Source organism: Nomascus leucogenys, chromosome 19, assembly GCF_006542625.1.
Source record: "Nomascus leucogenys isolate Asia chromosome 19, Asia_NLE_v1, whole genome shotgun sequence".
NCBI lineage: Eukaryota > Metazoa > Chordata > Mammalia > Primates > Hylobatidae > Nomascus > Nomascus leucogenys.
Window position 1 is genome coordinate 32,575,493 of NC_044399.1, and position 142,914 is coordinate 32,718,406.

A 142,914-nucleotide genomic window follows, 5' to 3' on the forward strand; every position below is an offset into this window, starting at 1 on the left:
CTGGAAAGGAACTCGTAGGAAGCTGCAGTGGGGAGGGGGTGAAGTGGCAGGAGGGAAGGAGTTTGTGCAAAGAAGGTTCTATTCATAGGGGGGCTTTCTGTGGCAGGACAAAGAAGCTGGTCTGAGGACACAGATGATAAAGGTGGGCCATCTCATTCCTCCTCACCCTATCAGGCCAGCTCCTGAAGAGAAGGGGCTCAGCATCGGGAAGTCCTGGATGAGCTACTTCACCCTTCTGAGCCTCAACGTCCTCAGCTGGGAGTTGGGTGTAATCTTCTCTCAGTTACTCAACGAGGGTCAGGGGATTAGCACTCACCTAGTTCCTAACGTGTAGCAGAAGCCAAATGCACCTCACGCTGCACCTCCTTAACAAACACGGCCAGACAGGGTCCTCCTAATCCTGGGACTGAGCGGACAAACCAGCCCAGCCCACCCCACCCATTCACCCTGGACTTAAGGGAATAACAAGCTATTGCTGGGGAGGGGGTGATGGAGGGGAGATCATGTGTTTCTCATTGCCTCTGTCACTAGGATACTGATAAACACTTAAGTGAGGTGTGGATATAGAGTCAAGATCTTGGGGACTCTGGGATCCCACAATTTATCTCAGGTAATCATGTAAACCTTTTTGGGTCCCATTGGCTCCGCTGAAAACAGAGATGCAAAGACTGAACTAAGGGCGCTGGAGCCCCAAGTAATTCCCACCCCCACCAACCCCAAGCCAAGGATGTGAATGAAGCTAAGGGAAGAGCAGTATGGCAAATGTGTGTTTCATGAATAAACTGTCAGGAGTCCCGGATAAAGGGCACAGCTCTGCCACTAACTCATTCTGTGATATTGGGCAAAGCTCTTCCCCTCTCTGGGCCTCCATTCCCAAGGTGTAGAATCATGGAATTAAGTATTCCCATTCTAAAAAGAATTTAAACTAGAGGTAAAATTCTTCCGATCTGGGCCTCGTAGCAGTGGAGGATGTTGTTTGTTTGCCAACACTGCCACCTTGTGGTAGCAGCATACAATTCCCGACAGACCTCTGGACTTGGCACCCTGTGGTCAAAGCCCAAGGGGCACACGCCCCCTGCCCACCCCACCCCCGTTCTACAACGGACACGCATTCCTATCAGCAGAGTAACTCTGTTTCAAAAAATCCCCCACTCACAGCTTGTAACATAGGACGCTCGTTTTTGCAAATAAGACCCTATCTTGGAAGAGTAAAAGAACTACCATTTCCAGCCCAGCGTTGTGGCTCACTCCTGTAATCCCAGCACTTTGGGAGGCCGAGGCGGGTAGATCACAAGGTCAGGAGTTCGTAGACCAGCCTGGCTAATATGGTGAAACCCTGCAAAAATTAGCAGGGCATGGTGGCACATGCCTGTAGTCCCAGCTACTCGGGAAGCTGAGGCAAATGAATCGTTTGAACCCAGGAGGCGGAGGTTGCAGTGAGCCGAGATCACGCCACTGCACTCTAGCCTGGGCGACAGAGTGAGACTGTGTCTCAAAAAACAAAAAAAAAAAAAAAAAAACCAGGCCGGGCTTGGTGGCTCACTCCTGTTATCCCAGCACTTTGGGAGGCCGAGGCGGGCGGATCACGAGGTCAGGAGATCGAGATCATCCTGGCTACCACGGTGAAACCCCCGTCTCTACTAAAAATACAAAAAAATTAGCCGGGCGTGGTGGCGGGCGCCTGTAGTCCCAGCTACTCGGGAGGCTGAGGCGGGAGAATGGCGTGAACCCAGGAGGTGGAGGTTGCAGTGAGCCGAGATCGCGCCACTGCACTCCAGCCTGCGTGACGGAGCGAGACTCCGTCTCAAAAAACAACAACAGAAAAAAAACAACAAAAAAAACCCCTACCATTTCCAAGCTTCTTTTTTTTGTGCCAGTGACCACGATAAATATGTTATACATACCTTGTCTCGTTTGATACTAAAAGCAACACTGTGAGGGAGATATTATCCACCCTCTTTTTTTTTTTTTTTTTTTTTTTGAGACGGAGTCTCGCTCTGTCGCCCAGGCTGGGGTGGAGTGGCGCAATCTCGGCTCACTGCAAGCTCCGCCTCCCGGGTTCACGCCATTCTCCTGCCTCAGCCTCTCCGAGTAGCTGGGACTACAGGCGCCCGCCACCACGCCCGGCTAATTTTTTTGTATTTTTAGTAGAGACGGGGTTTCACCGTGGTCTCGATCTCCTGACCTCGTGATCCGCCCGCCTTGGCCTCCCAAAGTGCTGGGATTACAAGCGTGAGCCACCGCGCCCTGCCTATCCACCCTCATTTTACAAATGAGGAGACTAAAGCTCGGAGAGGTAAAGTGATACCCAGTTTCACACAGCTAGAATGAGATCACAGTGAAACTCCGAGAAAGCTCCCCTAAGTCTAGAGCTCAGGCAGCCTGCCCAGGAATGAGTAGTTCATTATCCTCAGCTACATCAGACTCCATCTTAACAGACCTCTGCAGTTGAGGGGGTCACTGAGTTGAAGGGGATGAGGGAGCGAGGTCTCTAAGGAACACCCCTGCCCTACTCCTGGGATGGGAGTGGAGGAAGCCTCACCCTAGCCTCTGGGCTCACCATGCTGACTTGGGGCACATCAGTGCTTTCTGCATGCTCTCTGAAATGCCAAACAAAAACCACCAGACTCTAAAAAAGGCATAAACCCATGACTCAGAGGAACCGGAGTCTCGACTCCTATGTCTGGGGCATATTTGTCAATTTATTCTTTTACCACTAAACCCACCCCCCAACCTCCCAGAGTCCATGGCCAATCTGAGGGGGTGAATGAAGACAGAGACACATCTGGTTCTCATACTCTTAGGAAAAGTGATTCTCCTGATGCGTTCCTGTGTTATAGGAACAGGACCAGCCCAGTTCCAAAAATTATATATTCATAAAGTTGCTTATAAGCAACCCCCACAAACAGAACATCTTTCACAACCCCCACTGCATTTAACCACTCCTATCCCCATAACAGCTGACTTTCCACAAGCAACATGGGCAGCAGCAGGAGAGAAGGAAGGAGAGAGCTGTGAGGATGCCCTTTACCTCTATCTGGGGATATGTATCTGTGATCAACTAATCTTAGCTTAGCTAATCTTAGCTGATTCGTGTGAGCTTTGTGGCTTCTTGAAGCATAGACACCCACCTGTGGGCCCTGGAACTGTCCCAAATAGACCAGGAAATTGTCAATATCTCCCCTACAGTCGGCTGATCTAGACGGCATAAATACCATGGCTCTATGACTCCCCTGTTTCTAAAGACAGACTGTAAAAATCAAAGATTAAACAATAGCAATAATAATAATAAAGGGTGCATACAGTCACTGGATAGAGAGTTCACCAGCAAAAGGTTGTGTCCAAAAGCAAATGAAAGGAGGAAAGGCACAAGTCTTGCTCCCTGCAACCCTCTGCCCAAGCCAGGCCCTGTCAAGCTCACCCCAATTCCATGTAAACATGCCGCCTTTTAAACTTACTCTAACATTTTCACATTTATTTGCAATGCATCAGCATGTCCAAGTGTCCTTTACTGAAGACATTGCCACTGTCTGTTGGTGACGTTCTTTAGCAGCAGCCTTGGCTCTGTGAGACAAACTCAGCAGCTACACACACACACACAGACACAGACAGACACAGTATGTGCAGCCTGGTGCTGCTGGTGACAATAGGCATGGCACAGGCTGTGCAGCGTTCCCAGAACCAGCACACACTATCCTGAGAGCTGCTCTCCTACCGATGTGCTCCCAAGTTTTTCTGTTTAACGTAGCTTTACCTGAAACCCACCAGCCCACCACAGTGTCCCTCGTTCCCAGCCCTGCTAGATGACAGCGAGCTGGAAGAGTCACTGAAGCAGTGCGCAGGCCAAGCGAACGCCGCTGTGCCACGCGAACGCTATTGTGCCATGCACTTTACCTTATCTTCAGCCGGTTTCTTGGGGACAGGTTTCGCTTCCTTTTAAACTCTAGAGGACTGGCTCCTGCTAACTGGCAGGGCGGTGTCAAGAAGCCTGGTCAAGGACAAGGCATTGACCTCTAGCTCCCAACACCCAGGTCAGAGCAGCTGTTATAACTCGGAGTTAACTGAGGCAGAGACCTCCAGCTCATTTCTCTGTGGGCCAGAGAGGTGTCATCTCTAGGCAGCACCCCAAACACAGCCTCAGGCCAACCCCACCTGCTGACCACCTAGGAGGGAACACATGAACCCCAAAGCACCAGTTTGAACAGGCAAGTAGCACAAAGAAATTAGACAGCACGTACTCCTCAATATGGTGTGGGGAGACCCAGGGGCCCAGCGAAGCTGCAGAAGCTGCAGGCTCTGCTGCCGTCTGAGTTGGAGCAGAGGCTACTCCGGGCCTCGAGAGGGTTAAAAACTTGCTCTTGGATCCATGGCTCCATTCCAAAGGGTCTCCGTTAACACCAGAGGTCTCCTGATATCTCACTCTCTTTAATAGATTTTTCCCATTGACGTCTCAGTTTATTGACTATCATTTCCTTTTCTGCAGGGGAGCTATTTTCTGGGTCACTGATCCAACCAACTTAAAAGGGGTTGCATTGATTAGGTTTTATTGGTGGTGACTTGCACAGAGATGGGCTGATTTGCTCCTACCTGCTAACAGCTCCTTTGTTTCCCCTCCCAGCCCCCACCCACCCTGTTGACTTATGAGAGGGACAAAGTTGGAGCACTTAGGTGGTGAGCTTTATGAAGTGATGGGGAACTCCTAGCTCCATTGCCTCAAGGTCTCTGCAGAGTTAGGTTAAAGTCCATTTAAAAAAAGAAAAACAAACTCTAAAGAATTTATGTTCACAGAGCTGGAGTAAAAATAGAAGCAAGTCCAGAAAGTCACCCATTCATTCAGTGAGCCTTTCCTGATCACCTACTATGTGGGATAATCATAAATAACACCTTAGTGACGTTTGCAGGTTTCAAAACTCTTTTGAATGTATTATCTCACTTGATGCTTGTAACTGAGTGATAAACAGAATGATTATTATTCCCACTTAGTGGATGACAGCCCAGAAGCAAAGAGAAGAAACCTGTCCTAAATCACATAGTTAGCTAATGGCAAGCTCAAAAATTTAAACCAAGGGTTGTTTGACTCCAGAGTCTCCATCCTCCTCTACTAAGAGTTCAAGGGGCTACCAAGAGGAATTAGGCAAAATTCTTTCCTTTTTTTGAGATGGAAGCTCACTCTGCTGCCCAGGCTGGAGTGCAGTGGTGCGATCTTGTCTCGCTGCAACCTCCGCCTCCCAGGTTCAAGTGATTCTCCTGCCTCAGCCTCCAGAGTAACTGAGATTATAGGCGTGTGGCACCACACCTGGCTAATTTTTGTATTTTTTTACTATAGATGGGTTTCACCATGTTGGCCAGGCTGGACTCAAACTCCTGACCTCAAGTGATCCACCCACCTGGGCTTCCCAAAGTGCTAGGATTACAGGCATGAACCACCATGCCCAGACGGCAAAATTCATATTTGATGTAAGTATATGATTATATCATATACTTTGATATTGATGCATGTGCAGTACATGTACCACTAATTGACAAAGGTGAGATGGGAGAAGTGACAGTGGAAACCCTGGAGGTGTCTAGTTCAACCCCCCACAACTTACAGGTGAGAAAAAGTGAGTCCCAGAGATGTAAAATAGCTTGCTCAAGGTCAAACAGCATTCATTCATTCATTCATTCATTCATTCATTCATTCAATGTGCCAGATACTTGTATTTGGTCTCACTAGAGCCTAAGAGGGTTCAGCAGAGGAGTGGCTGGTTGCCTGAAGGAACACTCATCTATATAGAGATAGCATCTGTAGGCAGCCTTTGATCCTTCTCTACTCTGAGTTACTGGATCTCTTTTCACCACAGGCCCTCCCACCCAAGTCCATTACCACATTCAGCGTAGCCCATTTCCGACCAGGACCCCAAAGCTCAAAGCCCCCCAAATTGGTCTTGGTTCAACATTGGGATGCCCCTCCAGTCCCACTTTTCTCCCTCATCCTGTGCTGCTCAGGTAAACCTTGTCTAAAAGGACAGCTGGGCCGGGCATGGTGGCTTACTCAGGGAGGCTGAGGCAGGTGGATCACTTGAGGTCAGGAGTTCGAGACTAGCCTGGCCAACAAGGTATAATCCCATCTCTACTAAAAATATAAAAATTAGGCTGGGTGCAGTGGCTCACACCTGCAATCCAAGCACTTTGGGAGGCCGAGGTGAGTGGATCACCTGAGGTCAGGAGTTCGAAACCAGTGTGGCCAATGTGGCGAAACCCTGTCTCTAATAAAAATACAAAAATTAGCTGGGTGTGGTGGCTCACACCTGTAATCCCAGCTATGTGGGAGGCTGAGGCAGGAGAATCGCTTGAACCTGGGAGGCGGAGGTTGCAGTGAGCTGAGATTGCGCCACTGCACTCTAGCCTGGGCGACAGAGCAAGACTCTGTCTCAAAAAAAAAAAAAAAAAAAATAGGGCCGGGTTTGATGGCTCACGCCTGTAATCCCAGCACTTTGGGAGGCCGAGGCGGGCAGATCACGAGGTCAGGAGATCGAGACCATCCTGGCTAACATGGTGAAATCCCATCTCTACTAAATAAAAAAAAAAAAAAAAAAAAAAAATAGCCATGCGTGGTGGCAGGTGCCTGTAGTCCCGGCTACTTCAGAGGCTGAGGCAGGAGAATGGCATGAGCCCGGGAGGCAGAACTTGCAGTGAGCCGAGATTGCACCACTGCACTCCAGCCTGGGCGAGAGAGTGAAACTCTATCTCAAATAATAATAATAATAATAATAAATAAAAATAAGGCTGGGTGCAGTGGCTCATGCCTGTATTCCCAGTACTTTGGGAGGCCAAGGCGGGCAGATCACCTGAGGTCAGGAATTCGAGACCAGCCTGGCTAACATGGCGAAACCCTGTCTCTGCTAAAAATATAAAAATTAGGCCAGGCACGGTGGCTCACGCCTGTAATCCCAGCACTTTGGGAGGCTGAGGTGGGCAGATCACGAGGTCAGGAGATCGAGACCATCCTGGCTATCATGGTGAAACCCTGTCTCTGCTAAAAATACAAAAAAAACAAAAAAAAAATAGCTGGGCATGGTGGCAGGTACCTGTAGTCCCAGCTACTCAGGAGGCTGAGGCAGGATAATGGCGTGAACCCGGGAGGCAGAGGTTGCAGTGAGCCGAGATCGCACCACTGCACTCCAGCCTGGGTGACAGAGCGAGACTCCGTCTCAAAAAAAAAAAAAAAAAAAAAAAATACAAAAGTTAGTCAGGCATGGTGGTGGGCACCTGTAATCCCAGCTACTCAGGAGGCTGAGGTGGGAGAATCACTTGAACCTGGAAGGCAGAGGTTGCTGTGAGCCGAGATTGCACCATTGCATTCCAGCCTGGGTGACAAGAGCAAAACTGTCTCAAAAAATATATATAAAATAACAAAAATAAATAAATAAATACATGAATTAAAGGACCGCTACAGCTACCAGAGCTCTTCTGAAAGCAAAATGCCAATGTGTGCAGAATAAGAATCAATTGTTAGAATTCAATTCAGCCGCCATGAGTTAGGGGTGAGAAGTATGTGTTTGCAGGAGTGAGTATTTGTGTAATGACTCTGGCATAGGAGGTGGGATGGTGAGGAACTATGTGGGTGTCTGTGCAGTTCATCCTGTCCATTCTCCTGATTGTGTGCTCATTCATTCATTCATTCAGCAAGCTTCTAGTCCAGTATCTCCTGAGAGGCAAGGACTGCACTAGGATCTGATGATTCAGAGATGAATAAGGCACAATCTGTATCCAAGAGAAACTGAATGTGGGAGAAAAACACATGTGCAAAGAATTATAGCTCAGTGTGGTGAGCATCACAGTCAAGATATTTGCAAGGGATGGCTGGGCGTGGTGACTCATGCCTGTAATGCCAGCACTTTGGGAGGCTGAGGCAGGTGGATCACTTGAGGCCAGGAGTTTGAAACCAGCCTGGCCAACATGGCAAAACCCCGTCTCTACTAAAAATACAAAAATTAGCCAGGCGTGGTGGCACACATCTATAATTCCAGCTATTCAGGTGGCTGAGGCACAAGAACACTTGAATCGGGGAGGCAGAGGCTGCAGTGAGCTGAGATTGTGCCACTGTACTCCAACCTGGGTGGCAGAGCAAGACTCTGTCTCCAAAAAAAAAAAAAAGAGATATTTGCAAGGGAGAGGAAACGGGAAAGCACATCATAAAATAGTCTGAGCTGAGGACATAACAAGAACAAATAAGGGTTCAACAAGTAGGCCAAGAGTGAAGGAGGGCCGGGTGTGGTAACTCACGCCTATAATCTCAGCAGTTTGGGAGGCCGAGGTGGGCGGATCACTTGAGGTCAGGGGTTCGAGACCAGCCTGGCCAGCATGGCGAAACCCTGTTTCTACTAAAAATATAAAAATTAGCCTGGTGTGGTGGTGAGTGCCTGTAAGCCCAGCTACTCAGGAGGCTGAGGCAAGATAATCGCTTGAACCTGGGACGTAGAGGTTACAGTAAGTTGAGACTGCGCGATTTCATTCCAGCCTGGGTGACAGTGTGAGACTCTGTCTCAGAAAAGAAAAAAAAGAAAGAAGAAAGAAGAAAGAAAGAAAAGAAAGAAAGAAAGAAAGAAGGAAAAAAGAGTGAAGGAGGATGTTCCAAGCAATAGAGAGAAACATGCAGGGGTGTGGTGTGTTCTTGGAAGGAGAATAGTCAAGTTCAAGGGAGGAAGAGAGAAGAGCCCGCAGAGGTGGGCCAGGAGATTGCACTGGGCAGGCTCTGCTGGAGGCTGAGACTGGGGGAAGCCCGATCTCCAGGAGGGCCAAGCTGGGTGACAGAGGGTGGAAGGAGGGAATGTTCTTTCTCAAATCTCACCAGCGAAACCAGTTGTTTTTCACAGAAAAGTCCCAAAGACAGGCCTTTATTCTTTGGGCCACCATAACTAGGCCCAGTTGTGAAATGTGTTCCCTTGGACAGAAGTCCTCTCCCAGCTCCAGCTGAAATCACCAGATTTCAAACTTCTGCATCCCCCTGTCTTCCTCACTCTCTCCTTCAGGCCCCTGTAATGCAACATGTGTGTTTTGTGCCCTCTGAATGAGAGAATTAAATCTTCTGAATAAAATAAATGTCTTCTCGTAGGCAGGAAGCTTGGCACATTTCAGAGAGAATTCCAGCAAACCCTCCAGAAACAAATAGAGGGCCTGAGATCCACCCAAATGAGCAACAGCTAAAAGGGTCAGCCGGTTACCAGAACCCATTTTCTCTGCATAAATCTGCAGCAATCAAGGGACGTGCATTACAAAAACACATAAAGGCTGCTCACCGGAGGAGCAGCAGCAAGTGTTTGCCAGGCACTCACGCCAGAGAAATGAGTACCTGCACCTCTGCCTTACCACACACTACATATGTGTGCCCACACAGGCCCCCAGAAAGTCCCAAATCCCAACTCCAAAGGGAGAGGAAAGTTTCTGGGCTCTGTTTTAGGGTGGTTCTCACAGACTCACACACACATTCCTACCCACTGACACACATCTCACACATCACACATATACACACATATACACAATCATACCCATGCACAGGTACACACACGCCCATATCTACATACACATCTCGTACACAACCCATACATATACTGACACATACTCATACACCTCATGCACACAAACACAATCATAACCACTTGTACATACACACAGCTCACACCACACATATCCTCACAAATACATCCACTCATGCATACACAAAATTAACACATTCACTCACACACACTTCCCACCCACAAACACACCATTAATACACCCTACACTCACACAATCACAGTTGCTCACACATGCACATACATCTCACACATGCATATACATCTCACACATGCATACTCACACATAAACACCACACAAACATCTCACACACACACCACACATATACACTCTCACACACATACACTCACACATTTTCTGTGCTCCAGACACAAAGTCTTACACAGAGACAGAGTCTTGCTCTGTCGCCCAGGCTGGAGTGCAATGGTGCAATCTCGGCTCACTGCAACTTCCACCTCCGGGGTGCAAGCGATTTTCCTGCCTCAGCCTCCCAAGTAGTTGGGACTACAGGCGTGCACCACTACGCTCAGCTAATTTTTAAATATTTTTAGTAGAGACAGGGTTTCACCATGTTGGACAGGTTGGTCTTTAACTCCTGACCTCAAGTGATCCGCCCATCTCAGCCTCCCAAAATGCTGGGATTACAAGCATGAGCCACTGCACCCAGCCAACCAAAACTGGCACTTTCTTTTTTCTTTTCTTTTCTTTTTTTTTTTTTTTTTGAGACGGAGTCTCACTCTGTCGCCCAGGCTGGAGTGCAGTAGTGCAATCTTGGCTCACTGCAACCTCTGCCTCCCTGGTTCAAGCGATTCTCTTGCCTCAGCCTCCTGAGTAGCTGGGATTACAGGCACGTGTCACCACGCCCAGCTAATTTTTGTATTTTAGTAGAGACGGGGTTTCACCATGTTGGTCAGGCTGATCTCGAACTCCTGACCTCGTGATCCACCCGCCTTGGCCTCCCAAAGTGCTGGGATTACAAGCATGAGCCACTGTGCCCGGCAAAACTGGCACTTTCTATGTCAAGGTGCCAGATGTGTATGGATGAGAGGACCTTCTGTCCCACCTGCAAGGCTTGTGGGTGATGTCCTTTGCTGCTCAGCACAGCAATAGTGCTTGGATGACATCAGTTCTGCTTCCTGTCCCTAAAACTAAAAGTGAACACTAAAAGTTTACTGCTTCACCAAGATGCCTTTAGGGCTATTTCTTTCTTTCCTTTCTTTCCTTCCTTTCCTTCCTTTCCTTCCTTTCCTTCCTTTCCTTTTTCCTTTCCTTCCTTTCCTTCCTTTCTTCCTTTCCTTTTTTCTTTCTTTCTTTCTTTCCTTTCTTTCCTTTCTTTCCTTTCTTCCTTCCTTTTCCTTCTTCTTCCTTCCTTCCTTCTTTTTTTTTTTCTTTCTTTTTTTCTTTCTTTCTTTCTTTCTTTCTTTCTTTCTTTCTTTCTTTCTTTCTTTCTTTCTTTCTTTCTTTTCTTTCTTCTTTCTTTCTTTCTTTTTTTTGAGACAGAGTCTTGCATTGTCGCCCAGGCTGGAGTGCAGTGGCTCAATCTTGGCTGACTGCAAGCTCTGCCTCCCGAGTTCACATCATTCTCCTGCCTCAGCCTCCCGAGTAGCTGGAACTACAGGCGCGCCACCATGCCCGGCTAATTTGTGTGTGTGTGTGTGTGTGTGTGTGTGTGTGTATTTTTAGTAGAGACGGGGTTTCACCATGTTAGCCAGGATGGTCCTGATCTCCTGACCTTGTGATCCACCTGCCTCGACCTCCCAAAGTGCTAGGATTGCAGGCATGAGCCACTGCGCTTGGCTGGGGCTATTTCTATGTACATTTTATTGGATTAGAACATCTGCCCAGAAATGTACCCAGTGTAGGTCTGATGCCTTTTCACAAAGACCATTCCCAGATCAAGAGACAGAACGTTTCCTCAACCCCAGAAGCCTCCATGTGCCTCCTTCCAGAGGTAACCACTCTCCTGGCTTCTTTATTTATGTATTTATTTTTGAGATGGAGTCTCGCTCTGTTGCCCAGGGTGGAGTGCAACGGCGCGATCTCGGCTTGCTGCAACCTCTGCCTTCTAGGTTCAAGAGATTCTCCTGCCTCAGCCTCCTGAGTAGCTGGGATTACAGGCACCCGCCATCACGCTCAGCTAATTTTTGTACTTTTGTAGAGACAGCGGTCTCACCATGTAGGCCAGGCTGGTCTTGAACTCCTGACCTCAGGTGATCTGCCTGCCTCGGCCTCCCAAAGTGTTGGGATTACAGGCATGAGCCACCGTGCCCGGCCCACTCTCCTGGCTTCTAATAATAATAGCACAGATTAGCTTTGCCTGGTTTTGAACTTTATATAAACGTAACTAGAGGTGCACTTGGATGACCCACAATGACATCCACATCAGGAAATTCAGCACACTGCTGCTGCAGGAAACAAGAGCGTAGAGGAGCTCTAGTCTCTCTAGAAGCCAGACTTCGTACTGCAAGATGTGGGCCCTGGAAAAAGGGATGTCATGTACAACTTAGACTCTTTCCTTCTTGAGCATTTGTTCAAAGTGGATTGAGACTCAGGAGATCCAGATAAGAGGCCCAGTTCTGCCGTGAACTCCCTGGTAACCCTGGATAAGTCACTTTGCCCCTCTTCTGTACAATAGGGGTGAGAATGATAATAACTGAGGTTTCCTGAGCACTTGCTATGTGCCAGGGACTGCTCCAACTCATTTATCCTCTAGACCAGGGGTCAGCAGTTATGGTCTCCTTCCTGTTTGTGTACAGCCTGCAAGCTGAGAATCATTCTTACATTTTTAAAAGGTTTGAAAAAAAATCAAAAGAATAATACTTCACAGCTGGGTGTGGTGGCTCAACCTGTAATCCCAGCACTTTGGGAAGCCTAGGTGGGAGAATCCCTTGAGGCTAGGAGTCGAGACCAGCCTGGGCAATGTAGCAAGACCCCAGTCTCAACAAAAAATTAAAAAATTATCCAGGTGTGGTGCCATGTGCCTGTAGCCCTAGCTACTTGGGAGGCTGAGGCAGGAGGATCACTTGAGCCCAAGTTTCAGCCAGCAGTGAGCATGATGGTGCCACTGTGCTCTAGTCTGGGCAACAGAGTGAGGCCCTGTCTCTCTCTTTTCTTTTTCTTGGAGATGGAGTCTTGCTCTGTCACCCAGGCTGGAGTGCAGTGGTGCAATCTCAGCTCACTGCAACCTCTGCCTCCCAGGTTCAAGCTATTCTCCTCCCTCAGCCTCCCACGTAGCTGACACTATAGGCCTGTGCCACCACACCCGGCTAATTTTTGTATTTTTAGTAGAGATGGATTTTCACCATGTTGGCCAGGCTGGTCTCAAACTCCTTACCTCAAGTGAAGTGCCCACCTTGGCCTCCCAAAGTGTTTGGATTACAAGCATGAGCCACCATACCCAGCCGACCCTATTTCTAAATAAATAAATAAATAAATAAATAAATAAATATTGGGTACTAGGCTTAGTACCTGAGTGATGAAATAATCTGTACAACAAAACCCCGTGACACAAGTTTACCTGTATAACAAACCTGCACATGTATCCCTGAACCTAAAAGTTAAAAAAAGGAATAATACTTTGTGACATATGAAAATTACATGAAATTCAATGTCAGTGTCCATAAATAAAGTTCTGTTGGAACACAGTCATGCTCATTCATTTACATCTATGGCTGCTTCCAGAGTAGGTATGACAGAGACCTTATGGCCCTCAAAGGCTAAAATATTTACCACCTGACCTTCTATAGAAAAAGGTGGCTGGGCCGGGCACAGTGGGTCGTGCCTGTAATCCCAGCATTTTAGGAGGCCAAGGCGGGTGGATCACCTGAGGTTAGGAGTTCAAGACCAGCCTGGCCAACATGGTGAAACCCCGTCTCTACTAAAAGTACAAAAATTAGCTGGGCGCAGTGGCGGGCACCTGTAATCCCAGCTACTCCGGAGGCTGAGGCAGGAGAATCACTTGAACCCAGAAGGCGGAGGTTGCAGCGAGCCAAGATCACGCCATTGGACTCCAGCCTGGGTGGCAGGAGCGAAACTCCATCTCAAAAAAGAAAAGAAAAGAAAAGAAAAAGGTGGCTGACCCCTTCTCTAAACTGTGTTCTAACTCCCCTCTCACTCTAGACATTCTAGACATTCTTTTTATCATCCCCATGGCCCAGATGCAGAGAGGTTAGATCACCTGCCAGGGGAACCCATCTTGGGGTGGTAGCAGGTGGGCGGGCTCCAGTTCGCTCCCTCCAGGAAACACCCTATGTGAGGTTCTCTGCGGTGGTAGACATGGCATTGCTTTGCAAACTGCAGAGAAGTTTACAAATGCGAGATCCGTACCTCCCTTACCTCCTGGTAGTCATTAGTGACTGAATCTACACTCACTCCCCAGATCAAAATGCCCCAACACCCTACACATACCACGCTCAGCCCAAAGACCTCCTGATATGATTAATTAGCACTTTTTCTACAACCTTCTACTTCGGAAGGAGAGGGTTGAGTCTACCATACTCTCCATTCATGGCCTGTTGTCATAACTGGTCTGTGTAGTGCCCTGCTCTTGGTTTCATTCATTCATACATTCCCCGTTGTTGTTTGTTTGTTTGTTTGTTTTTTTGAGACAGGGTCTTCCTCTGTCACCCAGGCTAGAGTGAAGTGGTGAGATCAGAGCTCACTGCAGCCTTGACCTCATGGGCTCAAGCAATCCTCTCACCTCAGCCTCCTAACTTGCTGGGACTACAAGGACATGCCACAGTAATTTTTTTCATTTTTTGTAGAGATGGGGTCTTGCTGTGTTGCCCAGGCTGGTCTTGAACTCCTGGACTCAAGCGATCACCCCACCTCAGCATCCCAAAGTGCTGGGATTATAGGCATGAGCCGCTGCACCCAATCTGTTTGCTGAGTTCTTTTAGGATGGGTAGTTATTTCGTAGGCATGAGGTTTATTTACATAAATAGCATTGTGTTATATATCTCCTTGTTTCCTACAATTTTTTTCCTCTACAACATTTGTTTGTTCTTTCCTTTCCTGTTGAGGTATAATACATATACAGTAAAGTGAGTAATGTGCAATGATCTGAAATATGAAACTCGATTTTTAGCCTATATATACATCTGTGTAATCATCACCGAGATCAAAATACAGAACATTTCCAGTACCCCAGCAAGTTTCCCTTGTGTCCCTTCACAGTCAATAAACTGCCCCCTTCCCAGCCTGAGGTACCCACTCTTCCAGCTCCCGTCTCCACCCATTCATTGAATTTTTTCTTGAACTTCCTCTGCATGGAATCATACCTGTCTTTCATGTCTTGCTTCTTTTGCTCAACTTGTCTGGGAGACTCCCCTATGTCGTTGTGGGTAGAGAGAATTTGTATTTTTTGCTGTTGTGGAGCACTACGTTTTTGAGATCTATTGCAGGGCTCTGTGTACAGGCGTCAGTGCTTCTTGCTGCTACCTGGCGCCCCTTGGTGCTTCCATCCACTTGACCTTTCCACTCTCCCAGTAAGGGACACCCAGGGTGCCTCCTATGAGGCTGCTCTGATCATCCTCATCCACATCTACCAAGGTAGGAGCATGGAGAAGGGAAGAAGAGCTGCTTTGGTGATCCTCCTCTGACCCCACTCTCCCCTCCCCCTTGCCCTCCAGGAAAACCTTTCAGCTCCTCCACCTCGTCTTCTTGCAAGACCCAACTAAGCGCTTTGCTTCCTGAATGTCTCTGCCTCCGCAGCAGCCCGCACCATCCTGCTGCATTATAACAGGACGATAATCAATGAACTGCTAACTCTATTGCAATAAAGGAGCGAGCCCAACCTTATATAATTCTTTTTAATTGTTTTCTCACATTACAAGGCTTTTTTTTTTTTTTTTTTGCTAAACTTATTCCGCTGTAAGTTATGTCGTTTAATTTTTCAAAGTGCTAATAATTTAATTGCTTCCTTCCTGCAGACAAAGTGCCTGAACTGTCCTCCCTCCCCGGCACAGAGATTATAAAACGGAGTTGGCAGGAATACCTAAGAGGAGAGTCTTTTTGGCGGCAGGATTTGATGGGAAGCAGCTTTCTCAGAAGTCAGTATGTGGGGCTGGGAACCTGGCTTGGGACTTCAAAGAGGCATGGGGCCCAGCCAAGTCTGCCTAACTCGAGAGGGTTTATGATAATCACAGGGGAGGGGAAAGGGAAGAGCTGAGATTAGAGAGGCTGGACGAGGGTGGGGAGCATTGAACATGGAGCTTCCCGTCCTGAAAGGCTGTCAGGGAAGCTGGGATCCAACTGCAGCAGGAGGGATTTAGATCAGACTGTTAGGCGGAGTGGGGGCATTCCTGACAGTCAGGACTTCGAGGTGCTGACTGGACACGGGACAGGGTGGGGAGGTGACATCTGATAACAGGAACTAGCCTTTATTGATCCCTTACTGAAAGCCTGAGCTTCCCTAGAGCATCTCAATTTAGCTGCACACCCAGGTCTCTGAGGCAGGTACTACTAGTATTGCTGTTTTACAGATGAGGAAACTGAGGCATAGAAAGGTTTCAGGCCCCATAGCTTGTTGGTGAATGATGAGTTGAGTGACGGCATCACATCTTATGTGGCAAAAGGGGGACAGGATCAGGGATGAGCGATTCTTGAAGATTCCAAGGCAGTGACCTCCTTCCTCTTGCCTAGGGTCTGATTCAGTCAGAATTGCTTTAACTTACCCATGCTCCGCCACACTGCCCCCGACCCCAGTGACTCCCATGATCTACAGAATATAATCCAAGCACCTAAACATGGTCTTCAAAATGCTCACACTCCCTAGCCTGAGGGTAGGAATTTTGAGGACTACCCCCAAATTTGTCTCTCCCCTAGGATTTCCTTTCTGGCTCTTGCACCTTGGCAAATGCTGCTTCTTTAAACCTGGAACCTTCTCCCCATTCCTAGGATGAAATTTCATTCATCCCATGAGGACTGGCTCAAATGCTGCCGCCCCACTTCCCCAAGCAGAGCCCCTCTCTCAAATCTCCGGGACACCCAGAGCACACCTCTGCTGGAGAGAGATCTGATCTGCAGGGTTGCTGGCCTGAGCTTACTCATTGACTCCCCTTGCTATTCGCTAGCTCTGTGACTTTGGGAAACTTTCTTTTCTTTTTTTTTTTTTTTTTTTTTGAGAAGGAGTTTCACTCTTGTTGCCCAGGCTGACGTGCAATGGCGCCATCTCAGCTCACCACAACCTCCACCTCCTGGGTTCAAGCGATTCTTCTGCCTCAGCCTCCTGAGTAGCTGGGACTATAGGCATGCGCCATCACGCCCAGGGAATTTTGTATTTTTAGTAGAGACAGGGTTTCTCCATGTTGGCCAGGCTGGTCTCGAACTCCTGACCTCAGGTGATCCACCCGCCTTGGCCTCCCAAAGTGCTGGGATTACAGGCATGAGCCACCGTGCCCGGCCACTTAGAAACTTTCTAACAGAGAAGTTAGAAAGAAACTCCTCTATGCTGTACACATATATGATGTGGAATAGATGAGTAGCACATGCAAAACATTTAGCCTGGCACATGATGAATGCTGAAAGATTTGCTGTTGTTCTTGACTGTCGTTGACCCTGTATTCTCATCTCCTAACACAGTGCCTGGCATGTAGCAATTGCTCAATAAATGAATAAAATGGAAATAATTACTAACTACCTCCTCCCTCTACCCTAGCCCCAGGAATATTCCTGTTTGGAACCCTAGTTGAAACCCCAGGTATAACACCTATTTGCAGTTTCCATTATCCTGGTATTTCCTCTGGAAGGCAGGGGCCCAAGGGTTCTGTCTAAATTAAGGCCCTATCCTCCTCCTCACCTGACCCCAAAGGTTCGGCAACAGAGGGCATCTTGAATCAACAGCCACTAGGCATAGAGAAGCCAGAGCTTCACCACCAGCAATCCCTTTCTTTCTTACCTTCCTTTCTCTGGCTTTAGCTGTCATCTCTGTTATCAGGAACTAGGATTCCTCAACTGGGCCTCTGCCTCCTTGCCCTGCGCCTCTGGACATGGGTATCTGGGTCAGACCTCAGGTCTCCTGTTTTCAGTCCATTGAATCTACTGATACACTAGACAAGTTTACAGGCATTCAGCCTCCAACTGCCATTCTTGGCTGTGTTGAGTCAGGCAAGTCACTTAACACTTCTGAGCCTCCAGGTTTTGGCACAATAATATAGACGGCTGGGTGAGACTTCATGGTGCAAAGCTGCACAGAGACGATTCTGTTGGGTTCCCTTCCCTATAGCAGCGGCCTGCCCTGGGAGAGGCAATAGAGCAGGGTCAAAGCTGAATGACTTGAGGTCTCCAGAGTTTGAGATCCTGAGGGGACCAGCGAAGAGGGGTGGGCTGCAGAGCCCTGGAAAAGTGAGTGACTTGCAGGCATGAGCAGACACCCACCTACCATGAGACAAGCAGGACACTAGGAGTGTGACTCGAAGTTGCCGTGGTTCCCCCTCACATGCAGTTGCTGAAATTGGGTTGGGCAAAAAGAACAACTCACTCCCCCAGCCCTGTCTGAGCAGAGAAAGTAAGCTTTGTAACTCCCAGAGCGGGGCCAGCAGGACCCAAAGTCACAAATGCCCTCTTCCTCTATCCCCGGGAGACCCACATATACCAGTGACCCATCTGCACGAGGTCATGGTTCTGAAGTCTCCATCCTCAGTAGACAGCAGCAGAGACCAAGTGAGGGTCTAGCACCTAGAATGATGGAACTTCTAGGACCAGCCAGCGCTAAGCAGGGCAGGAACTCAGAGCCTCTGTGGGCTAGAACGGGAACACCTCCAGGAGTGGCTTCCTCCGCCCTCCTGTTGATATGTACCTATCCTGGGTTGCCTTTAGTGCTTAAACCTCAGTTATGAAAAATGTTCTTATTATAACAGCACAGTACCACCTCCCACCCACCTCCCCGACTAAACAGGAAGTGTCTGGCAGGTAGAGGCCTGTTTTGCACCCCTGTGGACAAACCCCTTCCCCCAGCACCCACTCACTCATTCCTTCACTCACAAACATTTATTAAACACTGATGTAGTTGCCAGGAGGCCTAAGGCTTATCCTTTAGGGGTGTCAGCTGCTAAATCTCCAGAACTTTGGCCTCCCAGGTTCCCAAAGGTAAAATTTCCTCCACTCCATCCCAGAAGGGAGAATGGGGTCCAGCTAGGGCCTGTAAGCAGAAGCCACCAGCTTCATGCTTGCAAAGGAAAACCACTTCTCCCTTTTCCTTTCCTCAGTTCCAGGGGTGTGATGGCCCCATGGAAAATTCACAGGCAGGTCTTGGAATCTCTACCAGGGAGTTAGCCCAGGCTCCACTCAGGGAAAGCCCTGCCACCGAGACCAGGCCTGCATCCAGGGAAACGTGTCCAAGGCCACCGATGTACAAAGGCTTAGGCAACCAGAGACTCTGACCTACCAGGGCCTCTCACACTGGCCTGGAATTACTCTCAGCTTTGTGGCCAGCCGGCAAAGACATCAGGCCTGGGGCCACAGAGCCAAGATTCCAAAGAGAAAATTCCAAGGCAAATATCTCGAGGGTTTCCAAGGACTGTCTCCCCACTTCCCAAAACTCCCTTCCACAGCACCCTAGAGTCTTCTCCCTCCCCTAATTTAACCTTGTGCTTTACAGACTCCCGCCCTTGGTCCTGATATTCCCTAAGCCCAGAATATCCTGCCTCTAGCCCCACACCCAAATCCTACCCACCTCAATGATAGCTCCAATGCCACCTCCTCCAAGAAGTCTTCTCTGATCCTCTCAGTGAGGAGGGTCTCTCTCTCTCCTTTAAATACCAAAGTCCAGGCCTCTTCTGTGGCTGTGGACAGGTTATTTGGCTTCTGAAAGCAAACAAGCCTGGGTTCACAGGCTAGCTCTACCCCTTCCCAGCAGGGCAACCTTAGGCAAGTTCCCTTCCTGCTTTCTGCTGGGCTGCCCTTGCCCCTGCCTTGCCCAGAGACACTTGACCACCTCCTTTGGGCTGCCCAACCTTCAATGTGGATTCCCAGTATTTGTGAATTAGGTTCTCTGCCTGCAAACTTTTTAAGTTCAGGGCCAGAGAGTAAATATTTTAGGCTTTGCAAGCCATACTGTCGCTCTTGCAACTACTAAACCATTCTGTGGTAACACAAAGCAACCTAAAATAGTAAATAAGCATGGCTGTGTCCTAATAAAACTATTTCTGCACACTAAAATTTGAATTTCTCGGCCAGGAGCAGTGGCTCATTCCTGTGATCCTAGTACTTTGGGAAGCCAAGGCAGGCGGATTACCTGAACACATGAGTTGGAGACCAGCCTGGGTAACGTAGCAAAACCCCATCTCTACTAAAAATACAAAAAATTAGCCAGGCGTGGTGGTGTGCACCTGTAGTCCCAGCTTCTCGGGAGGCTGAGGCACAAGAATCGCTTGAACCTGGGAGGAGGAGGTTGTAGTGAGCTGAGATCACGCCAGTGCACTCCAGCCTGGGTGACAGAGTGAAACTACAAAAAGAAAAAAAAAAATGAATTTCTCATATTTTCACATGTCAAAAAATCTTGTGTTTAAAAAATTTTTTTCAATCATTGAAAAAAAGCACTTTGTAGCTTACAGGCCATACACGTCCTTCCATGTCTCTCCTGAGAGCACTCCTTGGCTGTGAACTCAGTTCCAGAGGCTGCACAAAGCTACTCCCTCTGATTCAGCTTCAGCAGGGAGTTTGCAAAGCTCTGACTGTTCCAGGGGCAGGCTTGGGTGCCACAGGGAGCACAGAAGTGAGGCACCCAGGCTGCTCTCTAGGAACTTCTAATCCAGTGGGGAGACTCAAGCCAGATCCACAGAGGATTTCATAGTAACACAAGGTTGGAGAAGACGAAAGAGACCTTATCTTTTCCAATGAACGAATACTTTCTTTTTTTTTTTTTTTTTTGAGACGGAGTCTCGCTCTGTCGCCCAGGCTGGAGTGCAGTGGCGCGATCTCGGCTCACTGCAAGCTCCGCCTCCTGGGTTCACTTCATTCTCCTGCCTCAGCCTCCCAAGTAGCTAGGACTACAGGCATCTGCCACCACGCCCGGATAATTTTTTGTATTTTTTTTTTTTTAGTAGAGATGGGGTTTCACTGTGTTAGCCAGGATGGTCTCTATCTCCTGACCTCGTGATCTGCCCGCCTCGGCCTCCCAAAGTGCTGGGATTACAGGCGTGAGCCACTGCACCCAGCCAACAAATATTTTCTTCACAACTTACATTGACAAAGCTGAAGGAGAGTGCTGGCTCCCTGGGAGAAGAAATGCACCAGGAGAGACTTCATGGAGGAAATGGCATTAGACATGGACTTAAAAGAATAGGAATTCCGGCTGGGCGCGGTGGCTCATGCCTGTAATCCCAACACTTTGGGAGGCCGAGGCAGGTATATCATGAGGTCAAGAGATAGAGACCATCCTGGCCAACATGGTGAAACCCCGTCTCTACTAAAAATACAAAAATTAGCCAGGTGTGGTGGCGGGTGCCTGTAGTCCCAGCTACTCGGGAGGCTGAGGCAGGAGAATCACTTGAACCCAGGAGGCAGAGGTTGCAGTGAGCCAAGATTGCGCCACTGCACTCCTGCCTGGCAACAGAGTGAGACTTCGTCTCCAAAAAAAAAAAAAAAAAAAAAAGAATAGGATTTCAGGACTGAAGCCATCACCCTTCACTGTTTCCTCCTGAAAGGCAGCCCCTGGCTTTTGCACAAAAACATTAAAGACTTATAGCCCCACACACCTATAATGCCATCACCAGATGGCGGGCTCCTTGGGCGGGGGCAAGGGCCTTCCTCATTTCTGAGCCTCTGGACATGTTTCTGAGCCTAGCACATGTTTTTTTGCAGAGTGTATTTCTGTAAATGCGTGTTGAGACTGAATTGAAGTTGGAGTTAGGGGAGATGATGACAAATGAGATTCCTGATAGAAATTGGACCAAATGAGGTCGGGCGTGGTGGCTCACGCCTGTAATCCCAGCACTTTGGAAGGCCGAGGTGGGCGGATCACTTGAGGTCAGAAGTTCGAGACCAGCCTGGCCAATATGGTGAAATCCCTTCTCTACTAAAAATACCAAAATTAACTGGGCATGGTGGTATGTGCCTGTAATCCCAGCTACTCGGGAGGTTGAGGCAGGAGAATCACTTGAACCCAGGAGGCAGAGGTTGTAGTGAGCTGAGATCCTGCCACTGAACTCCAGCCTGGGCAACAGAGTGAGATTCTGTCTTTAAAAAAAAAAAAAAAAAAAAAAAAAAAGCAACTGGACCAAATGGATTAGGTCATTCCCTCCATTTTATCCAGCTCCTCAGGCCCAGAAAGACATTTCCCAAGGAATGAGCCAACTGTCTTGGGCACAACCTTAGACCGCCTTAAAGGGGACTCCTCATTCTGACTTCTTACCACAACCTTCTGACTTCTTACAAATGAGATGTGAAACAGTGATTACTATAATCTGCACGCGCGCGCGCGCACACACACACACACACACACACCCTTACCCCTCCCTCTTCTGACAGCCCCCTTCTGCCTCTTAAAATGGAAGCTCCACTTCTCTGCCCAGGAAGATGGGGCCTTTTGTCCCAATAGCCACTGCAGACTGGGCCCCGAGGAACTCAAAGCCACCTCCCCACAGAACCCAAATGGGTGCAGCCAGCACCACCTTGGGTCAGCACCACCTCGTAAATCAGAGAGGTCATTGACTCTAACCTGGCACGCCCCAAACCATGACTAAGCAGTTGTTGATGCTTCCCCAAGACAACATCATGCAGGAGAAGTTGTAACCAAAGGGGAAGGAATTAATTAATGTATGTATGTGAGGTATGAATTGGCTTGGATATATATGTATGGATCGTCTCACCAAGGATACACCAGAAACTGAACATCATGGCTGCCGCCAGGAAGGCAAACTGAGCTGCTAGAGGACAGAGAGGGGAGATATTTAAAAATTTTGGGGCCGGGCGCAGTGGCTCATGCAGTGGCTCATGCCTGTAATCCCAGCACTTTGGGAGGCCGAGGCGGGCGGATCATGAGGTCAGCAGTTCAAGACCAGCCTGACCAACATGGTGAAACCCCGTCTCTACTAAAAATACAAAAAGATTAGCTAGGTGTGGTGGCAGGCACCTGTAATCCCAACAACTCGGGAGTCTGAGGCAGGAGAATCGCTTGAAACCGGAAGGCAGAGGTTGCAGTGAGCCAAGATTGCGCCACTGCACTCTAGCCTGGGCAATAAGAGCAAAACTCCACCTCAAAAAAAAAAAAAAATTTCACTGGCGAGCACTATATTAGTTTTGAATTTTGTGCCATGTGGATCTCTTTTTTTTTTTTTTTTTTTTTTGAGATGGAGTCTCGCTCTGTCGCCCAGGCTGGAGTGCAGTGGTGCGATCTCAGCTCACTGCAAGCTCCTCCTCCTGGTTGGAGCCATTCTCCTGCCTCAGCCTCCCGAGTAGCTGGGACTACAGCCACACGCCACCACGCCCAGCTAATTTTTTTGTATTTTTGGTAGAGACAGGGTTTCACCGTGTTAGCCAGGATGGTCTCGATCTCCTGACCTTGTGATCCGCCCACCTCGACCTCCCAAAGTGCTGGGATTACAGGCGTGAGCCACCGAGCCTGGCCGCCATGTGGATATCTTATCTATTCAAATAAATAAATGTTTTACAACATGCACAATGTTGTTTTAAGCAAATGCAACATAAAATGTGGATTCAATAGCTTGTTTTCAACTCTGCAGGCACAGCTGGGACGATAAAAGCAGAGATCCGGTTACTACCTTGTAGAAGGACAGAGGGGAAAACACAGAGAACCAAATGCCATTTAAAATCTCACCAGGCCGGGCGTGGTGGCTCACACCTGTAATCCCAGCACTTTGGGAGGCCAAGGCGGGTGAATCACCTGAGGTCAGTTCAAGACCAGTCTGACCAACATGGTGAAACCCTGTCTCCACTAAAAATACAAAAATTAGCCAGGTGTGGTGGCTTATGCCTATAATCCCAGCTACTCGGGAGGCTGAGGAAGGAGAATCACTTGAACCTGGGAGGTGGAGGTTGCAGTGAGCCGAGATTGCACCACTGCACTCCAGCCTGGGCCACAAGAGTGAAACTGCATCTCAAAAATAAATACATGAAATAAAATAAAATCTCACCAAATGATCATGCCAAATAAGGATCCTGCGTGGGAAAAGACGGGGGTCAGAGAAGCCAGAGGGAGAGAATTGACAGAGAATGAACAGTACCCACTGGGGAGGTGAGGAAGGGGAGCTCCAGGGGCCCATCCCCCTCTCAGCATGAGTTTGCATGGGGAGAGGGAAGACATTTAAAGAGAGAGGAGTCAGAGCCTGGTGACTCCCACCCTGTGATGCACAGAAGTTGAAGCAGGAGAGAGAAGGTGGCACGAAGGAAAACAAGCCGCAGTGTCTGGCTCCACCTCAGCCACTCACACATCCCCGGCACTTCCCCAATCTGAGACTCAGTTTCTTTGTCTCTACAATGAAGGATTTGGCCCAGACAGATCTCCAAGGTGCCTCACGGCTCTAATATTCTCTGATTTGATGGCTGCAGCCTTCTGCAAATGTGCATAAAATAGATTAGTTTTAGTAGTAGTAAAAACAAAACTGAATACCAGATTTATCATTTTAATTAAATATACTTTACATTCTCAATTTCTAGGGAGCAAAATGCTCCCCCCTCCATCAGTTTTCCCTTTGTGGAAGACATTCATGTCTGACATGCAATTTAAGAAAATGCCAAACCACACTGTAAGATATACAATTAACAAGATCCTAACAGGCATTTCTTAACAGGAAAGTGGGGTTTGGTGGGGCGGGGGAAGAACACAAAAAGGAAATGTCAAGAAGGGGAGGGTCAGGTGGGATCAGGATCCCAGAGAACTGGGGATCAGACTAGTAAGAACAACGTGCTATTGTCTTTACTCAGCCCTCAGAAGTCACTCTCTCTGGAACTCCGTGGAGCTGGGGAGTCTGAAGCGGGTGGTTTGTTTGGTTCCCTCTCCCTGGGTGACATAAAGCAAATTGCTCTCTGGACTTTAGAGTGCTCAACTATAAAATGGAACTAAATATACCTACTTTGAGGAATGCTGGGAAAATGTAATAAGATAAGATATCTTAAAAGGCTTAGGAAAACAATAAAGTGTAAGGCACATATACAAACACTGTTTTTTTGTTTTTTTTTTTTTTTTTTTGAGACAGAGTTTTGCTCTTGTTGCCCAGGCTGGAGTGCAATGATGCGATCTCGGCTCACTGCAACCTCCGCCTCCTGCGTTCAAGCAATTCTCTTGCCTCAGCCTCCCAAGTAGCTGGGATTATAGGTATGCACCACTACTACCGGCTAATTTTGTATTTTTAGTAGAGGCAGGGTTTTGCCATACTGGTCAGGCTGGTCTCAAACTCCTGACCTCAAATGATCCACCTGCCTCTGCCTCCCGAAGTGCTGAGATTACAGGCGTGAGCCACTGCGCCCGGCCCAAACACTGTATTTTGGAAACTCAAGGTGGGGTCCAGAATGTCTGGTCCCCCTCTGGTTAGGTATTATGTCCTCTCAGCATGCATCCCCCTAACATCCTTTCTTTCTGCCATCCTCTTCTCCACCCAGGCACATGGTCCCCACAAAGCAAGAGGAAAGCAGTGCCCCTACCCAGAAGGAGCATCATTTCCTGGGCTCTGTGCTCTGTGGCTCCAGATCATTAATTAACAACCATGGTTGTAAATTACCAGATAAATCTGGGCTGGGGTCGCCAGTAGGATAGATGAGAATCAACAAGAAAATAAATCTACAGCAGCAGCTCCCTGAGTTTCAGGAAAACCCTACAGCCTGGGGGCAGTCAGGGACTAGTGAGAGAGAAGAGTTTCTGTTTTGGATAAAAACAAAAACAAGGCTAGGCACGGTGGCTCAGCGCTTGATTGCCTGAGCTCGGGAGTTCGAGACCAGCCTGGGCAACATGGCAAAACCTTGACTCTACAAAAAATACAAAAATTACTGCCGGGCACGGTGGCTCATGTCTGTAATCCCAGCACTTTGGGAGGCCGCGGTGGGCAGATTGCCTGAGGTCAGGAGTTCAAGACCAGTCTGGCCAACATGGTGAAACCCTGCCTCTACTAAAAATACAAAAAAATTAGCCGGGCGTGGTGGTGTGCCCCTGTAATCCCAGCTACTCGGGAGGCTGAGGCAGGGGAATTGCTTGAACCAGGGAGGTGGAGGTTGCAGTTGGCCGAGATCGTGCCACTGTACTCCAGCTTAGGCAACAGAGCGAGACTCCGTCTCAGAAAAACAAAAACAAAAACAAAAACAAAAAATACAAAAATTAGCTGGGAGTGGTGGCACCTGCCTACTGAGATTGCACCACTGCACTGCAGCCTGAGTGACAGAGGGAGACCCTGTCTCTTAGAAAAAAAAAAAAAAAAATCAAGGCCAGTGTGGTAGCTCACACCTGTAATCCCAACACTTTGGAAAGCCAAGGCAGGAGGATCCTTTGAGGCCAGGAGTTCAAGACCAACCTGGGCAACAGAGCAAGACCCTGACTCTATAACAATAATAATAATAATAAAAAATAATTTTTTTAAAAATCTCAGAAATAAAACCAGGAATTCTCCCCACCACCCATTACCACCATTCTCCCAAAAAGATTCAGGTAAGAGTCAAGTCCCCAGGCTTCTGCCAGTGCTGACAGAGCTGTCCCTGTCCCTGCCTTATCAAGCTGGGGCATCCACTCAGTTGCCCATTATTCCTGACAACAAGAGCAAATATAGACACTCTCAGAGGGCTGAGGAGAGGCTAAGTGGAATAAATGGTGTTTAATCTTTAACGAGAGAAATTGCCTTCCCTTAGCAGAGCCCCACCCAGCAGGCGCTGTGGCCCCTCATAATTCAAGTCCGTACTTAATTAAAAAGGGGAGCATCCTGGACTCTCCCCAACTGGCACCAATTCCATTCTCATCGTTCAGCCTGCTGACATTTGTCCGTTTGTCTCTCTTCGACAGAAAGAGAAAAAAATCAAAAAGAAAAGAAAACGTTATATCCTGCAGCGTTCTGAGAGGGCCCGTCCTTGAGCTGGGCCGCTTCATCTAGAAGCAGAGAGGGTTGAAATCTAACAGGAGGAGACAGAACAGGACAAGGAATGCTTTGCATTTGGGAGAGAGCCCTGAGCTACTACAAATAGCAAGTATGAAAAGCTAAAGTTACCAGCACCTTCTAAAAATAAAACTTGCTCTCCTTGGGGCATCCTTGATTGCTGGCCTTCCAGCACTGGGCTCCAACATTTCCTCCTGGGACAATATTCCAGAAGAAAGTACGATGCATTTATTTAGGCTTGTTTAAAAATATTAAGATGTGGCCGGGCGCGGTGGCTCACGCCTGTAATCCCAACACTTTGGGAGGCTGAGACAGGTGGATCACGAGGTCAGGAGATCGAGACCCTCCTGGCTAACACGGTAAAACCCCATCTCTATTAAAAATACAAAAAATTAGCCGGGGGTGGTGGCAGGCGCCTTTAGTCCCAGCTACTCGGGAGGCTGAGGCAGGAGAATGGCGTGAACCCAGGAGGCGGAGCTTGCAGTGAGCCGAGATCACGCCACTGCACTCTAGCCTGGGCGACAGAGCGAGACTGTCTCAAAAAAAAAAAAAAAAAAAATTAAGATGTTTCTTACTGGGATCCTGACAAGTTCAATTTACAGCTCCCCAGAAGGTTAACACTCCTTCCCCAAGAAATAATTCTAAAACAATCCCTTGTGGACTTGGCTTCACAGAGGTCATTGTGCTCATTCTTTTACTCCTGGGAATGTCACACTGTCACACGCAAGTGGGTCGTGAGGAGGGAACCAGAATCTCCCACCTGAAACTTTTTTTTTTTTTTTGGAGACATTGTCTCGCTCTGTCGCCCAGGTTGGAGTGCAGTGGCGCGATCTCCGCTCACTGCAAGCTCCGCCTGCCAGGTTCCCGCCATTTTCCTGCCTCAGCCTCCCGAGTAGCTGGGACTACAGGTGCCCGCCACCACGTCCTGCTAATATTTTGTATTTTTAGTAGAGACGGGGTTTCACTGTATTAGCCAGGATGGTCTCGATCTCCTGACCTCGTGATCCACCCGTCTCGGCCTCCCGAAGTGCTGGAATTACAGGTGTGAGCCACTGCGCCCAGCCATTTTTTTTTTTTTTTTTTTTTTTTTGTATTTTTAGTAGAGACGGGGTTTCACTGTGGTCTCGATCTCCTGACATAGTGATCCGCCTGCCTCGGCCTCCCAAAGTGCTATGATTACAGGCGTGAGCCACCGTGCCCGGCCTCCCACCTCAAACTCTTAACTGCAGCTCAGACTGCTCTGTCTGCCAGAAGAAATCCTTTATGAGTCAGGCTGGGACAATCTGATCTTCTTCTGTTTCTCCCAAGATTCTTGAGGACGTCCAATGCCTGCACCACCCAAGGGAAAAAGAGTCCTCATCTTTAGAACTTTTATATGGAGACTGCTCTCCTCCTCCGCAGGGTGCCCCTAGGAATTGAGCAAGACATCAGCTTTATCTGTGCGCTTCCTCTTTAGCCCAATATACTCCCAGCTAGCAGGCTAAAGGAGAGCCCCATTTCTTTGGAGTCTCAAGAGAGATCTCAGGCTAAGTAAAAGATGGAGAGGAACAAGGGATGTAGTTGTTTTACCTCCCTCCCCAGCACATTCTCCAAAAGTGGTGCCTTTCCAACCATGTTGAAGGTAATATATATCGACAAAATATTTGTAAAGACATCTAAAAACCAGGCTGGGTATGACAGGTCATGCCTATAATCCCAGTACTTTGGGAGGCCAAGGCCGGAAAATCATTTGAGCCTAGGAGTTTGAGACAATCCTGGGCAACATAGTGGGACTCCATCTCTACAAAAAATTTAAAAATTAGCCAGTCGTGGTGGCGAGCACCTGTAGGCCTACCTACTCAGGAGGCTGAGGAGGGAGAATCGCTTGAGCCCAAGAGGTCGAGGCTGCAGCAAATAAGACATGATCGTTCCACTGCACTCCAGCCTGGGTGACATAGTGACAACTTGTCCCTGCGCCTCCTCCACAAAAAAAATCTGCTTAGTTATATAACATTAAAATAATAAATAAATAAGAAAAAGACAAATGTGCACCAGGCATCTTGGTGCAGGCAGTTAATTTCAGGGGTACATATCCATGTACCCATCATTCAGAAGACCTGTAGTTTAGAGGAAGCAATGTGAAAGGGGGACAGTGACACAAGACAAAAGGAAGTCAAAGAGTGGCATGTTTTGGTCATCCTGAACTACCAGCCCATGGGGAGGACCCCAGGCTCCCCCTCTTTCATCCCCACCACCTGACCCCTCTGTCTGGTTCATTCCTCTAGTGTCTCCAGTCTGGGAGACACTAAAGGGACATAGGACATTACTTGACCCTATTTATCTCGTCCATCTGACCTTGCAGAGCTGTCTCCCAAGGTTACCCCACTGGATTCCACCCTTTAAGGTTCTGGAACTCAGTTCTTCCAGACCATGAGGAAGCTAGGCCTTGAGGATACTTCCATCCTTCTCTCACAGTCACATGGCATAGGTCACCCACAGGATGTCCCCAGCTAACCCAACCCAGAGAACCAAATCCAGCCCTATGCCGCTCATTCTTTGAAACCTGCCCTGGGGAAAGCCTGATTCTCTGATGGCTCCTGAGCCACCTTGATGTCTGATCCAGGTGAATCCATAGCTTCCTCTCCCTACTCATCACAGTGCTCTGATCTTCCAGCCTCCTGAGCAAGCCACAGCCTGCCTTATATGAATATTTGCATATCAAAGCCTCACATTTACATTTTATAACTTAGGCTCCTGGGAAACAGGTCAGAGCTCAGCCCCCAATTTACTAGCGTAGCCGGGAAAGAAGCATTTACCTGTGCAACCCCCACCAAAGATGTGTTGGAGGGTGTCAGGGAGTACACTGCATGTGTCCATGAAGCTGTGTGTCCAGGAGGGGACTGTGAGCGTCCTGCATCCAAGAGTGTTCCTGTGTATCTCTGGCTCAGGTGTGGCTTCCATCTGGCCTGTTGTGTGGTCCTTCAAAGTGTCTGCATGCCTGTGAGTCTGTTTGGGGTGTCCTCAGTCTGTTGTGGGGGGTCTTGGGGTAAATGTGTGTTTGTGAGGGCTCTGTTTCCTCATTTGTAAAATGGTAATGTAATGTAATGTTATGTTATGTTATGTAAACTTGTAAAATGGTAAGCTATGATGGCACCACTGTACTCCAACCTGGGTGACAGAGGGAGACTCTCCTGTCTCTCAAAAAAAAAAAAAAAAAAAAAAAAAGGCTGGGCTTGGTGGCTTATGCCTGTAATCCCAGCCAAGTGGATCACCTGAGGTCAGGAGTTCGAGACCAGCCTGACCAACATGGTGAAACCCTGTCTCTACTAAAAATACAAAAAATTAGCCAGGCATGGTGGCAGGCACCTGTAATCCCAGCTACTCGGGAGGCTGAGGCAGGAGAACCGCTTGAACCCGGGAGGCGGAGGTTGCAGTGAGCCGAGATTGCGCCTTTGCACTCCAGTCTGGGCAACAAGAGTGAAACTCTGTGTCAAAAACAAAAACAAAAAAACTCAGAACCAGAGGAGCACTGGCATCCCTAGAGAGGCCCCATCCTACTGAAGTGCCCAGTACCAATTTAAAGACCTACTGGACTCTTCTTCGTTGTCATGGAGACCACATCAAAGCTGCCTTCCAGGAAGAACCCTCTGTCCTCCTCTCCTCCTCTCCACTTCTCTTGGCCAGAACTCACACTTGTCTCCAAACTGGTTCCATCCAGCCCAAAGCTGGGATTTGCTTGGGCTTGTTTCTCCTTCCTTGGGCAGGGTTCCTGCTAAGCTCAATTAATTTGGTCTTTATTGGACCTATTCACTACACAAGCATTTCGTGCCACCCTCGTAAGCATGCTAACAGGCTGTGGAGGACTTACAGAGGCAAATGAGCTCTGGAGAGCTCTCCATAGATAAGGATGTCTATACCATGAGGCAGGATGAAAAACATCCACACCAGAGATATAGTCGAGATTATGTTGTATGTGGCTAAAGGAACTGATTCAGGCTATCATGGAAGGCTTCCTGGAGGAGAGGGACAATAGACATGAGCCTTATAGAATATTACAGCACCTATAGAAAGGGAAGTTTATTTTCATTTGCCCAAGCAGATCTCATGGAATGAGCCCTTATGAACACTAAATAGCAATTTTATGTTTTAGCCTCACTTCTGGCCAGTCAGGCCCAAAGAGCTTACATGTGTCATTTCCTTCTCTGAAACTCCACTGCCTCATCTGTAAAGTGACGGGTGTTAGGTTAGATGAATTTGGGAAGTCACTCCTGCTGGCCTGGCATTTGAACATTCTTTTGTGTTTATCACAAACAGGCAGGATGCAAAATCAGGCTGTCCTCAAAGGAGTGCATAGGCTGGAGACACAGAGAATTGTCTTAGCAAAAAGGCCTTTGAGGATTCATGTCCTTTGTGCCCCCATGGCCACAGCCCAAGCACCCCAGCTCCCCTCAGATGTCTGTCTTGGACATAGCTGCTTGCCTGGAACCCAGCACTGTATCTGACACGATAAATGTTTATTGAAGGAAGTGGTGAATGGACTATGACCAGCTTCTTAGCTAAAACTGAAACCCATCCTGCCTCCAGATCATCAGATCCTTTGGGGCTTTTCCTCCTTTTGCTGGCTCTCAGATAAGAGGGAAGATGGCTGAGAGAGCTACACTTTCAGAAATGATCTACCCTGGGGCTTCTGGTTTCTGCTGCAATCAGTAGAAAGTGGGTCACAAAACAGCTCTGCAGAGAACAGACCCTTGAGGAAAAGCCTGGATTCTGTGCCAGTTTACATTTATTGATCACCTACTGTGTATCAGTTGTCACATAGCTGAAGTCATCTAATCATGGCTTCAGAGGGGTGTACAGGAGAGTGTGAGGAATTTGAGGCTGTAAACCCCAGAGGTGCTGACTAGCTGAGTGACTTCAGGCGAGTTACCATCCCTCTCTGAGCTTTCATTTTTAATATCTGTAAGATACAAACGATCCATTTCGCCGGGTTATGGGAACGAAATGAGCACGTGGAAGCGGAGCGCTTCATAAATGCTAGTTATTATTGTTCCTCTGGGCACACAAGCCCGGTCGCCTCCCTCCTGGGCGCACAGACATGTTCATACTCCCACGTACACGCAGATGCAGAGACGTGTGCAGACGCCAGTCGGAGGAGCTCGCGGCGCATCAGACCCAAGACCGTGGCGGGGACGGTGGAGAAGCCGCGGGGTCCTCGGCTTCTCTCTTTTTCTCTCGGTTCTTTATGAATGAACTCCGGCCGCGGGTTTTATTTTTTTATGAATGGGAGCCGGAGCAGTGAATGAAGCCGGGAGCCAACCCCTACATTCTGATTGGCCTCCGTGGCTGGGAAACTCCGCCCCCCCGGCCAGGCCGGACGACTCTCCGGATTGGCGGGCGTGCCCAGCCCTGGGGTTCCATTCACAAAAGTCAATGAAACAAAGGGAAACGGGGGGCGGTGTGGCGTTGGGCGGGGAGAGTCGAGGCCGAGCAAAGGAAATGCACCAATCAGCTGCTCCCCCGGGCTCACAACTGTCTGCGGCGCCCGAAAAGCAAGTCGGTGCGCTGGGGACCCGGGGCCGGGGCCGCCTCACTCCGGCCTAGCCCCGCGGCCCTCGGTGCGGGCCCCAGGGCATGCTTGGGACCCCCCCGCGGCTCCAGCCCAGACGCCCCGGCCTCAGGTGAGGCTGCGGGAGGGAAAGGGAGGGAGAGTGTCTGTGATTCCCCGCCTCGCCTCCAACGCACACCACACTCACTCTCACCACCCGCCTCCGCAGATTCCAGGGCGGGGGTGGGAGGCTCTGGGATTCAGGATTGGAGGGGGCGCGGGAGTTGCGGGCATGCGATGGTGTGCGCCTCGCCTGCTCCTCCGCGCGCGCGCGCGTACACACACACACACACACACACGTCTTATGTAACCGAGCCCGGGTAGAGCAGGGCTGCAGAAAGCAGAAACGGAGAGCCCGGCTCCTGGGAGCAGGTGGGACCTCCTTTGGCCTTTGGCGGGAGGGGAGTGGTGGTAGCGCTCGGCCTGGCAGGCGGAGACCTCCCCATCGCCCCAGTGAGTCGGAGAAGTTTCGCAGTCGGACCCAGAGCCTTGGGACTGCCCCCTCCCGCCACCCCTCCCCGCCCCCATCGCAGCCTTCCCTGGACGGTATGCGAACGCAGCCCCCTCCCCCACCAGGTCTTGGCCCCCACTTGGGGCCCCGGCCGTGCGGCCGGAGGGAGCGGCCGGATGGAGCGGAGGATGAAAGCCGGATACTTGGACCAGCAAGTGCCCTACACCTTCAGCAGCGTGAGCGCCGCGCCGGCCTCCACGCCCGCCCCGCCCCGCACCCAGCCCCTACTCTCACCACAGCCCCCCTCCCCGCGGTCCCAGCAGAGTCCTGGGCTGCCCCGCCCCTGAGTCACCCGAGGACCCCAACCTCGTCCCCCAGACTAAGCGCCTCAGGGTGACTCGGGGGCATTCTCCCCGCTTCTCGCAGAAATCGTCCGGAAATGGGAGCTTGCGCGAAGCGCTGATCGTCCCGCAGGGGAAGCTCATGGACCCGGGCTCCCTGCCGCCCCTCGACTCTGAAGGTAAAGAGCAAGAGAGACAAACCGCGACCCTCCTCCGCCACACACACACACACACAGACACACACACACACACTGGGCCGATTCTGGAACCCCCGCCTGTTTCCCCAAAAAACTCGCCCTCCAAGGGATTCTGATCATTCTTCTTGGTCCCTACTCCCAAGGCAGGGGAGTCACCGGGGCTTGCTAGGGCCCCTTCTCTCTTACCGTCCCCTCCACCTCACCTCCAATTCCACTATTTACCCCTCAGATCTCTTCCAGGATCTAAGTCACTTCCAGGAGACGTGGCTCGCTGAAGGTGAGTAGTTTTGTGACCTTTTCTATTTTGGGAGGCTGGACAGGGGAACACTCCGAAGCCCCTGGTATTCCACCCTAAGCCCTACACTTCTCCTCTCCCTTCCCTGCCTCAAGGAGTTATCCAAGGCCCTCTCCCCAGGTCCCTTGCCATTCCACTCACCCCAGCGCCCAGCGTGGACACTTATATTGATATTTATTTTCTCTACCCTGAGCCAGGCTTGTGTAACTAGGCTTGAGGATGAATCAGACCATTGTGTGGGGTATTTGCTTATTTGAATGGAACTTGGCCCCAGGCCCATTTTCCTCGTTGAAATTTTCATTTGCAAAGTTTGTTTTGCAGAAGCTGCCAGGCCAAGGTGCGTGTTGGGGTGTTGTTGGTGGACGGGGGGGTGGGGGGAAGCAATTAATTTGTCACCTATCCTCCGGAGTTGCCCAAGCATTGATTCTTATCCCCTGGGTTTCTCCTCTTCCCAACCCCCAGCACCAAACAATTTACTGTCCAAGCCAAAAGAACAACAAAAGTTTAAATAATTCTTTTCGGCAGTCCTTTGGCACAGAGAGCCCAAGGCTCCCTCCCCAAATAGACTTGATTGTAATTCTAATAGCAAGTGTTCCTCCCTCCTCCATCCCGCTTGAATACCTCTGCCTCCAGGCAAATCCCCCCCTTCCTGTGTGCTGGGGAGTTAGCTGTGAGCTGGCTGGGGTGGGGTCCGTGGCTGGGCCTGATGGGGAAGTGGTGTGTTCAGGAGGTTTCCTGGTTGGATTCTTCAGTGCATTTTGGTGGGGCCTGAGGGTGTCGCTGGTGGGGCTGCAGGTGGGAGGGAAAATGGTGGTTTAGACAGTCTCTGAGAGGGAAGGGTTAACTACCCCCATCTTAGGGTTTATTTTAACGCTATGAAAATGAAGAAGCCAAAACACTAGGAACTCCTTTTTTGAGATATTTTGAGGTATTTTCCTTAGGATCTCCTCATCCCTCCACGCTGGGTATCTAATTTTTTTAAAGCTCAAATCCAACTACCCTGGAACTCTCCGTAGAAGCTTGGAGTAAAAAGAAAATGACCCCTGTCTAGATCCTTGGAATTAGACTAGGTCTGTCTTGCCCACTATGATAGTCTAAAAATATATATGTTGACAGAATGACTGTTTAGCATAGAGCAAGCACTCAAGACATTTTGTGGAATTAATGGCTGAATGGCTGTGTGAGTGCTGGAGGGATCTGGAGGTTCTGAGGGTATTGTGTGCATCATCCCCGACCCTGCAAGTCCTGCATGCCCAGCTCCAATTTACAGGCAGAGCTTTGCCCCGTCTCCCCATCCTCCTCCTGAGGTTCCGGAGCTGGGCTAGAGCTGAAGAACGCAGAGGTGTCAGTTTCCATGGGCTCTCAAAGACTTCCTTTCCCAGCGCCTGATTTCTCTCTGGCTCACCGGGCTTCTTTCCTTGCCTATCAGCTGAGAGTCCCCATAGTGGGCAGCTCCTAGGGCTGTGAGCTAGGGGTGGGCTGAGGTTGGCATTTTGGCAGCAGCTGGTCCATCTGTGCCTGGGTTTGAGATGGGAGGGGGAGGAAAATGCTCTCATCTCTCTATCTTGGAAGTCCCACCCCTTGGCCAGGGGTCTGGAGAGGGTACAAACGTCTGTCTGTGTCAGTGTCAGTGTCAGTGTGACAGCAAGCGTGTGTGTGTGTGTGTGTGAGAGAGAGAGAGAGAGAGTGTGTGTGTGTGTGTGTGTGTGTGTTAGTTACATGCTGCTGCCCTGTACATTTAAATCCAGTGGGTGGGGAGGTGGGGGTGGGGACTGCAAGGCGGAGGTGAGGGGGGTGGGCGCTGGGATCTCCTTGGTTCCCTCTCCTTCCTTCTGAGGGAGCAGCTCAGGTTCCCAGCTGGCGATGGATGGCCAGGCCTGAGGGGGGGATGCTGAGGCCGATCGCTCCTTCTCACTTTCTCTGCGGAGACAGATGCAGCTGCCGGGGCCCTGTCCCCCTGCACCATCCCAACACCACCCCAGCCTCCTCTCCTGTCTCTTCCCACCAGGTCAGTGACCCCGGCAACCCATGGGGAGCTTTGGGGTGGCAGGGAGGGACTAGCTTCTTTGGAAACTTGCCAGTGGTGGGACGCATTAGGAAGAATGGGGACCACAGCCCAACCTCCCTCTCTCAGTTTGGTTTTTTCCAAAGCCCCAATTTAGAGAGCAGCAGCAAGGGGGTCCTGGTAGTGTGGGTGGGTCTGCGAAGACTTAGCATTTGGAGGAGGCACAGGTTGGAGCCGGGCAGGTGTAGGGAGATTCCGATGTGCTTGCAGGTTCAGTGTCCTGTGTCCGGGCGTTGAAGGATGAGTGTGAGTGCGGCTTTATGGAGGCAGCTCATATATCCTTGGGGTTGGGTTTTTGTACACAGGGGGTAATGATGTGAGGCTAGGAGGGCGTGTCTGATTTGGGGGTGCCTGGGGTCTGTTGAGATGTTGGGGAAAGAATCAGGCTGCTACAGGGAAACCCAGGCTCAGGCAGGCTGAGCCCAATATATGTCTGGCTATAGTAAAAGATATGCTGGTTTCTTGTCGAAGGTTCCTTTCCAGGCTTGTCAGGAGCCCTGAACCCTTGGGGAAAATGACTGTGTTGTCTATTTGGTAGTAAGGGCCATTGACTCTAGGCCATGACCCCTTTGTGTGAGGCTGGGGTCTGTGGATTCCCAGAAGCCCTGTGGGTAGGTTGCTGGGATCCTTGATCCCTCTGATACTATGTGTAAAATTGCTGGAAGTGCACCATACATAAAGGTGTGTGGATTTTTTTAGGAAGAGAATGACCCATAGCTTTTATCAGATTCTCGAAGGGATCGATCTGCGCTCCCCTTTTCACAGGAATCACTGCTCCCCAACCCTCCTCCAAGGGCTCCAGTCTGTTTGCCCTTTGGATGTCCCAATCATATTTGTAGGTTAAAAAAAGACCCCATGTGTGGAGGGCGTGCATGGAGGGCACATTTCACCCTGTGCTGTCGTGCTGCCGCAAGAGTGAAGTAAAAGGAATTAGGGTGTGTGCGTCCCTGAATATGTGTCTGAGTGCATGTACACTGGTGCCTCGGCATGTCTGTGGGGAGGGATGAGGTTAATCCCCTCCCTAATCTTTCCCAGCTACAATGCCTCCTTCTCCATCTTTCTGTCTCTTCCCCTTCCTGAAGACTCCTGGGGACAAATATGTCCCCTCCACAACTAGTGAACTGGTTCCTTCCAGTACAGAGGCTGCCAGGGTGGGGGCAGGGTAAGGGACAGCGGTGGCACAATGGAGCAGAAGCTCTGGAGAATACCTCTACCCCCTTCACCCTATGACTGGATCCTGGGAAGAGGGTGACCGAGCATATATAGTGTGAGTGGCTAACCTATGGTGGGCTTCAGTGTATCTCTGTTTTAACCTCTCAATTCTTCCAGAATCCAGCTTGGGAGACCCCCAAGCCCCTCCTCTTTTTTTACTGACCCCCATTTTGAAAGGAGAGTCCCTAAAATTCTTTCTCTCTCTCTGGGCATTATGCTGTCTTGGCACTTTTCCCACCCCCTCCTTAATCATCTGCCTCTTCCCCAGAAAGATAAATTCCATCTTACTACCGGGATGGAGCTGGGGACAGACCCTGGCACAATGGCTTGGCAGCCAAGACTCAGCCAAGTTAACAAATAAATAAAGAGAGTGGTGTACACTTAAGACCAAACATGGTAATTAAAAATTCTTCTGCTCTCCAGGAACGCAAGGCTCAGTGTTCCTATTTCTATCCTGTTGACAGTCTCTGGATGACTGAGGGCCCTGGCCTACCCCTTTGGGAGAAGGCCAGTGTTTGGGGGAGGGGCTGAGCTAGGACAGATTTCTTCTGGCTCTGGGAAGAGGATGGTGCCACCTCTTTTGGGGTGTGGTCTGTGTGCTGGAGGAAGCCTCCCCCTGGACTGCTGGGCGGGAGGGGTCCCTGCTTAAACTGTCAGGCCCGAGGCAGGAAGAAAGGCAAGATGATGCTGAGGGTTCTCTGCTCTCCAGCACCAGTGACGCCAGCAGGAGATACCCCCAGCCCATTACCTCAATGGAAAGTAGCAGTTAATGAGGCCCCAGGGGTGGGGCTGGAGTGCGTCAGCCACCCCTGAGTTCTGCACCACTCTTTCCCTTGGGACCCTTCTTGCCTAGCAGGAGGGAGGGAAATGTTTGTCACTCTGCTCCCACCACCCGGCTTCCTGCCACCTTGGGGGATGTTGCCTCTGAATGGACCAGAGGGCACAGCGGGGATGAGCCTGGCTTTGCATCCCTGGGCAGATGGACAGATTTGGCCTCTTACCCTCTATCCAAATGTGCCTATTTTTAAGGTTGTGGTGGCTGAAGTGAAAGGATTACCTGAGCCCAGGAGTTCGAGGCTGCAGTGAGCTCTGATTATGCCACTGCACTCAAGCCTGAGTGACAGAGGAGACTTCCTTATAATAGATTTTAAAATGCAGATGCCTGGGCCCCACCGCAGTCCTATGGAATGGGACTCTCCGGAGGAGGGGACTGGGAATTGTGTTTTTATTTTATTATTATTATTATTATTATTATTATTATTATTTGAGACAGGGTCTCACTCTGTTGCCCAGGCTGGAGTGCATTGGTGCGATCTTGGCTTGCTGCAACCTCCACCTCCTGGCTTCAAGCGATTCTCCTGTCTCAGCCTCCAGAGTAGCTGGGATTACAGGCGCCCACCACCTTACTGGGCTAATTTTTGTATTTTTAGTAGAGATGGGGTTTCGCCACGTTGGCAAGGCTGGTGTAGAACTCCAGACCTCAGATCGTCTGCCTGCCTCAGCCTCCCAAAGTGCTGGGATTACAGGCATGAGCCACCACACCTGGCTGTAATCGTGTTTTTAACAATGCCCTGGTGACTCTTGAATCAGGCCAGTTTGGGAATGGTTGTCTTTTTGCTGTTTTTGTGCTCCTGAAAAGATGTTTGCTGGCTGTGTGTTTCTGTTTGTTCTTGCCAGCGGATTTCATGTCTCATTGATTTCTTTGGTCACTTTAGACCAAAGTATTATTATGTTGACTTGTCCTAAATTCTCGTTTAGCTGCTGGTAGCTCCCGATTCTTAAACTCCTTCTCCCTAATGCTTCTGTCAAGAAATAAACTATCTATTAATATAAGTCCATGTTTATAAACACTTGGCACCTCTGATATGTAAAGCAAATTGTTGAAGAGTATTCTTGCCAAGCAACATATCACAACCTAAAGTATCACCTGTGAGATGTGCTTTCCTGAAGAGGACCTGCCTCTAATGTTCCCTTGTGTGTGGAGAGGGGGAGCCTGCAGGGAAGGGCTAGTATGGTCAGGATCTCTTCAGTGCATGCCCTCAGGCCCACAGTGCTGACTCCTGCCAGCCTGAGGACAAACGATTATTGCATGTTTATTCATGTAGTCAAGAAATAACAGCACTGAGCATCTACTGTAACCCTGTGCTGGGTGCTGGGGCATCAGATGACAAGAAAGATAAAGCTCTTGCCCTCACAGAGCTTAACTTCCTGGTGTAGATAGACAACAAACAGGTAAACATAAATTAATATGTTCAGGTGGCAATATGTGCCAGGGAGAAAACAAAACAGAGATGCAATAGAGAGCCAGGAGGAACCACTTTGGTTTAGGGGTGGTCAGAGAAGGCCTCTCCAGAGATGTCAAAGTGAGCTGAGACTCTGATGGCCAGGAAAAAAAGAAAAAGGCAAGAAAGCATCTGGAGAAGAAGGAACAAGCTCAGCAGGTTTGAGGGCTAGAAAGGAGACCAGAGTGCCGCAGATTCACAGGCAAGGAGAGGCAGGTCAGAGAGGTAGGCAAGGCCAAGTCATGCAGAGCCTTGGAGGCCAAGGGCAAGCATTTGGATTTCATGCTTTAAATAACAGAGAGAAATGACTCGATTTCTGTTGTAAAAAGATCACTGTGACAGCTAGGTGGAGAGCAAGGGACTATAGGAGGTAAGAATGAAAGGAGGGTATCCTGGTAAGAGGCTGTGGGTGAAATCCAAGTAAGAAATGATGGAGGCTTAGCCTAGAGAGAAGCAAGAGATGGGATGTGAATTTGCATAGGCCGGGGGTGTGGAGGTTTTTTCTAGCCATCTTATACCCCTCACCAGCCATTTTGACCTCTCTGGGCATTTTATCAATCAGTTTCCCCATTGTCCAATCTGAGAGCAGTCTCCAGGGAAGGAGAGTCTAGCCTCCTCGGGCTACAGGTTCCACCGCATCACCCTAGAACCACTCTCTTCCTGGAATAATATCAGGAAGTTCTCCTTGGTGTCTACACTTCCTGCTGTGATCCATTTATTTTTGAGAGAGGGGCAAAAGTGGGCAAAGACTCTGGGATCAAGGGAGATACTTAGCTGTATAACTACCTGAGAAGCCCCGCTCTGGGGAGGCCAGAATAAGAACTAGAAATTGGAGTTTGATGTTCAGGTTAGAAGCCATGGATGAGCTGCTGCTGTATTTCAGTTTTCCTGCCTATTCCCAAACCCAGCTCCACCCATCCTGGCATCCTGGGAGAGCTCTTCAGATCACCAACCTTGGGAATCCCTCCCCTCCTTAGCTGCACATTAAAGGGATGAGGCACCTATGTACTCAGCCAGTGTCCTTTGCCTTCTGCAACGGTCCCAGTCACCAGCCTCCTGCTCTTCCACTGTCATCCTCCTTTTTTAATTTTATTTATTTATTTTTGAGATGGAGTCTTGCTCTGTCGCCAGGCTGGATTGCAGTGGTGCAATCTCAGCTCACTGCAACCTCCATTTCCCAGGTTCAAGTTATTCTCCTGTCAGCCTCAGGAGTAGCTGGGATTACAGGCGTGCCACAACGTCCAGCTATTTTTTTTTTTTTTTTTTTTTTTGAGATGGAGTCTTGCTCTGTCACCCAGGCTGGAGTGCAGTGGCGTGATCTTGGCTCACTGCAAGCTCCGCCTCCCGGGTTCATGCCATTCTCCTGCCTCAGGCATACTCCTGCCTCAGGAGTAGCTGGGACTACAGGCACCCGCCACCACACCCGGCTAATTTTTTTTGTATTTTTAGTAGAGACAGGGTTTCACTGTGTTAGCCAGGATGGTCTCGATCTCCTGACCTGGTGATCCGCCTGCCTCGGCCTCCCAAAGTGCTGGGATTACAGGCGTGAGCCACTGCGCCCGGCCTAATTTTTGTATTTTTAGTAGAGACAGGATTTCACCATGCTGGTCAGGCTGGTCTCAAACTCCTGACCTCATGATCCGCCCACCTCGGCCTCCCAAAGTGCTGGGATTACAGGCATGAGCCACCATGCCTGGCCTTTATTTTTCATTTTTTTGGACAGAGTCTCACTTTGTCACCCAGGCTGGAGTGCAGTGGCATGATCTCAGCTCACTGCAACCTCTGCCTCCTGGGTTCAAGCAATTCTCCTGCCTCAGCCTTCCGAGTAGCTGGGATTACAGGTGCCCACCACCACGCCTGGCTAATTTTTTAGTAGAGATGGGAGTTTCACCTTGTTGGGGGCTGGTCTCAAACTCCTGACCTCAAGTGATCCTCCCACCTCAGCCTCCCAAAGTGCTGGGATTACAGGCATGAACCACTGCGCCCAGCCACCCACTGTGTGATTTTATTTATTATCTAATTTTATTTTTCTTTTGAGATGGAGTTTCACTCTTGTTGCCCAGGCTGGAGTGCAGTGGCGCTATCTCAGCTCATTGCAACCTCTGCCTCCCAGGTTCAAGCGATTCTTCTGTCTCAGCCTCCTGAGTAGCTGGGATTATAGGCTCCCGCCACCACGACCAGCTAAGTTTTGTATTTTTAGTAAAGATGGGGTTTCGTCATGTTGGCCAGGCTGGTCTCGAACTCCTGACCTCAGGTGATCCACCCGCCTTGACCTCCCAAAGTGTTGGGATTACAGGCGTGAGCCACCACGCCCAGCCGCCTCCTATGTGATTTTAAATCCACAGGATCCCACTGCCTGCCCATCCTAGATATGACTGCTGTGAGCTTTAAGGGAGTTTTGTAAACTGAGGGGCGAGGCTGTTTCACTTCAGAAAAATGGAGGAAATAAAGACAAAGCATCTAGAAAAAGAAAGACTGGAATCTGCTCAGACAGGTTCTGAGAACAGTCTTCCCTCCTGGGTCTTAGTGGAGCCCAGAGGTAGAGGACACTAGGACCTAGGGTGGAGCAGCCTTTAGTCTCAAGCAAGCTTGTCCAACCCGTGGGCCTGCGGGCCACTTTCAGCCCAGGGTAGCTTTGAATGTGGCCCAGGCCCAACATAAATTCCTTGTAAAATTTCTTAAAACATTAGGAGATTTGTTTGTGATTTTTTTTTAAGTTCATCAGCTATCGTTAGTGTTAGTGTATTTGTGTATTTTATGTGTGGCCCAAGACAATTCTTACAATGTGGACACCCCTGGTCTAAAGGCTGTTGATCCTTTCTTGGCTGTTGCTAATCTGCAGAGCTGCAATAATGGAGCCTCCCAGGGGACAACCAGGGCTCCGCCCCAAACTCACCTCTGACCTCTCTCTGCAGCTCAGGTACCAGACAGTGATGAGCAGTTTGTTCCTGATTTCCATTCAGAAAACCGTGAGTAGAGGTCCCTGGGGAGAGGGTATAGGGAGTGGAGGATGGCAGGAAGTGAATCATAGGATAGAGAATCACAGGAGAACAGCTTATTCTCTCCTAAAAAACAGTGGGGTTCGATCTCAAAGACCAAGGCAATAACTGGAATGAAAACCTTGGTTGAAATCTGGGGCTTGCCATGTTCTTGCTGCGTGACCTTAGAGCAGACACTATCCCTCTGGTTCTCCGTTGCCTTATATCTGAAGTTAGGGGCCTGGGCCAGTTCAGCAGAGTCCACTTCTAGTGTTTTTGTTTGTTTGTTTGTTCTTCCCCCCAAGACAGAGTCTTGCTCTGTCACCCAGGCTGGAGGAGTGCAGTGGCACGATCTTGGCTCACTGCAACCTCCGCTTCCCGGGTTTAAGCGATTCTCCTGCCTCAGCCTCAGGAGTAGCTGGGATTACAGGCACGCACCACCACACCCAGCTAATTTTTGTATTTTTAGTAGAGGTGGGGTTTCACCATGTTGGCCAGGATGGTCTCAAACTCCTGACCTTGTGATCCGCCCACCTTGGCCTCCCAAAGTGTTGGGATTACAGGCGTGAGCCACTGCGCCCGGCCCCAGTTCTAGTATTCTAAGTCACCTTCATAAACTGGGGACAATTTTACCTCCCAAGAGACATTTGGTAATATCTGTAGACATTTTTGGTTGTCACAATTGAGGGTGGGGTGCTACTGCTGTCTAGTGGATAGAGAGGTCAGGGATACTGCTAAAAGCATTCTATGATGCTCAGGACAGCTCCTTACAATATATTAATAAAACACTATCTGGCCCACATGTCAGTAGTGCCACTGTTGAGAAACCCTGCTTTAGGCTGGGTGTGGTGGCTCACGCCTGTAATCCCAGCACTTTGGGAGGCCGAGGCGCGTGGATCACATGAGGTCAGGAGTTTGAGACCAACCTGGCCAGCATGATGAAATTCTGTCTTTACGAAAATACAAAAATTAGCTGGGCATGGTGGCGTGTACCTGTAATCCCAGCTACTCAGGAGGCTGAGGCATGAGAATCGCTTGAACCTGGGAGGCGGAGGTTGCAGTGAGGCAAGATTGAGCCACTGCACTCCAGCCCGGGTGACAGAGCGAGGCTCCATCTCAAAAAAACAAAAACCAAAAAACAAAGGAACCCTGCTTTAATGTCAGATACTTTGCTGTCAACTTTCTTCACCAGTGAAACAGAATGGGGCACAAAGAATCAAAAACAGCAGAGAATAGTTGGTTACAAACAGGGCATTTGACTGGACTGCGGTTAAAACTGAATCTCACTCACACTGGCTTGGAACCAACTCTTTGCTGCTCAGCCTCATGGCCAGAATTTGGGAACCCTGCAGGGGCCACAGGGAAGGCCAGTGTTCTTCACAGATAGTAGGAGCATGTGTAATTATACAGATGCTCCTACACAGATAGTAGGAGCATGTGTAATGTTAGTCAGCTGACATTCAAGTGGGCCAATATTCAACCTCAACCAGAAAAAGAAAGATTATTTTATTTGTTTATTTAGAGACAGAGTTTCTTTCACTCTTGTTGCCCAGGCTGGAGTGCAATGGCGTGATCTCGGCTCACTGCAACCTCTGCCTCCCAGGTTCAAGCGATTCTCCTGCCTCAGCCTCCCAAGTAGCTGGGATTATAGAGATGTGCCACCACGCCCGGCTAATTGTTTTGTATTTTAGTAGAGATGGGGTTTCTCTATGTTGGTCAGGCTGGTCTCAAACTTCTGACTTCAGGTGATCCACCTGCCTCGGCCTCCAAAAGTGCTGGGATTACAGGCGTGAGCCACTGCGCCCAGCCAAGAAAGATTCTTTATATCCTCAAATAAGAAAACATGTTGCTCCCTTGGAATTTTCCAGGGCACTCAGGAAAACTACAGGCCCTAGGTTGGAGGTGCTCACTCCTTGAAAGTGTTTTCTGGGGCCTGGGGTTGCATTACATGTTTTTGTTTCGTTTCTTTTTGAGACGGAGTCTCGCTCTGTCACCCAGGCTGGAGTGCAGTGGCATGATCTCGGCTCACTGCAGTCTCCGCCTCCCAGGTTCAAGCAATTCCCATGCCCCAGCCTCCTGAGTAGCTGGGACTACGGGCATCCACCACCATGCCCGGCTAATTTTTTTTTGTATTTTTAGTAGAGACGGGGTTTCACCATGTTGGCCAGGCTGGTCTTGGACTCCTGCCTCCCAAAGTGCTGGGATTACAGGTGTGAGCTACCGTGCCCAACCTAAATGTTGAACTTTAGATGGTTTATTTGGTTAATAATCAGACACTAGTCTGATGTATAAACTAGACATAATGTAAATAGCCAAAATGTTCTTGTCTCACTGCGGATCTCAGAAAATTGATACCCAGAGAGGGAAGGAGGCTGTACCAGTCACCCAGCTGGTCCTCAAAGCTCAGAAGGTATCAGAAGCCCTGCCTGCCTCTTGTGTGACAGGCTCTGGCCTTGCTCTGCCCCCTCTACCCCCACAGTAGCTTTCCACAGCCCCACCACCAGGATCAAGAAGGAGCCCCAGAGTCCCCGCACAGACCCGGCCCTGTCCTGCAGCAGGAAGCCGCCACTCCCCTACCACCATGGCGAGCAGTGCCTTTACTCCAGGTGAGCCCCAGCCTGGACCTGGTGAAGGGTAGGAGAAGGGTTCCTGAGGAGGGAGGCAGGGGGCACCCATGAGCAGAGGTAGCAGCTGAGATGCAAGTTAGACAACAGAAAGGATTTTCTAGCTCCTGTAAGGAAGCAATACAGCTAAGGATTTCCTCTAATTAGTCAGATGGAAAACGCAGCAGAGGGCCTCAGGAATACATACTGAGGCCAGAGCAGATTCTGTTTCCACCGAGAGGCCCACTGTCCCACCTAAACCATTGCTCTGAGCAACGAATCCCCCCTGTATGAATCCCAGGGGTTCAAGACCAGCCTGGGCAACAGAGGGAGACTGTCTCTGAAAAAAAAGAATTGGCTAGGGCTGAGTCTGTGGCTCCTGCCATTCCCTTCTCAGCCCCCTCTATGCTTCCTTCTCCTGTAATCCCTGTGACCTCGCTTTCCTAGGAATGAAGGGTTCAAAGATGCTTGCCAGCTTCTCCGCCCCCTCACCCCTGTCTCCTTCTCAACTCCAGTGCCTATGACCCCCCCAGACAAATCGCCATCAAGTCCCCTGCCCCTGGTGCCCTTGGACAGTCGCCCCTACAGCCCTTTCCCCGGGCAGAGCAACGGAATTTCCTGAGATCCTCTGGCACCTCCCAGCCCCACCCTGGCCATGGGTACCTCGGGGAACATAGGTAAGGAGACAGGGAAACCCACTGCTCATGGGCCCAGGTGTTTTCTCTTCAGTTCCTGAGTGTTCTCCATAAAGACTTGAGCTGTGGGGTGGTAGAGGCGGGGGGCGGCGGAATAGAGAGGGAGAAATACTGACACCCCAACCCCCTACCACCCATTCCAGAGCCCACTCTAAAAGCCTAGGAGTAACAGGCTCGAGGAAGGATTAATTTAAAGTTCTCTTCTCTTCCTTCTCCATCCAACCACATCCAGCTCCGTCTTCCAGCAGCCCCTGGACATTTGCCACTCCTTCACATCTCAGGGAGGGGGCCGGGAACCCCTCCCAGCCCCCTACCAACACCAGCTGTCGGAGCCCTGCCCACCCTACCCCCAGCAGAGCTTTAAGCAAGAATACCATGATCCCCTGTATGAACAGGCGGGCCAGCCAGCCGTGGACCAGGGTGGGGTCAACGGGCACAGGTACCCAGGGGCGGGGGTGGTGATCAAACAGGAACAGACAGACTTCGCCTACGACTCAGGTAAGAGACTGGGGTGGGGCAGGGTGGCATGTGATCAAGTGAAGAGTTCAGTTAAGCCCAGAATGTCTCCCGAGTTTTTTTACACTGCTGTTTACCATTTCATATATCCAACCCACCCACCCACCTTTTTTCTTCATAATTTCAAAAGAATTGTTATTTTTCTTTTCTTTTTTTTTTTTTTTTTTTTTAGACGGGGTCCTGTTCTGGCCCAGGCTAGAGTGCAGTGGCACGATCTCTGCTCACTGCAACTTCTGCCTACTGGGTTCAAGCGATTCTCGTGCCTCAGCCTCCGGAATACCTGGGATTACGGGCACCAGCCACCATGCCCGGCTAATTTTTGTATTTTTAGTAGAGATGGGGTTTCGCCCTGTTGGCCAGGATGGTCTCGAACTCCTGACTTCATACGATCCATCGTCTCGGCCTCCCAAAGTGCTGTGATTATAGGCATGAGCCACCTCACCCGGACAAATTGTTACTTTTCAATGAGCAAACCTATATTCAGATTAAAAGATAAGGAGGGCCCCCCGGGCATGGTGAGTCATCTGTAATCCCAGCACTTTAGGAGGCCATGGCAGGAGGATGGCTTGAGCCCAGGAATTAGTTCAATGCCAGCTTAGGCAACAAAGTGAGACCCCGTGTAGTAAAACAAAACTAAAATAAAGGGGGATGTAGATCCTGCCCTCGGGTAGCTTGTGACTTAATAGGAAAGTTAAGGCATTTATTTCTATTTAACAGGTGTTTGAGGTTTTAATTACCTATTAAGACCAAACTACTGTGACAGAAACATGAGTGTGCAGAGTTGGGAAATACAAAGATGAATAGGATGTGTCTGGTCCCTGTCCCCACAGAGGCTTAAAAATACAAAGGGATTTGAATGAAGAGAAACATGAATTTGAAACTAGCCAGGCTCATGGTTCTTGCTAGTTCTCAGTAGGAGGGCAGGGTTTTGTTGTTTTGTTTTGTTTTGTTTGGTTTGGTTTGAGACGGAGTCTTGCTCTGTTTGTTTTGAGACGGAGTCTTGCTCTGTCGCCCAGGCTGGAGTGCCACCGGGTTCAAGCGATTGTCATGCCTCAGCCTCCCGAGTAGCTGGGGTTACAGGTGCACATCACCACGCCCAGCTAATTTTTGTATTTTTAGTAGAGATGGGGTTTCACCATGTTGATCAGGCTGGTAGAAGCACAGGTTAATATGTGGTTTACACATCCTGTTTGAGCCTCCCGGTTGATGTATGCCCTGGCCAGAGGCTGGGCACTGGAAGTAGGGGCTTTAAATTCTAGTTCCACCTGGCTGTTAACTGGAGTGAGATGCACTCACCTATGTTCATAAATAGCTATAGTTCAAAGCCCCAAGGGCCGAAGGAGGGCCAGTCCCAGGAAGGGTCCAGAAAACCCTGCCTTTTCTTCTTTCCTCCTGGCTTTTGTTACATTAGTAGTCCTAGACCTAGATCTGAGTTTATTAGAGTAGGCCCAGAGCTAGCTAGAACTTTAGAATTTCCCTTTTTGTGGTGCCCACAACCGTTCAAGGGCAGGGGGATGAACCACAACCCCCCCAGGCTGTCCAACTGAGAACCGGATGGTGCTCCTGTCCTCAAATCCAGGGCATAAGCCTGAGCCAGGCTTGGCAGTGAGCTGGGGAGAGGAGGAGGGAGGCACTCTTGCTGCTGACCTTCAAAGGCTGTAGACCGGAGGGGATTGTGTTACATGCCCTTGAACTCCTGCCCCTCCCCCCAGCTACTCCTGAATGGAGTCAGGAATTTCATTCACAAAATGGAGGCATGAATGAGCCCACCCTCCCGCCTCCTCCCGGAGGTGTCATGTTTCACCATCTTCTCATTCATAGGTGGGAGTGGAGTGAGGGGAGGGCGGGAAGGGGTTGGAACTTGAACGGGTGGCTTCACACAGCTGCCTCCCCGATGTGGAGTGGGGAGGTTCCTATCCTATGGAATGGAATGAAATGAAGTGGAATGTGCTCTGTTAGACCTGAAAAAACAAGGCCCAGTGCTCACTGCCTCTTCCCCAGGTGCATGCAGGCGCGCACGCTCTCAGTTTCTGTCACACACACACACACACACACACACACACACACACACACACACACACAAACACGTGCACAGGGCTGGGAACCTGACCTGCTGACCGGACATTTTTGTCCATTCTGAGGGAGTCTTAGGCGTGGACACCGAACCCTTTCCCCGGACGTTCATCTCACCCTTCCTCCTCCCCCTGAACTCGCAGGAAACAGCTGCTCCCTGGCAGCTTGGGCCCTGCAGAACAGTTTGCCCAGCCCCCGCTGCTGCCTTCCATGGCCTCAGCCCCAGCCCTCAAGTTGAGGAGGGGTTCCAGTGTCACACTCCCTCTGGGTGAACTTTCCCTGGGATTTTGTGGTTGGCAGGCAACCTGGGCAAGGAACAGTCACCAGGAAGCAGGCTGGAAGGAAGAACTTCTTGAATGTGGATAGGACTTCCTTTTCCCCTGCCCTCCAGCTCCACCCCAAGCCACCTCTCACATCACCCTTTCTTCCCCCACAGATGTCACCGGGTGCGCATCAATGTACCTCCACACAGAGGGCTTCTCTGGGCCCTCTCCAGGTGACGGGGCCATGGGTAAGGCAGCCCCCCCTTCCCCTGCCAAGCCCTCCATGTTGGGGGAGGGAGCGCTGCCATGGGGGAGGGTCTCCCTGGCCAGGAGTCCCTCTGGATTCTCTGGGGTCTCATCGGTGAACCCCCAGATCTGAGCAACCCCCAACTTCCTCCACAAGGCTATGGCTATGAGAAACCTCTGCGACCATTCCCAGATGATGTCTGCGTTGTCCCTGAGAAATTTGAAGGTCAGAGAAGTGACTGTTCAAGGGAGGGTCAAGGTCTTATCACGCTGTGTCCCTGCAGGAGTCACATCACGTTTCATTGTTGCAAGAGGGTGGGACCCATAGAAAAGTACCTGGGGAGACCCCTTCAAGAAATCCCTGCGGTGGGAGGCGGTTGCTTGGGGGACCAAAAGACACAAACCCCACACCTCCTATTTTCGTGTTCCCCAGGAGACATCAAGCAGGAAGGGGTTGGTGCATTTCGAGAGGGGCCACCCTACCAGCGCCGGGGTGCCCTGCAGCTGTGGCAATTTCTGGTGGCCCTGCTGGATGACCCAACAAATGCCCATTTCATTGCCTGGACGGGCCGGGGAATGGAGTTCAAGCTCATTGAGCCTGAAGAGGTGGGCCTCTTGGATGTCCCCAGCCCTCCTTTCCAAAGTTTACGGCTCGGAGGTGGGAGAACCTGGGAAATGGTGGCACGTGCTTCCACCATGATTCTTGCTTTACCTAACCTGAATTCTTGCCAAGCCTAAGTTTGTGGGCTGATGCTTTGTTGCAGGGCTAGCTTAGCACTTTGCACCAAGAATCTCAAGTGCTCTTTCTGACCTTACCCCCATTTTTTCCTCTGCCAAGGTAGCATCTCTACCCCAAAACTGTTTTGTCCCCAGGTCGCCAGGCTCTGGGGCATCCAGAAGAACCGGCCAGCCATGAATTACGACAAGCTGAGCCGCTCGCTCCGATACTATTATGAGAAAGGCATCATGCAGAAGGTGGGGGCTGTGGGTCTTGGGACAAGGTGGTGGGGTGCAGTGGCTGTGAGAAGCTGATTGGGGAGAGGGTCAGCAGAGCAATTCTCAGCAACTTTGTCGGATCAGATAATGAGTCAGTCAGAGACAAGAAATTGTGGAGAATCCCAAGGTTCTCCTCTCCCAAAAAAGTGCAACACTGTAACTGAGAAGCCCAAGCATGGAGAAGTTGGGATGAAAAAGGAATAAGAACTGTGAAGGGAGAGTCAGCTTCTCAGGGGAACCAGCATAGGAGAGAAACGCCCCGAGCATCTGCCTGTACTGGTAGAAGGGCCGCATTCCCCACTCCCCCACCTTACCCCATACAAAGGCTGGGCGGCTAGCCAGGCTGACCAGACCTCTCTCCTCACAGGTGGCTGGTGAGCGTTACGTGTACAAGTTTGTGTGCGAGCCCGAGGCCCTCTTCTCTTTGGCCTTCCCGGACAATCAGCGTCCAGCTCTCAAGGCTGAGTTTGACCGGCCTGTCAGTGAGGAGGACACAGTCCCTTTGTCCCACTTGGACGAGAGCCCCGCCTACCTCCCAGAGCTGGCTGGCCCCGCCCAGCCGTTTGGCCCCAAGGGTGGCTACTCTTACTAGCCCCCAGCGGCTGTTCCCTCTGCCGCAGGTGGGTGCTGCCCTGTGTACATATAAATGAATCTGGTGTTGGGGAAACCTTCATCTGAAACCCACAGATGTCTCTGGGGCAGATCCCCACTGTCCTACCAGTTGCCCTAGCCCAGACTCTGAGCTGCTCACCGGAGTCATTGGGAAGGAAAAGTGGAGAAATGACAAGTCGAGTCTCAAAAACTCCCCTGGGGGTTTCACCTGGGCCCTGGAGGAATTCAGCTCAGCTGCTTCCTAGGTCCAAGCCCCCCACACCTTTTCCCCAACCACAGAGAACAACAGTTTGTTCTGTTCTGGGGGACAGAGAAGGCGCTTCCCAGCTTTATACTGGCAGGAGGGTGAGGAGGTTCACTGAGCTCCCCAGATCTCCCACTGTGGGGAGACAGAAGCCTGGACTCTGCCCCATGCTGTGGCCCTGGAGGGTCCCGGTTTGTCAGTTCTTGGTGCTCTGTGTACCCAGAGGCAGGGGGAGGTTGAAGAAAGGAACCTGGGATGGGGGGTGCTGGGTAGAAGCAGAGAGGGATGGGTTCCTGCTCCAAGGGACCCTTTGCCTTTCTTCTGCCCTTTCCTAGGCCCAGGCCTGGGTTTCCACTTCCACCTCCACTACATCTGCCAGACCTTAATAAAGGCCCCACTTCTCCCATTAGTTCTCCTGTGTCCTCTTTGCTGCCATGTGGGAACAGACCTGGGGGTAGAAAGAGCTCTGGCCTTAAAGCAGAGCTGATTGGTTTGGGGCCAGGCCCTGACGCTTAAATCCCCATGTGGATTTGAAAAAAGGCAGTTCACCTGACTGTTTCTCTTCTGAAAAATGGGCTTAATGATACCTGCCCTTCCCCCTTCCCAGCATTACTGTGTGAGGATACAGAAATAATGGACAGTGGGTGCTTGATAACCTGGACAGGCACCCCTTGTGCACTTTGGGCCTGCTTCCGGCAGCAGTCTCCCTGCCTCTGCGGGCGGGTCAGGTGGGCTACTGAGTGGCAAGGTTCTCCCCCTCCTGGGACTCCCTCAGACAGGGTTTTGGTCTTTGGTTTCTGTGATCCCAGTTGTTCCCATGACCCTGCTGCCCCACGTAGACCCCAATTGCATGTCCTCCATCCTACCTCAGCTCTAGGTTGCTACTTTTGCTGGGGTTGGGGACAAGTGTTTGGGGACAAGTGTTTGTCTGGAGAATGGGGCAAAGGAGAAAGGCTCCCAGGCCAGATGGTACAGAGAGAGGCTAGAGCAGGCCCTGGATTCTGGCCAGTGGAGATTAGATCTTCGGGGGAGTGGGAAACACCTAGATTCTCCTTGCCCAAATTTGGGAGAGATCAGAGTCCTGAGGCTGAGTTTTTTGGGGGTAGGTAAAAATGGCAAAGCGGACAACATGGTGACACCTATGGAGAAAGTATGACCGAGATGTGACAACAGGTGGGAGGGGCAGAATGGGTGGTTCTAGAGCCAGCTCCTATGTAAACTGCTGCCCAGGAGACATGCTCAGGTAAAAACCGGTGCTCTCCTGTTAAATAGAAACTGCAGCTGTGCTGAGGTTGGACCAGCCCAACTCTGTTCATGTCTCACATTGGCCCAGCACCAACCTGAGACTATCCCTTGCAGGAAGGGATGCTCCTCGACCACTACCCACAAATAAAAAGCAACATTACTTCTTCCTAGAAACACAAAATATCTATGTACTGACACTATTTAGTGCAAGAAACAGAAAAATTTAAGAACAGGTTTTAGGCCGGGCTCGGTGGCTCACGCTTGTAATCCCAGCACTTTGGGAGGCCGAGGCGGGCGGATCACGAGGTCAGGAGATCGAGACCACGGTGAAACCCCGTCTCTACTAAAAAATACAAAAAATTAGCCGGGCGTGGTGGCGGGCGCCTGTAGTCCCAGCTACTCGGAGAGGCTGAGGCAGAAGAATGGCGTGAACCCGGGAGGCGGAGCTTGCAGTGAGCCGAGATCGTGCCACTGCACTCCAGCCTGGGCGACAGAGCAAGACTCCGTCTCAAAAAAAAAAAAAAAAAAACAAAAAACCAGGTTTTAAAAATATATAATTTAATTCCACATTAAAGCCAAGCTATCATGGTGGGAAGAAGGTGTAAAAATCAGGTGGAAACCCTGAGGGCTGAATACACACACAAAGAGAGAGGGATTTAGCTGAGAAGCAGCATCCAGGGAAAGAAAGGTCACCACAAGCTGAGATGATTGCCCTCTGCCCTCTGAACTGTTCATTAACAAGTCACCAGTCCCAGTTCTTTGTTCAAATCCTCAAACTTGGAGAGGCACTGCTCCAATGAGACAGCTACAGCAACCACGAGGAGGAGGTGCTTTGGGCTGCAGGACAGTCAAAGCCAAATCACGTCCAGATGCGATGAAGTAAACCTGGACCGAGGAGCCTGACCCAGCTGCGGAGCTCACACATACCCCATAGGGCCAGTCCCCCCATATACACAAACAGCGCACTCAGCATGTATGCAGAGGCAGGCAACTCCTGAGCTTGGTTCTCGCTGGGTGGGGGTGAACAATATACTTTAATAGCCAAGAAGATCCCAGCTCTCTGCATGAGACCCACATCCTCTCCTGGGCTGTCACTCCATCTTGGGAAATACTGGTTCAAGGAAGAGAAACAAGGGCTCCATTGTGTGAGAGCAGCAGGCAAACTCCCCTTCTGCATCTGCACAGGACCCCCTCTTCTCCCTCAGAGCAGGCTCAGCTCAGCTGCTGACATTGCTTTCCTGATGGTCAAAAGGTCAGAACCCAGCTATGTTGTCATAGCAGAGGAGTGACCTCAGCTCTAGGGTAGAGATGGTCAAGGAACACCCACAGAATGGGGATCCTTCTTTTTCCTCCACCTGAGCCAGAAAGATAACCAACCCTACTGTCCCTTAGCCTTGGCCCATTCAACATCCCTTTTCAACCTCAGCTTGAAACCCAACCCTCCCTTCCCAGGTGTCAACATTGTCAGTGCTGGGCACTCAGTCAGGACAGGCTGGGCCACTATATCCAGGAGGGTTTCTGAATGGGGAAAATTTAGGCTGGAATTAGGACTGGGAGCCAGGTGTGGTGGCATGCACCTATAGTCCCAGCTACTCAGGAGGCTGAGGCAGGAAGACCACTGGAGCCCAGGAGTTTGACGCCAGCCTAGGCAAGATGGCAAGACCGTGTCTCAACAAAAACAAAACAAAACGAGATTGGGGAGGTGGGTGCCCAGTCTTTGTTTCCCCTTTGGTTTCATTTGAGGTCCCTGTACTGTTTCTCCCCAGAAGGCCTTCAAGGTTAACACACAATGCCCTGCCCCTTGATTACTGGCCTGGGCTTACGAAGGCGCATACTCAGACAGAATCAGGAGGCACTCACTCAGCTTAATGAAGGGGCAGGGATCTGCAGTCAGCAGATTGCCTGGCCTATATTCCTCTCCCTCAGACTCTTTCTGAATTGTGTCTTTAGGGTGTGGTTTGCTGCCCAGTGACAACATACATTCCTTTATATCCTAGAATGTTATATAGTCTCTCTTAGTGTCTGGCATACAGTTCTATAGTAGTTCTAGCATTTACATCACTTTAGAACTTACTAATAACATAAGGACAGGAGAAGAAGCACCATAACAGGATGTGCCCAATCTCTCAGAAGCTTCTCTACAAGCACTACATCCAGATCAGCTTTCCACAAGTTCCGCAACCTGGCCTTGCAAGACCTGCCTGATGTTCCGCCAGGTAAGGAGCCTCCTCAGTGCGGAGGACAGTGGCTCTTGACTGTAATCCCAGTGCTTTGGGAGGCAGAGGCAGGACAATTGCTTGAGGCCAGGAATTGGAGAGCAGCCTGGGCAGCACAGTGGGAACCCATCTCTATGGGAAGAAAAAAAAACAACTCTCCTCAGGAGCTGTGAGGGGGGCACAAGGAGGTGGTCATTCCCCAAGCAAGTGCTAAGAAAAAACCACTGAGAACAAGCCCTGCAGCACAGATACTGGGCAGCACAAACCAGCTGAGAGGAGAGGTGTTATGTTTGTTTTCTGTTTGGAGTGGGGAAAGGGAGGTTCTGACCATAAAATCCCTTTGTTAAAGTCCATCCAGGACCTCAGGAGAAAAAAATAAAAACAAAATAAAATAAAAGCAGTGTTGTTATTTAGTATGTTTCAAAAGGAAATGGGACATGCTGCACATTGCGAATGTGGTGGGAGGTGGAGGGAGCAAGGGGAAACCTTCTGTATTTAATATGTGCCATCTGTAGCCACTCAGGCCTCCAGACTGCAGTGCTCTGTGGAGAGGACATGGTTGATCATGGGGCGATCCCCCAGCATGGCCCAGCTAGTGCTGATGCTGAAAGACAAGGCTGGAAGTCTGCGCTGTACGTCGTTTCCGAGCGCAAAGAGGCCCTGCACTCTGGTTTTAGGGGATTCTCATCATGTGTGCCAGAGCACAGATACTAAATCTCCCTCACCCTGAGCCCAGGCCAATATCCTAACCTTTTGGCTAAAAGAAAACAGTCACAGAAAATCATTTTTGTTTCCTTAAGAAAATAAATATTTCCAGGAGGTCAAGCCAAAGTACAGCGGCTGGAGAGGGGGTGGGAAGTGGGGCAAACACTTTAGATGAGCACAGTAGCTCCTGCTAGCTGGGGCATCAGGGCCCTCACTGTGTCCCTGCACAAGATGCTCGCCCACTCCACCTTCCCATCCTGGGGCTGCACAAATCGTCCCTTTCTTGAAGTTGATGCAATGTGTCTCTGTGTTAGATATGAGCTCCCAACTGGGCCCAAGGACTTGGGGTGATGGAGGCTGGAGGCTCTTGCCAAAGCCAGGCTTAAATCCCTGTTTCTATTTTACCAGCAGGGAAGAAATGAGAGTCAAGTTGAGAAAATGCTCAGTTAAGACAGTCAGTCACAGGACAGCTGTATCCTCAGGACCAGCCTGTCATCGACAAATCCAAGCCCCGGCTACTGCTGCTGGAGAGGCAAATGAACAATCTTGCCTTTCAGCGCCGTCGGAAGGCCCGGGATATTCTCCAGGCGTTGGGTTCCTCATAGCGGTTGTATAAGGGTTCAAGACGCTGTTGCTTCTTCTGTTTGCTTAGCTTAGTTGGGTCTGAGACCTTGAAGAAGGCTGGGGCAAACTCCACAAGCCACCGAGGGTCGATGGTGGTAACTTCACGCATGTATTCCTTGGTGGTCAGCACCAGCTCATGGTACACCACCCTGAGGGGGACAGAGATAGGACTCAAGCCTCTGGATATAGGCCTCACTCTACAGTCAACCTGGTCCCTAGTAGGCTTCAGCTGAGCTTACATTTTATACTATTACATCTCCTGCCTGACACCTATAAGACTGCAGTCTGTTTATGACAGCCACACCCCAATACTGAAGCACCCGCACACCTCTAACCACAAGAAAGGTCTCAGGAGAATGTGTTCTAGTCCTGGCTCTGGCTCTAACTAGTTAAGTGACATGGAGCCAATTACATCCCTTCTCTAATCTGTTTCTTGCTCTATAAAATGTGAGGGTGGTTTATTAGAATGTTTCCACAGAATTCTAGGGCTCTGAAGAGGGGCCTCACACTGCCACAATGGATGGAGAAGGCCAAACATGCAAGGAGCCACATTTCTAACCCTTCTACTGTGATAACATGGTGTTTTTAAATCAGTTTTATATTAGGGTTCTAGATAGAGTCCAATTTTTTAAAAATGCTGTTTTAAAACAATTTTTTAAAACTACATAGCTAGGTAGTTTTTTTTTTTTTTTTTTTTTTTTTTTGAGACGGAGTCTCGCTCTGTCTTCCAGGCTGGAGTGCAGTGGCGCAATCTCGGCTCACTGCAACCTCCGCCTCCCGGGTTCAAGCTATTCTCATGTCTCAGCCTCCCAAGTAGCTGGGATTACAGGTGCCTGCCACCACGCCCAGCTATTTTGTATTTTTAGTAGAGACATGGCTTCACTATGTTGGTCAGGTTGGCGTGGAATTCCTGACCTCTGGTGATCCACCTGCCTCGGCCTCCCAAAGTGCTGGGATCACAGACGTGAGCCACCATGCCCGGCCACTAGGTCGTTGGTTTTTTTTTTTTTTTGAGATGGAATTTCACTCTTGTTGCCCAGGCTGGAATGCAATGGGCAATCTTGGCTCACCGCAACCTCCACCTCCCAGGTTCAAGTGATTGTCCTATCTCAGCCTCCCAAGTAGCTGGGATTGCAGGCATGTGCCACCACACCTGGCTAATTTTGTATTTTTAGTAGAAACAGGGTTTCTCCATGTTGGTCAGGCTGGTCTTGAACTCCCGACCTCGGCTGATCTGCCTGCCTCAGCCTCCCAAAGTGCTGGGATTACAGGTGTGAGCCACCGTGCCTGGCCACAGGTAGTTTTTTTAAACCACAATTTTTTTTTTTTTCAACTAGGTCTCACCCCTATGATTTTAATTCTCTCATAGGGTTTGATACATTGTGCCTAATTCAGGTTTCTGCTGCTCTAGAAAGGCAAGCAGTGTTATACTAGGACATACTGGGAGTAGTGAAGACACAATCACAAAATAAAGATTTACAGGTTTTTCTCTGCCTAGAAAAGCCCCTAGACCCTGGGACATGTCCACCTACCATTCTGGCTGTCTGTTGAAGAGGGCACTGGAAGGATGGATATAGACCACCTGCTGGTCGATCAGTGTCCGGTAACCCTCCTGTGGGTCTTTCTTGGCAGCATTACGGAAGAACCCACTGCAGATGGCCTTCTGCACTCGGACTGTGGACTTGCCACAGGAAACAACATCCAGCTTGTGTCTATCAAGATAGGACAAAAGATATGAGCCCACTCGGCTTTCTCAGGTCTATTTTCACAGTGACAGTGCCCAACACGTCCATCTTGGGGTGCCCAGAATAGTCACCAGGGCCTTCCTTCCAGCCCTAAGTGTACTACGGAGGCAGCTCTACACAGTGGGTAGATGGAGGCACTCAGAGACAGATACTTTGTTTAGACAGGTATTCAATTCCACAGTAATAATGTTCCAGAGGGTTGCAAACAAAGAGCATTTTTTCAACAACTAACAAATAATCTTCCTCTTAGGTACTTTCTGAGGTAATTCTCAGGCATACCCTTGCTTGGGGAGAAGGAATATAACAAAGATGGAAAAGCTAGAGGAAAAGGGTTATGTGAGGAGCAAGAGAAAAGGTGCCTACAGCTTTATAGGTACACAGAGATGAACAGACACGATACTCAAGGTGGTTCAACTCAAACATGCAGAGTCATCAGATTCCGACTTACCTGTCCATTATGCCTAACATCTGCTTGCGAATGTCCTGGGCCCGGCGCAGGGAACGAGCCTGGATAAAGTTCTCATAGCACCATGGGTTGGAGAACTTGTTGTTCTTCCAGGAGTTGTACACAGCTAGCAGGGTGAGGTGGTCCCCTTCAGTCTGGTGGAATTTGGCCTTCTTCTGATCTGCAAGGGCTTGTTTATCCTGCCAAGCAGTGGGACAGAGGAACATTTCTGACTCAACAGCTACTAACTGAACATGGAGCAATTCTAGGGAGCCCTACAAGACCCTATCAAAAGTGTCCACATCAGGCTAGGCATGATGGCTCAGGCCTGTAATCCTAGCATTTTGGGAGGCTGAGGCAAGAGGATCACTTGAGGCCAGGAGTTTGAGACCAGCCTGGCCAACATGGTGCAACCCTGTATCTACTAAAAATACAAAAATTAGCAGGGCATGGTGGCACACGCCTGTAATCCCAGCTGCTCTGGAGGCTGAGGCAGGAGAATTGCTTGAACCCGGGAGGTAGAGATTGCAAGATCATTCCACTGCACCTGGGCAACAGAGTGAGACTCCATCTCAAAAAAAAAAAAAAAAAAAAAAGAAAAGTCCACATCAAGCATTGGAATGGCAACAGGCCAACTACCCCAACTTCACGGCACCCCCATCTAAACTTGGATCTGAACTTCCTACCTTAGGCCTATAGAAGACGTTCTGCACAGACAGCATGGATACAATGGTCAGCATTTCCTCACTGCAGCCCAGATGCACAGACATGATGAGCATTTTGCATAGCATTGGCTCCAGAGGGAACTCTGCCATCTAGAGGGAGAAAAAAAGACTACAACTGCTTCCCTGTGGAAGACACATTTGGATTCACCATAGCGGTCAGAGTGGGTAACAACACAGATTTTCCCAAAGCATACTGATGCCTTGGGATGCCTTTCTCTATCAGAAGAATGCTGTTGTTTATTCTTTTCCCAAATAAACTCCAACGGGATGTATGTGACCAAGCATATAACTACTGTTGGGGTAGATGAGAATTTTGCAGATGCCGTTTCTAAGTAAGGCTATATTCAGTAATACATCCTCACGCAAAATTAACTATGAACAGAACACCTTTTTGTATAAAGAAGAAACAGTTTAAAGTGACAGTGGAGAAATTCAGGTTAAAAACAAACATTTAGAATTCTACTCAAAGCTTATCCACGGCCTCAGCCTGATTTTGTACAGACCGAAGGATGTGAAAGGCTGACCAGGGAATCTTCCCAAAAGCACAAGATTAAGTCTGTCCCTTACCCGGCGGCCCAAGCGAGTGAGCAGGCCCTCGTCATCCAGGGCCCCCAGTGTGTACAGCTGCTCCATGGCTGTGATCAAAGTTTCCATAGGTGGGGCATCCATGAAATCAAAGGACAGCAGATCATTGATACCCATGGCCTAGAACAGAAAGGAAGAAGGCATGTGATAAGAGGGTCAGTCTAGCCAGTGTCAGCATGTGGGGAAGCTACTTGTTACTTTATTTCCCATTTCTTCAACTGCAATTAGGAAGCCACCGGTGAGACTGGTGGTAACTTCCAGGGCTGGGCCACATAAAATTCAGACTATTATAATAGAAAGCACATACTTGAGACGGAGTCTCACTCTGTCACCCAGGCTGGAGTGCAGTGGCCCAATCTCAGCTCACGGCAACCTCCACTTCCTACGTTCAAGCGATTCTCCTGCCTCAGCATCCCAAATAGCTGGGATTACAGGCACCCGCCATCATGCCCAGCTAATTTTTGTATTTTCAGTAGAGATGGGGTTTTACCATGTTGGCTGGGCTGGTCTTGAACTCCTGACCTCAAGTAATCCGCCTGCCTCGGCCTCCCAAAGGAAAGCACATAATTTCTCAGGAAACTTTACTCTCTCAGTTGGGCATGGTGGCTCACACCTGTAATCCCAGCAGTTTGGGAGGCCAAGGAGGGAGAATCACTTGAGCCCAGGAGTTGAGACCAGCCTGGGCAACATGATAAAACATCTTCTGAAAAAAAAACAAAACAAAACCCTAACACTCTCTCAAAATGGCAATACGTACGACTCAACAACAAAAGGACAAACAACTCAATTTAAAAAATAGGCAAAGAGCTTGAATAGACATTTCTTCAAAGAAGATATACAAATGGCCAACAAGCACATAAAAAGATGCACAGATGCACAACATCAGTAGTAATTAGGGAAATGCAAATCAAAACCACAATGAGATATCACTTCATACCCACTAGGATGGCAATAATTTTTTTAAAAAACAGAAACTAACAAATGTCAGTGAGGACGGGAGACATCGGAAACCTCATGCATTGCTGGTGGGAATGTAAGATGTTGCAGCCACTGTTTAGTGGTTCCTTAATAGGCTAAATACAGAATTAGCACATGACCCAGCAATTACACTTCTAGGTATATATCCAAAAGAACTGAAAGCAGACTCAAACAGATACCTGCACACTAATGTTCATAGCAGCATTATTGATAATAGCCAAAAGGTAGAAACAATCCAAATGTCCATCTGCTGATGAATGGATAAACAAAATGTGGTATATACATACAACAGAATACTATTCACCCTTAGAAAGGAATGAAATAAATGGATAAACCTTGAAAATAACATGAATAAATCTTGAAAACATTATTCTAAGAGAAACAGGTCAGACACAAAAGAATATTGTATGATTCCACTTAAATGAGGCTATCTAGAATAGACAAATTCAAAGAGGTAGAAAGTAGAAGAGTAGTTACCAAGGGATAGAGGAAGGGGGAAAGGGGAGTTACTGTTTAACGGGTACAGAGTTTCTGTTTGGGACAATGAAAAAGTTCTGGAAATGGATGTTGGTGATGGTTGTACAACATCTTGAATGTATTTAATGCCACTGAATTGTATACTTTAAAAAGCTTACAGTAGTAAACGTTGTTATGTATTTTACGGTAATAATAATAATATAGTCTACCAACTTGTCCTGTCTCTTGCATACATCATTTCTACTATATATCTATGAGGGATCTCGTACCATGTTAGGTGGGAGGGATATAAAGATGGCCAGGATATGGCCCCTGCTTTCAGAGAGTTAACACTGGGTGAGAACTATGTTCACAAAACCACCACAGTGCAATCTACACGCCTGGCACGTAGCAGGTGTTCAATACATTAGCTAATTCGATGAATAAAAGAAACAACTGAATGATGCACGATTCAAGTGTATATAAAGTGTGATGTGGTAGGACCTAAGCTTTCTATTTCTTTCTCATAAAGTGATCGTGACCATAAACACAGCAGGTGTTCAATAAATGTTTATTGTGTGAATAATAACTATGAGGAATTATGTTAGCAATCATCAAGCACTGTGCCAGGTGCCTTTACCTACATTATCTCACTTATCTTTCCAACAAATACTATTAACAGCCCCTTTTTCAGAGGAGAACACAGAGCAGAGGGCAAAGTAAATAAACTTGCCCAAAGTCACAGTTTGGAGCTGAAGTCCGAGCCACGGATGTCTCTCTTTGGCACTTCAGAGACTGGAGTAGGTTTCTTTTTTCTTTCCAAAGCTCTGTTTTAGCCTCTTTTACAGGGAATAAATAATAAATGACAACAGAGCACTCTGCACCAGAAAGTACCAGGGCTCCAGAGTAGCATCAATGTCGGGGGAAACGCCATCAGCTGAGAAATTACTCATATAGCTCCTCCTGCCAAAAGAGAATGAAGTCCTCACTGGGGACTGAGAGAGGAAGAACAATGATTCAGAATGAAAACCAAGCCCCTGAGAGCCAGTCTGAAATCTGTACTGACAGTTCCCTTGCAAAGTTTTTGAACAGGGGGTTTTTTCTCTCGTTCTAAAAGAACAGAATTGGATCTGAGCGCTAAAGTGGTTGAGGTTAGGTGTGTTTGTCCACGGTTTGGCATTGATTATATTTTTCTAATTTCCTTTTAGAAAATGCTCCTAACTAGAACCTTTTACAACCTAATATCCTGCTGGTTGTTATGATAAGAAAAAATGTGTGTTCATAGCAGACATGCCAACTTAGCCCCAGACCTGCCGTGAGAGGCTGTTATCACAGCCATTTGCATTTCACTCAAAGGGACTGGTTTCATGAGGTTACTAAAGTATTTAACAAGGTTCATAAAACTGAGATTCATTTATGAAGGCCAGGATTGGACTGTTCCACCAACCCATTTTAACAAGACAGTGATTTCTACCTTGAGTGACAGCACTGTGCTTGCTAAGTTGGTTCTCTGGATTTCCGGCACGTTGGTGGTCAGCATTTCATCTCGGTAGGCACGTTCTGTGTACAGCCTGTAACACTTCCCTGGGCCTGTTCTCCCAGCTCTGCCAGCTCGTTGCTTTGCCTGAGCCTAGAGGGGTGGGCATATAAAAGCAACATATCTGTTAAACACTGCTTAACAGCTTTACCCAGGATATCTGTTAAAAGGGGGACAATTAGCAACTGGCAAAATCAGAAATGGGGTTGATTTCACTTCCTTTGGGACCATTTCCAAGACTACCAATGCTCTTATCTTCCCCTCTCCATATCAGCACTTCGGGGAAGTTTGTTCAAGGGAGGCAATACAAGCAGGGTTAATGGAAGAAATATTATACAGATCTCAGACATATGTCTTCAAAATAGTGTGGCGCAACATAAGAGAAAGCATAAAACAAGATGACAGAACACCATCCCCACAGTTATGACCAAAAATGTAAGTGAAATAAATATATTATGTCAATCATCCCAATGATGACTCCGCAGTCATTTTAAAAATTATGTTTGCAGGCCAGGCGTCGTGGCTCATGCCTATAATCCCAGCACTTTGGAAGGCCAAGGTGGGCAGATTGCCTGAGCCCAGGAGTTTGAGACCAGCCAGGGCAATATGTTGAAACTCCATCTCTACAAAAAATACAAAAATTAGCTTGGTGTGGTGGCTCACGCCTGTAGTCCCAGTATTCAGGAGGCTCAGATAGGAGGATCACCTGAGCCTGGGGAGGTCGAGGCTGGCTGCAGTGAGCTGTAATCATACCACTGCACTACAGCCTGGGCAACAACAGACTGACCCTGACTCAAAATAAATAAAAAATAAAAATAAAAATCATGTTTGCAATGTTAAATGACAGAAGAAAATGTTCATTCGCATTAAATGCAAAATGCAAGTTACGAAACAATGTAAAATAATTTTAGTAAGTCTTTATATAGCAACTACTAGAAGGAAATGACTAGGAAAAAAAAACCCTAAAATGTTAACAGTGGCTAACTCTGATAGTAGGTTTAGACCTGATCTGATTGCAGATGAGGTCTATTTTCTTTAGACTTTACCAAATATTGAACATGTATTATTCTAATAGGAAAATTAAATACTCAAAAAAATATACAAAACTGCATACTTACTTGACTACTAAAATTGCAATCATGAAAGAAATAAACATGAAAAAAGACTGGAATGAAAAACAGCAAAATGATAACAGTGGAAGTAGTAGGATAATGGGTAAATTTTTTTCTTCTATTTTTCAAAAATAATATAACACTATTTCGAAAACACTAATTTTTTTTTAATTAAAAAAAATGTAGTTTAGCCATAGGTTGCTAGGAAACAATGAATAGCAATCTGAAGAGGGCCATTTTCGGACAAAACCATCTGTTGTTACAAACAGTACCAGGATTTACAAATTACTATGCCAGCTCCAAACCAAAGGATAGGTTATGAAAGGACAAATAACCACACAAATCCAGGCAGCAATCACACACAGTGGCTGGACTCCACAGCATTCTACAGATGTCTCTCCCCAAATCACAACAGGCATGTGTAACTAATTTCTTGATCACCACCACCCTAACAAGTAGTATAGAGCATACAAGCTGGAACCAGGCTACCCAGGTTCAAATCTTGGCTCCACTAGCTCTGTGATGTTAGGCAGATCACCTAACCCCTCTGTGCCTTAGGCACCTCATCTGTGAAAATAATATCTACCACGTAGGATCAATGCGAGAATGCACTGAGTCAATGCATGTATCTAGGATGTTAAGTGCACTGTAAGTGTTAGCTATTATCGGGCCAGGCGCAGTGGCTCATGCCTGTAATCCCAGCACTTTGGGAAGCTGAGGTGGGTGGATCATGAGGTCAGGAGATGGAGACCATCCTGGCTAAGACAGTGAAACCCCGTCTCTACCAAAAATACAAAAATTAGGTGGTCATGGTGGCATGCGCTTGTAGTCCCAGCTACTTGGGAGGCTGAGGCAGAAGAATCACTCCAACCCAGGAAGCCGAGGTTGCAGTGAGCCGAGATAGCACCACTGCACTCCAGCCTGGGCGACAGAGCGAGGCTCCATCTCAAAAAACAAAACAAAAAAAAAAGTGCTAGCTATTATTATTACTTAAGTTTCAAAATAAAAATAGCCTTATGGCTTTCACAAATTATGAAAGTAATACATACCCACTGTAAAAGATTAAGACAACATATAAAAGTATAAAAGAAAATGCACATCATCTAGTAGCACCACCCATAAATAATCTTGGCTAACATTTAGACTACATGCTTTCAATCTTGGGCACAGCTCACTCACACACACTCTGCAGAAATGCTCACCATCTATTTTTAAACAAAAATTGGATTATACCATTCATGCTGTTTTGTAGGCTCACTTTTTCAAGTAAAATATTATAGCTACATGTTTATGTCATTAAATATAGATACACGCCACCATGTTAATGCCACCAACATTCTATGGCATGAATATACCATAATTTATTAAACTACTTCCCTTTCGGAATACATTTAGAATTTTTTCCAGGTTTCCTCTGATATAAACAATGCTTCAATGAACATCCTTTTCTATTATCTTTGGATATGTATTTAATCATTTCTAACTTCCAGATAAATTTCTAGAAGCAGAGCAGTTAGGTTAAAGAGATGAACATTTAAGTTTTGGATATACTGTTGCCAAACTTCTCTCAAAAAAGTGATTGGGTAATTCATTTTTAAATGTAATTTAGGCAGGAAATTATTCCATAATTACCAAAAAACCAGAAAATCATGTAATTTATTATTATCTCAGATATCTATCTCGTAGCTAAGCAAGGTACTAGAAAATAAAGTACTGATCTTTCCATCTAAAATAGGTAATATAGGGTACTAGGATTCAAACTTTTTTTATGTTCTAGTTTTATGGGGCATTTAAACAAATTATTATTATTATCTTAGAGACACAGTCTTGCTCTGTTGCCCCAGCTAGAGTGCAGTGACGCTATCCTAGCTCACTGCAGCCTCAGACTCCTGGGCTCAAGTGATCCTCCCATCTCAGACTCTTCTTTTTTTTTTTTTTTTGAGATGGAGTCTCGCTCTGTCGCCCAGGCTGGAGTGCAGTGGCGCAATCTCGGCTCACTGCAAGCTCCACCTCCCGGGTTCACGCCATTCTCCTGCCTCAGCCTCTCCGAGTAGCTGGGACTACAGGCGCCCCCCACCACGCCTGGCTAATTTTTTGTATTTTTAATAGAGATGGGGTTTCACCGTGGTCTCAATCTCCTGACCTCGTGATCCGCCTGCCTCGGCCACCCAAAGTGCTGGGATTACAAGCGTGAGCCACCGCGCCCAGGCTCTCAGACTCTTAAGCAGCTGGGACCGGTGGCACATGCCCCCATGCCAGTCTAATTTTTTATTTTTATTTTTTATAGTGACAGGGTCTTGCTATGTTGCCCAGGCTAGTTTAGAACTCCTGGCCTCAAGCAATCCTCCCACTTCAGCATTCCAAAGTGCTGGGATTACAGGTGTGAGCCAAGGTGTCTGGCCTTATGGGGGCATTTTAATGGTGAAATACTATTCTAAAGATGAAAAAGGGCCAGGCATGGTGGCTCACGCCTCTAATCCCAGCACTTTGGGAGGCCAAGACGGGTGGATCATCTGAGGTTGGGAGTTCAAGACCAGCCTGACCAACATGGCGAAACCCCGTCTCTACTAAAAATAGAAAATTAGCTGGGTGTGGCGGCACATGCCTGTAATCCCAGCTACTTGGGAGGCTGAGGCAGGAGAATCGCTTGAACCCGGGAGGCAGAGGTTGCAGTGAGCCGAGACTGCGCCACTGCACTCCAGCCTGGGCAACAAGAGTGAAACTTAGTCTCAAAAAAAAAGATTAAAAACTTCAAGGATCAATCAGACTTTGGGGATAAAAAAAGATTAAAAACAAATAACAAAAAATCCTTCCCTCATGTCCTTATAGTACCCAGTATCATAAAAGTTCATCTTTGAAAACAAGTTTGAAATATATAACCATAAAAAAATTTCAGAAAGGCCCTAACCAGGATTATCAGGAAAACTGTTGATACAAGCCATCATACCTGAGAAATAGGCGTCACCACGAGCTGGTCAATCCCTGTCTTGGAATTGTAAACTTTCTGCTTCACGAATCCTGGGTCCACCACATAGTAGATACCATCAATAGTCAGCGATGTCTCTGCGATATTGGTAGCAATCACAACCTGCAGGCAAGAGGGGCAAAGCTGGAGTGAGGTGCCCGGCTCAGCCCTGAGGTGTGAAATGGTCTTCTGAACCCAGATATCTTCCCAAAGGAATATGTGGCTATCTCTCTCTCTAGATGGTTAAAATGACACTTAATCCCCGCTCAGCCTCCAACAGCACAAGCGAGGTGCCTTCTGCTTAACAGTTAAGTTGGAAAAAGGATGGTACCTGAGAGGTGAGTGGAATAGGAAAAAGCTATGGCCAATAAAAGCCAATTTCATTTGGTGCAAATAGCTACTGTATATCTCATTTTCTAGATCCAATGTTGATTACCACAATTTTAATTTTCTAGCACCCTGGGAAAGCAGAGATTTCCTGGCATCACATGTGCCAATGCAAAATGAGATTTTTCTTTCCCCTACCGAGACATCTGGACTAAAAAATGGGCGGCTTGTATTTTGTGGAATATGTATGTGGAACAAGAGGGAGATTGCTTGTTTTTACTGATCATAAAATGAACCACGAGATGACACAAGAATTTCACAGTTTGCATGTGTGTAGCAGTCTATGTGATCTGGAGGATTATTAGTCTCAGCTTGGCACTGTCACTGTTCTTCTACCCAGAGGTTCAGCTAATGAAACACAATTGCTTGGAAAAACCATCACTGGGGGCACCGGAATATCACGCATCATGCCAGCATCTTACTGGTCCTGAAAGGCTTCTACCTGCTACAGAACTACAGAAGCCCTGCTTAGAAAGAACTCTCATTATTAGGAATAGAATAGGGGAGAAATTCACCATCTTTCCACTCAAGCCTCCTCCCATGTTTCCCTCCTCAGTGCCATCTTCCATCCAGCTGCCCAAGCCAGAAACCTGGGAGTCATGCCTGACTTCCCTCACCCTTCTTCCCTTTACCTGCTAGTAACCACCAAGTCTTGTCCATTTTAACTCTTTAACATTACTCAAGTCCATCTGCCTTCTTTTTTTTTTGAGACAGAGTCTCACTCTGTTGCCCAAGCTGGAGTGCAGTGGTGTGATCTCGGCTCACTGCAACCTCCATCTCCCGCATTCAAGCGATTCTCCTGCCTCAGCCTCCCGAGTAGCTGGGATTACAGGCACGCGCCACCATGCCTGGCTAATTTTTGTATTTTTAGTACAGACTGGGTTTCATTATGTTGGCCAGGCTGGTCTTGAACTCCTGACCTCGTGATCCACCCGCCTCGGCCTCCCAAAGTGCTGGGATTACAGGTGTGAGCCACCACTCCCGGCCAAGTCCATCTGCCTTCTACTCTTAGGCATATGTCCAAGAGAAATGAAAACATACGTCCACACAAAAACTTGGTTTTCTTTTTTGAGACAGGGTCTGGTTTGCTCTGTAGCCCTGGCTGGAGTAAAGTGGTGTGATCATGGCTCATAGCAGCCTCACCCTCCTAGGCTCAAGTGATCCTCCCACCTCAATCTCTTGAGTAGCTGGGACTACAGGCATGTGCCAGCACGCCTGGCTGATTTTTTTTTTTATTTTTTATTTTTATTTTTATTTTTGTAGAGATAGGGGTCTCACCATGTTGCCCAGGCTGATCCTGAATTTCTGGGCTCAAGGGATCCTCCCACCTTGGCCTCCAAAAATGCTGGGATCTGCCAGGCGCAGTGGCTCACGCCTGTAATCCTAGCACTTTGGGAGGCTGAGGCAGATGGATCACCTGAGGTCAGGAGTTCGAGACCAGCCAGGCCAACATGGCGAAACCCTGTCTCTACTAAAAATACAAAAATTAGCCAGGCGTGGTGGCACATGCCTGTAATCCCAGCTACTCAGGAGGCTGAGGCAGAAGAATCACTTGAACCTGGGAGGCAGAGGTTACAGTGAACCAAGATCATGCCACTGCATTCCAGCCTGGATGACAGAGCAAGACTCTGTCTCAAAAAAAAAAAAAACAAAAAAAACCAAAAAAATGCTGGGATCACAGGCATAAGCCACTGCGCCTGGCTCACACAAAAATGTGTAAACAAATGTTCACAGCAGCATTATTCAAGAAAGCCCAAAAGTGAAAATGACTCCTATGTCTATCTTTTTCTTTCTTTTGAGATAGTTTTGCTCATTGCCCAGGCTGGAGTGCAATGGCACGATCTCGGCTCACTGAAACATCTGCCTCCTGGGTTCAGGTGATTCTCCTGCCTCAGCCTCCCAGGTAGCTGGGATTACAGGTACCCGCCACCAAGCCTGGCTAATTTTTGTATTTTTAGTAGACACACTGTTTCACCATATTGGCCAGGCTGGTCTTGAACTCTTGACCTCAGGTGATCCATCTGCCTCAGCCTCCCAAAGTGATGAAATTACAGGTGTGAGCCACTGCGCTCAGCTCCAGTGTCCATCAACTGATAAATGGACAAACAAAATGTGTTGTGCCCATACAACACAATAGTATTCAGCAAGAAAAAGAAATGAAGTATTGATACATACTACAATGTTGATGAACTCTGAAAACATGCTAAGTCTGGAAAAATCACTGGAAATAAGCCAGCCACAAATACATGATTTCATTTATATGAAATGTCTAGAATAGGCAAATCCACAGAGATGGAAGATATAGGTTAGTGGTTTCCAGGGGCTGAGCAGAGGAGTAAATGGGGGTAGATGACTGCTAAAGGGTACAGCGTTTCTTTTTAGGGAGATAAAATTGTTCTAAATATAATTGTGGTGATGGCTGCACAATTCTGTGAATATGGTTAGCCCTCTGTATCTGCTGGTTTCCCATCTGTGGATTCAACCAACAGCAGATTAAAAATATTTGAGAAAAAAATACAATAAAAAAATACAAATAAAAAATACAGTAAAACAACTACTTATATAGCATTTACACTGTATGAGGTATTACAGGTAATCTAGAGATAAAGTATCACACAGGAACATGTGCATAGGTTACATGCAAATACTATGGCATTTTATATAAGAGACTTGAGCATACTTAGATTTTGATATCCTCGGGGGTCCTGGAACCAATCCCCACATACTATGGGTAAAAGCCTTTGAATTGTACACTTTAAAAGGGTAAATTCTGGCTGGGCATGGTGGCTCACGCCTGTAATCCCAGCACTTTGGGAGGCCGAGGGGGGCAGATCATCTGAGGTCAGGAGTTCGAGAGCAGACTGACCAGCATGGAGAAACCCTGTCTCTACTAAAAACACAAAATTAGCCGGGCGTGGTGGCACATGCCTGTAATCCCAGCTACTCGGGAGGCTGAGGCAGGAGAATCGCTTGAATCTGGGAGGTGGAGGTTGCGGTGAGCCGAGATTGCACCATCGCACTCCAGCCTCAGCAACAAGAGTGAAACTTCGTCTCAAAACAAACAAACAAACAAACAAACAAACAAAAAAATGGTAAATTCCAATCTGGGCCACATGGCGAAACTGTGTCTCTACAAAAAAAATACAAAAATTGGCTGGGTGTGGTGGCTCACGCCGGTAATCCTTGCACTTTGGGAGGCCGAGACTGGCAGATCACATGAGGTCAGGAGTTTGAGACCAGCCCGGCCAACGTGGGGAAACCCCATCTCTACTAAAAATACAAAAATAAGCCAGGCGTGGTAGTGGATGCCTATAGTCCCAGCTACTCCGGAGGCTGAGGCAGGGGAATTGCTTGAACCTGAGAGGTGAAGGTTGCAGTGAGCCGAGATTGTGCCGTTGCACTCCAGCCTGGGCAACAAGAGTGAAACTCCGTCTCAAAACAAAAACAAAAACAAAAATTAGCCAAGAATGGTGGCATGCGCCTGTAGTCCCAGCTGCTTAGGAGGCTGAGGCAGGAGGATCACTTGAGCCTGAAAGGCAGAGGTTGCAGTGAGCTGAGATCACACCACTGCACTCCAGCTTGGGTGACAGAGTGAGACCCCATCTCAAAAAAAAAAAAAAAAAAAAAGTGGGGGGTGGAGGGAGTTAATTGAAAGGTATGTAAATTATATCTCAATAAAACTGTTATTAAAAAAATACCTACATCCATCTGTCTCCTTTCCTGTTGTCTCATACACAGAGTCGTATACTTGGTTCCAGCCACTGGAACTATGCCATTCCCTGAACTGGCCCCACTTGCTTGTCTCCAGGCCATCACAGATAGTTCTGTGTCCTCAGAATGCTTGTCCCCTTGCCTTTCAAGAGTTCTCCAGGACTACCTTAGATCCTTATTTCCTCTAGGAAGACAGGGTTGGGTGCTCCCACCTAGGTATCCAAGCATGAGTGGCATTTTCACACTAAATGCTGAAAGTCTGTTGACTGGGGATGCCCCACAGCAGATAGAGGCTTGTTCTCACAATGCAGCTCCAATGTGTAGCCCAAAGCCTGGTAGATGCTCAAAAAACATTTGTCAAATGAAGAAGAGGAAGAAGAGGAGAGGTCACATACTAAACAAATTGGTTGGACCTCATTCCTAAACAAATTGGTTGGACCAGTCTCTGAAACCTAACAAACAAGACTTGCATACACCTGGCTGGGCGCGGTGGCTCATGCCTGTAATCCCAGCACTTTGGGAGGATGAGGTGGGCGGATCACGAGGTCAGGAGATTGAGACCATACTGGCTAACACAGTGAAACCCCGTCTCTACTAAAAATACAAAAAATTAGCTGGGCGTGGTGGCGGGTGCCTGTAGTCTCAGCTACTCAGGAGGCTGAGGCAGGAGAATGGCGTGAACCCGGGAGGCGGAGCTTGCAGTGAGCTGAGATGGCGCCACTGCACTCCTGCCTGGGTGAGAGTGAGACTCTGTCTCGAGAAAAAAAAAAAAAAAAGACTTGCATACACCCTAAGCAATGCCTACTATGGCTAGCAGGCTGCACACAACACATGGTTTCAGGGCACATGGAAGCTTCATTTTTGCATGTTACCTTTCTGCTGCCTGGTGGAGCTGGGTCAAAGATTCGGGTCTGCATCTCACTGGGAAGAGCAGAGTACACTGGGAGGATAATTAACTCTGGAACATCAGGTCCCAGGGATTTCATTCTTTCATACAGGATCTCACAAGCAGTATCAATTTCTTCCTGACCAGTCAGGAAGACCAGGATATCACCTACGAGCAGAATAGAACATTCATCTACTTTCTGTGTGTGTGTGTGTGTGTTCTATACAAAGGCTATAGTGATATTAATAAAACTTCAAAGAACAGAACATATACATTCATATTCTGAGCAGTAAGTAAACAATAGAAGTTTGTTTATATATGACATTATAACCACCATCATTTCAAACATACAAACCTGAGGCTTGCAGAGAGATGAATATTTAGAAGGTGTTTTTTAAAAGATTAGCAAAAAAGATGCCCATATGAGGACTTTTGGCCTAAGAGGGAAAAAATTGCTTTTTCCCTTTACCTGGTGGTTCTGTTAAATGAATCTGCATAACAGTAATCAGGCTGGCATCCAAATAATCTGTCTCAGGTTCCTTTGTGTACAGTATTTCCACTGGATATGTTCGACCCGGGATGGTGAAAATGGGAGCTTCATAGAAGTATTGAGAAAACTTCACTGCATCCAAGGTGGCTGAGGTGACAATCAGCTTCATGTCCTGCCGTTTCTGAACTGTCTAAAGAGAAATATTATGTGGCTTACTGAAAAGGACTACCCAAAGACACAGGTACTCAAATCCAACGGCCAGAATTCAGTTTCCAACAGGTAGAGGGGTCATTAAAGAGCATCTAGTTACCTTTTTCAACAATCCAAAGAGCACATCAGTGTGAATTGTCCTCTCATGCGCCTCGTCCAACATGATGATCGCGTACTGAGTGAGGTCAGGGTCAATCAAGCACTCTCTAAGCAACATCCCATCTGTCATGTACTTGATGACTGTTTCAGGGCTAGTGCAGTCCTCAAATCGAATGGTGTAGCCCACCTAAAGCAGAACAGAAGGGGAAAACCTAGGATACAAATGTCTCCTTTTCCCAATCACCAGGCAAGATTTCAGCCCAGTCACTGTCACTCATAATCTTAAGAATCTGATCGCCGGGTGCGGTGGCTCACGCTTGTAATCCCAGCACTTTGGGTGGCCGAGGCGGGCGGATTACGAGGTCAGGAGATTGAGACCACGGTGAAACCCCGTCTCTACTAAAAATACAAAAAATTAGCCGGGCGTGGTGGCGGGCGCCTGTAGTCCCAGCTACTTGGAGAGGCTGAGGCAGGAGAATGGCGTGAACCTGGGAGGCGGGGCTTGCAGTGAGCCGAGATTGCGCCACTGCGCTCCAGCCTGGGTGACAGAGCAAGACTCCGTCTCAAAAAAAAAAAAAAAAAAAAGAATCTGATCAAGATGTACAGTAATTTCCTCATAGTAAGGTATGTCTTAGACTATAACCTGAACAGACTGATTATGACAATGGGCTCTCTCCCTCAGGAGAAACCTGAAAAAAGGCAGTATTATTAATATTTCCATTTGATAGATTAAGAGATCTGGGCCTTTGTTTCTGGTATTTTTAGAGCGACTCCACTATCTACTTACCTCTTGGCCTAAGCAACAACCAAACTCCTCTGACACTCTTTTGGCCACCGACATAGCTGCCACTCTTCTGGGCTGGGTACACCCAATCTTGCCCCTGGAAGTGTAGCCTGCCTCCGCCAGGTACTGGGTGATCTGTGTTGTCTTTCCAGATCCTGTCTCACCAATGACAATCAAGATCTGATTGTCATGGACGGCCTGAAAGCAACAGAATATAAATATGGTAATTAAAATCTGCCAGAATATAAATATGGTCATCAAACAGAATATAAATATGGTCATTAAAATCTACATTACTCTGGAATAAAATAATTACTATATTCTAACACCAAAGAAAAGAGGAATATACACATATAGTTAAAGAAGTCAACAATGAATTTAAAAGATACATAAAAAGTGTTCCTTCCCACTGTAACTCCCAAATTTCTAGTATCTTTCCTCAAAAGTTATTTCTTATTTCTATGTTGTTTGTAACAGCCAAGGATTACAATCAACGATGTTTCTATGGATATAGGACTAGTTAAATAAACCAGAGCCTATCCAAATAATACAGCCCATAAAAAAGGGCTTTTTTTTTTTTTTTTGAGACAAAGTCTCACTCTGTCGCCCATGCTGGAGTGCAGTGGCATGATCTCAGCTCACTGCAACCTCCACCTCCCGGATTCAAGCGATTCTCCTGCCTCAGCCTCCCAAGTAGCTGGGACTGCAAGTGGCCGCCAGCACGCCTGGCTAATTTTTGTACTTTTAGTAGTGACAGGGTTTCACCATGTTGGCCAGGCTGGTCTCGAACTCCTGACCTCAGGTGATCCACCCACCTTGGCCTCCCAAAGTATTGGGATTCAGGCGTGAGCCACTGTGCCTGGCCTGGCATTTTTTTTTTTTTTTTTTTTTTTTTTAAGAAGGCCAGGCGCAGTGGCTCATGCTTGTAATCCTAGCACTTTGGGAGGCCAAGGAGGGAGGATTGCTTGAGTCCAGGAGTTCAAGACCAGCCTGGACAATACAGTGAGACCGCATCTCTACAAAAAATACAAAAAACTAGCTGAGCATGATGGTGCATGCCTTGTAGTCCCATCTACTTGGGAGTCTGAGCTGGGAAGATCACTTGAGCCCAGGAGGTAGAGGTTGCCGTGAGCTGAGATCATGCCACTGTACTCCAGCCTGCACAAAGCAAGACTCTGTCACACACATACACACACACACACACACACACACACAAATCTCTGAGACATATCATTAAGTGGAAAAAGATATATAACAGTGTATATAATATCACTGCCACCTGTAAACACATAACAGTACTCATATAAAATGTGTGTGTGTGCATATTTTGTACTTGCTTGTATACATATAAGATATTGTTGAAAGCATTCACTGGAAACTAGTAAACCTGATTACCTCAAGGAAGACTCGGTGGTCTTAAAATCAGAACTCCAGAATATAGAGTACCGAAGCACTCTATGAGTTGCCCATATGAGTTTATTGACTGAGTATCCTCATTTTTAATTACTGAACAGAGCTGTTGGTCCATGCAACACAATATTCTGCCCACTTAGAACTGTTCTAGGGGCCCCAGGAAAAAGAAAATATACAGACACATACATAAGTATGCGTGTCTGTACATGCACACACAAACATTTGTGATATGGGGTCTCACTCGATCGCCCAGGCTGGAGTGCAGTGGTGTGATTGCAGTTCACTGCAGCCTCGACCTCTCAGGCTCAAGCAATCCTCTTATCTTAGCCTCCTGAGTAGCTGGGACTACGGGCATGGAACACCACACCCAGGTAATTTTTTTTTTTTTTTTTTAGACGGAGTCTCTCTCTGTAGCCAGGCTGGAGTGTAGCAGCGTGATCTTGACTCATTGCAACCTCCGACTCCCTGATTCAAGCGATTCTCTTGCCTCAGCCTCCAGAGTAGCTGGGATTATAGGCATGTGCCACCATGACCAGCTGATTTTTTGTATTTTTAGTAGAGACAGGGTTTCACCATGTTGGCCAGGATGGTCCTGAACTCCTGAACTTGTGATCCGCCCACCTTTGCCTCCCAAAGTGCCGGATTACAGGTGTGAGCCACCATGCCCCACCAAATTTTTTATTTTTTATAGAGACAAGATTCCCTATGTTGCCCCAGGCTGGTTTCAAACTCCTAGGCTCAAGTGATCCTCCTGCCTTGGCCTCCGATGTGCTGGGATTATAGGCATGCGCTACCGCGCCCAGCCCCATTTTAAAAAAAAGTATTTAGAAAGTTTTCTCCTTCTTTTTTAACCCTTTTGGATGAGCCACTTCAAGTAGGCACATCCTTGTCCCATTAGTTTCAATTTAAAAATATCACCCCTCTTTTAGACAATAATCCTACTCCCCACCAATACATCATAAAAGTCTTCTCACCTGGACCAATTGCTCCTTCAGTTTGTAGATGGGCAGGCTCTCCCTCTGCTCAAGGATTGACATCTGGGTCTTTTTTCCGTAAGAGGCTTTGTTGCCCCCAAAGGCATGCTTCTTCCACTCAGGAATATCATTGGGCATCATCCCAATACCCCTCATGTTGGCAGCAATCTGTCTGCCTTCCGCTGGAAAGGAAAACAGGCAACTTAGTATTGTCCTCAAGCTACCTCACGATGTACCAGGAAAAAAATAAAATGGCACGTGGGCACTGCACATGCAGCATCTCAATTTAGTGACCCGTGATCAAAAGTACTCAAAGAAACAAATTAATGTGAAGAAAAGAATACAGAAGGGGCAGCAGGGAATGGGAAAGAGACTGTAACAAGTGGTGCTACACACCTGTGATGTCAGAAAAAAGGTTAGTTGAGAGAAGTGAAGACCTGATTGACACTGGAATTATTTTTTTTTTTGGTAGGGTCTTGCTCTGTCATCCAAGTGGGAGTGCAGTGGTGCAATCCTGGCTCACTGCAGCCCTGACCTGCTGGGCTCAAGCGAGAAGAGGTCACTCTATGTTGCCAGGCTGGTCTCGAACTCCTGGGCTAAAGCAATCCACCCATCTCACCCTCCCAAAGTAATGGAATTACAGGTGTGGCCACCATGCGCAGCACTCTCCCCTTTTTAAATAACTGCTATATCGAGATGTAATTCACAAACCATGTCACACTTTTTAAATTTTATTTTAATTTTTTGAGACAGGGTCTTGCTCCGTTTCCCAGGCTGGAGTGCAGTGACGCAATCACGGCTCACTGCAGCCTCAAATTCCTGGGCTCAAGCAATCCTCTCTCCTTGGCCTCCCAAAGTGCTGGGATTACAGGTATGAGCCACCAAGCCAGGCCTCCGTGTCACTCTTTTTAAGTGTTTAACTCAGTGTTTTACTGTATATTCATTAAGTTGTGCAACTATCCCCACTATTTAATTTTATTTTCATCATCCCAGAAAGAAACCCTGTGCCCATTAGCAGTTACTCCCCATTCCTCCCTTTTCCTTTCCCTTGGCAACCATTAGTCTACTTTCTATGTCTATGGGTCCTATTCTGGATATTTCATACAATATGTGGTCTGTTGTGCCTGGCTTCTCTCAGATAAATTTTTTTTTTTTTTTTGAGACAGGGCCTGGCTCTGACACCCAGCAGGCTGGAGCGCAGTGGCGACATCTTAGCTCAGCAACCTCCACCTCCTGGGATCAAGCAATTCTCCCATGTTAGCCTCCTGAGTAGCTGGGACTACAGGTGCACGTGATCACACCCGGCTAAACTTTTTTTTTTTTTAAACGGAGTTTCGCAATTGTTGCCCAGGCTGGAGTGCAATGGCGTGATCTCGGCTCACTGCAACCTCCGCCTCCCAGGTTCAAGTGATTCTCTTGCCTCAGCCTCCCTAGCAGCTGAGATTACAGGTGTGTGCTACCACATCTGTTAATTTTTCTATTTTTAGCACAGATGGGGTTTGCCTATGTTGGCTAGGCTGGTCTCAAACTCCTGACCTCAGGTGATCCACCCGCCTCAGCCTCCCAAACTGCTGGGATTACAGGCATGAGCCACCATGCCTGGACTAATTTTTGTATTTTTTTCAGAGACAGGGTTTCACCACATTGCCCAGCTTGGTTTCAAATTCCCCAACTCAAGCGATCTGTCTGCCTCAGCCTCCCAAAGTGCTGGGATTACAGGTGTGAGCCACCTTGCCCAGACCTAGCTTATATTTTCAAGATTCACCTTGGAATTGTGGCTTGAGGAGAAAAAAAAAATGAGCAGAATTTTAGTGGCTCTCTAGCATATGCAAACATTTTACAAATTTGATGCCAAAAGCTGGCTACGAAAAAATACTTATGCCTACTAACCAAATAAGCGAGCTTTGGCAGAGGCCAAAGGAGGGTCATGGAGAACATTTCACTAAAGGGTAAAAGGGAATGAATGGGTTTATTCTGAGGAAATGGAAGATGATATTGTTAAACAATGAACAGATATGTCCAACCTTCTACTGTAAATCTAATATTTTGGTTTTTATTTTTGTCGTTTTTAAAAATTTAATTTTAAAATACAGACAAGGGCCAGGCACGGTGGCTCACCAGTAATCCTAGCACTTTGGGAGGCCAAGGGGGGCAAGATCATTTGAGGTCAGAAGTTCGAGACCAGCCTGACCAACATGGTGAAACCCTGTCTCTACCAAAAATACAAAAAAATTACTCGGGCATGGTGGCGGGCACCTGTAGTCCCAGCTACTTGGGAGGCTGAGGCAGGATAATCGCTTGAACCCAGGAGGCAGGGGATGCAGTGAGCCAAGATCGTACCACTGCACTCCAGCTGGGGCAACATAGTGAGACTCCATCTCAAAAATTAAACTAAACTGAAATAAAATAAAATAACAAAAGAAACAAAATAAAATAAAATAAAATAGAGATAAGGTCTTATTATGTTGCCCAGACTGGTCTTGAACTCCTGGCCTCAAGCAATTCTCCTGCCTCAGCCTCCCAAAGTGTTGGGATTACAGGCGTGAGCCATCATGCCGAACCTAATCTAATATTTGAATCTCTAATACATGCAGCCAAACTGATATCTAAATTAACACAATTCGCAAACTTCTGTCTCCAGCCCAGACCTCTCTTCTGAACTCTTATATTCAATTCTACACTGGATACCTCAACCTAAGATGTCCGCTAGTTGCCTCAGATACAAGTCCAAAACGGAATTCACCATCTTTCCCCACAAACCCATTTCTCCTCCAGTGTTCCCATCATTCATCCTAGCACTCATACCAGAAACCTGGAAGTCATCTTTGACCATTCCTGTTGCCCCACATTCAGCAAATTACTTTTCTCACGTACATCCCTCCTCTTTGCTACCTCCACGTTCAAGCCACCATCCTCTCTCTTCTGAATTATTATAAAAGCTTCCTAAATCATCACATGTGCCCCACCCAACTCATTTTGCAGGGCACCCTGAATCATCCTTTGGAAATGCAACTCTGGTCATGCCATGTGCCAGCTGTAAACTTTCAACATCTGGCTGGGCACGGTGGCTAACACTTGTAATCCCAGCACTTTGGGAGGCCGAGATGGGGGGGGATCACCTGAGGTCGTGAGTTCAAGACCAGCCTGATCAACATGGAGGAACCTCATCTCTACTAAAAATACAAAAAATTAGCTAGGCGTGGTGGCGCATGCCTGTAATCCCAGCTACTTGGGAGGTTGAGGCAGGAGAATCACTTGAACCAGGGAGGTGGAGGTTGCAGTGAGTCGAGATCACGGCATTGCACTCCAGCCTAGGCAACAAGAGCAAAACTCCGTCTCAGAAACAAAAACAACAACAACAAAAGAACTTTTCAACATCTCCCAGTGCTATTAGAATTCAGCCCAGCTTCCTAATGCCACCTACAAAGCCCTGGCCTGATGTTCTTATCTCATCCCCTACCACTGCCCATTGCTCTCTCTATTCCATCCACGCAGGCCTTCTTTCAGTTCCTTCTTTCCCACCCCACAAACCCAACATGGGCTACTCCTCAGGCTGGAACATACTCCCCAACCTCCATCCGATCTCCACTTGACAGACTGAGTCCCATTTATCCTTTGGGTCTCAATTTCCCCAGGGAAGTGACCCACCACAGTCAATTACATTGCCTGTACTTCTTCACGTGGCACTGATCATAATTTAATTATTTGGTAATTATTTAATTAATATCCATTTCCCTGACTAAGCTGCAGTGCATAAAAGCAGGGATCATATCTGTTTAATTCACATCTGTATCCCCAGTTGCCAAACACAAATTAAATTAAGTATTTGTTATGACTATATCTCGTAGCTAATATTTACTGCACAAAGAATTATATGAAAAAGGAAGTTTCTTTTTTTTTTTTTTTTATTTGAGACGGAGTCTCGCTCTGTTGCCCAGGCTGAAGTGCAGTAGCGGGATCTCGGCTCACTGCAAGCTCTGCCTCCCGGGTTCACGCCATTCTCCTGCCTCGGCCTCCCGAGTAGCTGGGACTACAGGCGCCCGCAACCACGCCCGGCTAATTTTTTTTGTATTTTTAGTAGAGACGGGGTTTCATCGTGTTAGCCAGGGTGGTCTCGATCTCCTGACCTCGTGATCCGCCTGTCTCGGCCTCCCAAAGTGCTGGGATTACAGGCGTGAGCCACCGCGCCCAGCCTGGAAGTTTCAAAGCTGTATTATCTTTAGAATAAATTTTTTTTTTTTTTTGAGATGGAGTCTCACTCTGTAGCCAGGCTGGAGTGCAGTGGCGTGATCTTGGCTCACTGCAACCTCCGCCTCCAGGGTTCAAGTGATTCCCCTGCCTCAGTATCCCGAGTAGCTGGGATACAGGCATGCACCACCATGCCCGGCTAATTTTTTGTATTTTTGTAGAGACGGGGTTTCACCATGTTGGCCAGGATGGTCTCGATCTCCTGACCTCGTGATCCGCCCGCCTCGGCCTCCCAAAGTGCTGGGATTACAGCATGAGACACCGCGCCCGGCTAGAATAACATTTTTAAAGTGATTCAGAAGAAAAACTCAGTCTAATGATTTGACCATGGCTATTAAAACATTTTTGGTTTTAAACATGTGTTTAAGAAAAAACCAAACATGCTCTAACTGAACTGAAAAACCAAGGGTAAATTTTTTTTTTCAAGACAGAGTGTCATTCTATCACCCAGGCTGGTGTACACTTGCCTGATCTCAGCTCACTGCAACTTCCACCTCCTGGGTTCAAGTGATTCTCCTGCCTCAGCCTCCCGGGTAGCTGGGATTACAGGTGTGTGCCACCATGCCTGGCTAACTTTTGTATTTTTTTAGTAGAGACTTGGTTTCACCATGTTGGCCAGGTTGGTCTCGAACTCCTGACCTCAGGTGATCCACCTGCCTTGGCCTCCCAAAGTGCTGGGATTACAGGCATGAGGCATCGCCCCTGGCCCAAGGGTAAATTTTTAGTGTGTGCCAGGAGTGACCCCTCCCTGTGTTCTGAAAGGCTCAGATTTTTAAACAAGGTCCATACACCCCTCCAAGGGTCCTACCATCAGGCAGAGGGTCAACCCAGTGTTTGTTGAGTCCCATGGGAATAGAATCCATCTCAGCTTCCCGCTGGGCCTGTTTGAGTTCCCGCCTTTCTTTGGCCAAGGCACTCTGCATCATTGCTGCTTGGGAGAGGGAGCCATCTGGGTTCTGGTGCAACAGAAGAAAAAACAACATGGATTAAATGTCCAGGAAATAATATGTAGAAGTTAAGCTCCTGTAATCTAAAACATGAGACCACATCTGGAATAAAGTTCTTATCAATGTAACAGACTATATGAAAGAAATGGATAAACCGTAGCATATTCAGATAAAATGAACAAGGACAATGATAAATCATTGAAGGAATTGGATGCTTAGTTTGAAGATGAGAACCCCAAAAGAGATAGGAATGATGTGCTACCTTTAAATGTACGAAGGACATAAGAAAGGTATAAGAATTTTTCTGTATGACCCTGGGAACCAAAATCAAGACCAATGTGGACACTTCAGTGAGCAAGGTTTCAGGTATGCCTAAAGAAGAACTAGCGATCAGATCCATCTCATGATGAAATGTACCTTCTTAAGGGCTGGTGAATTCCCTGTCACTAACAATGTCATGCAGCTATGAGATGACCATATGAGAAGAACACTGCAGAAGAATGATATACGTGGATTCTAAGCATTTCATATGTGCTGGGCTGGGAGACCTTTAATATACCCTTTTCCATGCCTAAAATGTTTATTGTTCTATGAATTCTGGTTTGGATTCCCCTCACAGCTCTGCCCTCTCCAACACCCAGTGCTACAGCTTTCTGTGGTGGCCAACCCCAAGTGCTTAAGTAAATCCTTCAAAACTGCCTTTGCATCTACAAGATTCAAGCCCTAAGGAATCCAGGCAAAGGCAATGATGGTAGATTAAGCATTCCTCTCTATCTCTGCTTCCACCCAAAATACACAAAAGGAGCACAAAAGAATTCAACGGGCAAAAGCAATAAAGCCAACCCAACCTCCATTTAAAACAAAACTATTATAGACCCTGGCTAACAGCCAATAATACTTTCTGTGGCCCAAGTTCTACCTATGCAGATCTAATAACCTGACCCATTACTTTAGAAAAAGAAGTCCACTTGACATTTCCAGGTTAAAGGTCCAATAATTCTCACCTTGACAATTTTAATGGGGCTCATGTCCATGCTTTGCTTAGTGTGCCCTCTCAGGAATGGAGGCTCTTCCTCAACCAATTCAATCTCAAGGTCCTCATCTAAAAGTCCCCCCAAAAGAAGAATTAGCCATAAACAAGAGAAAATAACAATTTTCACAAAAACAATTAATTTCCATAGGCACCAACAATCTTTATCAAAAACAGCTTCCCCTGGCGGGGCGTGGTGGCTCATGCCTGTAATCTCAGCACTTTGGCAGGCTGAGGCAGGAGGATCACTTGAGGTCAAGAGTTTGAGATCAGACTGGTCAACATAGTGAAACCCCATCTCTATTAAAAATCCAAAAATTGCCGGGCGTGATGGCTCACGCCTGTAATCCCAGCACTTTGGGGGGCTGAGATGGGCGGATCACGAGGTCAGGAGATCGAGACCATCCTGGCTAACACGGTGAAACCCCGTTTCTACTAAAAATACAAAAAAAATTAGCCAGGCGTGGTGGCGGGCGCCTGTAGTCCCAGCTACTCGGGAGGCTGAGGCAGGAGAATGGCGTGAACCCCGGAGGTGGAGCTTGCAGTGAGCCGCGATCACGCCACTGCACTCCAGCCTGGGCTACAGAGTGAGACTCCGTCTCAAAAAAAAATAAAAAATAAAAAATAAAAATCCAAAAATTAACCTGGCTTGGTGGTGGGTACCTGTAGTCCCAGTTACTCAAGAGGCTGAGATAGGAGAATAGCTTGCATCCGGGAGGCAGAGGTTGCAGTGAGCTGAGATCAAGCCATTGCACTCCAGCCTGGGCGACAGAGTGAGACTCTGTCTTAAAAAAAAAAAAAAAAAAAAAGGCTGGGTGCAGTGGCTTTCACCTGTAATCCCAGCACTTTGGGAGGCTAAGGCGGGCAGATCACCTAAGGTCAAGAGTTCCAGACCAGCCTGGTCAACATGGTGAAACCCCATCTCTACTAAAAATACAAAAAAATTAGCTGGGCTTGGTGGTGCAGACCTGTAATCCCACCTACTTGGGAGGCTGAGGCAGGAGGATTGCTTGAACCCAGGAGACGGAGGTTTCAGTGAGCCAAGACCGCGCCACTGCACTCCAGCCTGGGCAACAAGAACAAAACCCTGTCTCAAAAAAAAAAAAAAACCTTCCCAGGTCAAAGGACAGCAATGCAAGTAAAACTCTAACCCAGGTGACTATTCCCCCTATCACCAGCCATTTCTAGAGCATTTGTGCTCCAGCCCAAGAACTGATCAGACCTACTTTGAAAAGAAGTTAAGCCTGTGAGAAAATGCTCTCCTGACATTCTAAATGGTACTAGGGCATTTGCCATCCAACTTCATTGTGGAATAATTCTTAACACATAACAAATTTGTAAAAAATTAGTTCGACAATCGAACAACACCAAGTGGAACTTGCTTACACTTATGGCAGAAGTATAAACGGTACAGAAACCAGCAGAAAACAATTTGGAACTGCCCAGCAAAGTCAAACACACACATTTCTTACTACCCAGTAATTTTTGTTTTTTAAGACAGGGTCTTGCTCTGTTGCCCAGGCTACAGCAAAGCAGCATGACCTCCTAGGCTCAAGCAATTCTCCCACTTCAGCCTCCCCAGTGGCTGGGAGTATAGGCACACATCACTACACCTGGCTAATTTTTTTTTTTTTTGTAAAGACAGGGCCTAGCTATGTTGCCAGGGCTGGTCTCAAACTCCTAGGCTCATGCAATCCTACCATCTCAGCCAGCCTCCCAAAGTGCTGGGATTACAGGGCTGAGCCATGACACTTGGCCTACCCAGTAATTCTATGCATATAGGGAAAAAAGAACGTTTTGCACATAAGCACTAAGAGACAATATAGCAATTTCAAAATACTATTATTCACAAAGATTAACCAAAAACCAAGAAACAACTCATATGTCCATCAAAAGTAAAATGGATAAATTATAGACAATTATATATAAACACTCTATAGCAATAAAAATGAGTGAAATACCAACATAAATATCAAAAATATGTAAGTCAAAAAAAAGAAAAATGAGTTAAGTTCAAAAATAGACAACACAATATAATGTTAAGGGATAGATACGTAGATGGTAAAACTAAAGAAAAGCAAGGGAGTAAGTAACACAAATGTGGGATGGTGGTTACTCCTAGGAGGAAGAAAGATCTAAGCAGAGGGGAGCATATAGGGTCTTCAGAGGTGCTTGTAAAATTCTACTTCTTAAGCTGGGTGGTGAGTACGTAGGTGCTCACTTACTACTACAATATAAGTTACAGAATTCTATTATAAGATTTCATAATTTCAAAAAAGTCATTATGGGCTGAGTTAAAAGTTGTTTCCAGGGCAACTCAGAGGTAATCTAGGTAGATCCAGGGTTTTCAGAATAATTACTAAGGGCCAGGCACGGTGGCTCACGCTTGTAATCCCAGCACTTTGGGAGGCTGAGGTGAGGGGATCACGAGGTCAGGAGATCAAGACCATGGTGAAACCCCGTCTCTACTAAAAATACAAAAAATTAGCCGGGCGTGGTGGCGGGCGCCTGTAGTCCCAGCTACTCGGAGAGGCTGAGGCAGGAGAATGGCGTGAACCCGGGAGGTGGAGCTTGCAGTGAGCCGAGATTGCGCCACTGCACTCCAGCCTGGGTGACAGAGCGAGACTCTGTCTCAAAAAAAACAACAACAAAACAAAACAAAACAGAATAATTACTAAGAATATGAGATCAAATTTATTCCCAAAAATACAATTGTAACTTTTTATATCCTGAAAGCTTTTTTTTTTTTTTGATGGAGTCTTACTCTGTCACTCAGGCTGGAGTACAGTGGCGCGATCTCGGCTCATGGCAACCTCCGTCTCCTGGGTTCAAGCAATTCTCCTGCCTCAGACTCCTGAGTAGCTGGGACGATAGGCGTGCGCCACTACACCCAGCTAACCTTTGTATTTTTTTAGTAGAGACAGGGTTTCACCACGTTGGCCAGGCTGGTTTCAAACACCTAACCTGAGGTGATCTGCTGGCCTCGGCCTCCCAAAGTGCTGGGATTACAGGCGCGAGCCACCATGCCTGGCCCTGACAGCTTATTATAAGCAACAAGTATAATAATAATACATAAGCACTTGTCAGAAAAATGAACTTCTTGCTTCCATCATGGTGAGATCCTTTTTTTTTGAGAGATGAGTAGTGAGATCCAAAGAACAGATGATTAATAGCCACTGGGTTAAACTACAAGCAAATCACCCAATTCAATGGCTCAACTTGCCAATTATCCTTCTCGATCCAACTGACTAGTTACCTTCTTCATCATCCACCTTAGGGAGAATGCCAGTCTCTTCATCAAAGTCTGGAAATTCTTCTTTGGAAAGGACATTGGCAGCAATCATCTAGCCAAAGAAGAGAAGGCAGCATCTGTAATCTGCTAAGATCAAAACTTTTTTTTGTTGTTTTTTGGTTTTGTTTTTTTGAGATAAGACCTTGCTGTCACCCAGGCTGAAGTGCAGTGACCTGATCAAAGCTCACTGCAACCTCAAACTCCTGGGCTCAACCAATCCTCCTACCTCAGCCTCCTGAATAGCTGACACTACTGGCGCACACCATAATACCTGGCTAATTTTTAAATTTTTTCTAGAAACAGGGTCTATTTGTCCAGGCTGGTCTCAAACTCCTGGCCTCAAGCAATCCTCCTGCCTTGGCCTCCCAAAGTGCTGAGATCACATGTGTCAGCAACATGCCCAGTCAAAACTCTTCTTTTCTAGGAGAGTTAATTACAGAGGTTTCATGTAGGAAACCCAGTTTTTTCTCCTCTGACCCACGATGTCAGGACCTCAAATGTCATATATCCCATTCCAGGGTTGCGGAGGTGGTTCTCCAACATGGTGCTGTAAAGTATAAGCTCAAAAGTATCATCCCCAGGAAGAGTTATCTGCTCTTTCCCTTGTTTCCACAGCACTCTGGTACACTTATTATATAATATGTAGGCCAGACATGGCAGCTCATGCCTGTAATCTCAACACTTTGGGAGGCTAAGACAAGAGAATCACTTGGAGCCCAGGAGTTTGAGACGAGCCCTGGTAACACGGCAAGACTGTCTCTACAAAAAATTAAAAAATTAGCCAGGCATGGTGGCATGTGCCTGGGGTCACAGCTCATTGGGAAGCTGAGGATGGCTTGAGCCTGAAAGGTTAAGGCTGCAGTAAGCCATGGTCATGCCACTGCACTCCTGCCTGGGTGATAGTGCAAGTAAGAACTTGCCTCAAAAATAAAGTAAAAAATAAGTAACTCCTCACAATTATTGTTTAGATCTGTCTCCTCTGCTGGACTTTGAGTTCCTCAAGCATAGGAACCATGATATATTCGTGTTTATGGCCCTAGTTCTGCATGGTGCTTGACACACCACGGTTATGATATTTAGTGAAGAAAGATGAAAACAATCGGCTGGGCACAGTGGCTCACGCCTGTAATCCCAGCACTTTGGGAGGCTGAGGTGGGAGAATCATCTGAGGCCAGGAGTTCAAGACCAGCCTGGCCAACATGGTGAAACCCCGTCTCTACTAAAAATTCAAAAAAATTAGCCAGGCGTGGTGGTGGGCGCCTGTAATCCCAGCTACTCGGGAGGCTGAGGCATGACAATCGCTTGAACCCGGGAGGCAGAGGTTGCAGTGAGCTGAGATCGCACCACTGTACTCCAGCCTGGGTGACACAGCGAGACTCCGTCTCAATAAAAAAAAAAAAAAGAAAACAAAACAAAACAATAATGAAGACTTACATAGCAATTACCATATCCTAAGCACTACCCTAAGAGTTTCACTTTTTTTTTTTTTTTTTTTTTTGAGACAGAGTCTTGTTCTGTCACCCAGGCTGGAGGGCAGTGGTGTGATCTCAGCTCACTGTAACCTCCGCCTCCCGGGTTCAAGCGATTCTCCTGCCTCAGCGTCCTCAGTAGCTGGGATTATAGGCGTGCACCATGACGCCCAGCTAATTTTTTGTATTTTTAATGAAGATGGGGTTTCACCACACTGGTCAGGCTGGTCTCGAACTCCTAAGCTCGTGACCCGCCCGCCTCAGCTTCCCAAAGTGCTGGGATTACAGGTGTGAGCCATCACGCCCAGCGACTTTCACCTTTATTAACTCATTTAATCCTCACACCACCAACACTGGTCCTGTTTTATAGATAAGGGTACTGAGGCATGAGGTAGAGTAGCTTAGCTAAGGATTACACGGCTAATAAGTGGCTGACATGGTTTGGCTGTGTCCTCACCCAAATCTCATCTTGAATTTCCACGTGTGTGGGAGGGACCCAGTGGAAGGTAACTGAATCATGAAGGCAGCTCTTTCCCACGCTGTTGTCATAATAGTGCGTAAGTCTCATGAGATCTGATGGTTTTAAAAAGGGGCATTTCCCTGCACAAGCTCTCTTCTCTTGTCTACTGCCATGTGAGATGTGCCTTTCACCTTCCTCCATGATTGTGAGGCCTCCCCAACCAAGTGGAATTCTAAGTCCAATAAACCTCTTTCTTTAGTAAATTGCCTGGTCTCAGGTACGTCTTTATCAGCAGCGTGAAAACAGACTAATACAGTGGTCAAAAGTTATCCCAGGCCATCGTGCTCCAGGGCACACCCCTAAGCACCATGCTACATGCAGAATGACTATCTGGTCATGAAAACTAAAGGCCCCAACCTGTTTGATCTCCCACTTCTCTGGGTCAGAGATTCGGGTGAGGCGCTTGCGTTCCAGTGAGTCGTCCTCTACTTCAGGAGCACTGACAAGGGACAAGTGAGTGGGTCTATCAGGATTCCGCATTGAGGTCTCCTCATTGGTCTCCCCGACAAGATTTCGCCGTCTATTTGGGTTTAGATCTTCTCCAGTCTCTTGATCCACATCCTAAGGCACAAAAACAAGGGAGCTGTCTCACTTGCTGTCCTCTTCCATTCCCTTGGCCATCAGATGTAAGAACAGGCTGACCATCTCACCTACCTTCATGCTCAGGCTGGTCTTGGTCCCAGTGAAGGACAGCACTTTGACTTTGACCCTCTGGCCTTTGCTCACCACATCAGCTACATTGGCCACACGACCCTCCCGCCGGAGCTCAGAGATGTGCACCAGGCCTTCCCACCGCTTCCTGAGGGAGAGCCAGACATATCTGGAACATGCCAAAAAATATTTTCCCCCAACCAATTTCTACCCTTATTGGAACTAACAAAAGAAAATGGTCTTAAACTCAAGAGAAAAGTACCATGAAGGTGGTCAAACAATAAAATAGTATTATCACGCTCCTCATGGGGAGACATGGGGTGGGGAAGCAAATTCTATCTGTCCCAACAAGCAAAGGACAGATCTCCTGAAGACAGAGAAAGGAATAAATGGCTCTGTAACATTTCAAGAGAGTCAATCTCTAAGAACCATGTATGGCTGATTTGACTAAAGTGTCATTAATCAAAGCAACTTTTTAGAATGTGAAAATCCTCAGTGATAAAAGAAATTCTGCCCATCACTGGTGTGAATAGAAGAGCACCAGTCATTACCTTAGTCCTTCCAGCTGCACAAAGCAACCAAACTGCATGATGCTGGTAACTTTGCCATTATAAATGTCACCAATGGTGGGCTCTTCTGGAGGAGGGCGGTCCACATGCTTATCCCGCCATCTATCCAGATTCCGCTCTCCATATTTGTCCCGGTCCTTCCGGTCTTTGGGGGGACTCTGACTCCTGCTCCTGGACCGATATCTAGACTTTGCTTTATTCCTCTCCCGGGTCCTGGAACGTGATCGAGAGCGGGATCGGTGTCTCCGCTTGTGGTCTCTATCTCGGTTTCGTTCCCTATCTCTGTCTCGATCTCGGTTTCGATCTCGGCTTCGACTCCGCTTCTTCTTCTTTGTCCTGTCCCTAACAAATCAATAAGCATCTGTTTAAAAAAAAAAACAATCCGATTTCATCTTTGCAACCCCAAGCACCCAGTACAGTGCCATGCACATGGTAGGTGCCCACTAGGTTTTGAACTGAATTAGAGTTTCAATAACTATGACATCCCTATAAGCCAATAAAGAATCGAGCCACAAACATATTCAGCCTCTTTCAACCCTGATTTCTATACTCTGAACATCCTAGCATTTGCTACATACACTTAGCAGGAAGCAATGAAAACAGATCCAACAATATGATATATGACCAGTCCAGATTCTGTAAACTTGCCCAAAATTTTGCTTGGCTGGTCCATAATATTCAACTGTCACAGTACCCTAAACTTCCAAAGGACAGGACACTAAGGACAAACCGGTGTTCAGCATCTCTTTGCTTCTCCTGGCCTGCTGCGCTGGGCATTAAAGCTTCCAGTTCTTTCAGGACATCCACAGCAACTTTCACATCATCTTCATCCAACATGGTCTGCAGAGGTAGAGGCCAGCAAAGTTAGGAAAAAAAACTACTCAAGAATCTGTATGTACCTCAGGTACATCTATAAATCACTAACCACTATGTGAGGGAAACAGAAGAGGGGCAGAGATTTCCAACTTGATTCAAGATAGATGCAGAAGAAATGGAAAAAAGGCTGTTGAGAATTACTCCTACATTTGACAAATCCCCTTTGTCCTTAATAGAATTCTATGAAAGGCAGTTAGATATTAATCATCCCTGCCATGAAAGAATGCAAGTGATGACTATATAAATAGAAAACAGGTGTTAAAAATTTTAAAAAGCAACTCTCCCTCTGCACTCTTCCTCCCTCCCCCCACTCCAGTTTTATTTTTTCCCATAGCCCTTATTGCTATCTGCTATGTTATATACCTTATTTGTTTGTTTATTGCCTATCTCCTCCCCACCAGAATAATCACATGTTTATTTCCTGCTGTCTACCCGAAAATTGGGATATAATCTCCAAAGGCTGAAACTCTTTGTCTGTTCTGTTCACTGCTGTTACCCAGGTACTTAGAACAGTGTTTGGCATACAGTAAGTACTCAATAAATATTTATTAAAATGAAATTTAAAAATCAAAATGCTTTAAAAATTAGACCTTTAACAAGTAACACAGCAAAAAAACCAAAAATCTAATTTCACACATCAGGCATCTGTTCCAGAACCTTATTTCATATTCCTAATCACTACTTCCCCAAACTACCAATCTCATTTCCCTTGAATATCATTCTCAGAACCCCTTAACATATTCAATACATAGTACATGCTCAGAGAGTGATCAAACACTTTCATTCTTAAAAATAAGTTACAACAAAGGCAAACTTAAAATTAATAAAATTACTACGAGACAAAGAAAAGGGGTTGGGAATATATATTTATAGTAGACATTCTTAAAATGGTATCAGTACCCGAACAGAAGGGTTGTCCGGTTGGCAAAGGACTGGGAAGAGTTCCTTCAGCTTTTCTTTTTCTGTTTTAGGTTTAACAACTGGATCTTGTTTCATTAAAGAGCATGAAGGGGTTAAAAAAAGATATATTTAATATTATTAATGATTAACAAAATAACTTCAACATTAGATTTGTATCAAACTGAAACAGAACATGGCATTTTGCTATATATTAATCATATCTGTTACTATAAATTTAATTTAATTTTCTAAATACATTGATCACAAAGTATCTCGAAATGTAGCAGAAAGAGGAGTGTAGCAATACTAATTGGGTTATGTCTTATCTTTTTGATTTTGTCTTAAGTCGTTTGAAATTTTTTTTCCCCTTGAAACAGGGGAAAAAAACCTCTGTCACTCAGGCTGAAATACACTGGTGCAACTATGGCTCACTGCAGCTTCACCCTTTTGGACTCAAGCAACACTCCTTCCTTAGCCTCCCAAGTAGCTGGAACTACAGAGGCACGCCATCATGTCTGGCTAATTTTTTTATTTTTTTGTAGAGACGAGGTCTCTTTATGTTGCCCAGGCTGGTCTAAAACTCCTGGGCTTGGCCGGGCGCAGTGGCTCACGCCTGCAATCCCGCACTTTGGGAGGCCGAGGCGGGTGGATCACGAGGTCAGGAGATCGAGACCATCCTGGATAACACGGTGAAACCCCGTCTCTACTAAAAATACAAAAAATTAGACGGGCGAGGTGGCGGGCGCCTGCAGTCCCAGCTACGCGGGAGGCTGAGGCAGGAGAATGGCGTGAACCCCGGGGGATGGAGCCTGCAGTGAGCCAAGATTGCGCCACTGCATCCCAGCCTGGGCGACAGCTAGACTCCATCTCAAAAAAAAATAAAAAATAAAAATAAAATAAAATAAAATAAAACTCCCGGGCTCAAGTGATCCTCCCACCTTGGCCTCCCAAAGTGCTGGGATTCCAGCAGTGAGCCGCTACGCCTAGCCCATTTGAAAAGTCTTACTGGAACATTTACTTGCTCAGCAACTGCTGAGAGGAAAGCAAATGCAATTTACAGGATGTTCAAAACCTACACTATTCTAGAAGCTAAGCTCAGCTGGAAGCTCTGCTTACCTTTGCTAGTGGAAGGCTTCGCTGGTGGCCGCATGGTTTGTATGAGACGCAGCAAGTTACTAACAAGAGAATCCTTTGAAAAGAAACATAGAACGAAAATTGTCAGCTCCCGTATCAGTGCTTAAATACACTTAAAAGGCAAAGAATGTCCTTTAGTGAAGGGTGGTTACACACTTGAATTTAGCTAATTGGAATAAATGAAACATAGTGTGTCAACCTGGTATAGCATGAACCTAGTATAATAGCTTCAGAGAAAGCCGATATTTAGGACTCTTTGGGGAGAAAAGTTATTAGGCTCCCTGCAACCATTTTATTTCCCAAGGTTTAGAACTACCCCCAAAACTCGTTTCCAACTTCCTGACTCACAGAACAAGAACGTAAATACCTACAAAAACTTAATGATGAAAATCCTGCCCTGTTTTCCTAGATAGGTATCACAGAAAATCTGGTTACATCATCACTAGTTAATGGCATGGAAACATTACACACTTAATGGCTTATTTAATTGATATGTATAAAATTGTCTCCTTCCTATATCAAAATCCTATATTAAACCCTATCAAAATTTAAATTCAATAGTGACATTAAAACATAAATTATGTAATCCCAGCACTTTGGAAGGCCAAGGAGGGTGGATCACGAGGTCAGGAGATCGCGACCATCCTGGCTAACACGGTGAGACCCCGTCTCTACTAAAAATACAAAAAATTAGCCGGGCATGGTGGCAGGTACCTGTAGTCCCAGCTACTTGGGAGGCTGAGGCAAGAGAATGGTGTGAACTCAGGAGGCGGAGCTTGCAGTGAGCTAAGATGGCACCACTGCACTCCAGCCTGGGCGACAGAGCAAAACTCTGCCTCAAAAAAAAAAAAAAAAAAAAACCCATAAATTAAAACATTAATGTCTACAGATTGTCTTCTCCAGATATACATACCGTAAATTCTGCACCATTTTTGACGAGAGAAGCCTTAAAAGTATCAAAGGTGGTATTTTTCTCAGCAAGACTGATCACGAATTCAGCTGCAAATAAGAAACAGAATTCAGAAAAGAAGAGACATGAGCAAGAAATCAGTTTCAAGTATGGTGAAAACAAAACTAATAGGTTATCCAACAGTAATAAAAAACAAAGACCACCATCTGACAAGGGTAAAGAGAGAAAATCTGGCCAGGTGCGGTGGCTTATGCCTGTAATCCCAATACTCTGGGAGGCCAAGGCAGGCGGATCACTTGAGGTCAGGAATTCAAGATGAGCCTGGCTAACACAGTGAAACCCCGTCTCTATTAAAAATACAAAAATTAGCTGGGTGTGGTGGCAGGCACCTGTAATCCCAGCTACTTGGGAGGCTGAGGCAGGAGAATCACTTGAACCCAGGAGGCAGAGGTTGCAGTAAGCCAGGATTGCACCACTGCATCCAGCCTGGGCAACAGAGTGAGAATCCGTCTCAAAACAAACAAACAAACAAAAAAACAAGAAAACAAGAGAGAAAATCCAGACTGCTGAAATTATCCACACATATTCTAGTGAATTTATACAAATGAAAGGAAGATATTACTACAAAATGGCTCAATGTAGCCCTTGAGTGCATTTAAACTAGGAAGACCTATTTGACCCACATCATGGTACCCTCTTCTTACAAAACTACTACCTGGGCATGCTGCCACCTAGACTAGACTGTAAAGGTGACAATAAAAAGCATTAGCCCGTGCAGACACACAGAGGCACACAACAGAAGGACAGACCCAATCTGTATATGAGGGCCAGGCAGCTGCTGGGTGGTGCAATCTCCACATTGATGAAAGACTTACTTTTTCACCAAATTTTTCTCCACAAACCTGCCTAGTTTTTTTTTTTTTTTTTTTTGAGACGGAGTCTTGCTCTGTCTCCCAGGCTGGAGTGCAGTGGCGCAATCTCGGCTCACTGCAAGCTCCGCCTCCCGGGTTCATGCCATTCTCCTGCCTCAGCCTCCCGAGTAGCTGGGACTACAGGCGCCCGCCACCGCGCCCAGCTAATTTTTGTATTTTTTAGTAGAGACGGGGTTTCACCGTATTAGCCAGGATGGTCTCGATCTCCTGACCTTGTGATCCACCCGCCTCAGCCTCCCAAAGTGCTGGGATTACAGGCGTGAGCCACCGCACCCGGCCTTTTTTTTTTTTGAGACAGAATCTGGCTCTGTTGCCCAGGTTGGAGTGCAGTGGTGCAATCTCGGCTCACTGCAACCTCCACCTCCCGGGTTCACACCATTCTCCTGCCTCAGCCTCCCGGGTAGCTGGGACTACAGGCACCCACCACCACACCTGGCTAATTTTTAATATTTTTAGTAGAGACCGGGTTTCACCATGTTAGCCAGGATGGTCTTGATCTCCTGACCTCGTGATCTGCCCGCCTCAGCCTCTCAAAGTGCTGGGATTACAGGCATAAGCCACTGTGCCCGGCATACCTGCCTAGTTCTTGAAACTTTTTTTTCTTTTGAGGTGGAGTCTTGCTCTGTCACCTAGGATGGAGTGCAGTGGCATGATCTTGGCTCACTGCAACCTCTGCCTCCTGAGTTCAAGCGATTCTTCTGCCTCAGCCTCCCAAGTAGCTGGGGCTACAGGCGCATGCCACCACGCCCAGCTAATTTTTATATTTTTAGTACAGGCAGGATTTCACCATATTGGCCAGGCTGGTCTCAAACTTCTGACCTTGTGATTTGCCTGCCTCAGCCTCCCAAAGTTCTGGGATTACAGGCATGAGCCACCACGCCTGGCCTTTTTTTTTTTTTTTTTTTTAAGAGTCGCTCTGTCTCTCAGGCTGGAGTACAGTGGTACGATCTCGGCTCATTGCAACCTCCGCCTCTTGGGTTCAAGCAATTCTCCTGTCTCAGCCTCCCAAGTAGCTGGGATTACAGGTGCCCTCCACCATGCCTGGCTAATTTTTGTAGTTTTAGTAGAGACGGGGTTTCGCCACATTGGCCAGGCTGGTCTTGAACTCCTGACCTCAGGTAATCCTCCTGCCTCAGCCTCCTGAAGTGCTGGGATTACAGGCATGAGCCACTGTGCCCGGCTTAGTTCTTGAAACTTCTAATATTAGAGCTATTTATTAATTAAGCGACTTTCAGACAGTGGCTCACGCCTCTAATCCCAGCACTTTGGGAGGTTGTGGTGGGCAGATTGCTTGAGCCCAGGAGTTAAAGACCAGCCTGGGCAACATGGCAAAAGCCCATCTCTATAAAAAATACAAAAATCAGACGGGGGTGGTGGTATGCATCTGCAGTCCTAGCTACTAGGGAGTAGACTGAGATAATAAGCCTCATACTATGAGACCCACAAAAAAACTGTAATGCTTTCATTTGAATGCTAATCCTAGAAAAGTAAATGAATAAATAACATGAAAGATCTAGATGACTAATGCATAAAGTAGTACTACCATACAATTTCCATCCTGGAATGTGCCTTTATCTTTCTGATGAAGTGAAAGCCAAATGCCATCAGGCTACAGGAACACATCTTATGCATAAGAAGTTAGTAACGATAATGTCAATGGTTAATACTTTTGGAACATTACTATGTGCCAGGCACTATGCTAAGTGCTTTTTATGGGTTACTTCATGATCCCCAAAACAACCCTCATAAGTAGGTGCTATTACTGTCATGTTTTACAATGAGGAAGCTGACGGTTTGACACACTGACCTACCCAATAATAACTGGGGGGAGCTAGGAATAAAACCTAGGCAATCTAACTTCAGAGCCTACATTCTTTCAAGAAATGTGGAGGGAGAACTAAGTCCCATGGGGCTAGGCATGGCATGCTCAAAAGAGCCCCTCCCAAAGCAGTCAGCACATTCACACTGCCAGCCATCATTAATCAGTTTTTTGTTGTTTTTTTTTTTTTGAGACGGAGTCTTGCTCTGTCACTCAGGCTGGAGTGCAGTGGCACCATCCTATCACTGCAACCTCCCCATCCCAGGTTCAAGCGATTCTCCTGCCTCAGCCTCCTGAGTAGCTGGGATTACAGGCGTGAGCCACCATGCCCAGCTAATTTTTGTATTTTTAGTAGAGACAGGGTTTCACCATGTTGCTCAGGCTGGTGTCGAACTCCTGACCTCGTGATTCACCTGCCTCGGCCTCCCAAAGTGCTGGGATTATAGGTGTGAGCCACTGTGCCCAGTCCCATTAATCAGTATTTTTAATTTTCACAATTATACAGGGGAATCGTTAAATTAACTGAATCCATTATAAAAAATTAATTCATAGTTTAAAAAAATTCATTGGTGAAAACAATAAAAATAACACTAATTTAAATGATAATCCAGTATTACAGTTCTTTTAGAATTTGTCTAGCAGGTTTTCCAGTTTTCATTGGAAACTCTACTATCTCAACTCCCCCAAAAATTAAATACATAAATTAATAAGTCATCCATCAGGGTCAAAAGCAAAAGAATCAAGTCAGCAAACGAAACATAAAAGAAGCAAATAAATGCCTTTCTGTTATTAAACCCAACTCTGCCAATGTAGTTTCAACAAAAGACACTATTGCATTAAACCAATATTAGTATTTTTTTTTTTTTTTTTGAAATAAAGTCTTGCTCTTGTCATCCAGGCTGGAGTGCAGGGATGTGATTTCAGCTCACTGCAACCTCCGTCTCCTGAGTTCAAGCGATTCTCCTGCCTCAGCCTCCTGAGTAGCTGGGATTACAGGCAGCAGTCACCATGGCCAGCTAATTTTTGTATTTTTTTTTTAGTAGAAATGGGGCTTTACCATGTTGGCCAGGCTGGTCTCAAACTCCTGACCTCAGGGGATCGGCCTGTCTTGGCCTTCCAAAAGTGCTGGGATTACAGGCGTGAGCCACCACGCCCAGCCAATGTTAGTACTTTTAATGTTATTGGTTTTATAATTCTGTATGTAACAGAAAAAGCATATTTGTGGGTTTTCTGCAAATTAATTGAGATCTTTAGCTATAAATAAACTAAAAGATTATGGAGTTTATACTTTGCTCTATTTTTGTACATAAATGAAGTTAACATCAAAACAAACACTGGAAGATGTCAATAACTTTTTTGTTTCCTCTAAAAGACCAAGGGATTAGGAGTTAAAACGAAAACAGAGAGAAAGGTAAGCTCCCTGAAAGCAGAAATCTGTCTTGTTCTCTGTGGTATGCCTAGCCCCCAGCTCAATATTTGCTGAATAAAGGAAACATATTAACGAGATAGCAAAACCGACGAAATTATCACCTCATTATCAACTAAAAGAGAAGAATCCTGCGGGAAAAATAATATAGGACAGACACATCTTGACTGGGAGGCAAGAGAAAAAAGTAAAATATACTGGCTGCAGAGCATCTTCCTAAATGCTACATGGTGACCCTGTGAAGACATCGTCCCACTTCACAGATGAGAAAAACAGCTTCAGAGAAACTATGAATCTTACTAAAGGTCACTCGTCTAACTTCCCTAACCCCTCCTGTTACCTGCCCCTTCCCTTCCATCCCTCCGGTTGATGACTTCGTCTTCATTTAGGAAACTGAAGAGTGGGCTGAAACTCTCTCACTCATCTTCCCACCACCAATCTCTAAACTCATCTGAATCTGCAACTGTATTCTCTGTCCTCGCTCCTGTTACAACTGAAGGAGCCTTGCTGTACTTACCAAAGGTCAATCCCTCCATGGGTTGCCCTTGATCCCATCCATCCTCTTTACCTTCATAAAGGCTCCATCTGTCTATGGCTTTAGCTTTAGGACCCTAGCCTTTTCTAATTCCTCAGTTTCGGTTCCCCAGATGTAGTCTGCCCCAAAACACCTAGTGACTGGTGTTTAAGACACAGTACAGGACGCAATGGCTCACGCCTGTAATCCCAACACTTTGGGAGGCCGAGAGAAGAGGACTGCTTGAGCCCAGAAGTTTGAGACTAGCCTGGGCAATACAGTGAGACCCCCGTCTCTTCAAAAATTTTAAAAATGAGTCGAGCTTGGTGGCGCGCGTACGTATTCCCAGCTACTCGGGAGGCTGAGGTGGGAGGATTGCTTGAGCCCAAGAGGTGGAGGCTGCAGTGAGCCGAGATCGTGCCACTGCACTCCAGCCCGGGAGACAGAGCGAGGCCCTGCCTCAAAAAAGAGTACAGGATGAACGGTCAAAGAACACAGTTAAAAGCACAGGCGCTGACTACTATGTCACAGAGTGGCGTGAAGACCAAATAAGATAATGTTAATAAAGAGCTGAGCATCGCATCTAGCACATAGTGAGCACCCAATAAACGTCTGCCACCATCATCGTCATCGCAGCACCTGCTGCTGTTGTTAAACATGTTTAATTGAGGCTGAAAAAACAAACAAACAAAAACAATCAAGCAGAGATGACCGCCCCGGGCTTCACTGACAGCTCTGGGAAAGTTTCTAAAGTTTCTCGAGGGCTCTCAAGCCGAGGCCACGACAGCGAGTACCCTGGGCCCGGGTGTCTGCGACAGAGACAGACTGACACGAATACACTTTCCGTCCATCAACCGCCTTTCTCCTTCCGCTTCCCTCAATCCCAAACTGAGGCCACAGGGACCTCCCCAGGCTCACCAAGGTCCTTGTCGTTGATCCCCAAGTGATTGTCCAGCTCAGTGCAAACCTTTGACACCAAAGACAGGTACTCGAGTTTGGCAAGTTCTTCCGCGGGGCCCGGCTCCGACCCGACTATGGCTCCCGCCATGGCTACAGCCACAGCCATGGCTATAGCTTGCCCAGGACCTCCTTCCTCAGCCGGCTCTCGGAACTACTCCGGCCGGGTTCCAGCTTTCACTTCCGAGTCAGCGCGCGTCCCTTGTTTACGGTAAATTGAAAATTTGAGGGACGAATCAAGTCGCAACTGGATGGATCATAGAGATCAAACAGGAAGTGCTTAAGGAAGGGACAACTAGAGTGGGTTACTCTGCACGCCGATCTGCGCCCTCTACAGGCGAGAAAAATCTCCGCCCGCCCTCAGGCCCGGAAACGTTCACTTAGCGCGCTCCCTCCCTGGGTCGGCAGAGGGCAACCCCGGCCTGCACAAGAGGCGCCGGGAGGCAACCGCAAAACAGCCTGCGCCTGCGCTTTAGAACACTTGAAAAAGGAATCTTAATGCACGTCTGGAAAAAGACAAACTTGCTTTACTGTGGATCCGCAAATTCCCGGCCTCACTTCTTTGTGGTTCCTGTTGTCCGATCTCAAGCGACCCTTGACAAGCCAGTAGGCAGTAGATTGACTTCTCTCGTTTCACACACGAGGAAACTGGCACTTCCACTGCCAGCTGGGTGCTTGGGCAAATCAATCTCTGGGGCCTTAGTTTTCTCATTTGTAAACTAGAATAATGTTGCTCTACCCTAAATGGAATAGCTGCAAGGAGTGTGACACAGAGTAGGCACACCGCAAATGGCAGTTACTGTTAATATCACAAGGCTAGGCCGGGTGCAGTGGCTCACGCCTGTAATGCCAGGACTTTGGGAGGCCGAGGCTGGTGGATCACTTGAGGTCAGGAGTTCCAGACCAGCCTGGCCAACGTAGCGAGACTCCATCTCTACTAAAAATAGAAAACTTAGCCGGGCGTGGTGGTGGTGGGCACCTGTAGTCCCAGCTACTCGGGAGGCTGAGGCACAAGAATCGCTTGAACCCAGGAGGCAAAGGTTGGAGCGACCTGAGTTTGCACCACTGCACTCCAGCACGGGCGACAGAGTGAGACTCTGTCTCAAAAAAAAAAAAAAAAATTCAAGGCTGAGATGATGGTCACAGTAGAGCTGGCCTCTGGTCTGTCAAGCACAGATCCCCTTAGTCTGGGAACCCACAGAGCCAACTGCCTCCACTCTTGTGAAAAGCTGCTTTTCAATCCCCAGTTTTCCTGAGTCCTCTCAGAACTTATTCCCCCAGGGGCTGGGCGCAGTGGCTCACGCCTGTAATCCCAGCACTTTGGGAGGCTGAGACGGGTCGATCACTTGAGGTCAGGAGTTCAAGACCACTCTGGCCAACATGGTGAAACCCCCTCTGTACTAAAAATACAAAAATTAGTTGGGCGTGGTGGTATGTGCCTGTAGTCCCAGCTACTAGGGAGGCTGAGGCAGGAGAATCGTTTGAACCCGGGAGGTGGATGTTGCAGTGAGCTGAGATCTCGCCACTTCACTCTAGCCTGGGCGACAGAGTGAGACTCCATCTCAAACAAACAAACAAACAAAACACACACAAAAAAACAGCAACAAACTTTATTCCCCCAAATATCAGCTGTGCTGTAAATCCATGGTCATAAGCTCAGGTCTCCTAACTTCTGCTTCAGGTCCTTTTTACTTCTATGGCAACCTTAAAGTGGGATGGGGATTTTTCCCAGACTCCAGTGCTCTGTGTGATGAGTAAGGAAACAGAAGCACCCTAAAATGAATGGCTCTCCAATCAATCAGAAAGAGGAAATCAGTCTCCTACTTTTCACTTTGGCAACATTTTTACACTGGTGTACGTTTGGACTCTGTTTCTTCAACATCTCATCATGGACTGAAAAATGACAGGCAGAGAAAAACCCAGCGATTGTTCTCACTGCCTCCAGAAGCTCCATGTTTCCAGGTTCCTAAGGAATCACTACTGTACCCTCTGAGTTCTTCCTACTCCTCCCCATTTCGCTTCCTCTTTTTCCCCATGAATAGAATGGAAAACGCTGCACTTGATCCAATGTGCTCAATTTGCCAGCTTGGAGTTACAATTTAAAGGGCTTATTCTATCTGATGTTCATTCTCTGTGCTTCTTTCACTTTAAAAATTCATATTACTATTCTGCTTTCCTCCAATATTTAACCGGAAGGAGGAACAGATAGGGAGTTTGTTTTGTTTTCAAAGCTCTGTCAGAAAAGGGGCTATGGAACCATAACATGTAGCAGCAGTAGTAGCAATAAATACTAGAATTAATTAATACTAAATGTTAGAATTGCTTGGGAATTATTGAACATATATATCAATAGTAAGTATTAACAGCAAAACATTACATTTTATTTACATATGCCATTAACTGCACATTTTAAGAAGTGACAGTTTTTCTGCAATATACATATTTCCTGCAACACCAAAAATTTCTTTGAAGCCAAGGGAAAACAAATAGTTATGTAGATACAGATAACTTGACAGCCCAAACACAGATGCACATGGAATCCTCCTACTCTTCCTCCCCATAAGAGACTGTGAATCGAACGCAGCACAAAAGTAAATGTTTCCTAACTGTCCTTGGATAGAATATTTTTCAACATAGTATCAGATATAATCAATTTTCATTATTAGGCCGGGCACAGTGGCTCACACCTGTAATCTCAGCACTTTGGGAGGCTGAAGCAGGCGGATTGCCTGAGGTCAGGAGTTCGAGACCAGCCTGGCCAACATGGTGAAACCCCGACTCTACTAAAACTACAAAAATTAGTCGGGCGTGGTGGCACACACCTGTAGTCCCAGCTATTAGGGAGGCTGAGGCAGGAGAATTGCTTGAACCCAGGAGGCAGAGGTTGCAGTGAGCCAAGATCACGCCACTGCACTCTAGCCTAGGCGACAGAGTGATACTCTGTTTCAAAAAATAAAATAATAATAATAAATTTCCATTATTATTGTATGACTTTCCTTGGACAGCCTCCATATGGCCCTTTAATAGCCCAGTAAATAATTTACCTCTACAAATAACTTATGCTCAGTTACTACCCATACCACCACTCATGATGGATAAGAAATTATTTCCCATTACCAAACTTGTAGGAACAGGGATGTTGCTTTTCTGCCTGTTCCTAGACTGATAGATGTGTTTAACCCTACCCCCAATTTCCATGTTATTTCTGCTCTGTCCCAGAGACTGGTTCCAGCTGCTGGAATTTGGGAAAGAACTTGGGGGTTGCGATGAGGTAGAAAGCAGAGAGAAAGTACTGAACTTCTTAGCAACATTAGGTTGAGTTGGTGAGGGAGAAGAAATTATCTAGGTATGTGTAGTTGAAAGACAGCATCCTTAGGGAAGTTTGTGAGAAAAATCATAGGGCTTTCTTTTTTTTTTTGAGACGGAGTGTTGCTCTGTCCCCCAGGCTGGAGTGCAGTGGCGCGATCTTGGCTCACTGCAAGCTCCACCTCCCGGGTTCACGCCATTCTCCTGCCTCAGCCTCCCAAGTAGCTGGGACTACAGGTGCCTGCCAACACGCCCGGCTAATTTTTTGTATTTTTAGTAGGGACGGGGTTTCACCGTGTTAGCCAGGATGGTCTCGATCTCCTGACCTCGTGATCCGCCTGCCTTGGCCTCCCAAAGTGCTGGGATTACAGGCTTGAGCCACCGCGCCCGGCAATCACAGGGCTTTCTGTCAAAACAGTGTTGCTACAACCCAGACAACCCTGGTTTTTTCTGCTGGGGTAAAATGGATCTTAGGGGAGACATCTCTGCTCTAGAAGGCAAAATCAGAATGGTTTGCTTCTAAGCGTGTGACCGCCACTCAACCGTTACTGTCATTCATGCAGGGAGACTTCAGAAAGAGTGGCCCCTTCTTCCCTGCTCCACTTGGGCCCTGACCCAACCAGAGAGCCTGGGAGCCCCCAAAGAAAGTAAAATTCCTTATTTTTCACTGTTTGACTTTTCCCCAGAATTCATCTCCAAATTTGGACCAACTTATTAAATTTGTATTAAACATCAACCTTGTGACCAGGCACTGTGGCAGGTTCTAAAAAGGATAGAAGGTCTGAAAGTGAAAAGCATCAAGGAAGAACTAGAATACTCTAAATGCCATTCTCAGCCAAGGGGTCTCCTGGTAGAGCTGTGTTTATAACTTAGATCTCTGCTGCCTAAACATGAGGGCAGGTGATCGGAAGACAGAAAAAAAAAAAAAAAGCTGGTCTGTTTCCCGTCATCTGAGGGCAGGCAGATTGGGGTTGGGGGGCAAGTCTGCTTCACAGGACAGTTTATCCTGTTGCAGTCTGTTATTTGTTTGCCTTATTTTCTAATACCCAAGTGCAGCCTCATTTTTGCACAAAATATTCCTGACCTACAGTTCCCTCTATTTTAGGCCATCAACCTGCCATCAGCAATAACAGATGCTTTAGATTCTAAATTTTCCAAGGCTTTACAGCATTAGGCAAAAAAAAAGTTCCTCCTACGCAGATTTTTTCTTTTTTTGGTATAGTCAAGTTTCCCCTTTCTCTTGCATTTTAAGACTCTTCAAAATGACAGGCAAAAACAAACACAAAGCCAGGCACCCAGACACCATTATGATGTGAACTTGTCAAGAAAATGTTATTCCCCCATCTCGGCCTCTCCACCTTCTGTGGAAATGGCAAGGAATTTTTTCATATTTATTTATCAGTTTTTCATCTTTTTTCTTTTTTTCTTTTTTCTTTTTTTTTGAGACGGTGTCTTGCTCTGTTGCCCAGGCTAGAGTGCAGTGGCACGATCTCGGCTCACTGCAAGCTCCGCATCCCGGGTTCACACCATTCTCCTGCCTCAGCCTCCCAAGTAGCTGGGACTACAGGCGCCTGCCACCAAGCCCGGCTAATTTTTTGTATTTTCAGTAGAGATAGGGTTTCCCGTGTTAGCCAGGATGGTCTCAATCTCCTGACCTCGTGATCTGCCCACCTCAGACTCCCAAAGTGCTGGGATTACAGGCATGAGCCACTGCGCCAGTTACTCATCTTTTAAGCGACCTTGATTCAGGATCTAGTTGGTATTTTTTAGACTTAGTTTAGGTTGATTTTATTTAAAAAGAAAAACATTGGGCTGGGCATGGTGGCTCACCCCTGTAATCCCAGCACTTTAGGAGGCCAAGGCAGGTGGATTGCCTGAGGTCAGGAGTTCGAGACCAACCTGGCCAACATGGTGAAACCAAGTTTTTACTTTAAAAATACCAAAATTAGCCGGGCATGATGGCTGACACCTGGAATCCCAGCTACTCGGGAGGCTGAGGCAGGAGAATCTCTGGAACCTGAGAGGTGGAGTTTGCAGTGAGCCGAGATCGTGCCACTGCACTCCAGCCTGGGCGACAGAATGAGATTGTCTCAAAAAAAAAAAAAAAAAAAGGGCCAGCCATGGTGGCTCACACCTGCAATCCCAGCACTTTGGGAGGCCAAAGTGAGAGGATTGCTTGGGGCCAGGAGTTGGAGACCAGCCTCGATAATATAGCAAGGCTCCATCTCTATTAAAAATAATAAAGAAAAAGAAAACAATTTTAATCAATATTGTAAGTATGAATGACAAAGTGACAAGTTACATTGGGCTTTTTTTGTTTTCCCCTCGCTAATGATATTTAGCCTCTGCTCCAGGGGACTAGGGATTTTTGTAGCCTCTGGTTTCTATTTGAGGTAATTTCTTCAGAAATTAATAAGGATTTCCTCAGGAGAAATGCAAAAACAAAAACCAAGACAAACCAAGGAATGAGTTGATGGGAAAAGATGAGAGAAGAGGAACTGAAGTTCTGAAGTTCTGCTGACGTTCTGTTTGCAAGTCAAACATGTCAACAGCTGTGCAGTGCGGGCTGTGCAGTGAGCCGAGGGCCAAAGCTCTGTCTTAAGCCACAGGCTTGCCACTAACACGGAAGAAACTGCTCCTCCAGGATCTCCATTTCTCCCAGGTAAAGGAGAATGGGTTCCCAGCACACCCTCCACCCCAAATCTAAGAGTGTCCTGGCAGAACCAGCCATATGCAACTCTTTCCCAGCTCTCAGGTAGAACAGCTTTGGCGGTACAAATAGCTGCTGCCCTTGTGCCAGAATAGCAGCCCCTTCGTCTTGGGATTACAGTAATTATGGTGATTTATGCCTCCAGAGTGAAAATTAGCAATCTGGTGAGGTAACTGAAAATGAATGCATCTCTTCCCAGAGTTCACTCCACCCAGCTGAGCCACCGAATAAAACCAGCATATGGGGCAATTAGAGAGCCAAGTGCTGCTTTCAAAATGCAATGTAAAGAGACAGAGTTCAGGGGCCCAGGTTCCCCTGCCTGGTTCAGTAATGATCACAAGTTCCTGACAAGCATCCTCTTTGCCTCACAATACCATGCCAAGTCTGAGTCCTCCCGTAAACATGAACCTGCGATTCTGTCTTTCAAACAAAGTAATTTGTTCCACGACATCGCCATTTTACCTTTTTAAAATTATTATTATTGCAAATTGACTGAGGGAGGGGAAAGGGGGAAGTGAGGATAAACCTCTATCACATGGATATGTGTGAAGCAAAGGTTTTTTTTTTTCTTCTTAGTCATACATTTGCTTTTATGTGACACAGACTCTGATCTTACCTAACTTCCACAGTCTACTCTCAAATACTGGTGAGAGTAGAATTTATATTAAAAGTTTTGCTGGGCATGGTGGCTCATGCCTGTAATTCCAGCACTTTGTTTTATTTATTTATTTTGAGACAGAGTCTCGCTCTGTCCCAGGCTAGAGTGCAGTGGCACCATCATGGCTCACTGCAACCTCAACCTCCTGGGCTCAAGCAATCCTCCTCCCTCAGACTCCTGAGTAGCTGGGACTACAGGCATGTGCCACCATGCCCAGCTAATTTTTGTAATTTTTGTAGAGGTGGAGTCCATGTTGCTCAGGCTGGTCTCAAACTCCTGGGCTTAAGGGATCCAACCACCTTGGCCTCCCAAAGTGGTGGGATTACGGATATGAACCACCACACCCAGCCATTCTTAGCACTTTGGGAGGCTGAGGCAGGAGGATCCCCCGAGGCCAGGAGTTCAAGATCAGCTTGGGCAACATAGTGAGAACCCCCATCTCTACAAAAAATTTAAAAATTAGCTGGGCATGTAGCTCATGTCTGTAGTCCCAGCTATTTAGGAGGCTGAGGCTGGAGAATTGATTGAGTCCAAGAGTTTGAGGCTGCAGTGAGCTATGATGTCACCACTGCACTCCAGCCTGTGTAGTAGAGTGAGATCCTGTCTCAAAAAAAAAATTTTTTTTTTAAAGACATACAGGTCCAATAGTGATTGATTATCCTTATCATTGAGCACATGCAGAAATTCCTAAAATAGTCCAAGTCTATCCCCATGGACTTGGACTTGATGGGACTTCACATGTAACAAGAATTTATTGAGGTCACGCTGTCAGCCACTTGGAAATTTGGATGTAAGTGCAGTATTCACTCACTCATATTTCTCATAGAGTTTTAGAGTTGGAAGGGGTTTAAGAGATAATATAATCAAACCCACACATTAGATTCTATTATTATTTAAAGTGGCTTGACTTCTAAATCTCATTCTATGAAATTCCCTCTGACCCAACTTATTCTTCTTTTTCTTTTCTTTTTATTTTTCCTGCCTCAGGTTTATTTGAGGACCCCAGCCCCATGCAGATGGCAGCCCGGGGGGTATCGCACCAGTCCTTCTGTCCTCACATTGGCCGACAGAGGTGTCTACTCTGAAGCCTTTGTAGGGGCCTGGGCACCTTTGGGAGCCTGAGCTGGAACTGAAGCTGGAGCTGCAGCCTGGGCCTTGGTTTGATCCTTGGCCTTTGGCCAGCATAGCCTGAGCCCCTTGGCAATGAGGGCACGAGCCCGCTTCCCAAGCTTGGGGTGGGCAATGTAGGCAATGTGATCGAGCTTGAAGCTGACATCCTTTGGGATCTTGGGCTTAACCTCCTTGGGCTTTACGAGGGCCTTGATAGCCTCAGCACGTGCACTGATGGCCTTGTCACTGTTGGCCTGCCTCTTCTTTAGGCCCTTCTTGTTTTGCTTCTTGGCAAAGCACATGTTCCTCAGGAACTTGGGGTCCATCCCCTTAAGAGATTCATATCTTTGTTATCGGGGTTTCTTGATACCATTTCTGTGCCTTTTTCGGGACTGGTTGTGTGTGCTGTGGTTCTTGGACTTGGCCATGTCTGCACCTTAAGCTGTGGTTCCCAAAGCACCTAGAACTGGAAATATTCTTCTTTTTCTCTACCACTGAACATTTCATGGTGTCTCTAAGTCATTCATCTATGCTCTTCTCTCCAATTATCAGCACTCTTTTCATTTCACTCATATTTCCTCCTGGCCTAGATCTCATGTTCAGCCATTTTGAAATGTGCTCATAAATGCCAAGGATTTCTTCCCTTCACTGGTTTTCTACTGTCCGTGTTTTCCCAGCCCCAGCTGGCTCCTATTGCCCTGTTTCTCCCCTCCCACACGGCAGGGTATTGTTGGAGAAAGTCCCAAGGTCACGCTGGTTTGACCCAGTATAGATTCACAATTCCAAACCTCACCTGGCCTTCACCTGGGCCTTTTTTATTTTTAGACAGAGTTTCCGTCTTGTTGCCCAGGCTGGAGTGCAATGGTGTGATCTTAGCTCACTGCAACTGGCTCACTGCAACCTCCGCCTCCCAGGTTCAAGTGATTCTCCTGCCTCAGCCTCCCGAGTACCTGGTATTACAGGTGCCCACCACCATGCCTGGCTAATTTTTTGTATTTTTGGTAGAGAAGGGGGTTTCACCATGCTGGCCAGGCTGGTTTCGAACTTCTGACCTCAGGTGATATACCCGCCTCGGCCTCCCAAAATGCTGGGATTACAGGCATGAGCCACCGCGCCTGGCCTGGGCTCCTTTTGACGATGGCTTTCTATACAGTGTTGCCTAAGACTTCTCCACTCCCTCAAGCCCAAAATCCACCCCTGCCACGCTTATTATAAGACCTCATTTTCTACTTATAGGGAAGATGGAGGTCATTCAAGACCCCACCCCCACCCCTGCCATCACCTTTATCTTAGAATTAGTCCATATCTTTACCTTCTTTCTCTAGGAACATCTCTTCCCCTGCAGAAAGCACATGCCTCATCTCATCCCCTCCACGGATGACTCCTATTATCCCTCATGTCCTTACCCTCTTTCTTTCTCCTTACTTCTTACCCTCTTCCCACAAACATGCTCAATTCTGCATTAACCTAAAAATAGAAAATCTTTTCCCGGCTGGGCACAGTGGCTCACACATGTAATCCTAGCACTTTGGGAGGCTGAGGCAGGTGAATTGCTTGAGTACAGGAGTTCCAGACCAGCCAAGGCAACATGGTGAAATCCCATCTCTATAAGAAATACGTAAATTAGCTGGGCGTGGTGGTGGGCACCTGTAGTCCTGCTACTCAGGAGTCTGAGGTGGGAGGATCACCTGAGCCCGGGAGGTTGAGGCTGCAGTGAGCTGTGATTGTGCCACTGCACTCCAGCCTGGGTGACAGAGTGAGACCCTGTCTCATAAAAAAATAAAATAAAATAAAAATACAGAAAATGTTTTCTGTATCTGCTTCTCCCTCAATGTGCTACCCCTTCTCTTTTTCCTGATACAACCAGAGTTTAGGGAAGAGTAATCTGTACTTAAAGCTCTCCCCCAACCTCCACTTCCAACTTATTTCCTCAACCACTAACCATTTGCTTCTATCCTCATGGTGTTATTCATTTATGTATTCGCTCACTCAACAGATAGTTGTCAAGAACCCTCTGTATCACAGTAATTGTCAAAACTTCCTTCTCAGAGAGTTTACCAGTTACCTCCTGATCCCATAGTTCTCAAACTTTGCCGTGCATTGGAATCACTTGGTATTTTTTTAAAATACTGATGCCTGAGTCCCACCCTGAGATATTCTGAATTAATTGGCCTGGGTGTGACCTGGGCTTCAGGATTTTTTTTTTTTTTTCGACAGAGTCCAGCTCTTTTGCCCAGGCTGGAGTGCAGTGGCGTGATCTTGGCTCACTATAACCTCTGCCTCATGAGTTCAAGTGATTCTCCTGCCTCAGCCTCCCTAGTAGCTGGGATTACAGGTGCATGCCACCATGCCTGGCTAATTTTTGTATTTTTAGTAGAGATAGTTTTTCACCATGTTGGCCAGGCTGGTCTCGATCTCCTGACCTCAGGTGATCTGCCTGCCTCAACCTCCCAAAATGCTGGGATTACAGGCGTGAGCCACCAGGCCCAGCCTGTCCTAATCTCCTAATGCAGGGTTTTTCAACCTCAGCACAATTGCTGTTTGGGGCCAGGATTATTCTTCGTTGTTGGGGGTTTTCCTATGCATTGCAGAGTGTTTAGCAGCACCTGTGTCCTCTAATTTCTAGATGATAGAAGCACACACATTTCCCTTCACAGTCATCACAAGCCAAAAATGTCTCCAGACATGGCCAGATGTTCCCTGGAAGTGGCAAAATAGGCCCTGGTTGAGAAGCACTGCCCTCGTGTCTTGAGTTCTCCTCCTCCTTGATCTGTAACATTGTGAAACCCCTCTTTCAGAAGTCTCTCGTTATTAAAAAAAATTTTTTATAGAGATGAGGTCTTGCTATATTGCCCAGGCTGGTCTTGAACCTCAGCCTCCCAAAGTGCTGGGAGTACAGGCTTGAGCCACTGTGCCTGGACTTTTTTAAAAAATATGGAACATTTCAGGCCGGGCGCAGTGGCTCACGCCTGTAATCCCAGCACTTTGGGAGGCCAAGGCGGGCAGATCACGAGGTCAGGAGATCGAGACCATCCTGGCTAACACGGTGAAACCCCGTCTCTACTAAAAAAAATACAAAAAATTAGCTGGGCGTGGTGGTGGGTGCCTGTAGTCCCAGCTACTTAGGAGGCTGAGGCAGGAAAATGGCGTGAACCCGGGAGGCGGAGCTTGCAGTGAGCAGAGATAGCGCCACTGCACTCCAGCCTGGGCAAAAGAGCAAGATTCTGTTTCAAAAAAAAAAAAAAAAAAAGAAAAAATATGGAACATTTCACGAATTTGCACATCATCCTTGCACAGGGGACATGCTAATCTTCCTGTATGGTTCCAATTTTAGTAAATGTGCTGCTGAAGCAAGCGCTCTCCTTTCCTTTGGCTTTCACAGCACTGTTCTCTGTGACTCAGTATGGAAGGACATAGTGATATTCAAAAGATGTTTGTAGAATGGATCTAGAAGTGCTCATGTGTATTTGGCTTACCTCTGATTGGCCACTTATCTGTAAGGGAGACTGGAAATGTAATCTTTATTGTGGGTTTAGCATGAGTTTAGCTAAAGACCAGGGTTCTAGTCCTACAGTACTTCCAGGTCATACTTTTAACTTGTTTTCTCCTTCCCACTGCCTGGAAGTACAGTTACAGTAGTGTTAAGCCATCTTGGACAATGTGAGCAAAGGCATGACCCTGGGCTTGGTGGGGCAAAAAGATAGGAGGAACCTGAGTCTCTGACGTCCCAGAGCCACCACACCAACCCTAGACTGCTTACTCTTGAATTATGTGAAAAAGAGAAAAAAGGCCAGGCGCGGTGGCTCATGCCTGTAATCCCAGCATGTTGGGAGCCCGAGGCAGGTGGATCACGAGGTCAGGAGTTCAAGACCAGCCTGGCCAAGATGGTGAAACCCCATCTCTACTAAAAATACAAAAATTAGCCAGGCGTGGTGGCGGGCACCTGTAATCCCAGCTACTTGGGAGGCTGAGGCAGAGAATTGCTTGAACCCGGGAGGCAGAGGTTGCAGTGAGCCGAGATCGCGCCACTGCACTCCAGCCTGGGCGACAGAGTGAGACTTCATCTCAAAAAAGAGAGAGAGAGAGAGAGAGAGAAAATACCCTCTGTCTGGTTTAAGCTTACCATTAATTGGGTATCATGACTGCATTAACTGAACCTACATCCTAGTAAGTAGACCCAATCAGGTTAAACTTTCACTTTCAGCAGCTCTCAGATCTATATGTCCACTGAAACACTCCCAAGATCCAATCCCACATTTCAGCTACCTTCTGGACTCTCCAGCTGAATGTCCAACTAGAATCTTAAAACCTAGGATGTACATTTAAAACCAAAGTTGGCCGGGCGCGGTGGCTCATGCCTGTAATCCCAGCACTTTGGAAGGCTGAGGTGGGTGGATCACCTGAGATCAAGACCAACCTGGCCAACATGGTGAAACCCCGTCTTTACTAAAAATACAAAAATTAGCCAGGCGTGGTGGTGGGTCCCTGTAATCCCAGCTACTCGGGAGGCTGAGGCAGGAGAATCGCTTGAATCTGGGAGGAGGAGGTTGCAGTGAACCGAGATGGCGTCACTGCACTCCAGCCTGCGCGACAGAGCGAGACTCTGTCTCAAAAAAATAAATAAATAAATAAAAAAGGGCAACCCATTTTCCAAGTCACCTAGGCTCCAAATCTGTGATGCCTCCCCTCTTATGACCTCTACATCCAATAAATAGCCCCCCAACAACCTTAGTCCCCTGCACTCTCTGCATGCCCCATATACTTCAACCAAATCAGACCACTTGCTTATCCCCATTCCTGAATATACCATTCTGCTTCTAGAACTATTGCAGATTCTGTACTTAACTCTACTGAAAGTCCATACCCAGTAGGCCCTTCTCTTTAAAGCCATGTCTGAGTCATCCCTCAAAGCCTTGTATGAGGTAGGTATGCAAATGTTTTTCAGATTGAAGAAATAAAGTGGTTTGCCCCAAGCCACGTGGCTAGTTACAAATGTTCTGCCATATGATGGAGTCTGCACATTCAGATGATAGACACTATATTTCCTCCTTTCTTTATTGGGCTTACAATGTCATAAGGATATGGACTTCTTAGGAAAAGGTAGTGATTTGAGGAATTCTAAACTACAATTTAAATAACTGTCTTGCTATTTTGAGCCTTTGGCATACCATACACTATAATTTTGTCCCTGTGTCTGTGTAACACAAGATAACCGATATAAGCATTTTATATATGTTCATGGGTTAGATGTGAATCTTTATCCAAACATGCTGTAGCCTGCCTGATTCCTAATGGGCCAGGAAAGCATTTAGAATACTAAGATATATTTCCAATTGTGCTTGCTCAGATCAAATTGAGAATCATTGTGGGATCCCTGGGTGAATTTGAAACAAATCAGAGGGTACCACAGCCAATATTTTAGCCAGGTAGCTGGCTCTTACAATGAAATGTCTTAGCCAACATTGTTTGTGTGCTCATGATTTTTTTAAAAAGATGTGTGGAGCCATAGGAGAAAGAAAGCGAAGCAGTATTTATTAAGTACCTACTTAGGCAAGTGACTAGATACTTTGACCATTATTACCGTGACCCTAGAAAGTAGACAGGAACTACAAGAAGATACAGGGAGGTGGGGAGACAGGCAGCAAGGCCATTTGGCCAGACCTCAAATGATGGGGCCTCAATTTTGGTTGCTTTTCAGAGGCAAATTTGAGCAGGGCTGGTTTAAGCCTTGAACTATATCCTTCAGTTCTTTCTAAGAGCCATATTGCCCTCAGTTGCCAAGGCCTGATCTAGTCTTTCACAGTACCTGTAAATGCCAGCTGGGTTTGTGATCAAGAAACTGTTACCTTGGCCACTTAGGAGACAGCGCTCAGTTATTATAATTTCTGCTTATGATAACTTTCTTCCTCCGGAACACAGAGAAATATGCTCTTTGGGTGTCATTCAGCTATTTCTATAAATATAAAAGAAAAACTGATTAATTACACATACTCTTGTATATTATAAATTGCCTATATAATGATATCTATTTTAATGTATTGGTTTATTATAGCTTGAAATTCCTGATTTATTTCTTAAATTCTTTATAATTTTCTACATTTCCCCTTTATTAGCTTTAAACATAATTTACATAAAACAGAACAATTTCACATTCAATTATGTTCTTATATACTTACGCTAGTATTTTTGGGTTTTGTTTCAGTTCTGTAATAATATTATTCAGATAAGTTTGATTTGTTTTTGTTTTTTTTTTTTTGCTTTTTTTGTTGTTTTGTTTTTTGTTGCTGTTGTTGTTGTTGCAGTTGTTGTTGTTTTTTGAGATGGAGTCTTGCTCTGTCGCCCAGGCTGGAGTGCAGTGGCACGATCTCACCTCACTGCAAGCTCTGCCTCCCGGGTCCACACCATTCTCTTGCCTCAGCCTCCCGAGTAGCTGGGACTACAGGCGCCTGCCACCACGTCCTGCTAATTTTTTGTATTTTTAGTAGAGACAGGGTTTCACTCTGTTAGCCAGGATGGTCTCGATCTCCTGACCTCATGATCTGCCCGCCTTGGCCTCTTAAAGAGCTGGGATTGCAGGCGTGAGCCACCTTGCCCGGCCTAAGTTTTGTTTTGTTTTTTGAGACAGGGACCCACTCTGTCACCCAGGCTGGAGTGCAGCGGCACGATCACAGCTCACTGCAGCCCTGGACTCCTGGGCTCAAGCAATCCTCCCACCTCGGTCTCCCAAAGCACAGGGATCACAAGCAAAAAGCACCACACTCAGCCCCAGGATTTTTGAAACTGGAATTGAGGGAAGAAACCAGGCCTTCTTTGATAGTGAAGCTAGATCCATGAGACATGAGAGATACCAAAAGCCATGATCCCCTCTCTGGGGAAAAAGCTGTACTGAAAGAATAAAGCCAACATGTGGGGAGGGGGACAAACAAAACCAGGAGAAAATATCCTGGAGACATTTTAGTCCTTATTCCAGTTATCCCTTATTCTAGATGCCCTAGGATCCTACCACTACATTCTCCTTTTTGCCCAAGCTGAGTCAAGCCATCTTTATATAACTAGTAACTGGCAGAGCAAAGAGGCCTGGATGGGTAAGTCTGACTCCTGAGCCCATGCTGTTTTCGCTGCAGGAGACCAAGTTTCATCTAACCACTCAGATCTTATCCCTGACAACATGGGAATGAACAGCGCAAAGGTACCAAACCCAGCCCTTCAACTTCACGTGACTCATACCCACTTCAGCCTCAATCTTCCACAGCATGTGGGAAGCTGCTGTTCTTACTGGTGTTGTGCATTTCAAGATGACACGTGCACCTAGGGGCATGGATTCAGAAGGAAATACTACACTCCCAGCTGTGTGTCTACACTGAACTTAGATGGGGTATGGTGAAAAATCATCCCCACAAAGCCACACCCAGGCAAGTTTGTACATACTTGGAAGAGTGAGAGAATGTGGAAAATCTGAATTAAGGCAGAGGTAACAGGCCTCTACATGGTTATATGCTTTGCTGCTCCCAATATACTTTCCCACGTTATCTTGTTTTGAATCTTATGGCAATCCTGGAGGGACAAAGAGCAGGTATAGTATCAACTACATTTTACAGAAAAGAAAACTATGAAAAAAACAGTTGCCACAGTGCCAGGGGCAGAGCAGATGCTCAGTCAACTCTTTTCTCCATTCCATGCGGTTTGGATGCTCAGTGACCATACGATGCATGAACAAATGTGGCTCAGTGGCATGAAGCGACTCATCCAATGTGACACAGATAATAAGGGGGCAGAGGAGGCACTTAAACTTGGATTATCTCGCCCTGGGCCACACTACACAAAGCTACATCCCAAACTGTGAGCATTTCTACCCACTTCTTGAATTCATGCACTGCAAGTTCAGAGACCTTAATTCCCCACTGCATGAAAGAGGCATTTTTCATGCCTGCCAGCCCTGCAGAAAATTCTTCAAATAAATGCTTGCTGGCCCTAGAAATTATTAGATCTTCTAGCATTGAAAGATATTGATTCTCAAGCAAGCTGTATCAGAAACCAATGGCTCGAGCACAAAAACGCTCAAGAAAAAAAAAAGAATACCACAGGAGCTAGCAAATAATTTATGAACCAGACATGCGGCCCAGTCTCCTTTTGCTGCTCCCAGTGGCATTTGAAGCTAATTTGAGGAGGCAGCAGGACATTCCATTGCCTGAAACCCATGGAGGGGAAAACCCTGCCCTTCTATTAGTAGGCAATCCGAGCAGTAGAAAAACATGATTTCTCCTGATGAGCACATGAAGATGATTCAGGCCTGTCATTGCTTTATTCCCTTCCCACCAGAAGAATATCAGTTCCGATATCACATGCAGAAATTAGATCAAAATGTAAATGGGGGCAGAGGCAGTGCTGTCACTTGGGGAATCTCCCTCAGCTGAAGTTGCAGAAGCTCTTCCTGCACCCACGGGGAGACATCTGTCATTGACTTTCCTGGCACCTGACAGATGCTCCTGTTCCCTGGGCAGGCAGAATCAGCTGGGTGTGAATATCTAACTCAAATCTGTCTTGGACCATCTGAGTTCCTGGCTAGATTCCAATCAGACCCAATCCTGAGGAAATAAATAGAATAATCCTCATGGGGAGATAATTTCCTCCTTTGGACAGATTCTTCCAGGTCAATCAAGACCAGCCTGGGATCCCTGTCAGCTTTGGGAAAACTGAGAACTCAAATGTATCCCAGGTCACAGGGTGGCTGGAGGTATTTTGTCATACAAGCAAGCAAGCAAGCAAGCAAATGAGAAAAGCAACTGAGCACCCACTATGTGCTAGGAGCTGTGGAAGATTCAACAGTGGCAAAAAGCCTTCTTCTTCTTCTTTTTTTTTTTTTTTTTTTGAGACAGGGGTCTTGCTCCGTTGCCTAGGCTGGAGTGCAGTGGCACAATCATGGCTCACTGCAACCTCCCAGAAAAGTATTTTATTTTTTTTGAGACAGTCTTACATTGCCACCCAAGTTGGAGTGCAGTGGTGGTTGGAGTGCACTGCAACCTTTGCCTCCTGGGCTCAAGCAATCCTCCCACCTCAGCCTCTGGAGTACCTGAGACTACAGACTACAGGTGTGCGCCACCACACCTGACTAATTTTTTTTTTTTTTTAATAGAGACAGGGTCTCACTATTTTGCCCAGGCTGGTCTCGAACTCCTGGACTCAAGTGATCCACCTGCCTTGGCCTCCCAAAGTGTTGGGATTACAGGTGTGCACCACTGTGCCTGGCTGGGAAAAGCCTTCTTTTTATAATCTATAGAGGAGGTAAATCACATAATGGCAATTAATTCATTTAATAGACATTCTTAGAACATCCACCAAGAACAAGTACCAGGAAAGATGAGAACATGCTGGAAAGGATTTTTTTAATCTTTTGTAGAGACAAAGTCTCACTATGTTGCCCAGGCTAGTCTCAAACTTCTGGGCTTAAGCAATCCTCCAGCCTTGGCCAACTCAAGTGCTGGCATTACAGGCTTGAGCCACCATGCCCGGCCAGGAAAGGATTTTCAAGCAGGGCTTCTTAGGACAGCTAAACTTTGGTTGATCATTAAAACCTCAAGTGAAGAGACTGGATTTTAAATCATGTCAGTCCCCCTACGTTGGTAAGCAGTCTCCAGATAATTTATTGATACTTGCCAAAATCATCAAGAGACGAACTTAGAAATCAGAAGGCCAAGTTGACCATTTATAATGAGGGCAAAGCTTTCCAGTGCTAGCAGGACTCCAGCCTAAAATTACACAGGCTCGGCCGGGCGCGGTGACTCACGCCTGTAATCCCAGCACTTTGGGAGGCTGAGGCGGGCAGATTACGAGTTCAGGAGATCAAGACCATCCTGGCTAACACGGTGAAACCCCATCTCTACTAAAAATACAAAAAATTAGCCGGGTATTTTGGTGGGTGCCTGTAGTCCCAGCTACGCGGGAGGCTGAGGCAGGAGAATGGCGTGAACCCGGGAGGCAGAGCTTATAGTGAGCCGAGATCACACCACTGCACAGAGCGAGACTCCGTCTAAAAAAAAAAAAATTACACAGGCTCTAGGACCACGTGTCCGTGTCATAGGGCACTATTTTAAAAGGAAAGACTTTTGTAGAACACTAGGAAAGGAGCCATTTGTAACCCTCTTGTAAAAGACTAGGACAAATGAAAATTAATTGCAAGCCCTTAAGGGTAACCGAAACCCTTACAATACAATAATACACCTTGGTGCATAAAATCATAATGGCATTCCAAAGAGGCCTGAGCACAGATATCAGCACAGCTTCTCCTGCACACTGGGACATCCAACGGGGGCAATTGTTCCCATGTTTTCTCACCAGTCACTCATTAACATCCACTTGTCTGGCCAAATCACTCAGGAGATGCCTGACTCCTACTAACTCAGAAAAACCTGGAACATGTGGCAAGCTCTGCAGGCAAAAGATGTTTATTGGGCCGGGCATGGTGGCTACGCCTGTAATCCCTGCACTTTAGGAGGCCGAGGTGGGCGGATCACTTGAGGTCAGGAGTTGGAGACCAGCCTGGCTAATATGGTGAAACCTCTGTCTCCACTAAAAATACAAAAATTAGCTGGGCACGGTGGCACATGCCTGTAGTCCCAGCTACTCAGGAGGCGGAGGCAAGAGAATCGCTTGAACCCGGGAAGCAGAGATTGCAGTGAGCTGAGATGGTGCCACTGCACTCCAGCCGGGGTGTCACAGCAAGACTCCATCAAAAAAAAGAAGAAGAAGGAGAAGGAGAAGAAGAAGAAGTTGTTTATTGATTGCAGGGAAGTAATCTGTTTGGTGAGTGAAAGGGGCAGTACTCAGTCCTTATTCTGATTTCCAGTTCAAATCTGAGAAGATTACAGGGCTAGAAAAAATGTATCTGTCTTCAGAAATTCTGGAAAAATTGCAAGAAGGCAACATTTTGAAAAAGCTTTTTGAGCCAAGAACAAACTTGAGTCCACATGCCTTTTTCTAGCCTTTTCTCTCTCTCTCTCTTTTTTTTTTTTTTTTTTGAGATGGAGTTTTGCTGTTGTTGCCCAGGCTGGAGTACAGTGGTGGGATCTCAGCTGACTGCAATCTCCACCTCCCGGGTTCAAGCAATTCTTCTGCCTCAGCCTCCAGAGTAGCTGGGATTATAGGTGCCGCCACCATGCCTGGCTAATTTTTTGTATTTTTAGTAGAGACGGGGTTTCATCATGTTGACCAGGCTGGTCTCGAACTCCAGACCTCAGGTGATCCACCCACCTCGGCCTCCCAAAGTGTTGGGATTGCAGGTGTAAGCGACGGCACCCCGCCCCAGCACCTGGCGCTTTCTCAAGTAATCCCCTGCTGAGGCTGGCTGCTTCCTTTACTGCTAAAAGGATTTGCCTGACCTAACTTCTTTGAGCCTCAATTGTGTTACCTGCACAGTAAGATAATAGGTAGTGCTTACCTCACACGCTGCCTGAGGATTAGATGTGTTAACGCTGGTGAAGTGATTGGACAGAACTTAGCACATAACACTCAGCCAGTGTTAGAGATGACACCGCCATCACCATCATTATTTCTGGTATTTCCAACTGTCCTTGTCTCCCTCACAGCCAGTTCTTCGCCAATCCTTTTCTTTCTCAGTCACTATTTATTAGTCATTTGGAAGTATTTTCCATGGCTCCTGTTTTTGTCCTCTGCGCATATTTTTCCATATATTAATCATATGTTATTTCCAAATATTACTTTAATAGCAAGAGCCTAACAAGGTCATTTTCACAACCCCCTTATCTTGTGTTAGTGATCAGCGAACTGAATGTCACACAGGCTAGAGGTAATTATGACTTTATTTACAAAACAGCTGACATTGAAGAGCTGTATTTGAAAGACCAAAGTAACCAACCATCTTGGGTTGCCTAGGACTGACTGGGTTCCCGGGACACAGGATCTTTAGTGCCCAAATCAGGGAAGTCTTGTGCAAACTGGGATAAGTTGGTCACCATATGCAGAAGAGCATAATGTAGGCTCTGGAAACTGGATTCAAGTTCTTTTTTTTTTTTTGGAACGTGGAGGCTGAAGGAGGCAGAGCTGTGGAGGAGCCCAGTGTCTGAGCTCTGCCCCTACCCCACTTAGTCCTGCCTTCCTGGATTCAAATTCTGACTCTGCTGTTTCCTAACTGTGTAACCTCGGACAAATTACTTAACTTCTCTGAGCCTCAGTTTTCTCATCTGTAAAATGGAGATAATACAAGTACCTACACAGGATTGTTGTGAGAATTAAATGAGTTAATAAATGTAAACACAGCTCAAGATATTGTCTGGGACATAGTATCTACATGACATATGTCACCCACTATTACTGATTCAAAGTTGTGTAATATCAAAGCACAATCTGAATGTACAATAAAATCCCTGTTATTAGCTGGGTGAAGTGGCCCACACCAATAATCCCAGCTACTCTGGAGGCTGAGGTGGGAGGATTGCTTCAGGCCAAGAGTTCAAGCCTGCAGTGAGTTGTGATCATGCTACTGCACTCCAGCTTGGGTTACAGAGTGAGACCCTGTCTCTCTCTCTCTCTCTCTCTCTTTTTTTTTTTGGAGACAGAATTTCACTTTTGTTGCCCAGGCTGGAGTGCAATGGTGTGGTCTCTGCTCATTGCAAATTCCGCCTCCTAGGTTCAAGCGATTCTCCTGTCTCAGCCTCCTGAGTAGTTGGGATTACGGGCGTCCGCCACCATGCCCAGCTAATTTTTGTATTTTTAGTAGAGACAGGGTTTCACCATGTTGGTTAGGCTGGCCTCAAACTCCTGACCTCAGGTGATCCACCTACCTCGTCCTCCCAAAGTGTTGGGATTACAGGTGTGAGCCACTGCAACTGGATGAAATCCTGTCTCTTAAAAAAAATAAAATAAAATCTCTGTTGACCAGACACATTCTAACGTGTATCTTTTTTTTTTTTTTTTTTTTTTTGAGGTGGAGTCTTGCTCTGATGCCCAGGCTGGAGTGCAGTGGCACAATCTCTGCTCACTGCAAGCTCTGCCTCTTGGGTTCATGCCATTCTCCTGCCTCAGCCTCCCGAGTAGCTGGAACTACAGGCACCTGCCAGCACGCCTGGCTAATTTTTTTGTATTTTTAACCAAAAATATATATACTTTTTATTTCAGTACTCCCCTTTTAACTGGAAGTACAAAAGCAGAACAAGCCAATAGTTTGTTCTACCCAAATGTAAAGTCCAGGCTTAGTCTTAGGTGTTGCTATGGTTTTAGCCCAAATCACTTACATACATTTGCTGTCGTGTATATCATTGCTGATGCTGAACATAATCACTCCGAAGCAAACCCCTTGATACTGAATCAAAAAGTATCCATCCCATCATCTTTACTACACTCTTCTAGCATCATGGGCCAGGACAATGTAGAAAGATTTACAATAGGCTGGGCATGGTGGCTTATGCCTGTAATCCCAGCACTTTAGGAGGCCAAGGCAGGCAGATCACCTGAGGTCAGAAGTTCGAGACCAGCCTAACCAACATGGAGAAACCCCATCTCTACTAAAAATACAAAAAAATTAGCTGGATGTGGTGGCGCATGTCTGTAATCTCAGCTACTTGGGAGGGTGAGGCAGGAGAATCGCTTGAACCCAGGAGGCAGAGGTTGTGGTGAGCCGAGATCGTGCTATTGCACTCCAGCCTGGGCAACAAGAGTGAAACTCCATCTCAAAAAAAAGAAAAAAAAAAAAATTTACAGTAGGCCAGGCCAGGTGGCTCACATCCATAATCCCACCACTTTGGTCACTTGAGGCCAGGAGCTTGAGAACAACAATTTGGGCGACAAAGTTAAACCTCATCTTTACGTTTATTGTGGCACTTTTCACAATAGCAAAGACTTGGAACCAAGCCAAATGTCCAACAATGATAGACTGGATTAAGAAAATTTGGCACATATACACCATGGAATACTATACAGCCATAAAAAAATGATGAGTTCATGTCCTTTGTAAGGACATGGATGAAGCTGGAAACCATCATTCTCAGCAAACTATCGCAAGGACAGAAAACCAAACACCACATGTTCTCACTCATAGGTGGGAATTGAACAATGAGAACACATGGACACAGGAAGGGGAACATCACACACTGGGGCCTGTTGTGGGGTGGGGGGAGTGGGGAGGGATAGCATTAGGAGATACACCTAATGTTAAATGATGAGTTAATGGGTGCAGTGCACCAACATGGCACATGTATACATATATAACTAACCTGCACATTGTGCACATGTACCCTAAATCTTAAAGTATAATAAAAAAAAACCTGATCTTTAAAAAAAAAAAAAATCTAATTAGCCAGATATGTAGTCCCAGCTACTCAGGAGGCTGAGCTGAGAGGATCACTTGAGCTTGGGAGGTTGAAGCTGCATGCAGTAAGCCCTGATTGCACCACTGCACTCCAGCCTGGGTGACAGCAAGATGCTGTCTCAAAAAAATAAAAAATAAAAATAAATAAAAATTTACAAGAAGCATTCTAAAAAAAGAGGGTTTTTTGTTTGTTTGTTTGTTTGTTTGTTTTAATGGAGTTTTGCTCTTTTTGCCCAGGCTGGAGTGCAATGGCGTCCTCTCGGCTCACTGCAACCTCTGCCTCCCGAGTTCAAGAGATTCTTCTGCCTCAGCCTCCCAACTAGCTGCGATTTACAGGTGCCTGCCACCACACCCAGCTTATTTTTGTATTTTTAGTAGAGATGGGGTTTCGTCATGTTGGCCAGGCTGGTCTCGAACTCCTGACCTCAGGTGATCCACCTGCCTCAGTGTCCCAAAGTGTTGGGTATTATGGGCGTGAGCCACCGGGCCTGGTCTAAAAAAAGAGATTTTTGTTAGCCCTCCTTTAACCAGAAAAATCCATTATCTGGAACTTCGCCCATTCCCAAACATATATAAGCTTTTTAAAAAAAAATTTTAGCCAAAGAAACCCTAAATCCATGCTGTAGTATAGAAAATGATTCTGGATTGGTCCGGGCGCGGTGGCTCACGCTTGTAATCCCAGCACTTCGGGAGGCCGAGGCGGGCGGATCACGAGGTCAGGAGATCGAGACCACGGTGAAACCCCGTCTCTACTAAAAATACAAAGAAATTAGCTGGGCGTGGTGGCGGGCACCTGTAGTCCCAGCTACTCGGAGAGGCTGAGGCAGGAGAATGGCGTGAACCCGGGAGGCAGAGCTTGCAGCGAGCCGAGATTGTGCCACTGCACTCCAGCCTGGGCGACAGAGCGAGACTCCATCTCAAAAAAAAAAAAAAAAAAAAAGATTCTGGATTAATGGGAATAGCTCTACCACAACCCCAATCTATCTGTGCATCAGCATTTTCTTCCTTTTTTCTAAAGAGGATATTCTTTTTAATCTGGACACATCTGTCTGTGACAAACATGGTCCCTGAACAGGACCATGCATTCAACAAACACTGAGAATATTTTATGTTTCAGGCACTCTTCTTGCAGGCACTGATGATAAGCACTGGAAAACAAGACAGAAATATCTCTGCTCTCATAGAGCTTCCAATCTGGCCACAAATCAATAAGTAAACAGGATGGTGTTTGATAGTATGGGGCGGAAAGCTGTGATACCTTTCCTCACCTTCTATCATAAGGGCCATGGCTGACACTCAAAACAAAAGACAGATTAACAAGAGAAAAGGATAACAAATGAATTTAATCAAAGTTTTACATGATACGGTTGCCTTCAGAAATAATGACCCATAGACCCATGGAAAACTATTTTGACACTTAGATTCTATGAAGAATGGATAGCCATGTAGAAGTGGTTGCACAAAAGGATAAGATCTAGCCAGGAGTAGTAGCTCAAGTCTGTAATTCCAGTATTTTGGGAGGCTGAGGCAGGGGGATTGCTTAAGCCCAGGAATTCAAGACCAGCCTGGGCCACATAGTGAGACTCTTGTCTCTCCAAAAAAAAAAAAAAAAATTAATTAGCTAGGCATGGTGGTGTGTGCCTGTAGTCCCAACTACTCAGGGGGCTTAGGTGGGAGGATTGGGTAAGTCCGGGAAGTTGAGGCTGTAGCGAGCCATGATCGTGTCACTGCACTCTAACCTGGGCAATAAAGTGAGACACTTTCTCAAAATAGAAAGAAAGAAAGAAAAGAGTATGATCTAATGGCAATAGACTGAGGGAGAAAACCCAGCAAGATCCATCCATTCAGATTCTTCCTGGCCTCTCTGTGTAGCATTTTTTCCCCCTTCCCTCCCCAGTTTGTATGAGGCAGGACCCCTCTGGAATGAGGGTTTTCCAGGGAGAAGGAAGAGAGTGACCTTTCTAAGTTTTATGTCTTACTTTGGGAGAGAGGGGTTCTGGCTTCTTTTTTTTTTTTTGAGACGGAGTCTCGCTCTGTCGCCCAGGCTGGAGTGCAGTGGCGCAATCTCGGCTCACTGCAAGCTCCGCCTCCTGGGTTCACGCCATTCTCCCGCCTCAGCCTCTCCGAGTAGCTGGGACTACAGGCGCCCGCCACCACGCCCGGCTAATTTTTTTGTATTTTTAGTAAAGACGGGGTTTCACCGTGGTCTCGATCTCCTGACCTCGTGATCCGCCCGCCTCGGCCTCCCAAAGTGCTGGGATTACAAGCATGAGCCACCGCGCCTGGCCGGTTCTGGCTTCTATGTGCTGCCTTCGGGCAGAGAAATTCTCCACTTCAGGGAAGAAAAAGGGGTGGAAGACAGGAGGGCAGGAGAAAGTCGGACAGACTTTGCCCCTGAGGCCTTCCAGTCTCCTTTAATTCAAAGCACTCAGCATGCCAAAGTGCCATATTTTGGGGGTATCACTTTCTGAGCCCTGACAATAGCAATAATGGTTATGGCCATTCATTCATTCATTCATTCATCCAACATTCATTCAAATAAGCTGTAGTGAGCATCAACAATGGGTCAGGCACTGTGCTAGATATTGGAGACACATCAATGAGCAAAGCCTGACAGAGATCCCTGCTCACTGGACCTTATGTTCCAGCTCCTAGAGATGACAGTTGTTGTGGAGTTGGAGGTGGGAATCCTATTTTAGAAGCAGTGGGCAGGGGATGCTTCTTTGAGAAAGGAACTTTAGCTGAAGGGGGAGCCTCTCCAAGAGCCTGGTAAGGAGAACAGCAGGTACAAAGGCCCTGAGGCAGGAAGGCAGCTTCCAGGAATAGAAAGGAGGCTAGTGGGCGGAGTGCAGTGGCTCACACCTATAATCCCAGCACTTTGGGAGGCCGAGGTGGGCAGATCACTTGAGGTCAGGAGTTTGAGACCAGCCTGGCCAACAGGTGAAACCCTGTCTCTTCTAAAAATACAAAAATTAGCCGGGTGTGGTGGTGCATGCCTATAATCCCAGCTACTCAGGAGGCTGAGGCAGGAGAATCACTTGAACCTAGGAGATGGAGATTGCAGTGAGCCAAGATCACGCCACTGCACTCTAGCCTGGGTGACAGAGCGAGACTCCATCTCAAAAAAAAAAAAGAAGAGGCTAGTGAAGCTGAAGCAAAGCTTCACGGAACTCATACTTTGTGAAAAAATTCTCAGGTCCCCCAAACTTTTGTTTTTTTTTTGAGATGGAGTCTCTCTCTGTCGTCCAGGATGGAGTGCAGTGACGTGATCTTGACTCACTTCAACCTCCGCCTCCCAGTTCAAGTGATTCTCCTGCCTCAGCCTCCCCAGTAGCTGGGACTACAGGCACCCACCACCACACCCGGCTAATTTTTGTATTTTTAGTAGAGACGGGGTTTCATCATATTGGCCAGGCTGGTCTTGAACTCCTGACCTTGTGATCTGCCCACGTCGGCCTCCCAAAGTGCCGGGATTACAGGCATGAGCCACCGCTCCTGCCCCAGGTCCCCACACTTTCAAACTGTAGTTGGACAGGAGGATCTGGGGCACTGGGGAGGAGGAAAGCTTTCACTTCCTTCTACTTACCTAGTTCCTGTGCCCGGGACAGGACCCTGAAAGGAACAGAACAGTTCTCTAATCCCAAACTCCCAGGGAAGTGAGAGTGCTGGTGAGGAGACACTGGTGTGCTACTGCCTGCCATGTTGGGAGCCAGTCATCCCTCTCCAAACTACAGAGGCTTCCTCTGCTGGGTGCATTACCTTTCCCTTTCTGGAGAGAGTAGAGGCACCCAGCCACGTGCTGTAATAGGTATACTAAATTTTTCCAGCATCTGAACACCGCCTCTCACTTCCCTGCTTTGTTAGAGCTCTGATTTTTTTTCTGCCCCCAGGTGCGGAACGATGTGTAATAAGCTGGGTTTTGATCTGCTTTCGTTAGGTCTGTTTGTTTTCTCCACTTAGGGAATTCCTCCCACCCCCTAAGCAGCCTAGACAAATCCATTTCAGTCTTGTGTATTTTCCACCTCTGGGTGTGAGGGCCAACAACTGGCAAAGGCATCTCCACAGGGCGGCCAGCAGCCACCCTGCAAAGGTGTAACATAATGCTTTTGGGGGTAATTTACACTGAAAGGACATGTTGAAAGTTATTCTTAATTTGCAGCTTGCTGGCATTTCACACAATGGTAAAACTCAGTGGTACTCCCAGAAAGGGGCCCCTCTAGGCCAGGTCACTGATACCTTTTGTATCTCTCTCTCTCTCTCTCTCTCTCCACACACCACAACACACACACACACCACACACACACACACACAGACACACACACACAACTGTTAATTGCCACCTTTCCATTTGCTTTAGAGGGAAAAGGGAGTTCAGAGCCACACCCCAGAGCTGGCAGGCAGAACAGGGTGGGTCAGGGCCTTCTCTTCAACATTCACTTATGTAAGAATGACCCACCCTCCCTCGCCCTAGGGCTCAGCACTTCCTCTGCTTCCCAGCCACTTCTGGGAAGGCTCTCCCTTCCCCAGGGGTGCTGAGAAACTGGCTTCTTAAAGTGCAAGAGAATGTAGGAGAAGCCCCATCTTAAATTAGGTTGGACAGCTGCCTTATTAGAATAGCAGGTTTTCAGAAGCTAATGGGGTTAATATCTTCTGTTTCCATGAACAGCTTCGAGAGAGGCTTCTACATAGAGATAGAGGACCCCAGTAGAGCAGGATCCCAATGCCTAGTCCTGGGAAGAGACATTGGGTTCCCCAAAAGATGGTTTAGAGAGGCTTCCCCCCGTCCTGTAATCAGCCAGCCCTGCTCCCTGACTTTGATGGGTGCTATTGATTGATACTGACTGTTCCCTAGTCTTTTGTAAAGGGCAAGCCCCCCTCTTACCCTACATGTTTTCACCCTTTGTGCCCTACTGGATAGAAATTTTGAAGCCACACTAGTACAAATAATAATAGCAATAGCTTGGAAGCTGATTAAGACCATCTGCCATCCACACTCTTAACCCCAAAGTATTTTATATTTATAGAATGCTTCATAATTTATACATCCTTTTCCCCCTAAGTTATTGATTTAATTTCATGATGAACCCATGAGATAATAGTTCAGGGCTAGTAGCCCCATTTTACTACAGAAATAAATGTAGTAAAATAAATGGAATATTCCAGAAATAAACAACTCATAATTTTTAAATTACATCCTGTTCTGAATAGCATGATGAACTCTCACACCTTCTCGCTGTGTCCTGCCTGAGACTTAAGTCACCCCATTGTCCAGTGTATCCATGCTGTACACTGGACAATGTACAGAGGAAACTGATTCTCAGAGAGGTTAAGTAACTTGTCCAAAGTCATCAAGCTAATACAGGAAGTGGTGAAATAGGGAAACAGATCCAAGCTTCTCAATTCCTAGTTCAAAAGGCTGAACCCTGTGTCGCCTCTGCTCCGTGTAACCTCAGCTGCTCCTCCACCCACATCTCTGTAGTTGGCAAACGGAGACCACATGTGCTTAGATTGTCTGGGGGAAGAGGGAGAACTGACTTTCCCTTGGGAGGTGGTGGAGCATGCTGTCAGTGACAGCCTCATTAGGATGATTAAATCGTCCTGTGCTGGTGACAGATTGTAAGACTGGAGGCAGGTGGACAATGAACTGAGTGAGCCTCTGGGATGGCTCAACCCACATGAACCATATACTATCAGGAGCTGGCAGAGCCCACTGCTCCTCAGCATCTCTGGGGACAAGACAGTCTGGGGCTCTGATGAGCCAGATGTTATGTCCTGCCATTTGCATCTAAAATTCCTCATTTCCTGGCGTGGATTGATGGAAGGGGCATAAAGGGGTGGTATAATGGGTTTGGCACGCTCAGTTCCTTTCCGAACCCCATTTAGGGCAGCCTCAGGGAGGAAGTTCCCCAAAGGTTAAATGACTTTAGGTGACAGCAGGTATACAATTGGACAACTTGGCTAAGAAGTGTTGGAGGCCTGTGAAGGGGCAATTCGGCAGAATCCATCAGGCATTCAAACAAATGAATTCATTCTACAAACATATTCTCTCATGGGCCAAATGAAGTGTTCATGAAGACATTCACTACAGCATTTGTCCAGGTATTGAACAAATGCCTAAGAAGCATTGAAGAAAGCGCAGAGGACATAACAAAGTAGCTGCCCTCATGGGCTTTCATTCAGGAGAGGGATCATTTATTCATTCATTCATTTTTTTTTTTTTCTAGAGACAGGGTCTCTGTTGCCCAAGCTGGAGTGCAGTTGCACAATCATAGCTCACTGCAGCCTCAAACTCCTGAGTTCAAGCGATCCTCCCACCTCAGCCTCCAAAGTAGCTGGGACTACAGGCGTATGCCAGCATACTCAGCTAACTATTTTTTTTTTTAATTTTGTGTAGAGATGAGCCTCACTTTGTTGCCCAGGCTGGTCTCAAACTCCTAGGCTCAAGCAATTCTCCCACTTCAGCCTCCCAAAGTGCCCAGAGGTTTTGAGCCACAGCACTCTGTCTCAATAAATCTTTACTGAGCCCCTACTATGTACCAGGCTTTGTTCTAGGATAGGGTTGTCAGATAAAATACAGGTCTCTGTTAAATTTGGATTTCAGATAAACAGCAACATTTTGTTTAGTATTACTATTCCTCAAATATCCTACCCTTTTAGATCGTAAGTATGAAACGTGTTTATACTAAGGAATTACAGTAGTCCCCTGTTATCGTGGGGGGATACTTTCCAAGACCCCAAGTAAATGCCTGAAACTGCAGATAGTAGCAAATCCTCTATATACTATGCTTTTTTCCCCATACATACCTATGATAAAGTTTAATTTCTAAATTAGGTACAGTAAGAGAGATTAGCAACAACAATAATAAAATAGAATAACTATGACAATATGCCAGCATCACTACTCTTGCACTTTGGGGTCATTTATTAAGTAAAATAAGGGTTATTTGAACACAAGCACTGCAATACTGAAATAGTCAATCTGATAACCTAGACAGCTACAAAATGACAAACAGGCAAAGAGCATATACAGCATGGATTCATTGGACAAAGGGGTGACTTAAGTCCCAGGCAGGCCACAGTGGGAAGGTGTGAGATTTCATCACACTAGTCAGAACAGCATGTAATTTAAAAATTACGAGTTGTTTATTTCTGGAATTTTCCATTTAATGTTTTCAGACTGCAGTTGACTGTGGGTAACTGAAATCCCAGAAAATGAAACTATGGATAAGGGGGTTCTACTGTGTTCCTTGTTATCTGCATTTCAAATTCAAAATTGAAATTTCAAATTAAAAAATCGAATCTCAAATTCAAAACTGGGCAGCTTGTATTTTAATTTGCTCAATCTGGCAAGCCTATTCTAAGAGCACTGTTTATAGAAGGAAAGGTTAGGGAATAACCTAAGTGTCCATCAATAGGGGACTTGTGAAGTGAATTATGGTAAATCCAAACAACAGGAAACTGTTACCAAAGAAATAATGAGATAGATTTATATGATGACTTGGAATTCTTTCCAAAATGCATAGTTAGGTGAAAAGAGGAAGGTTCAAAATAGTGTACAACTTATCCCACCATCTGGTAAAGAACAATAAATATGGAGATATGTACATATATTTCATCAAAGCATAGACTTTCTGCAAGATGCTCAGAGATGGGTAGCAGTGCTTGCTTCTGCAGAAAGGGAACAAGAAAACTAGGGAATAGGCCGGGCGTGGTGGCTCACACCTGCAATCCCAGCACTTTGGGAGGCCGAGGCAGGCGGATCACCTGAGGTCAGGAGTTTGAGATCAGCCTGACCAACATGGAGAAACCCCATCTCTACTAAAAATACAAAATTAGCTGGGCATGGTGGCGTATGCCTGTAATCCCAGCTATTCAGGAGGCTGAGGCAGGAGAATCGCTTAAACCCAGCAGGCAGAGGCTACAGTGAGCCGAGATTGCATCATTGCACTCCAGCCTGGGCAACAAGAGCAAAACTCCGTCTCAAAAATAAAGAAATAAAAATAAAGAAAAAGAAAACTAGGGAATAATAAGGAAGCATTAACCTACACCCAGGCTGGAGTGCAATGGCGCAATCTCGGCTCACTGCAGCCTCAACCTCTGGGTTCAGGTGATCCTCCCACCTCAGCTTCCCAAGTAGGGACTACTCGTGCGCACCCCCATGCCCAGCTAATTTTTGTATTTTTTGTAGAGTAGGGAGTTTTCCTTGTTGCTCAGGCTGACCTTCTGTACCTTTTGAATTTTGAAATATATCTATACTTAGCTGATTTTTTTTCTTTTCTTTTTTTTTTTGAGACAGGGACTCTGTTGCCCAGGCTGGAGTGCAGTAGTACGATCTCAGCTCACTGCAACTTTCACCTCCCGGGTTAAAGTGATCCTCTCACCTCAGCCTCCTGAGTAGCTGGGACTACAGGCGCACACCACCACACCTGGCTAATTTTTGTATCTTTTTGGTAGAGATGGGGTTTCACCATCTTGGACAGGCTGGTCTCGAACTCCTGAGCTCAAGTGATCTGCCCGCTGTTAGGTCTATGACTACGCCAATTGTCATGCTGAGGTCCGAGGGAAGTGGGTGGATGAGCAGAAAGAATGCTCAGGAGGCTGTAGGCAGGTGAAAGATTATTTTATTCAGCAGCAACTTTCATTAACAACTTTCTCACACTATCCTCCCTGTCTCGGCTGCTTAGTACAACGGCTGTCACACGCAGCTGCACAGCTGGCTCTCCCTTGCCTTCCGGGTCAGAGGCTTAACTCTTTCTCTCTCCGGGCACCAGCAAGCTGAGCTGTGTCCTGGCTCCCTCCTGTCCATCTCGCAGATGCACTGTCTCTCTTTCTCTGGGTGTGAGCATCTGTAGAGTGTCAGCAGGGCAATTATACCTTTATAGACAATAGTGGCGTAGGGTCAAGGGATGGCTTTCCCATGTTATGGCTATATGGCTGTGATAATATATGGAGTTGTATGCCTGCGAGTTATGCAGGATGTAAACATCCTACCTTGGCCTATCCTTGACCAGTGCACAGCCATGTTCTTCATACCCTTCTTGGCCTCCCAAAGTGCTGGGATTATAAGCATGAGCCACTGAGCCTGGCAGTAACTGATTTTTTTTAAGCAAACTTTTTATCTGTATGTGTTTTCAGATATCTTGGCTGGTGGGCCTGTAAGACACTTGGACAGAGTTGCCATAGCCTCCTTAAGGATTTTGGGATGGCCCCAGAACAGAAAGAACAGAATGAACTTGGCGAATCACCTAGGTTCAACATAAAGAACTGGGAATGGGGACCACGGCACACGCTCAGGGCTGGTTACAGAATTTTCAGGGGCCAGTATAAACTGTATGACTCCGGCCAGGAGTGGCGGCTCATGCCTGTAATCCCAGCACTTTGCCAGGCTGAGGTGGGTAGATCACTTGAGGTCAGGAGTTTGAGACCAGCCCAGGCAACATGGTGAAACCCCGTCTCTACTAAAAATACAAAAATTAGCCAGGCGTGGTGGCAGGTGCCTGTAATCCCATCCCAGCTACTTGGGAAGCTGAGGCTGGAGAATCGCTTGAACCCAGGAGGCAGAAGTTGCAGTGAGCTGAGATCGCGCCATTGCACTCCAGCCTGGGTGACGAGCAAAACTCCGTCTCAAAAAACAACAACAAAAAAAGGATGACTCCCTGTTTCTAAATTATTAAGAAGTTTAAATGGTGACAGCAGAGCATTAAATCAAGCAGGGGGTCCTTCTAAACATGGGGCCCTGCTTAACTGCACAGGTCACACATCAATGGTGCTGGCCTTGCACACACACAGTGGCCAGTCACTCAGAAAGGGGCAGTTTTGCCGTAAGACATCCCAGTCCTGCAAAGCTGAGAAAAACCCACAGCTGCTGCTAGGTTTCCTTTCACAAGCACACCTGGGAACCTAATTCTTCACAGAGCCATTTTCCACATGCACCACCACTCTGGTTATGAGTTCAGAAGAGAAACCAAAGCAATAAAATAAACATAAATCAAAGCCAACCGTGTTAATAAAATGGATCCAAAGGGTCAGTGTGGCAGGAAGGACATTAGATTTCAGACAGCTTTAGTATCTTCCTGGACAAATTACATGAACTGCTGTCAGAGGTACCCCCAAAGTTCATGCAAAATATGCCTCCTGGCTCATTTAACTCCCATTTCTCTGACAGTAAATTATTAACGGAACAAGCTCGAGCTGGCAGAGCTGTTATCTCAACATAGGCCTGATGTCCACACAGAAAATTGCTCAATAATTTGTACTGGTGACCCAGCACTAAATTCATTCCCTGAGCACTGGCATCAGGGCACCAGACTGCAGGGGGAAAAGATCCCCAAGACAGCATCCTGCTTCTGTTTGGAGTGGAGTGTAAAGTCCCCATCGAGGGGCCAAAGGTGACCCTGCAGCCTCAGAGCAGCAGCCCATAACCCAGGTGTTGGTGACTTCATAAGGCCAAGGACACAAGAGGGACCCATAGAAGCCTCTGGCAGGTGAGAAGGAGAGACAGGGAAAAGAAAGAAAAAGACTTGATGAGAGGACAGCGCAAGATGAAGAGAGGAGGGGATGGAACAAGAAAGAGGAAAACTTCTCTCGTTGGGGAGGAATATATGGTTTGGGGCAAAATATATGGTTCTAAAGAGCAGCTTCCACCTCTTCAATGCACCCATCTCAGCTTCTGGAAGTCTTCCCAGGCCTTGAGTTTCAGCTCCAATGACACCTCCTCCAGGAGGTGGAGGGTAGCTTCCCCTGATTGCCCCAGAACAATGTTGCTACACAAATAAATGATAATACAGTAGCTAACATTGGTGGAGAGTTTCCATTTGCCACCTACACCCTCTCATTTAGTAACCCCCAGCCCTTCCATGGGCATTATTACTGCCCTAATTTTGCTAATGAAGAAACCGAGGTACTGAGAGATTTAGTAACTTGCCCAAGGATATACAGGTGGTAAGTGCTACAGCTGGGACCAGACAAACTGACATCAAAGTCCTTACTTGTAACCACTTGGCTCTACATTTCCTTCTACCTCATTGTGGCTCAGAGGACTGCCTGAGCCCAAGAGCTCAAGACCAGCCCGGACAACATAGTGAGACCCCATCTCTACAAAAATTTCTGCCTGTAGTATAGACAGTAGTGTCCAAACTTCACCCCTCCTCCAGGAAACCTGTCTTGAGGTTAGGGACTGTATCTTACTTATATCCCTATTCACTGATATCCCTATTCTTCCAGCAATCCACTACAATGTCCAGCACATAGTAGGTGCTCAGTAAATGTTAATTCCACACCTTTCTCTCATCAGACACATGTACAAAAAGTATTGTGTCCAAAACACAGACTAAGAGAAAATATTTACAAATCATATGTGCAACACAGGATTTGTATCCAGAATTTATAATGGGCCAGGCGCAGTAGCTCATGCCTGTAATCCCAGCACTTGAGAGGCCAAGGCGAGTGGGTCACCTGAGGTCAGGAGTTTGAGACCAGCCTGGCCAACATGGCAAAACCCCATCTTTACTAAAAATATAAAAATTAACTGGGCGTGGTGGTGGGTGCCTGTAATCCCAGCTACTCAAGAGGCTGAGGCAGGAGAATTGCTTGAATCCGGGAGGCAGAGATTGCAGTGAGCCGAGATTGCACCATTGCACTCCAGCCTGGGCAACAAGAGCAAAACTCTGCCTCAAAAACAAAACAAAACAAAAACAAACAAAAAGCAGAATTTATAATGAACTCTCATACCTAAATAAGAGAACAGATTACTGAGTTTAAAAATGAGCAAAAGACGTAAACAAATACTTCACCAAAGAGAATATTAAGATGGCAGATAGGCACATGAAAAGATGTTCAACAGCCAGGCGAGGTGGCTCATGCCTGTAATGGGTCACTTCCAGTACAATTACTGAGACAAGAAGATTGCTTGAGGCCAGGAGTTCGCCCAGCCTGGGCAATATGCAAGATCTCATCTCTACAAAAAAATAAAAATAATTTTTTTAAAAAGGAATAAGCATCATGTGCAGTCACTCACACCTGAAATCCCAACACTTTGGGAGGCCAAGGCAGGAGGATTGCTTGACCCCGAGAGTTGGAGACCAGCCTGAGCAACATAGTGAGACCTCATCTCTACAAAACATTTTTTTTAATTAGCTGGGCATGGTGGCACACATCTGTGGTCTCAACTACTCAGGGGGCTGAGGTGGGAGGATCGCTTGAGCCTGGGAGGTCAAGGCTGCAGGGAGCCATAATTGTACCACTGCACTCCAGCTTGGGAGGCAGGGCAAGACTGTCTCAAACAAACAAACAAACAAACAAATAAAAAAGAAGGGTGGGGGGAGGGGGGAGGGACAGCATTAGGAGATATGCCTAATGCTAAATGACGAGTTAATGGGTGCAGCAAACCAACATGGCACATGGATACATATGTAACAAAACTGCACATTGTGCACATGTACCCTAAAACCTAAAGTATAATAATAAAATTTAAAAAAACAAATAAAAAAGAAGTATCAGTGTGAATCCCATAAATATGTACAATTATTATATGTAAACTAAAAATAAAAGGATAAATAATCACCAAATGGGAGAAAAACAGTGCTCGGCATATAGTAGGCATTCAATAAATATTTGTAGAATTAATAGTCCCAGTGAAGCAGCCAGTCATTCATTCTATTGCAAAATAGCTCAAATGAAATTTATGAATTTTTTTTTTTACTAATGTTAAGCTGAAATCACCCCTACATAAAAAGATTTATGGGCCGGGTTTGGTGGCTCATGCCTGTAATCCCAGCACTTTGAGAGGCCAAGGCAGGCAGATCACTTGAGGTCAGGAGTTCAAAATCAGCCTGGCCAATATGGCAAAACCTGTCTCTACTAAAAATACAAAAAGTAGCCGGGTGTGGTGGTGCAGGTCTGTAATCCCAGCTAGTTGGGGGGCTAAGGCAGGAGAATTGCTTGAACCCAGCAGGCAGAGGTTGCAGTGAGCCGAGATTGCACCACTGTACCCCAGCCTAGGTGACAGAGCAAGACTTTGTCTCAAAAAAAAAAAAAAAAAAAAAGTATCCAAGACCAAGATAATGAAAATATACATCCACACAAAAACTTGTACAAGAATGTTTATAGCCGCATTATTCACAATAGCCAAAAAGTGCAAACAATCCATATGTCCATCAGCTGATAAACAGATCAACGAAATGTGGTATAGCCATACAATGGAATATTATTCATCAATAAAAAGAATGAAGTACTAATACATGCTACAATACAGATAAACCCTGAAAGCAGCATGCTAAGTGAAATAAGCTTGACATAAAAGACCACAGATTGTGTGATTTCATTTATGTGACATATCAAGAGTAGGCAAAGCCATAGAGAGAGAGAGTCTCTATGGCTTGTATTTGCCAGGGGGTGGGCAGAAGGGGATATGGGGAGAAGCTACTGTGGATTTGGGGTATTTTGGGGAGACGAGATAAAAATGTTCTGGAATTAGTGGTGATGGTGGCACAACTTTGCAAATATACTAAAAACCACGAAATTTTACATTTTTTTCTTGCAAATCTAGGTCTGAACAGAGAATTGTACAATCTGGTAACTTTTTTTCCGTCTTTTTTAGAGACAAGGTCTTTCTGTGTCACCCTAGCCAGAGTGTAGTGACATGATCATAGCTCACTGTAACCCCAAACTCTTGGGCTCAAGCGATCCTCCCATCTCAGCCTCCCGAGCAGCTAGGACTAAAGGCACTTGCCACCATCCCCAGCTAATTTTTTTGTTTGTTTGTTTGGTAGAGACGGGGTCTCGCTGCATTGCCCAAGCTGGTCTCAAACTCCTGGCCTCAAGTGAGCCTCCCGCCTAGGCATCCCAAAACCCTGGGATTGTTTTTTTTTTGAGACAGAGCTTCACTCTTGTTACCTAGGCTGAAGTGCAATGGCGAGATCTCGGCTCACCACAACCTCCACCTCCTGGGTTCAAGCAATTATCCTGCCTCAGCCTCCTGAGTAGCTGGGATTACAGGCATGCACCACCATGCCCAGCTAATTTTGTATTTTTAGTAGAGATGGGGTTTCACCATGTTGGTCAGGCTGGTCTTGAAATCCTGACCTTAGGTGATCTGCCTGCCTCGGCCTCCCAAAGTGCTGGGGAATTACAGGCATGAGCCACCACACCCAGCCTTTTTTTTTTTTGAGACAGAGTCTTGCTCTGTCACCCAGGCTGGAGTGCAGTGGCACAATCTTGGCTCACTGCAACCTCCACCTCCTGGGTTCAAGCGATTCTCCTGCCTCAGGCTCCCGAGTAGCTGGGATTATGGGTGCACACCACCATGCCCGGCTAGTTTTTGTATTTTTGGTAGAGACGATGTTTCACCATGTTGGCCAGTCTGGTCTTGAACTCCTGACCTCAGGTGATCCACCCACCTCGGCCTCCCAAAGTGTTGGGATTACAGGCGTGAGCCACCGCACCTGGCCTCAAAACCCTGGGATTACAGGTGGGAACCACTGCATATGGCTGAGTTGTACACTTTAAAAAAATGGTTTTTAAATATGGAACACTTCACAAATTACAGTGTCATCTTTGAGCAGGGGTCATGCTAATTTTCTCTTTTTTTTTTTCGAGACAGAGTCTTGCTCTGTCGCCTAGGCTGGAGTGCAGAGGCCAGATCTCGGCTCACTGCAACCTCCACCTCCCAGGTTCAGGTGATTCTCCTGCCTCAGCCTCCCACGTAGCTGGGATTTCAGGCATGCACCACCACACCCGGCTAATTTTTGTATTTTTAGTAGAGACGAGGTTTCATCCTGTTTGTCAGTCTGGTCTTGAACTCCTGACCTCGTGATCCGCCTGCTTCAGCCTCCCGAAGTGCTGGGATTACAGGCGTGAGCCAGCGCGCCCGGCCATGCTAATTTTCTCTGTATCATTCCAATTTTAGTATATGTGCTGCTGAAGTGAGCATTGAATTGTATAATTTAAAAGGGTAAATTTTATGGTATACTATACTAATTTTATGGTATACCATAAAATTCTGGATATACTTTATAAAAATAAAATTATGGTATGTAAAATGTTATGGTATACCATAAAATTATGGTATACTTTATGGTATACCATAAAATTATGGTATACTTTATGGTATACCATTAAATTGTACTCAGGCAGTATAAAAAACTCAGTATAAAAAAATTCATAGACCTGTACACCAACAGAAAAAAATTTTACTGCATAATTTTAAAAATAAAAAAAAATTAAGTCCTGTGTCTGAAAGGCAGGAGCCAGGTTCTCACTTGTTGTGTGTCACCTAAGTTGCCTCATACAATAAATGCTGAGGACAGTGGTTCCCGAACGTGGGTACACGTTGGAACCACCTGGTTGGGGGAGGTCTTTGAAAACTTCTGATGCCTGGCAACCACCCCCAGGCATTCTGATTTAATTGGTCTGAGGTACAACCTGGGTACTGAGATTTTTTTTTTAAAGCTTACCTGGTGATTCTAACATGCAGCAAAATTTGAGAACCACGGGATTAGCAAAAGGTTGATGAACAACCATTCTTGGGAGCCAAAAGCCAATCCCCGCCCCACCTTACCTCACTTTCACCTCAAGGCAATCAGATCAGATCTGTCCTTGGCAAAGAGAACAGCTACAGTCATTCCTGCTGTTCACTATGCCAGACAGAAGTAAATCAGAACATTCTCTCCAGTTCCTTAAGGGCCACTGCTCTCTCTATAAACACATGGTTGATGAGATCAGCAATTCCGAAACAGGATCCATTCTACAAAGCATGGCTTCTTCCGTTCTCCCCAGGTTTTCTCTTTCTTGCTGTCCCCATTTGTAGCTGGGGTTGGGAAGTGGAGGAGGGAGAAAGTCATTAATGAATACATTCTCTGTGTTCTCAATGAACAGACATGAAAGAAAAGAAAAACAGTAAATACATTCCTAGTAGGGTGAGCCTCAGTAGGTTTCTGGATTACTCCTTCCCAGAGACATTCATATTTTCAAAGAAGACCTCCTGGTAAACGAAGACATGAGTCACTAATGATGAAATTTCAGGTACTAGTAAGAAAGGTTTTGAGGGACAGGGTCTCTTTCCTTTAACTTCCCAGACACATGTCTGGACTGGTCCTGATTGTTTGACCTGTCTGTTTTCTTAGAACAGAGCATGGGATCCTAGCTAGCTGCATTCCATTCACTTAACAATTTGTTGTTCGAATTTGTTTCTTTCAGTTACGATTAGGTTTTTTCTGTAGCATTTACGGTCTTTCTAGGCCAAGCAATCTCACACTAACTAGAAAGCCCTTTTGTATTATCTGCTATGTTTCCTATAGGTGGGTCTTTTCACCTTGTCTTAGTAATTAAGACTTCTGGTTGTAGATTACAAAAACCATCTCAAGCAAGTTTAGGCAACAACGGGAGTTCTCAATAAGATTACAGGTGGAACCAGGAAAGTTAAGCCTCAGGGAGAGCAGGAATCCAGGCATACGTGGTCTTTATCAGGAAGTAGACACCAGGGCCCCTCCCCAGTCAATGGGGAGGTCAGATCTCAGAGAATAATAATCGTTGAACATGAATTGAATGTTTACTGTGTGCCAGGCACATATATTATTGATAACATATTCTTATGTTATCATTATGAGTTATGTTACTGTTGCTCTTACCATTTTACAAATGAGGAAACTGAGGTCCACAGAAGATAAGCAATATGTTCAAGAGCTTCCAGGCCAGGTCCGGTGGCTCACGCCTATAATCCTGGCACTTTGGGAGGCCAAGGCAGGAGGATCGCCTGAGCCTGAGAGTTTGAGTTCAGCCTGGGCAACATAGGGAGAACTTATCTCTACAAAAAATTTAAAAAGTAACCAGGTGTGGTGGTGGTGCCTGTGGTCCCAGCTATTCAGGAGGCTGTGGTAGGAGGATCACTTGAGCCCAGGAGGTAGAGTCTACAGTGAGCTGTGATTGTGCCACTGGACTGCAGCCTGGGTGATGGAGCAAGACTCAGTCTCAAAAAAAAAAAAAAAAAGTAGGGGATCGGGGGCGGTTCCAGTTGGCATTGGAACTCAGGCAGTATGGTTTCAGAATTCACACACTTAGCCACCAGGTGAATAGTTCCCTCAAGAGTTGTACAGTGGGCAACCTGCACACCCATACCTGGCAGCCCTGACTATGGACTAGATCAGTGTTTCTCATCAGAGACACCAAGGACATTTGGAGCTAGAGAATTTTTTGTGTAGGACTATCTCATCCTTCATTTACTGTATGTGAGTGGTCATACTATAACGCTCCCAGTCATTGTGACAATCAAAAGCCAATCATTGTGACCATCAAAAGTATCAACCTCTTGAAACTTAAAAAAAAAAAAGAAAATGAAAAAAAATTTTTTTTAAGTATCAACCTCAGTTGAGAATCACTAGGATAAGTAGATAGCCCCAAATGATGTCTACATCTATTTTGTGAGCTCTTGATGGCCAGCAGCAATGTGACTTCTTTTCCTTCTCCCACAGTAGTTGGCCCAGACAACTGTATACCTACTCCACAAATGCTGGATGTGCATTGTCATTAGAGCCTGAAAGGACCCAGAGTCCTCAGCTTGGTGCTTCCCTACCCAGGATGATGGGGTTGGAAACATGAGTCATGCATGGTAGATTCACTCCAACATCCTACAGGAAGACACAACAGTTTTCTCAGTTTTTCATTTGGTCCCCCGAACAAGCCAGTATGGTAGGAAGGGCAGGAATTAGTCATTCGTATTATGAAAAAAGAATGTAACAGTAAAATTGTTTTTAATATTGGCAAAGAAAAAAGTAACTATAAGCCTATCCTCTGCACAACTACCCTGTTTTGCATGTTACCTCCTGGCCCTGTCTACAGGCTCTCTCTCAGTGTGCACGGTTGTAGTCAAAGAGTGTACCATCTGGGGTTCTGCTATTTCCACTTAACATTTATAAATGTTTTCCTTGTTGCTACATGGTCTTCATAATGAATGACTTTTTAAATGTCTGCATAGTGTTCCATTGCACAAATCTACTTTTATTTTATTATTATTATTATTGTTGTAGAGGCAGGGTCTCACTCTGTCGCCCAGGCTGAGTGCAGTGGCACAATCATAGTTCATTGTGTTACAGGATGGGAAGCCTTGACTGAGTTGTCCAGGTTTTTGGCGTGTTGAACAAAGAATTGAACAAAATGCACAGATAAGACAATAGAAGACGAAAGCATACATTTATTGAAGTGAAAGTGCACTCCACAGAGTGGCTCCAGAACCCTGATTGTAATGTTTCTTGGGGTTTTCATTGAATTGAAAGAGCATGATAACACTCCTAAGCACCCTTTAGCAGCGTCTGATAGGTTACACTCTATACAAATGAAGGATTCTGTCCAGGACCAATAAGATGCAGAACTCTGCCCAGGACCAATCAGAGGCATCCCACTTGTGACCTATGAGCAAATGAAGATTTCAGATTGGGCCATTTACAGAAATTCCCATTTTTGACACAAGGGAGGGGAGGTTCAGAGAGGGAGGGGCCTTTGGCCCCTCATTACTTGGTCATGGAAAGGTGGGGTTTTTCTTTCAGTTCAATTCCAAGAAGGCAGCTGTGGGTTGGCCTTAGGTTTCCTGCCTCCAGACACTATTCTCCTGCCTCAGTTGCAGCCTCAAACTCCTGGCCTCAAGCCATCCTCCAGCCTCAGCCTCTCAAAATGCTGAGATTTCAGGCATGAGCCACTGGATAGGCCCCTCCCTCTCTGAACCTCCCCTCCCTTATGTCAAAAACAGGAATTTCTGTAAATGGTCCATTCTGAAACCTTCATTTGCTCATAGGTCACAGGTGGGATGCCTCTGATTGGTCCTGGGCAGAGCTCTGCCTCTTATTGGTCCTGGGCAGAATCCTTCATTTGTATAGAGTGTAACCTATCCAGTGGCATGAACCACACCCAGACTACTTTTAATATTAAAAATCTTGGCCGAGCGCAGTGGCTCACGCCTGTAATCCCAGCACTTTGGGAGGCCGAGGCGGGGGGATCACCTGATGTCAGGAGTTCGAGACCAGCCTGGCCAACATGGTGAAACCCTGTCTCTACCAAAAATACAAAAATTAGCCAGGTGTGGTGGTGGCACCTGTAGTCCTAGCTAGTTTGGAGACTGAGGCAGGAGAATCGCTGGAACTTGGGAGGCAGAGGCTGCAGTGAGCTGTAATCGTGCCACTGCACTCCAGCCTGGGTGACAGAGACTCCATCTCAAAAAAAAAAAAAACTGTCCATATATGTGAAATCGTACTTCGAGTTGGTTTGAATTTGCATTTCTGTGATTTAGTGCATTGCCCTAGGGCTATTTATTATTTCCATTCCTTCTTATATTAATAAATTGTATATAATTTTTTTTTTGAGACGGAGTCTCGCTCTGTCACCCGGGCTGGAGTGCGGTGTCGTGATCTCAGCTCACTGCAAGCTCCGCCTCCTGGGTTCACACCATTCTCCTGCCTCAGCCTCCCGAGTAGTTGGGACCACAGGCGCCTGCTACCCATGCTCGGCTAATTTTTTTTGTATTTTTAGTAGAGACGGGGTTTCACCGTGTTAGCCACGATGGTCTCGATCTCCTGACCTCGTGATACGTCCGTCTCAACCTCCCAAAGTGCTGGGATTACAGGCGTGAGCCACCGCGCCTGGCCATATATAATGTTTACAATGAGAGTTATATTCATTTTACGAATAAAAGCTCTGAAGATCAGAGACATTAGGTAAAGTTGCTCAAGTTGACAGAATTGACTAAACTTAGAATAAACATTTTCTAGTCGGGCACAGTGGTGTGCACCTGCAGTCTCAGCTACTCAGGCGTCTGAGGCCAGATCATTTGAGCCCAGGAGTTTGAGACCAGCCTGGGCAACATAGCAAGACCCCCATCTCAAACAACAACAACAACAAAAAAACCCAAAATATTTTAGACCTGCTTAGTCCAATGCCCTTGCCATCCCACCCCATATCCTCCCCCAGCTCAGACATGCTTAGTGATGAAACGAGTATCTGGGGTTGCAATTCCCTCCCACGAGCAAATGAGGAGCTGATCCAAAGTGCTTCTAAACTCTGTAGTTAATGCTTGCCTGGCTCCAAGCAATCAGCCCAGGTCCAAAGAGGAACACAAAGGCAGCCCCAGAAAGGATCCTGGCACCTCCGGCTCCCTCCTGGCCTCTTCTGCTGTAGGTCTTGTAGAATGAATAAGAGAGTCTGAGTATTTCACCTCCAGTAATTTCTTTAAGGAGTGATTCCTAGACCTGGCTGTTTCCGTGAGTCCCTTGGGAGAACTCTTCCCATGCACAGATTCCGGCCTGTGGAATCAGGATCTCCAGGGACCAGGGCTTGACGATCTATAGTTCTTAACACCCTCCAATTAATTATGAGGCTCACCTAGGTTTAGGACCCACTGCCTCAGGGTTTATAAGATCACCTAGGCGAGCTTGTCAAAATGCAGATTCCCAGCCTACCAGGGATCCTGTGTAGGGCCATGGAATCTGCATTCCAACAATCATGATGTCCACAGTCCACACAAAAGGGACCATCAAGGACCGGGAGAGAGCCTCTGCAAAAGGCAAATAAATTAATAATAATAAACAAAAAAATAACTCGTTGGCTTGAAAGTAGGGTAAACATAATTTTTTTTTTTTTTTTGAGATGGAGTCTCACTCTGTCGCCCAGGCTGGAGTGCAGTGGCGCAATCTCGGCTCACTGCAAGCTCCGCCTCCCGGGTTCACGCCATTCTCCTGCCTCAGCCTCCCGAGTAGCTGCAACTACAGGCGCCCGCCACCATGCCCGCCTAATTTTTTTTATTTTTAATAGAGACGGGGTTTCACCGTGTTAGCCAGGATGGTCTCCATCTCCTGACCTCGTGATCCACCCGCCTCAGCCTCCCAAAGTGCTGTGATTACAGGCATGAGCCACCGCGCCCAGCCAATAATTTTTTCTTTTTTTTTAAAGAGCCTCTGCAGCCACCATTTTTCTGATTGAGTTAAAATGTAGACAAGCTTCAATTGGAAATGGATCTTGCCAGAGAAACCAACTAGACTTTCTATAAATCCAGTTTTCTCATCCAGCTCCAAAGCATTAGCATAAAAGCAATGGAGAGAGAAGGAAAAGGAGAACCTCTGCCTCCCAAGTAGAAGGGGGGCTGCGGTGGACAGCATGGCAGGTGGTGTTTATCAGCAATCATGGGCTATTCTCCAACTCCCAAACAGCCTCTTAGATGCAAATTGTTCATCAGCATCATCACTTAGCCATTCATCCCAGGAACTGATGGCAGCAACTTAAGTTGCCTTATTTTTCCCTTTCCCAAATTGAACTCCTAAAGAGCCAGCAGAGACTGGAAGCCACACAAAACACCACCTCCTACGTGACAGGACACACCCCCCATCCCTGGGGGTGGACCGTCAGCCCCTGGACTTAAAACAAAGGAGTCAGGTTTGTTTTCTAGGGCAAAAATCACAAAGACATTTTTACGTAAGTTCCAAAATACATTTCCCTTTATTGGAGGTCGGAAAAAGAGGATATTTAACTTCAGACTTACGGTAATCTTCCTACTTTCTCCACTGCATACTTATTTGTCAGCAAGGCTCAGGGGTCTCAGCCTGTATCCAATAACTTGACAGACAGGGTTTGCTTCTGAAGCAAGTAATTTGTTTTATCTAACTGTCCCTTAGGGCAGTTTCACAGCATGTCAAAAGCCAACACCTTGGAGACAAAGGACACATGTATCTTCACTTCATGATCTGCGAACACCGGTTTTGTGGTGACAAAAACCATTAAATTAAGATGCCATGGGATTAAAATTACAGTTAAAAATATTTTAAAGTATATATCGGCTGGGCATGGTGGCTCAAGCCTGTAATTCCAGCACTTTGGGACGCCAAGGTGGATTGCGAGGTCAAGAGATCGAGACCATCCTGGCCAACCTAGTGAAACCCCGTCTCTACTAAAAATACAAAAATTAGCTGGGCATGGTGGCGTGCGCCTGTAGTCCCAGTACTTGGGGGTCTGAGGCGAGAGAATTGCTTGAACCCGGGAGGTGGAGGTTGCAGCGAGCCAAGATCGCACCACTGCACTCCAGCCTGGTGACAAAGTGAGACTCCGTGTCAAAAAAAAGAAAAAAAAAAAGAATATTGAAAAGTATATTGACAAAGATTAAAAGGAATTTTAATACCCAGTTTTGGCAAGGATGCAAGAAGTGGGCAGCCCTCTCCTGTACTTCCTGAAGGGCCACTGGGCAATTTGAGTCACAAGCTCTAAAAATTAGGCAAACCCCATGGCCCATCAATACACTTCTAGAAATTTATCTTGGGGCGGGGGAGGGAACAAAGATGCACAGATATTACTTGCAGTGATCCTCTGTAATATTAAAAAATGGAAATGAACTAAATATTCAAGGTTAAGAGAATAAAAATTGCAGAGTAGACATAGAATGGGACCTTAGTGAGCTCTAAAAAAGAAACAGTGCTATAAGACAGGAGTCAGGAAACACATCCACAAGCCAAATAAATCTCCATCCTGTTTTTGTAAATAAAGTTTTATTGAAACACAGCCACACTCATTTGTTTATGTGTTGTCTATGGCTGTTTTCATGCTAGAAGAACAGAGTTGCAACAAACTGTATGGCCCACAAAGCCTGAAACATTTGCTACCTAGACCTTTATAGAAAAAGCTTGCCGGCCGGGCGCGGTGGCTCACGCTTGTAATCCCAGCACTTTGGGAGGCCGAGGCGGGCGGATCACGAGGTCAGGAGATCGAGACCACGGTGAAACCCTGTCTCTACTAAAAATACAAAAAATTAGCCGGGCGTGGTGGCGGGCGCCTGTAGTCCCAGCTACTCGGAGAGGCTGAGGCAGGAGAATGGCGTGAACCCGGGAGGCGGAGCTTGCAGTGAGCCGAGATCGCGCCACTGCACTCCAGCCTGGGCGACACAGCGAGACTCCGTCTCAAAAAAAAAAAAAAAAAAAAAAAAAGAAAAAGCTTGCCAACTAATATTCAATATTCTTGCTATAGAAGAATATTTACTGACAAAGGCAAATATTCATGATATATTGCTAAGTGAAGGTAAAAAGTCAGGGTTGGGCGCAGTGGTTCACACCTGTAATCGCAGCATTTTGGGAGGCCGAGACAGGAAGATCACTTGAGCCCAGGAGTTTGAGACCACCTCATCTCTACAAAAAATAAAAAAATTAGCTGGGTGTGGTGGCCCGTGCTACTTGGGAGGCTGAGGTGGGAAGATGGCTTGAGCCCAGGAGGTGGAGGTTGCAGTGAGCCAAGATCGCACCACTGCACTCCAGCCTGGATGACAGAGCCAGACCCTGTCTCAAAAAAAAAAAAAAAAAAAAAAAAAAAAAAAAAAAATCAAGCCATCGCATAATACCATTTTGTTATGCCTAGAAATAAAACTGAAAGAATCTGGGCATGGTGGCTCCCGCCTGTAATCCCAACACTGTGGGAGGCCGAGGAGGGCAGATGACCTGAGGTCAGGAGTTCGAGACCAGCCTGGCCAACATGGTGAAACCCCTCCTCTACTAAAAATATAAAAATGAGTGGGGCATGGTGATGCATGCCTGTAATCCCAGCTACTCGGGGGGCTGAGGCAGGAGAATCCTTGAACCTAGGAGGTGGAGGTTGCAGTGAGACGAGATCATGTCGTTGCACTCCAGCCTGGATGACAGAGCAAGACACTATCTCAAAAATAAAGATATAAATAAGGATGGGCATGGTGGCTCACGCCTGTAATCCCAGCACTTTGGGAGGCTGAGGTGGGCAGATCACCTGAGGTCGGGAGTTCGAGACAAGCCTGACTAACATGGAGAAACCTCATCTCTATTAAAGACACAAAATTAGCTGGGCGTGGTGGCGCATGCCTGTAATCCCAGCTACTCAGGAAGCTGAGGCAAGAGAATCACTTGAATCCGGGAGGTGGAGGTTGCAGTGAGCTGAGATGGCGCCATTGTACTCCAGCCTGGGCAACAGAGGAAACTCTCAAAAAAACACAAAAAAACAAAAAACAAATTTTTTTTGTTTTTTTGAGACGGAGTCTCGCTTTGTCACCCATGCTGGAGTGCAATGGCGCAATCTCAGCTCACTGCAAGCTCTGTCTC

The 142,914-nt window shown here is 46.9% G+C and overlaps 2 protein-coding genes, 2 non-coding genes and 2 pseudogenes across 12 annotated transcripts; 2 read left to right on the plus strand and 4 right to left on the minus strand.

Annotated features, from left to right (window-relative positions):
• Window positions 1–32,097: 32,097 nt before the first annotated feature.
• ETV4 (ETS variant transcription factor 4) lies at window positions 32,098–50,653 on the plus strand. Of its 3 annotated transcripts, XM_030799663.1 has the most exons (13): window positions 32,465–32,547; window positions 32,752–32,862; window positions 33,053–33,146; window positions 33,394–33,441; window positions 41,934–41,987; window positions 44,476–44,602; window positions 45,115–45,276; window positions 45,527–45,792; window positions 48,320–48,394; window positions 48,550–48,618; window positions 48,826–48,998; window positions 49,266–49,367; window positions 49,756–50,653. In XM_030799663.1, the coding sequence occupies exons 2-13, from the start codon at window positions 32,803–32,805 to the stop codon at window positions 49,978–49,980; spliced, it is 1,455 nt and encodes a 484-aa protein (XP_030655523.1). In that variant the 5' UTR covers window positions 32,465–32,547; window positions 32,752–32,802; the 3' UTR covers window positions 49,981–50,653. The 3 variants fall into 3 exon arrangements, with proteins under 3 accessions (XP_030655524.1, XP_030655523.1, XP_030655525.1); XM_030799664.1 differs by lacking the exons at window positions 32,465–32,547; window positions 32,752–32,862 and adding an exon at window positions 32,098–32,248 and having other exon boundaries at window positions 49,756–49,998; XM_030799665.1 differs by lacking the exon at window positions 32,752–32,862 and having other exon boundaries at window positions 32,515–32,547; window positions 49,756–49,998.
• Window positions 50,654–52,026: 1,373 nt separating this feature from the next.
• DHX8 (DEAH-box helicase 8) lies at window positions 52,027–97,008 on the minus strand. Of its 7 annotated transcripts, none has more exons than XM_030799657.1 (23): window positions 96,692–97,008; window positions 91,086–91,171; window positions 90,155–90,227; window positions 89,039–89,124; window positions 87,993–88,102; window positions 87,245–87,598; window positions 86,697–86,841; window positions 86,400–86,603; window positions 84,018–84,105; window positions 80,736–80,833; window positions 79,593–79,740; window positions 74,537–74,718; window positions 72,153–72,347; window positions 71,367–71,552; window positions 71,036–71,246; window positions 70,553–70,734; window positions 65,565–65,705; window positions 61,443–61,598; window positions 58,517–58,654; window positions 57,911–58,039; window positions 57,228–57,424; window positions 56,567–56,746; window positions 52,027–55,183 (listed from the first exon to the last, which is right to left on the minus strand). In XM_030799657.1, the coding sequence occupies exons 1-23, from the start codon at window positions 96,837–96,839 to the stop codon at window positions 54,964–54,966; spliced, it is 3,657 nt and encodes a 1,218-aa protein (XP_030655517.1). In that variant the 5' UTR covers window positions 96,840–97,008; the 3' UTR covers window positions 52,027–54,963. The 7 variants fall into 7 exon arrangements, with proteins under 7 accessions (XP_030655517.1, XP_030655519.1, XP_030655518.1 ...); XM_030799659.1 differs by having other exon boundaries at window positions 87,245–87,475; window positions 96,692–96,970; XM_030799658.1 differs by having other exon boundaries at window positions 52,027–52,600; window positions 87,245–87,604; window positions 96,692–96,970.
• Window positions 94,442–94,503, plus strand: LOC115831606. Its single transcript, XR_004027131.1, has one exon. It is a non-coding gene; the product is annotated as a U7 small nuclear RNA (small nuclear RNA).
• A 7,472-nt stretch (window positions 97,009–104,480) lies between the features above and the next one.
• On the minus strand, window positions 104,481–104,942 carry LOC100591886 (annotated as a pseudogene).
• Window positions 104,943–107,766: 2,824 nt separating this feature from the next.
• LOC115831689 lies at window positions 107,767–107,872 on the minus strand. The gene has a single exon (XR_004027196.1). It is a non-coding gene; the product is annotated as a U6 spliceosomal RNA (small nuclear RNA).
• A 25,478-nt stretch (window positions 107,873–133,350) lies between these two features.
• On the minus strand, window positions 133,351–133,445 carry LOC115831598 (annotated as a pseudogene).
• Between the last annotated feature and the right edge of the window lie 9,469 nt (window positions 133,446–142,914).

Bases quoted from the DNA above. Each gene is read 5' to 3' on its own strand.
- DHX8 (XM_030799656.1), bottom strand. From the start codon at position 96,839: ATGGCTGTGGCTGTAGCCATGGCGGGAGCCATAGTCGGGTCGGAGCCG. The intron at 89,125-90,154 runs GTAAGCAGAGCT...TAATGAAACAAG, and splicing joins GAAGCCTTCCACTAGCAAAG to ATCCAGTTGTTAAACCTAAA. The intron at 80,834-84,017 runs GTAACTAGTCAG...GGGGACTTTTAG, and splicing joins TAAGGTGGATGATGAAGAAG to ATGAGGACCTTGAGATTGAA.
- ETV4 (XM_030799663.1), top strand. From the start codon at position 32,803: ATGGAGCGGAGGATGAAAGCCGGATACTTGGACCAGCAAGTGCCCTAC. The intron at 44,603-45,114 runs GTGAGCCCCAGC...TCTCAACTCCAG, and splicing joins GAGCAGTGCCTTTACTCCAG to TGCCTATGACCCCCCCAGAC. The intron at 49,368-49,755 runs GTGGGGGCTGTG...CTCTCCTCACAG, and splicing joins AGAAAGGCATCATGCAGAAG to GTGGCTGGTGAGCGTTACGT.